Genomic DNA, 144,179 nt, shown 5'->3' with positions numbered 1-144,179 from the left:
GACGTTCCAGCCTACCTTGAAGCGTACGATGTAGGCAGCGATGAGGACCCCTATACTCTGGACCAGGTCTCCCAGTGCATGGATGAAGGCTGCCCTGACCGCCAGGCTGCCCTGGGGACCCTGCTGCCCCTGGGCTGGGGCGCCACCGTGGCTGTGGCCATGGCCGTGTGAGGGTGGAGGGGGACCCCCGTGGGAGTGACCATGACCCCCGTGGGAGTGGAGGTGACCGTTACCGGTCTGGTTCAGGAGGAAACCCATACTATAGAAATAAATAAGAGAGAGGTTTGTCAGTTTGCTTTTAACTTCTTGTGGCCGTTTAATCTTGGACTACTACGTTTAATCATTACTATAGATGATTGAGGCTACACTCACTACACTATCAATCATCTACACTTTACACACGCCACACTCATCAACACACTTTCCACACGCCACTTACCATCATCAACAACACTATACACACACACCACGCTCATCAACACACTTTACACACGCCACGCTCATCAACACACTTTACACACACCACGCTCATCAACACAATTTACACACGGCACTTACCATCAACAACACTCTACACACGCCACGCTCATCAACACACGCCCCGCTCATCAACAACACTCTACACACGCCACGCTCATCAACACACGCCCCGCTCATCAACACAATTTACACACGCCACGCTCATCAACAACACTCTACACACGCCACTTACCATCATCAACAACACTCTACACACGCCACGCTTATCAACACATTTTCCACACGCCACGCTTATCAACAACACTCTACACACGCCACTTATCATCAACAACAACACTACACGCCAGGCTCTAACCAACTGAGTCACACAATTGCAAAGTCATTTTGTAGTGCGAAGTGGAGAGGAGTGGACCTTTGGACTGCAGTAGTTTATGACATATCATCATACATGTCATAAAGCTTTATCATTCATTCACTCTAACTGGAATCAGGAATCCCTCCCTCCTCACCTCCCCACTGTCGGGTGCAAAATGACTGCTCTCTCCGTCTGTGTGTGCATGCAGTTGTGTGTACTCAGCTACTCACACTAGGTTGACAGCGACCCCCACAGCTGCAGTGATGAGCATGGCATCTCCGTTGATATCAAAGTCCTGACTGACAGTTCTCTGCACCGCCTCGTTCAACAACACCCCCGTTAGGATGTAAATGAGTAACACACTGATACCGGCTGAGACCACCTCTATGGGGGGGGGGGGGAGAGAGACAGATTAGACTATAGCAAATAATGTACCCAAACGTTTATACTGGACAGCTGAATGTAATATGGTAACAGTTTACTGTCTGCATCTATTAAACAGGAGGCTCTAAAACAGCAGAAACCTCTCTGAGCTTTTCAATCACAAGGTCACTTTCCTTACACAGTCTGAGGAGAGAAACGTGAGATACAGGATCAGAACACTGCCGACCTCACACTTTCCATCTCCAAAATATGACAGATCTAGAAAGTGGATCTTTCTGGAACAAGAGGAGAGCAGTAACAGTAACGTACCCAGGCGATGCAGTCCGAAGGTGAATCTGTTGGTGGGTGGTTTAGCAGACAGCCACAACGCCAGTAGAGATACCACTATCCCAATCAGGTCAGTTAACATGTGGAGAGCATCAGTCATTATGGCCAGACTGTTAGCTACATAACCACCTAGAGACACACAGATAGACATTAAATACGTGATCGTAATACAATATCACCAACAGAATTTAACTTAGGGCCCCCAAAAGGCTAGGGCCGGCTCTGACTGCATGTGTGGGTATGGATGGATGTTGGTACGCAGACCCGCGAGCCACTGCAGCCTCTCATGATGACTTCAGATTTTGTGGCCCCCACCCCCATCAAAGTTGCCTATCCCTGACCTACATTATAACCTACACAGATAGCTGTTAGCTACATTTCCACCTACAGACACACAGATACAGAGCTAGCTGTTAGTTAAATCAATACTGGTATTTCTCAGAACATGATCAAGCACACATTACGTTTCTCATCACAGGTATATGTGTGTATTGTTACGCCAGCAGGTGATTGTACAGGTACATGTATGCTAATACCACCATGTGTTGAACATTCCTCAACTATTCACCTGGGGCCAGGTATGAGGTGGGACAGGTATGACCGACTAAGATTACAGATCCAATCACAATGTTGATGTGGGAGATTTAGGATCTGAAAAGCAACTACTGAGTACAGTCTACAGCTGTCCCCAGCCCTGGTCCTGGAGAGCTACAGGGAGTGCACTGTGCATACTTTAGTTCCAGCCCATCACCAACACTCTTAATTCACCTAATAAAAGGTGTTGATGATTAGTTGGTTAGTGAGATCAGGTGTGCTCTAGTGCTGGGCTTGCAGTGCACACTCAGTACCTCTCCAGGACCAGCGATAGTGAGTAGGTCTACTCAGGCTACTTCAGATTGGAACTTGGAAGTCAATGCTCCAAACATCATACTAAATTGATTTGATTGGAACTTGAAGGCCACAGCTTTAACATCACAGTACTAGCAGTGTATAATGAGAGTCTGTAGTCAGTACTGTAACAGACTAGTGTAGTGTGTGTCTTGTCTGCTCACCTATCAGTTCTCCAATCATGAAGAGGAAATACAACACAGAGGCGCACACCAACTTCTTCATCACTCTCCTCCGTTTAACCCCCTCTCTCTTCCTCGTGCAGCTCTCACACTGCAACCGGTCCATGTTGACACTGGGGCTCCCCAAGCTCCCTGAGGACGAGTCGAGCAGCGAGTCGTCATCGTCCACCACCACTGTGTTCACCGCGACGCCGTTCGGCGATGCCCCGGCTGCGTAGTCCTCCATCTCACCGGAAACCACCACTTTGAGTTTGTTGAATTTGGGCGCTTCATCCTCCACGAGTTCGTCACCGGAGAGGTCAAAGGGTGCGGTGTCGCTCAGGTCCCAGTTCTCTGGCTCCTTCCTAAAGGCAGACCGCACCTTGCTCATGAAGCTCGCACCACCTGACATCGTTAACACCAGTTGTTGACAGGTCAGGAGCCGTTAACTTTCAATGATGCCGGTCCGAGCTTGGTGTGCTTCTCACCAATGTCACCGTCTTATAAAGTATTGAATCAGTGGTTGTGGCTGTAACGTTACATCTCTGTGTTGACACACCTGAAACACCTGTGGGATGGAACAAATGAATCATTACCAGAAATAAATAAAAAACGTCCTAACGTTACTTAGGACACACCCAGTGTCTGTTAAAACGGTACAGTATAATACAGATACTGGATTTTTTAAACAAATGAATATGGCTAACTGCACAACAGGTTGACATTTGTAAGTATGTATCGATCGTCTACCCGTGTAACAGAACACTCCGAGGTGGACATTGATTTAAGGAAGCCTACATATTCAATAGTTCATGCACTGAAAACGATGACCATTCCATTTCAGGGAATTCTGATGATTCGAGGGGAACTTCAATGGGGATGACAGCACTTCCAATTCACGAACACACACAAACAATGCATCCACAGTCGGCTGAATCAATCAAAACAGATTGCTAGTTGTCTGCATCCAAATTCCCTGTTTGTCATTAAATAAATTGTCGTTGAAAACAACATCTTGTTAACTACACACAATAGTAATGTCTGGCAACAACTCATCAGTCCTACAAATCGATTCACCATTGACAGAAGATGGGAGGCTTGATTGGTTAGCCAAGCTAGCGCGGAGACTCGATTTCTGTTTTTAACTGAGCTGAAAACATCACATTTATCTTACAACATTAGCGTTAAAATTACCGATCGTCAGCCTTTTCTAGAAGAAAATATTTCCTCGCTGTGATTCTGTTCAAAATCATTTCTGTAACATCGCACCGTTAATAGTTTGAGTAGTCAAGCTACTAGCTTGGTTCAAAGAGGAAGTCCAAACAGTCACATGAGTGACGCCGTCACATGATGTTTTCCAGACGTTGCGGTTCTTGATGGAGAGCTCATTTCAAAAGGTAAAGTGTTCGAAATCATCTGTATATTTTACAATATAACATGATTGCCTCCATTTGGAATGACTTGAATATGTGTTTTGCTGCCTTAGCTAACTGTAGAGTGGACAGCATTTCTAGATTTATTCGGAATGGCATAGCTAGCTATGTTTAGTAGAAAGCTAGCAAAGCCAGGCACTATAGCACTCCCCTAGTGCTGCTATCCAACTAGCTAGTTACTATTTTATCTATTTTATTGATACCTGGTTGTGTTGTCTGAGTCAGGCATTCACTTACTAAGGACATTCAGCCAGTGCTTGCCAATCCTCCCCTGAAAAGCTACAGGGTTTTCAGGCATTTGCTCCAGCCCTACTGTAACACACCTGATTCTACTAATCACCTTTGATCAGCTGAATCAGGTGTTTTAGAGCAGGGCTGGAATAAAAGTCTGCACACTTCTCCAAGAGGAAGTGGGTTTGCAACCCCTCAGAAGGTTCAAGGGTCCAAGTGTCTAACATCTCCAGTGTTTCCCCTATATTCATTTAGCATCTGCGAGCCGCTACTCCAAAAAATATGATTTAAAAAAAGAAGTTACCTTTTAACAGTTCATATTCTGTTAACTCATACCCAAATAATGTTGTTGACTCAGCCTATATTTGTATTTGTGGCCAAAGCATAAAATAAAAACACTTCAAAAACCCCACCTCAAACTTTTAAAAAAATGCTTGCTATTTCGTGATAGTGTGATGTAATACTCCTCAGGAGGATGAGCTGGCCAATCAGTGGTCTAGAGGAGGATGAGCTGGCCAATCAGTGGTCTAGTGGAGGATGAGCTGGACCATCAGCAGTTCACTCGCATAAACATTTTTAATAACCAGTATACGCCCACACCATTCCAACACAGAAAAGCTGCTTTTTAACATACATTTACATTTTAGTCATTTAGCAGATGCTCTTATCCAGAGCGACTGTGCTTCTATTTTACCTTTTTGAATTGGAAATGTGTTCTTTGCATACTTAATTAAAACATTTTAGAAGGAAAACTATTTCACTCATATTGTAAGTAATTATAGGTCATATTTCATGGAAATCTGGAAACACTGGGCAGTTACTTTAAAACAGCAACATTTTGTCTCTACGGCCAAGAGGAGGGCCATTGGCCACACCACCGCTGCTGAAAAAAATCTCTGCTTGCTTTCTCTAGGCTGTAGAATCAGACAGTGACGTCCCACATGGAGACAGAGGGGAAGGCAGATGAGGGTTCCTCATCTCAACGTGACCCTCCTCAGAACACTGGTAGCTACGGTAACTAGTCATGAGTTACACATGCTTATCTCAACTCTGAATCAGGCCCTTATGCCTGATTCGGACTACAGGGCCAAACCGAACCAAGCTGAGTTGTACTGGGCTGGCCTGGTTACATATTCACCATAGTTGCTGGAACCATGCTGGACAAGACGTGAAAATAAAATATTGGTGCCAGGACAGTACGGTTTGTGTCTGCCCTGTAGTGTGAATCAGTCACTTCAGGTGCTTTTCCACTGGCAGGCTTTGCACTAGTTTTTGGTCAAAATATGTTTATTATAATGATAAAAAAATGTGGTGTGTGCTTCTATTTGACCTTTTTGAATTGGAAATGTGTTCTTTGCATATCCCCCTCTCCCTGATGCACCCTCAGAGAGTGGGGTCACGGTCAGGGTCTGCCATTATCAACGGCGGCCCTGGAGCAATTATGGTTAAGTGCCTTGCTCAAGGGCACATCGACATATTTTTCACCTACGAGACCTCTCCCAAAAAAGCCCCAAAAAGTCTAGGGCTATGTACCTACCCTGACATGAGGTCAAACTGAAGGGAGTGGGACTGGTCTTTCTACATGTGACCGGCTAGAATTGACAAAGTGTTTGTTATTGCCCCTTAGATCTCAGCCTGACTCTCCAGGACTTTCGCCCTACAGAGGACTCCCAGCCTGCAGAGAAATCAGTCCTTGTTGAAGAGCCCATTGTAGTGGACAGAAAGGCCATAGAGAAACTGACAGAAGGCCTGCTCTCTCACTACCTGCCTGACCTTTACAGCTCCAAACAGGCTCTGTTGGAACTCAAGTTAGTATTCAAGTCACATCAGACATTAAAACAAACACTTGGGGTACGTCCCAAACGGCACCCTATTTTCTATGTAGTGCACTACTTTTTGACCAGGGCCCATAGGGCTCTGGATGAAAGTAGTGCAATATGAAGGGAATAGGCTGCCATTTGGGATGCACTTGTTGTTTTCTCTAGTCCAGTTTCATCTTTCATTTTATTAGGAGGATAATGATAATTCACTGATCACGTCTGAATTAGATTCTACTTGACAAGATAGTTAGTTTCCTCTGTCCATGTTACAGGTGTTGTGGTGTGTGACTGTCATGTGGTTGTAGCTCTTATGTTCCTCTCCTTTCCTCTTCACCAGTCAAAACCAAGTCATCCTGCTGGACACACTGGACCAAGAAGTCACCAAATTCAGAGAGTGCAACTCCCTACTGGATCTAAACTCACTGGTACATTTGACTGTCTGGCTGGCTGTCTGTGTCTGTCGCTCTGCCTGTTTCTGTCTGTCTGTCTGTCTGTTGTTTCAAACATACACAGCATCTGAAGAGAATACTTTCATTGTCCACCCCTCCTGCTCCCTGTAGGAATGATGTATGTTTGAAACCGGTACTGTTTGTTTCAGTTCACAGAGGCCAAGTTGTATCACGGTAAACTGGTGAACATACGTAAAGACATGATCATGCTGCACGAGAAGACAACTAAACTAAAGGTGGGTGAATGTTTATTTTCCCCCCAGAATGGACTATTGTTGCTTAGCTATTGCTCACCACATAGTTTCTTCTCCTCTCCTCCTCCTCCATTCATTCTCTCCTCTCCTCCTCTTTCTCCTCCTCCACCTCCTCCATTCATTCTCTCCTCTCCTCTTCTATGGTAGCAGTTGATAAGAAATAGTTGTTTTAAATGTAAACTTAAATTTGAACTTACTGACATTGACTTGAATGGGAAACCGTGATGGAAAGTTGTTTTAAAACACGTTGAATTTGTCTCTCTGTCTCCAGAAAAGAGCGTTGAAGCTCCAGCAGCAGAGAGAGAAGGAGGCTATGGAGAAAGAACAACAGAGAGAGAAGGAGCTGGAGAGAGAGAGGCAGCTGATTGCCAAACCTGCCAAGAGAACATAGAACCATCCATGAACTCTGTCCTAACTCTGGCACTGCCAACTATACTATAGAGCCAAAGATGAGGGCTGCGTCGCACTTGTCTCGAGGGCTCCGACCCTGACCCCATCTCTGGTTGTTGAACAGTAGACCAACTCAGTTCCTCAAGATGACACAGTTCATCCAATCGTTGGTGTGAGAAAGTCAGACATGATTTGTTCTCTTGTATGCGGAGCTGTTAGGACAAGTACTGCTTGTAGGTTGTTTTATATTCAGTGGTGTCAAGACGATTACTGCTCCTGGTTAGTTTTCGTGGCCAATCATGCTGTTTAGATCAGAAACAGCTCATGCCAGCAGTGACTATTCCTCACTTCATCCTAAATGTCTGTAATAGGGATTTTCAAGGTGAATAAAAGAGAAGAGCAGTCGCAGATGAAGTCAATCAAAATCAATCTGGTTTAATATAGGTTGCAACAGGGAGACACCTCCAGCACAGAAGCAGAGAAAAAATGTCTAACTCGCTTTCTCTAAGTGTGTGTGTGTTGAATAAGTTTGAGGGATGAATGTAGCACATGGGGATGTGTGAGACCTACTCCTCAGCCTGAAGTGTCCCCCCTAAGACGCTTCAGAAGGGCGGTCACGTGTGCTAGCAAAGCAGAGATCCTGGGGTTTCCAGCTGAATTAGGAGGAAGCAGTGATCCTTTACATAAGCAGGCCCTTATATTCTAATGTCACAGCACCAATGTTCTGTAAACACCTGCCGAGAACCTTGTAGGAAGTCACAACATCAGCTGCTACAGAATCACAGTGTCACAGAATACAATAACAATCGGTGTCCTCTGTCATTGTACCTCCAGTCTGGTGTCAACCACTATCAACAGATATGAGAACAATCCATAACATTCAGTATCAAGTCTAGTGACCATCAACCCGTACACAAATGAGTGTCCCAAATAGAACACTGGAAATCATGTGTATTACACAAAGGGGGAAAAAAATATGCTAAGCATTGTGTTAATTGCTAACTAGAGTTAGCTCAATAACTGGAAGCCTATGGGTATCTGCTAGCATGCAGATACCCATAGACTAGCATGCAGATACCCATAGACTTCCAGTCATTGCGCTAACACTAGTTAGCATTGGATAGCAGAAGTACCTCTAACTTTCTTCATACTGGACACAGAGACATACATTTGGTATCCACAAGTTCATCTGACTCTGGGGAAGTAGATAAAGGGCCTCATTGCCAAACTCCCGAAGTATCCCTTTAACTGAATATGCTGAAAATGAGCTTTATGCATCTTAAATTACAGTCTCCCGTTTTAATCATTCGACATACCCACCAAAAGTGGCTTGCAAATGACCAAGTATCTCGATGCATTTTCAAATGTAGCTTTACTACACATTTCAAGGTGTGAACACCCACAATCAACCTGCCATTCCAAATAAACAATTTTGTCAATTCCAAATCAATTACAGGCTGGGTTGACTCCCACCTCCCTCCCGGTATTCAACCAAGCATCTCTTCAATTCTTATTCCGTTAGTTTGCAGTTCAGAACTCACAACAGCACAAATTAAATGTATGGCTGTCAGAGAGGCCCTTGTGATGTCCCGATATCAATGTCCAGGGGAAGTCTGATTTCCCTACCCAGACAACCTGAGCTTCAGCAACCATCCTTTGCTCTCCATTCTGCCTCGTCCGTTTTTGCCCAGGCACCAACAGCATGAGAGAAGTTTAGATAAGATCCCTTCATGCCTGCTCCACGTGCTAAGTCTCAGGACACATGCAGCACTCCTGCAAGAAGGGCAGTCAATAGCTCAGATGCTGTATCCAGGTTGCTTGGTGCAGGCTCAGGCTAGCAGCTGTGAGGGACCGGGATGTAGTGGATGCCATATCTTCAGCCAGTTAGAGGGGGTGTGGTCTCACACTGATCTGGTCAAATTCATCTGATGCATCAAAGGTACCATCTGGGGTTCTTATTACAATGAAAGAAGACCTGAACACAGTTTAGGACATTGCTGATTCCAGAATCCAAGACCAAGTAATCACTGTATGACTAATATTTACCAATATTCTCCATACAAATGTTAAACACAAATGTCAAAGAAAATAACAAAACACTTGTGATGGAGCCACTTTTTAAGTTGACATACAGTACTTAATTACAAGTTGGAAATCCCACAGTGCAGTTACAGCAACAAACCTGAGAGAGAACTGGTAAATACAGCAGAACAAACCCAGTGAGATGTGTATAAAAACTAAACAACAACAACCCACTTCTTTAGAGATATCAACATCACATTATTACATTTAAACATCACCCAATGCCAACAGACCCACCAATGCAGAGGTCAACTTCCAGTTTTCCGTTGTGGTGCTGGTGGGGATCAATCCCCACCAGAGGGAAGCTGTTTCCATACTCATTATTTTGTGTCAAAACAGAGGTTAGAACCTACAGGGAATAAAAACGCTTCCTCCTGTGAATATATTAAAAGTTAGGCGCTTAGTTTCCCAAACCCCCTCTGTACGAGGTCACAAAATCATTTATCATTCTCTCCCCTCCAGCAGGGCGTTGTTATGGCTACCAAGCGTTCAACTATGCTGAGCTCGAAAGCCAGAGAAATTACACGTGTGAAAACACATTTCTGATAGTTAGATACTCAAAATGTTACTTAAGTTTATTTTAAAGTGAAACATACCTCACTGTGTAAAGACCAAAATGAATGTCGGCCTACTGTATGTCCCTAGTACAATATTCTGTTAGGTCTCTATTAGCGTACTGTATGTCCCTAGCACAATATTATGTTAGGTCTCTATTAGCCTACTGTATGTCCCTGGCACAATATTCTGTTAGGTCTCTATTAGCCTACTGTATGTCCCTAGCACAATATTCTGTTAGGTCTCTATTAGCCTACTGTATGTCCCTGGCACAATATTATGTTAGGTCTCTATTAGCCTACTGTATGTCCCTAGTACAATATTATGTTAGGTCTCTATTAGCCTACTGTATGTCCCTGGCACAATGTTATGTTAGGTCTCTATTAGCCTACTGTATGTCCCTGGCACAATGTTATGTTAGGTCTCTATTAGCCTACTGTATGTCCCTAGTACAATATTATGTTAGGTCTCTATTAGCCTACTGTATGTCCCTGGCACAATGTTATGTTAGGTCTCTATTAGCCTACTGTATGTCCCTGGCACAATATTATGTTAGGTCTCTATTAGCCTACTGTATGTCCCTAGTACAATATTATGTTAGGTCTCTATTAGCCTACTGTATGTCCCTGGCACAATGTTATGTTAGGTCTCTATTAGCCTACTGTATGTCCCTGGCACAATGTTATGTTAGGTCTCTATTAGCCTAATGTATGTCCCTAGTACAATATTATGTTAGGTCTCTATTAGCCTACTGTATGTCCCTGGCACAATGTTATGTTAGGTCTCTATTAGCCTACTGTATGTCCCTGGCACAATATTATGTTAGGTCTCTATTAGCCTACTGTATGTCCCTGGCACAATATTCTGTTAGGTCTCTATTAGCCTACTGTATGTCCCTGGCACAATATTATGTTAGGTCTCTATTAGCCTACTCAACAAGCATCACAGACATATATACATATGTACAGTATAGACGGGTGGGTTGTGACCAACAAAACCGATGGGTGCGCAACTTTGGGGCAAGACCGACGGGGTTGGATTTCAATCAAAGGATTATTGACAAGTAAACTACATTTTGTTTCCAAATGTTTAAAGAAAACATTAATTAATTCGAACAATAAGTAGTTGTTGTTCCAATTACAATGGCGTCCTATTCTCTATGTAGTGCACTACAAGTCCCACTGGGCTCTGGTCAAAAGTTGTGCACTATATAGGGAATAGGGTGCCATTTGGGACAGATCCTGTCTCCATCTATGAATTGTTTGTAACTGGACATTTTCAACAGCAATGAATATATGTGCCATTTGAAAGCACTTGAGGGCTTGGCTGTTTTTGTGAATACAGTTTACATACACTGAGTGTACAAAACATTAGGAACACCTTCCTAATATTGAGTTGCACCACCCCCTTTTGCCCTCAGAACAGCCTCAATTCGTCTGGGCTTGGACTCTACAAGGTGTCGAAAGTGTTCCACAGGGATGCTGGCCCATGTTGACTCCAATGCTTCCCACAGTTGTGTCAAGTTGGCTGGATCCTTATTGTGTAGCAGACTCAAAATTGCAACGGCATCTAAAGCATGTGGAACAGACAGAAACTCAACTGTTGAAAGTTGTAAGTAAACAGTTTATATTTACCACCACATACAAACTCTCTTTTTCTTAGTTTAGGAATAATGTTGTTGTTGTTGTTGTTTTACCATGGAAAACTGGATACCCATTTGGATTGAATAGTGCCCAAAGCGTGATCTCAGTCAGTGTAGTTCCTTCCCCAGACAGAGGGGGGCGATGGAGAGGAGGAGCAGGGACGGTTTTGTAGGCGTTTCCTGTCATAAAAAAAGTGAGACGTAAAAATAGCGTTTTATGTGAGCGGCTGCAGGAGGTGCGGTCGACACGAGGGTGTCTTGAGGTGGCCAGGAATTTAACCTTGTTTTTGTCAACAAACTCTACCATAATTTTCGCTAGTCGTCTGTCTCTAATATTAGCTCCTCTGTCTGAAAGGAACAAACTGTATAATACAAACTGTTCCCAGGTAATTTCAGTGTCATAAGTAATGCCTGGAAAAACACAGATCGTGGTAATAGTTAATCACTAGAAACATAGTGGTGAATAATAACTGTTAAGTAGATTTTTCACTTAGTCATGCATTGATGTCAATGGGACACCAAGTGAAAATTCGACTTCACTGGAAGTCAATAGCTCAGATGCTGTATCCAGGTTGCTTGGTGCAGGCTCAGGCTAGCAGCTGTGAGGGACCGGGATGTAGTGGATGCCATATCTTCAGCCAGTTAGAGGGGGTGTGGTCTCACACTGATCTGGTCAAATTCATCTGATGCATCAAATGTACCATCTGGGGTTCTTATTACAATGAAAGAAGACCTGAACACAGTTTAGGACATTGCTGATTCCAGAATTCAAGACCAAGTAATCACTGTATGACTAATATTTACCAATATTCTCCATACAAATGTTAAACACAAATGTCAAAGAAAATAACAAAACACTTGTAATGGAGCCACTTTTTAAGTTGACATACAGTACTTAATTACAAGTTGGAAATCCCACAGTGCAGTTACAGCAACAAACCTGAGAGAGAACTGGAAAATACAGCAGAACAAACCCAGTGAGATGTGGATAAAAACTAAACAACAACAACCCACTTCTTTAGAGATATCAACATCACATTATTACATTTAAACATCACCCAATGCCAACAGACCCACCAATGCAGAGGTCAACTTCCAGTTTTCCGGTGTGGTGCTGGTGGTGAGATGCTCTGCTGGCGGGGGTGATCAATCCCCACCAGAGGGAAGCTGTTTCCATACTCATTATTTTGTGTCAAAACAGAGGTTAGAACCTACAGGGAATAAAAACGCTTCCTCCTGTGAATATATTAAAAGTTAGGCGCTTAGTTTCCCAAACCCCCTCTGTACGAGGTCACAAAATCATTTATCATTCTCTCCCCTCCAGCAGGGCGTTGTTATGGCTACCAAGCGTTCAACTATGCTGAGCTCGAAAGCCAGAGAAATGACACGTGTGAAAACACATTTCTGATAGTTAGATACTCAAAATGTTACTTAAGTTTATTTTAAAGTGAAACATACCTCACTGTGTAAAGACCAAAATGAATGTCGGCCTACTGTATGTCCCTAGTACAATATTATGTTAGGTCTCTATTAGCCTACTGTATGTCCCTAGCACAATATTATGTTAGGTCTCTATTAGCCTACTGTATGTCCCTAGCACAATATTATGTTAGGTCTCTATTAGCCTACTGTATGTCCCTGGCACAATATTCTGTTAGGTCTCTATTAGCCTACTGTATGTCCCTAGTACAATATTATGTTAGGTCTCTATTAGCCTACTGTATGTCCCTAGCACAATATTATGTTAGGTCTCTATTAGCCTACTGTATGTCCCTGGCACAATATTATGTTAGGTCTCTATTAGCCTACTGTATGTCCCTAGCACAATATTATGTTAGGTCTCTATTAGCCTACTGTATGTCCCTGGCACAATATTATGTTAGGTCTCTATTAGCCTACTGTATGTCCCTGGCACAATATTCTGTTAGGTCTCTATTAGCCTACTGTATGTCCCTAGTACAATATTATGTTAGGTCTCTATTAGCCTACTGTATGTCCCTAGCACAATATTATGTTAGGTCTCTATTAGCCTACTGTATGTCCCTGGCACAATATTATGTTAGGTCTCTATTAGCCTACTGTATGTCCCTAGCACAATATTATGTTAGGTCTCTATTAGCCTACTGTATGTCCCTGGCACAATATTCTGTTAGGTCTCTATTAGCCTACTGTATGTCCCTAGTACAATATTATGTTAGGTCTCTATTAGCCTACTGTATGTCCCTGGCACAATATTATGTTAGGTCTCTATTAGCCTACTGTATGTCCCTAGCACAATATTATGTTAGGTCTCTATTAGCCTACTGTATGTCCCTAGCACAATATTATGTTAGGTCTCTATTAGCCTACTCAACAAGCATCACAGACAAATACACATATGTACAGTATAGATGGGTGGGTTGTGACCAACAAAACAGATGGGTGCGCAACTTTTTTTATTTTATTTTTTTATTTCACCTTTATTTAACCAGGTAAGCCAGTTGAGAACAGGTTCTCATTTACAACTGCGACCTGGCCAAGATAAAGCATAGTAGTGCAATAAAACAACAACACAGAGTTACATATGGGGTAAAAAACATAAAGTCAGAAATACAACAGAAAATATATATACAGTGTGTGCAAATGTAGCAAGTTATGGAGGTAAGGCAATAAATAGGCTATAGTGCAGAATAATTACAATAGTATTAACACTGGAATGCTAGATGTGCAAGAGATTATGTGCAAATAGAGATACTGGGGTGCAAATGAGCAAAATAAATAACAATATAGGGATGAGGTAGTTGGGTGGGCTAATTTCAGATGGGCTGTGTACAGGTGCAGTGATCGGTAAGGTGCTCTGACAACTGATGCTTAAAGTTATTGAGGGAGATAAGAGTCTCCAGCTTCAGAGATTTTTGCAATTCGTTCCAGTCATTGGCAGCAGAGAACTGGAAGGAATGGCGGCCAAAGGAGGTGTTGGCTTTGGGAATGACCAGTGAGATATACCTGCTGGAGCGCAGACTACGGGTGGGTGCTGCTATGGTGACCAATGAGCTAAGATAAGGCGGGGATTTGCCTAGCAGTGATTTATAGATGGCCTGGAGCCAGTGGGTTTGACGACGAACATGTAGTGAGGACCAGCCAACAAGAGCGTACAGGTCACAGTGGTGGGTAGTGTATGGGGCTTTGGAGACAAAACGGATGGCACTGTGATAGACTACATCCAATTTGCTGAGTAGAGTGTTGGAGGCTATTTTGTAAATGACATCGCCAAAGTCAAGGATCGGTAGGATAGTCAGTTTTACGAGGGCATGTTTGGCAGCATGAGTGAAGGAGGCTTTGTTGCGAAATAGGAAGCCGATTCTAGATTTAACTTTGGATTGGAGATTCTTTATGTGAGTCTGGAAGTTGAGTTTACAGTCTAACCAGACACCTAGGTATTTGTAGTTGTCCACATACTCTAGGTCAGACCCGTCGAGAGTGGTGATTCTAGTCGGGTGGGCGGGTGCCAGCAGCGTTCGATTGAAAAGCATGCATTTAGTTTTACATAACTTTGGGGCAAGACTGACGGGGTTGGATTTCAATCAAAGGATTATTGACAAGTAAACTACATTTTGTTTCCAAATGTTTAAAGAAAACATTAATTAATTCAAACAATAAGTAGTTGTTGTTCCAATGACAATGGCGTCCTATTCTCTATGTAGTGCACTACAAGTCCCACTGGGTGCACTATATAGGGAATAGGGTGCCATTTGGGACACATCCTGTCTCCATCAATGAATTGTTTGTAACTGGACATTTTCAACAGCTCTGAATATATGTGCCATTTGAAAGCACTTGAGGGTTTTTGTGAATACAGTTTACATACACTGAGTGTACAAAACATTAGGAACACCTTCCTAATATTGAGTTGCACCACCCCCTTTTGCCCTCAGAACAGCCTCAATTCGTCTGGGCTTGGACTCTACAAGGTGTCGAAAGTGTTCCACAGGGATGCTGGCCCATGTTGACTCCAATGCTTCCCACAGTTGTGTCAAGTTGGCTGGATCTCCTTTGAGTGGTAGACCATTTCTTGATACATACGGGAAACTGTTGAGTGTGAAAAACCCAGCAGCGTTGCAGTTCTTGACACAAACCGGTACGCCTGGCACCTACTACCATACCCCGTTCAAAGGCACTTAAATCTTTTGTCTTGCCCATTCACCCTCTGAATGGCACACATACACAATCCATCTCTCAATTGTCTCAAGGCTTAAAAAGTGTTATTTCACCTGTCTCCTCCCCTTCATCTACACTGATTGAAGTGGATTTAACAGGTGACATCAATAAGGGATCATAGCTTTCACCTGGATTCACCTGGTCAGTCTACGTCAGGGAAAGAGCAGTTGTTCTTAATGTTTTGTACACTCAGTGTATCTATGTTTTGTCACATGGAGCTTCAAATAATTTTAACTGAAAAATAACATATTTAAAATAAAGAATGAGAGTGTGTGTGTGTGTGTACGAGTGTGTGCGAGTGTGTGCACGTGTACTGTAAAAGGTGTGATACAGACTAGTATGCTGTTGGTTGTTACAGCTGTTATCTGAACAAAGTCTACTAGATGGCAGCAGACACCTATTAGTATATAGGCATTCAACTCTGACAATGTCTGCCAGTTTTCTCTCATCCTGTCCTTTTCCCATGTCATTTTCTCATTAGGGTTAAAACACAAAACAGACCCTAGGTCAGTGTATGGGAAAATGACATGGGGAAAGGACAGGATGAGAGAACTGGTCCTAGAGCTGTGCCTAAGGGCAACTTGAACACAACCCTTGTGTCTGAGACGGCAGACGTTTTCAGAGTTGAATGCCTATATACTAATAGGTGTCTGCTGCCATCTAGTGGACTATGTTCAGATAACAGCTGTAACAACCAACAGCATACTCGTCTGTATCCCACCATTTACAGTACACGTGCACACACTCGTACACACATACACACACTCTCTCATTCTTTGTTTCAAAGATTTTTCAGTCAAAATTATTTCCTAAGGATTGCAACTTCAAGTTGGAGGCTCTGTAGTTATCTTTGACAGTAAGTTGTAGGTACCCCAGTCCCATTGATTTATATAAGCTCTTTTCAATTTTTTGTATTGCCATTTTATTACCCAACAGCAGTCTGTCCCTCCTGAAGTTACTCTGCTAACAGTATATGATTTCTCAGCTTCGTATGGAGCTGAAAATTCAACACATATATCACTTCTTCATTATGTACAGAGATGTATCTAACTTTGGGGCAAACCCTAACTTCCACTGAAGTCGAATTTTCACTTGGTGTCCCATTGACATCAATGCATGACTAAGTGAAAAATCTACTTAACAGTTATTATTCACCCCTATGTTTCTAGTGATGAACTATTACCATGATCTGTGTTTTTCCAGGTATTACTTATGACACTGAAATGACCTGGGAACAGTTTGTATTATACAGTTTGTTACTTTCAGACAGAGGAGCTAATATTAGAGACAGACGACTAGCGAAAATTATGGTAGAGTTTGTTGACAAAAACAAGGTTAAATTCCTGGCCACCTCAAGACACCCTTGTGTCGACCGCACCTCCTGCAGCCGCTCACATAAAACGCTATTTTTACGTCTCACTTTTTTTATGACAGGAAACGCCTACAAAACCGTCCCTGCTCCTCCTCTCCATCGCCCCCCTCTGTCTGGGGAAGGAACTACACTGACTGAGATCACACTTTGGGCACTATTCAATCCAAATGGGTATCCAGTTTTCCATGGTAAAACAACAACAACATTATTCCTAAACTAAGAAAAAGAGAGTTTGTATGTGGTGGTAAATAGAAACTGTTTACTTACAACTTTCAACAGTTGAGTTTTTGTCTGTTCCACATGTTTTAGATGCCGTTGCAATTTTGAGTCTGCTACACAATAAGGATGATGTTTTTGTCTTATTAACCGGGACACCTGGTCTGTGTGTTTGGTTGAACAGTTGGTTGGGGTGTGTTGAGGGACCAGACAGCCTCAGGTTGGGGTGGGGAGTGTTGAGGGACCAGACAGCCTCAGGTTGGGGTGGGGAGTGTTGAGGGACCAGACAGCCTCAGGTTGGGGTGGGGAGTGTTGAGGGACCAGACAGCCCTTGTTTGGGGTGGGGAGTGTTGAGGGACCAGACAGCCCCAGGGTGGGGAGTGTTGAGGGACCAGACAGACCCAGGTTGGGGTGAGGAGTGTTGAGGGACCAGACAGCCCCAGGGTGGGGAGTGTTGAGGGACCAGACAGCCCCTGGTTGGGTTGGGGAGTGTTGAGGGACCAGACAGCCCCAGGGTGGGGAGTGTTGAGGGACCAGACAGCCCCAGGGTGGGGAGTGTTGAGGGACCAGACAGCCCCTGGTTGGGTTGGGGAGCGTTGAGGGACCAGACAGCCCCAGGGTGAGGAGTGTTGAGGGACCAGACAGCCCCAGGGTGGGGAGTGTTGAGGGACCAGACAGCCCCTGGGGCAGTGGTGGTTTCTAAGGTTGTGGTCTCATCTGTGGTCCTCCTTTCCTCTCCACCTCATGTCCTCCTCTTCTCCTTCCACCCTCCTCCTGTCCTCCCCTCTCCTCTCATTTCTCCTCCTGTCCTCCCCTCTCCTCTCCTCTCCTCCTGTCCTCCCTCTTATTTCATCACCTCTCCTCCTTCCCTCCTTTCCTCCTTCCCTCCTCCCATGGTTCTTGTCTCTGTATTTAGAATTTTGGCCGTCGGGAGGAAAAACAAACCTCTCCTCTGCAGCCGCAGCCGCTACCGACTCCACAGACACACAGCTGTAGATGGTGGCATACTGTGTCCATCTGTGTGTGTGTGTGTGTGTGTGTGTGTCTGAGTAAACCATGATTCAGGATGGTAAGGAGTGGGAGGCTGCGTCTCGGTCCGACAACACAGGGCCTCACGTCACACACACACACACCACCCGACCCCACCCCACACCACATTGCTGGCCGGCCCACCTAAACAGGATATGGCTGTCAGAGGCCACAGTAACAGGACTAATAGATGCTGCATCCTGTTCTTATTCCTCTCATACGTAACGTTACCATTTGGTTGGCATGGTAGTATTCCACACTGCCTGTCTCTAGCCATAATATGATGTTCTGCTTGGTATAGTGGGTAGTGGTGTGGTGGAGCTGGAAAACTTTTCTCCTTGTGTTTTGACCAGAGCAGAGTGAGGAGAGTTTTCCTCTCATCCCAGGCTTGTGTGTTTTCACCAGACCAGAGCAGAGCAGGGCTGAGAGACTGTGGGTAGTTTTCCTCCCAGGCTGGTGTGTTTTGACCAGAGCAAGGCAGAGATGAGACACTGCCTGGGATAGTGGGTATAGTGGTGTGATGGATCTGGAAAACATGTCTGGTTCTGCTGGTGTTTTGACCAGAGACCAGAGACCAGAGACCAGAGACCAGAGACCAGAGACCAGAGACCAGAGACCAGAGACCAGAGACCAGAGACCAGAGCAGGGCATGACAGAGTCAGTCTGCATCCAAAATGGCACCCTATTCCCTCTTTGGTGGGTGCTTATATCTGTCCTATTTCACACATGTACTAGTGTGTATTATATGCATGTGTGAATTGGAAATGTGTTTTATGCATATCCCAACTCCCCCTGAGACACCCTCGGAGAGTTGGGTCACAGCCAGGATCTTTGTGCACTACTCCTATGGGCCCTGGTTAAAAGTAGTGCACTATTTAGAGAATAGGGTACCATTTGAGATGCAACCTCACAGTGAGGCTAGATTTCCTCCCATCCAATGCCTGCCTGGTCTTATATAACCATGACCAGGCCAGACGGGCACAAGGGGAATGTGGGTAATTGAGTTGCCCAGGCTGACCCAACAGATGGAGAGGACTATGTTTTTAAAAAGTTAAAAAGATGTTACAGTCAATGTGCCCTTAGAAAGCTCATACAGTATACTATATATCTCTTCACTGTGAGAGGATAAGTCAGATGTCTCCAGCAAGGTTAAATTCCATTTCATTTCAGTCAATTTAGGAAGTGAACTGACATTTTAATTCTAATTTTCCTCATTGAAAAGCACTGGAATTGACCAGGCCAGACGGGCACAAAGGGAATGTGGGTAATTGAGTTGCCCAGGCTGACCCAACAGATGGAGAGGAATATGTTTTTAAAAAGTTAAAAAGATGTTACAGTCAATGTGCCCTTAGAAAGCTCATACAGTATACTATATATCTCTTCACTGTGAGAGGATAAGTCAGATGTCTCCAGCAAGGTTCAATTCCCTTTCATTTCAGTCAATTTAGGAAGTGAACTGACATTTTAATTCTAATTTTCCTCATTGAAAAGCACTGGAATTGACCAAATCCCAGTCCAAAAGGTGAATTGAGATGTGTTGTTATAGAGGTGAGGGTTGTTTGCATCTCAAATGGAAACATATTCCCTACATAGTTGTTGTCTTCTCTAGGCTAAAGGCCTCTTCTCAGTGATAAACAATCTTGTTGTTGTTGTCCCTGTCTGTGTAATTACTGCCCTGATATGTTACACATCTTAGCAGCAACAGACTATGGTGAACCACAGGAGGTATAGAAGACACTTTTACCACCAACCCAGACTCTGGGTTAAACCTTTACTATATCATCCCTGGGTTGGCTAGCCAAGTGCTGGGTTTACGACTTGGCCTTTGGTTGCAGTTAGTGCTCAGTTAGTTGGATTAGTTAGTACTGTTTTAACTCTCTCTAGCCCTCAGGCTGTACTGGCCTTCAAGGTGGGTTTTTCAAAACAAGTCAACATTTTAAGCTCTTTTTTTAGTTTCCCACAAAAATAACTTCTGTGAGTCCTCAAAACAAGGCTTCAGTAAAAAGCCCATTAGAAACAGCAGGTTTATAAATCAGCCTGGTTTCAGTGGGCTGGGATTTGCTGCTGTTAAACTGGTAAATATAGCAATGTGCCCTACGCAGATGGGTAACTGTGGTGGAGGAAAAGGATGATTTGATTAAACCAATGTGCCTTGCCCTTGTTATTGCCCTACATTGGGTAACAGAGAGAGGATAGAGAGAGGGAGAAGAAGAGAGAAGGAGAGAGAGAGAAGGAGCATGTTGACTATGTACTGTGGGAGAATCACAGAGTTTGTTTATTCAGACAAACAGATATCTTTCTGTTGTGTCTGCAGATACACAGTCACACAGTCACCTCAGAGGCCAAGGAGAGATGTTGCTGGGTTCTGGTCTTGTGTGTGTGTGTGTGTGTGTGTGTGTGTGTGTGTGTGTGTGTGTGTGTGTGTGTGCGTGCGTGCGTGCGTGCGTGCGTGCGTGCGTGCGTGCGTGCGTGCGTGCGTGCGTGCGTGCGTGCGTGCGTGCGTGCGTGCGTGCGTGCGTGCGTGCGTGCGTGCGTGCGTGCGTGCGTGTGCACGAGTGGACATTTAAGTATATGATATGTGTGCACGTGAGTATATGGCTAGATACTCTCCAGTCTAAACCTAACCTTAAACAGTAGAGCAGAGTTAGCCAGTAGTCTCCACTTCAATTTATGCTGTTGTTTATTCTCTTTCTGAGATTACCACAGACTGACTACTGCTTATCCTGCGGCTTCCCTCAGGACAGACAGGGGAGAGGGGGAGAGGGGGAAGGAGTAAAGAAAGAGAGAGAGGGGGAGGTAGAGGAGAGAGAGTGTGGGAGGTAGAGAGGTAGAGAGAGAGAGAGGTAGAGAGAGGTAGAGAGAGGTAGAGAGAGAGAGAGAGAGAGGGGTAGAGAGAGGGAGAGAGGGAGAGAGAGAGAGAGAGAGAGAGAGAGAGAGAGAGAGAGAGAGAGAGAGAGAGAGAGAGAGAGAGAGAGAGAGAGAGAGAGAGAGAGAGAGAGAGAGAGAGAGAGAGAGAGAGAGAGAGAGAGAGAGAGAGAGAGAGAGAGAGAGAGAGAGAGAGAGAGAGAGAGAGAGAGAGAGAGAGAGAGAGAGAGAGAGAGAGAGAGAGAGAGAGAGACCTCTCTCAGACCACAGTAAAATCACAGTGTATCTGAGAAGAGCAGAACCCAACCATGAAGCATCACGGCCCAATAAATTACATGCTTCTAAACAGACCTATAGATGGAGTGCAAACAGTACAGACATCTACCAAAAAGCAATTAGTAGCCAAAAATTACATTCTCTCCTGGACAACTTTTTAGCCTTAACATTCTCATACAGCAATGAAGGTGTAAATTTGGCCGTTTGGAACATAAACTTTATATTTTACAAATTAGCCTCCTTGGCTAATCTAAAGAAACATAAGAGCAAACCAAAAAGTATAGATAATGAAAAATTGTTTGATAATGATTGCAAAAATCTAAGAAAGTCCTTGAGAAATATATCTAATCAAAAACACTGAGACCCAGACAACAAAAATATACACCTTCAATATGGGGAAACACTGAAGCAATACAAACAAAAAAGAACAAAAAAGGAACAGCACATTAGAAATCAGCTGGATGTAATTGAGGAATCCATAGAATCAAACCACTTCTGGGAGAATTTGAATAAATTAAACAAACCTCATAATGAGGAATTGGCTATCCAAAATGGGGATATGTGGAGAAATCACTTTGCAAACCTCTACAACAATATAACAAAAAGCCCAGAACAACAAGATATACAAGAAAAATTACAAATCCTTGAATCAGCAGTCAAAGACTATCAGAATCATGTAGATACCCCAATTACAGAACAATAATTATTGGAAAGACTTTGCACTCTCCAACCCAAAAAGGCCTGTGGTGCTGATGGTATTTTAAATGAAATGATCAAATATACAGACCACAAATTCAAATTGGCTATACTCAAACTCTTCAACATTATCCTAACTGCAGGTATTTTCCCTGATATTTGGAACCAAGGATTGATCACACCAATTTATAAAAATGGAGACAAATTTGACCCAAATAATTACAGAGGAATTTGCGTTAACAGCAACTTGGGAAAAATTCTCTGCAGTATCATAAACAGCAGACTACATCATTTCCTTGATGAACGCAACATCCTAAGCAGAAGCCAGATTGGATTTGTAAAAAAATATCGAACAACAGACCACATTAACACCCTCCACACTCTAATTGACAAACAAGTAAACCAAAACAAAGGCAAAATCTACTTGTGACTTCAAGAAAGCATTTGATTCAATTTGGCACAAAGGTCTTTTTTACAAACTAATAGAAAGTGGTATTGGAGGGAAAACATATGATGTTATTAAATCAATGTACACTAAAAACAAATGTGCAGTTAAAATCGGCAACAAGCAAACAGACTTCTTCTCTCAGGGACGTGGAGTGAAACAGGGCTGCCCAATAAGTCCAACATTATTTAACATCTACATTAATGAATTGGCAAAAACATTAGAAGAATCGGCAGCACCTGGTCTCACCCTACACAACACTGAAATCAAGTGTCTGCTGTACGCAGATGACCTGGTGTTACTGTCTCCCACTAAGGAGGGGTTACAGCAGCATCTAGATCATCTGCACAGGTTCTGCCAGACCTGGGCCCTGACTGTTAATCTAAAAAAAAACGAATATAATGATAATTCCAAAAAAGATCCGGAAATCAGGATGACAAATATACATTCTATTTGGACACAGTTCTATTAGAACACACCAAAAATTACTCGTATCTAGGACTAAATATCAGCAACACAGATAGCTTTCAGATGGCTGTGAATGACCTGAGACATAGCAAGAAGAGCATTCTATGCCATTCAAAGGAATATTAAAATCGAAATTCCAATTAGAATCTGGTTCAACATTTTCCAATTACATTTTACATTTTAGTCATTTAGCAGACGCTCTTATCCAGAGCGACTTACAGTTAGTGAGTGCATACATTTTTCATACATTTTCCAATCAGTTATAGAACCAATTGCTCTATATGGCAGCGAAGTTTGGGGTCCGCTCTCTAATACTGAATTTACCAAATGGGACAAACATCCAATCGAAATACTGCATGCAGAGTTTTGCAAGACTGTATTGCAAGTGCAAAGAAAAACTCAAAATAACGCATGTAGAGCAGAATTGGGCCAATACCCCCTCCTTATTCGAATAGAAAAAAGAGCCATCAAATTTTACAACCATCTAAAAACAAGTCACCCCAAAACATTCCATCACACAGCTCTACTATGTCAAGAGATGAAACAAGAGAAGAGTCCCCTCAGCCAGCTGGTTCTGAGGATCAGTTCACTAACCAAAACCAACCTCATAGAGCCTCAGGACAGCACTCAGAAAATCTGGCCCAACCAAATCATCGCAAAGCAAAAAGAAAAATATATCACCTATTGGAAAGACACCACAAAAAATCAAAGTAAACTTCAATGCTATTTGGCTCTAAACAGACAGTACATGGTGGCAGACTATCTGACCACCGTGACTGATAGAAAACTGAGGAAAACAATGACTAGGTACAGACTCAGTGAGCACAGTCTGGCTATAGAGACCGGTCATCACAGGCAAACCTGGCTGCCCAGAGAGGACAGGCTGTGCTCACTCTGCCCCCGGGGAGAGGTAGAGACAGAGCTGAATTTCTTATTACACTGTGACAAATACTCAGAGCTAAGATAATCTTTCTCTCCCAAAATTATCATTCAGTACAAAGAATTTGAAACTATAAAAGAGGAATAAAAAATCAAATATTTATTGGGTGAAAAGCCTAAATGTGCAATTTTGGCAGCCGAATATGTGTCCTCCTGCCACAACCTGAGGGACAGCCAGTGAAAAGTGTAATGTAATGTCAATAATATTTCCTGTTTTGTTTTGGCTTTCATACCATGTCATGTGTCCTCTCAGTCATGTTGAGACTGGTCGACTACTATTGCTTTACAGTTTTTCTCAATTGCTAAAACACTAAACCCTATTGTCTGAACCAAATGCTCAGTTGCCTGAACCCACTGATTGAATCAATCACTCTTTTGGCAAAACCATAAGCACTTTTCACCTGTTTAGACATAACTTGCCAACACATTTTCATTGTGATGCACCCGTGCTGCATAATGGTGAGCACAGGTGACAAAAGTCAAACACAATTAGAGCACAGGTGTCACCACTTGAACACAACAACTCAAAATTGATCACACTTGTGGCTAATGATGTGAGGGAACATATACAGTAAGCCAGTTCAGAGAGCACTGGTTTGTGAGGCCCTACAATGGATAGAAATCTGAGAGGAAGAGTTCGTGTGAGAGGAGGTCGAGGTGGTCGAGGTGGTCAGCGAAGACAAAGAACAGTAATATCTGATGAAATCAGAGCTACTGTGATTGACCATGTTCTTGTCCATGGTATGAGCATGAGGGAGGCTGGACAAAGGGTACAACCAAACATCAGTAGATTCACTGTGTCCACCATAATCCGAAGATTTAGAGAAGAGAACAGGTAATTACCTTTTTTTGACATTATAGTACAGTATGTAAATGTTGACAGCAATTACTGTATGACATACTATAAACTGTACGACAGTATACTGTAAGTAAATATATGTTTCAGTACATCACTGTACCAATGGACTGTAGTATTGTAATGGAGGGTTGGTCTAACTGTTTGTAGGCCTAGTATTCCATGTATATTTTTTGTAACTCCATGTTCTCTTTTTGTAGAATTGAAAGACTGCCACATGGGGGTGGGAGGACAGGTATGTTCTCCCCACACCAAGAGACCCTAATTGTTGATATGGTCCGTGAGAACAATGCCATTAAACTGAGCGAAATTCAGCAGAAGATCATTGAGGACCATTTAAATGTTGAGGGTATCAACAGTGTCAGCCTCTCTACTGTTGATTGTGTCCTCAAGCGCAACAGACTGCGCATGAAACAGCTATACAGAGTGCCCTTTGATCGCAACTCAGACAGAGTCAAAGAGCAAAGATTCCAGTATGTACAGGTTGGCATATATCCAGACACATTCAATGTTGATTACTCTAAGTAGTGATTTACTGTAGTGGCCTAAATCACTTTTTCCGTATCACTTACAAAACTATATCTATTTCTACAGAGGGTTTTTCAACTGGATGCAATGGAAAGACCCCATCAATACATCTACATGGATGAAGCTGGGTTTAATCTCACCAAAAGGAGAAGGAGAGGCCGTAATGTGATTGGCCATCGGGCCATTGTTGGTGTTCCTGGGCAGCGTGGTGGCAATGTCACATTATGTGCTGCCATCAGCAATCATGGGGTTGTCCACCATCATGCCAACCTGGGGCCCTACAACACTCACCAGCTCCTCATTTTCCTCAATCACATGCGAGATGCTTTGTTAGGGCAGCAGGATGAGCATCCCATCTATGTTGTTGTTTGGGACAATGTGAGTTTTCACAGAGCCCTCCAGGTTAGAGAGTGGTACAATATGAACGAAGGTTTTATCAATCTTTGCCTTCCACCGTACTCCCCTTTCCTAAACCCCATTGAGGAATTCTTCTCCTCATGGCGGTGGAAGGTATATGAACGCCAACCTTACACCAGGGTAAATCTCCTGCAAGCCATGGGACTTGCCTGTGGTGACATAGGTGTGGAGGCATGCCAAGCCTGGATACGGCATGCCAGGGTTTTTTTCCCCCGTTGCCTGGCCAGACAAAATGTGGCCTGTGATGTGGATGAAGTCCTGTGGCCTGACCCAGTACGGAGACATGATGCTGTGGCTGAGTAATGCACTTATTTGTATATTTTTGTACTTTATTTTTACATGGGCTTACTGTACACAAGTGGCAAACGCATAAGATTTCTGTTTGTTTTTACAAGTGCTACATGTAAATGCATAGATTTCTGTTTTGTCTTTTTGTACAAGTGCTAAATGCACAGGTTTTTTTTGTTTTGCAACACGCATTTAGCCTACAGTGAACAATAAACATTTATTTCTCCAGCTTCATGTCCTGAGCATTGTGTTTTCTATTTTTCTACGTAGTGTTTAGTGACTGTTCAGTAGTGTTTTTTATTTTGATTGACTTGGGGCACGATTTGACAACATAGTTCAGTTTTGAGCACAGATTGAACTGTTTTGAGGTGAAAGTTTGGTTTTGCAAGAAGAGTCTGAGGTTTTGTGAATGTAGCTTGAAAATTGGGTTTTGTGTTCACAGTTAAGAGAAAAGGAGAGCAGCTTTCAAGAAATGTCTTAGCAATCGAGAAAAACTGTAATGTATTGTTATTCTCATTAATATTGTTGTTGTAGTTACTGTTAATGGTAATCCCATTTCCACTACTACTATTATTATTGCTGTTGGTCCCCACCATTTTTGTTATATGTATAATTTGACAATGTAAGTAATTTAACTTGCCATGTCAATAAAGTCTATTGAATTGAATTGAATAGAGAGAGAGAGAGAGAGAGAGAGAGAGAGGTCAGAGCGGGAGAGAGAGGTCAGAGGGGGAGAGAGAGAGAGAGAGAGATCAGAGCGGGAGAGAGAGGTCAGAGAGAGAGAGAGAGAGGTCAGAGCGGGAGAGAGAGGTCAGAGAGGGAGAGAGAGAGAGAGAGAGAGAGAGAGAGGTGGTGGGAGAGACAAAAGGGCAAAGAGGTACACTCTTAGAAAAAAGGCTTCCAAAAGGGTTCTTCGGCTGTCCCCATAGGATAACCATTTTTGGTTCCAGGTAGAACTCTTTTTGGTTCCAGGTAGAACTCTTTTGGGTTCCATGTAGAACCCTCTGTGGAAAAGGTTTTACATGGAACCCAAAATGGTTCTACCTGGAACCAAAAAGGGTTCTTAAAAGGGTTCTCCTATGGGGACAGCCGAAGAACCGTTTAAGGTTCTAGATAGCACCTTGTTTTCTATGAGTGTAGAGAGGTAAGGAGACAGAGTGGCAGAGAGAGAGAAAGAGAGAGAGAAAGTGAATGAGAGAGAGGTGCAGAGCAGTTTGTAGTCAGGGGGCATTCTGGGGCAGCCAGCCAAGCAGTGCTGCAATTATAGACATGTTTTAATTTTTTCCTAAGAGGAGCACCACTTCTTACATAACTGCTTATCTGACGCTCTCACACGGCCTTATACTATCAGATATACACAGAGAGAGAGCCTTATTCTAATGTATCTCCGGAACATTGTGCTGTAACAGGAAAGGCCTCTTTATCTGTGATGTCTTCTCTTTGACCTAGAACTTTTCCACCTCATTTTAAAGTTATGTCATGCTGGGGTACGAATGGGGGGTTGTGGGAGTTTACTGTATGAGTGGTGGGTTGTGTGAGCGTATGTGTGGTGGGTTGTCTGTGTTAGGGATTTTAAGTGCAGTGTTATCTGAAGCGTGTTTTACTGAGCCCAGCAGTGTAGAGTGCGGTGGAAAGGCTTGGCGTTGACAGATACATAATTTCAGTGTGCAGGATATGGGTAGATGTACTGCTAAATTACATGTGCCAACAGTTGATATGGCCTATTCAGTTATTATGACATTCTGTAACATTTACATTTTAGCAGACGCTCTTATCCAGAGCGACTTACAGGAGCAATTAGGGTTAAGTGCCTTGCTCAAGGGCACATCGACAGATTTTTCACCTAGTCGGCTCGGGGATTAGAACCAGCGACCTTTCGGTTACTGGCACAACGCTCTTACCCACTAAGCTACCTGCCGCCCCCGTCTTCTTCAAGACCTTTAATGTAACACGATTTAATACACATACTGGATATTGTATCATAAATGATACACATGACTTTTATTCATTTAATCATTTATCTCAATCATTAAATCACACATTCACACGTTCCCCATTTGACCTTGTGAAATCTTGTAATGACACAGGATCCACTTGATCTGATGTACTTGATCCAGCTTGCTGGTAGCCATGTTCATTCTCCCCCCTGCAGGGTCGGTTTGTAAAGCGTCATCATGTGGCTCCGGTGAGCTGCTAAAATAGCCACTAGGAAATTCCCGGCGTGGGTAGGATTGCAACAAGATCGACTGCTTACCGCTACACTGCTCACACGCACACACGTACACACACACACATACAGTACAATACAATACCCATGTAGGCTACTTCCACAGCTTTACATTGCAATGCCCACAGGCAGGCATGAGAGAAAACCAAGACTGACAAAGTAAGCACGTTTCCATGTGCTAGGGAATCCCTCACAGCAGCTGCTGCAGGACAGTATGTTTCTCTCTCTGTCGCAAGTGGGACTGAAAAGGCTCTCTGTCCATCCATTACATTACACACAAACACGCAGACACATTCACACAAGCACACAACACAGTGAAGCTGTTTGTCTGTGTGTCATCAGACAGGGATTGCCTGTTCAGACACGCTCTCTCTGGTCGACCAGGAGACACAGTGACAGTTAGGTTACACTGTCCTTAACTTAGTTCACCGTTTCAGCTGGTAACTCCCTGGTATTTACTGAGAGATTATGTGCTTTCTGGTATTTACATGCTTTCTGGTACTTCAAATAGTACAACACAATTGATAACTGACAATTGATGATGATTGGTTAGAGATTAATTTCAAAGCAACTAAAGCATGTTTAATTATTATGTAATAACCATTTTCTCCTGATATGATTGATTTTTGTTTTCAGAGGTTGCAACTTTAATTTCATTGTGGTTTGAGGTTAATGTAATGGCATAATTTATACAATGGTGTGAATGTGGGTTACCACATGTTGGGAGAATGCACCTGGCACACAGACATAGTTATATTATTGTGTTATTTTGTGATGTGTTACATATGGAGTGTGTGTGTTTGTGCCCACCTGGCACAGAGTCAGAGTTGTGTTATTGTATTGTGGTGTTGTGTGGAGTGTGTGAGGGGAGTTATGTTATTGTGGTGTGTGTTGTTGGATGACCTCAGGGTGACTCTGGTGACACATCCAACACACACGCACACATGCAGACACACGTAGCAAGTTCAAATGTGTCAAAGGGGACCGTGTGTGTGTGTGGAAATTGTTGCTGTGCTCTGTCACCGTGTGTGTGTGTGTGTGTGTGTGTATATACAGTATGTATATGTAGCATATACAGTGCCTTCAGAAAGTATTCAGACCCCTTGACTTTTTCCACATTTTGTTACGTTACAGCCTTATTCTAATTTTACACACAATACCCCATAATGACAAAGCAAAAATAGGTTTTTAGAAATGTTAGGCAAATGTATTAAAAATAAAAATTGGAAATCACATTTACATAAGTATTCAGACCATTTACTCAGTTCTTTGTTGAAGCACCTGTCATGAGCCTCTCACTCCACCGGGTTACCACCTTAATTTCCTTCCACTCTGCTCACCACTCTCTCTACTCAGCCTAACTAGCTCCACCTGTCCCTGCTCTGCTCTGCTCTAATTACTCTGCCAGCTGCGCTGCATTACCCACTACCTCTCCCAGTATTTAAAGCCCTGTCTTTCAGCTCTCCTTTGTCAGATCGTCTGCAAAGCTCACACCCGGAACCTGTTTGCTCGCGCTTCTGGCTCACCCTGGTTTTGTGTTCCCGGACCTGCCTGATGTTTGGATACTCTTCTGCCCCAGGAGATCCAGACCTGCTTTTTGCCATAACGACTCCTGACTACTCTTCGATCCCGGTAACTCTGACCAGCCTTCTGCCTTGCTACTACGTATTTGGATTTCCCTTGAACTGTACTGCTGCCTTGTTTCATCCGCCCTGTTGTGTCTGTGTCTCCCCCCCCCCCAGGACTTCTGGACCACCCACCACCGGCTTCATAGGACGCATCGCTGCCACTGGGGGGGGCACAGACCCAGCACATTGGACGGGATCCCTGTTACCCCTGGAGCCTTCACTCACTCCCTACTTCCCTTTTCCCTTAAGTTTTAATAAACTTTCTGGTGTGACGCAATTGTGGTCCTCTGGTCGTCTGTCTGAATCGTGACAGTACGATCTGACCATTATGGACTCAGCGCACACTTCCCCCGACATGGAAACCGACGAGCATGAGCAGCAGTTCCAGCAGCAGCAACAACAACTCGCCATGATCATTCAACTCCTCACCAACCTTACCCCAGCCAGTCTGCCCACCAGCCCTGCCCCCGAGTTACCTGCCCCGGTCATTGCAGCCGCTGCTCCGGAACCCAAGATTGGAAACCCCGAGCGGTTCAACGGCGATTCAACCCAGGTCCGGCCATTCCTGACTAGCTGCCGACTTCAGTTCTCCTTGCAGCCAAGGACCTTCGCCACGGAGGGGGCTAAAGTTGGGTATGCCATCACTCACCTGACGGGCCGAGCTCGACTCTGGGGAACAGCAGAGTTCGAACGTCAAACCCCCGCATGTGCAACCTTCGACCTGTTTGCTGAGGAGATGCTGAAGGTGTTTGACCTGGATTCACCAACCGCAGAGGCGTCTCGTGAACTGTTCAGTATTCGACAAGGCAGACGTACAGTCGCAGACCATTCCATCGACTTCCGAACCCTGGCTAGACGAAGTTCTTGGAACACACCATCGTTGGTGGACGCGTTCTTCCATAGTTTGGCTGACTATATCAAGGACGAGTTGGTCTCCCATGAACTGCCTTCCACTCTTGATGAAGCCATCGCACTGACTGTCAGGATCGACAGAAGGATACAGACCCGTCGTCGTGAGAGGGGGCGCCAAGGTCCACCTACTACCGGCATTCGGAGAGATCCGACTGGGCTCCTGTCATCTACTGCCACTCACCCAGGTCAGCTTGATCGGTCTGAGCCTATGGAGATTGGGCGAGCCTCTCTCACTCCTGCAGAGCGCCAGCGCCGCTTCACCTCAAACCTCTGCCTCTATTGTGGAGGTGAGGGACATCGTGTGGTAACCTGCCCTTTAAAGGGCCGAAGCTCACCGGGCATAGGGGGAGTCCGGTTGAGTTCAATGACCATCCAGTCCTCCGACCGCAAACCCCTGCTGCAAGTTCACCTCCGCCTCTCTGACTCAACTCACACCCTGGCTGCTCTGGTGGATTCTGGCGCCGAAGCCAACATAATGGACATCAAGCTGGCACGCCAACTGGGACTGGAGAACCTCCGTTTGACACCTCCTATTCCTGCCCGGGCACTGGACGGACACTTACTCGGATCGGTCACTCATGTCACGGCCCCGGTCTCGATGGGTCTGTCCGGAAACCATCAAGAAACTATCCAGTTTCACCTGCTCCCCTCTCCAGGCCAACCCCTCATCCTGGGTTACCCATGGCTCCGCCGGCACAACCCTCAGCTCGACTGGGTGACCGGGGTGATCAGGGAGTGGGGAGAGGACTGCCACCGAACCTGCCTGCTTGCTGCCGCACTACCCCCTCGGCCAGTACCTACTAACTCCGCTCCTGACCTCTCCAATGTCCCAGAATGCTACCATGGTCTCAGAGAAGTGTTTAACAAAGCAAGAGCCACATCTCTGCCCCCTCACCGACCGTACGACTGTGCCATCGACCTCCTCCCTGGAACAGCCCCTCCAAAGGGCCGTCTTTATTCGTTGTCTGCTCCTGAAAGAAAGTCCATGGAGGACTACATCAATGGCTCTCTGTCCGCAGGATTAATCCGTTCATCTTCATCTCCTGCTGGTGCTGGCTTCTTCTTTGTGGGGAAGAAGGACGGATCTCTTCGCCCCTGCATCGACTACAGGGGACTCAACGACATCACAGTGAAGAACCGTTACCCTCTGCCTCTGCTCACCTCTGCTTTTGAGTTGCTCCAGGGAGCCACTGTTTTTACCAAGTTGGATCTCAGAAACGCTTACCACCTAGTGCGGATCCGGGAGGGAGATGAATGGAAAACCGCATTCAATACACCAACAGGCCACTACGAGTATCTGGTTATGCCTTTTGGACTCACCAATGCTCCTGCTGTGTTCCAGGCTCTAGTGAATGATGTACTGCGGGACATGTTAAACAAGTTTGTCTTCGTTTACCTGGATGACATCTTAATCTACTCCAGAAACCTGTCTGAACACACCCGCCATGTCCAGCAAGTCCTTCACCGTCTTCTGGAGAATTCCCTCTACGCCAAGGCAGAGAAATGTGAGTTTCACGTCAAGACAGTGGCCTTCCTGGGGTACATAGTGGCAGAGGGAAGTATCCAAATGGATCCTGCCAAAGTATCAGCAGTCACTTCATGGCCAGTTCCGGAGAACAGAAAGAAGCTGCAACAGTTTCTGGGGTTTGCTAACTTCTATAGAAAGTTTATCCGGAACTACAGTACCGTTGCTGCCCCTCTCACTGCTCTAACCAGCACCAAGCAACCCTTCACCTGGACCCCAGCAGCCGACAAAGCCTTCAGTACCCTCAAGGTGAGGTTCACCTCCGCTCCCATCCTCCAGATGCCTGATGTGGACCGGCAATTCATTGTGGAGGTGGACGCCTCGGATGTGGGAGTTGGTGCTGTGATTTCTCAGTGGGCTGCGGAGGATAGGAAGCTCCATCCCTGTGCCTTTTTCTCACGTCGGTTGTCCCCCTCTGAGTGCAATTACGACATAGGGAACCGTGAGCTGCTGGCTGTGAAGCTTGCCTTGGAGGAGTGGCGTCACTGGCTGGAGGGGTCCACCATTCCATTTCTCGTTTGGACCGATCATAAGAACTTGGAGTACATCCGCACGGCCAAACGGTTGAACTCCAGGCAGTCCCGCTGGGCCCTGTTCTTCACCAGGTTTAATTTCACTCTGTCATACCGGCCTGGATCACGCAACACCAAGCCAGACGCCCTCTCCCGTCAATTCCAGAAGGATGACACCCCCTCCAAGGACCCTGTGTCGATTCTGCCAAGTCCCTGCATCGTAGCAGCTCTGACCTGGGCTGTTGAGGAACAGGTGCTGGAAGCTCTCCGTAACCAGCCAGGTCCCAGCACTTGCCCAGCTGACCGCCTTTTTGTCCCCGAAAACCTGAGGTCCCAGGTCGTTCAGTGGGGACATGACTCCCGCCTAGCTTGTCACCCTGGCTCCACCCGCACTTACAACCTGCTCGCCCAGAGGTTCTGGTGGCCCTCTCTGAGAAAGGATGTACGGGAATTCATCCAAGCCTGCCCCATCTGCAACCAACACAAGTCGTCCTGCCAGCCCCCAGCCGGATTGCTGCAGCCCCTGCCTGTGCCCAGACGTCCCTGGTCTCACATCGCCCTTGACTTTGTCACGGGGCTGCCCCCTTCAAGTGGCATGACCGTCATTCTCACCATAGTTGACCGATTCAGCAAGATGGCACACTTCATTCCCCTCCCCAAGCTCCCAACCGCCAAGGAGACCGCCCAGGTGGTCCTGGAACACGTCTTCCGGATCCACGGACTGCCAAAGGATGTAGTTTCTGACCGTGGTCCACAATTCTCCTCCGCTTTTTGGAAGGAGTTCTGTCACCTGCTGGGAGCCACAGTCAGTCTGACTTCCGGATTCCATCCCCAATCCAATGGGCAGTCAGAGCGGGCAAATCAGGAGCTCGAGAAGGCACTGCGATGCATGACTTCACGCAACCCCCACTCCTGGTCGCAGCAATTGACATGGGTGGAGTACGCACACAATTCTCTGACCTGCTCTGCCATCGGTATGTCCCCTTTCCAATGTGTTTATGGATACCAGCCTCCTCTATTTGCCAGCCAGGAAGAGGAGGTTACTTGCCCATCTGCACTTGCTTTTGCCCGTCGATGTCGCCGCACCTGGTCACAAGCCCGAGCCACACTCCTCAGATCCGTTGCCAGCTACACTACCGGGGCCAACCGTCGGAGAATTCCTGCTCCCACCTACCATGTTGGTCAAAGGGTGTGGTTGTCATCGAAGAACCTGCCACTCAGGGTGGAGTCGCAGAAGCTGGCACCTCGGTTCATTGGCCCATTCCCTATCATAAGAGTGATTAGCCCAACTGCTGTCCGGCTCCAACTGCCTAATTCCCTGAGGGTGCACCCCACTTTCCATGTGTCTAAGATTAAGCCCATTCATGAGAGTCCGCTGGTCCCTGCTGCGCCTTGTCCTCCTCCTCCACGGCTCGTCGATGGTGGTCTGGTTTACACCGTCCGCCGCCTGCTTCGGTCCAGACGGAGGGGTAGGGGTCTCCAGTACCTCATTGACTGGGAGGGCTATGGACCTGAGGAAAGGACCTGGGTGCCAGCTAGTCGGATTGTGGATAGGACTCTCATCACCGCCTTCCACCAACGGCATCCTGATCAACCTGCAATCCGTAGGGGCCGCCCCAGAGGGGTCCCTAACCGTCCTGCCCGCTCGGCTTCCTGTCCTGTGCCTGATCCTGTCTCGGGACCTGTCCCATCTCCCGACCACGGCCCTCCGGCTTCCTCCGAGGATGAGGACGTTCACTCGGACCGTTCGGAGGAGTTCTAGCCCTCCTCCGGCTCCCCTCCTCCCGCCCGGCGTGGTGTTGCTCTTGGGACTTCTGGGGCCGTCCCTTGGGGGGGGGGTTCTGTCATGAGCCTCTCACTCCACCGGGTTACCACCTTAATTTCCTTCCACTCTGCTCACCACTCTCTCTACTCAGCCTAACTAGCTCCACCTGTCCCTGCTCTGCTCTGCTCTAATTACTCTGCCAGCTGCGCTGCATTACCCACTACCTCTCCCAGTATTTAAAGCCCTGTCTTTCAGCTCTCCTTTGTCAGATCGTCTGCAAAGCTCACACCCGGAACCTGTTTGCTCGCGCTTCTGGCTCACCCTGGTTTTGTGTTCCCGGACCTGCCTGATGTTTGGATACTCTTCTGCCCCAGGAGATCCAGACCTGCTTTTTGCCATAACGACTCCTGACTACTCTTCGATCCCGGTAACTCTGACCAGCCTTCTGCCTTGCTACTACGTATTTGGATTTCCCTTGAACTGTACTGCTGCCTTGTTTCATCCGCCCTGTTGTGTCTGTGTCTCCCCCCCCCCCAGGACTTCTGGACCACCCACCACCGGCTTCATAGGACGCATCGCTGCCACTGGGGGGGGCACAGACCCAGCACATTGGACGGGATCCCTGTTACCCCTGGAGCCTTCACTCACTCCCTACTTCCCTTTTCCCTTAAGTTTTAATAAACTTTCTGGTGTGACGCAATTGTGGTCCTCTGGTCGTCTGTCTGAATCGTGACAGCACCTTTGGCAGCGATTACAGCCTCGAGTCTTCTTGGGTATGACGCTACAAGCTTGGCACATCTGTATTTGGGGAGTTTCTCCCATTCTTCTCTGCATATCCTCTCAAGCTCTGTCAGGTTGGATGGGGAGTGTTGCTGCACAGCTATTTTCAGGTCATTCAGATGTTCGATTGGGTTCAAGTCCGGGCTCTGGTTGGGCCACTCAAGGACATTCAGAGACTTGTCCTGACGCCTGTGTGCTTAGCGTCTTTGTCCTGTTGGAAGCTGAACCTTCGCCCCAGTCTGAGGTCCTGAGCACTCTGGAGCAGGTTTTCATCAAGGATCTCTGTATTTTGCTCCGTTTATCTTTGCCTCGATCCTGACTAGTCTCCCAGTCCCTGCCGCTGAAAAACATCCCCACAGCATGACGCTGCCACCACCATGCTTCACCGTAGGGGTGGTGCCAGGTTTCCTCCAGACGTGACGCTTGGCATTCAGGCCAAAGAGTTCAATCTTGATTTTGTCAGACCAGAGAATCTTGTTTCTCATTGTCTGAGAGTCTTTAGGTGCCTTTTGGCAAACTCCAAGCGTGCTGTCATGTGCCTTTTACTGAGAAGAGGCTTCCGTCTGGCCACTCTACCATAAAGGCCTGATTGGTGGAGTGCTGCAGAGATGGTTGTCCTTCTGGAAGGTTCTCCCATCTCCACATAGGATCTCTAGAGCTCTGTCAGAGTGACCATCGGATTCTTCACCTCCCTGACCAAGGCCCTTCTCCACCGATTGCTCAGTTTGGCCGGGCGGCCAGCTGTAGGAAGAGTCTTGGTGGTTCCAAACTTCTTCCATTTAAGAATGATGGAGGCCACTGTGTTCTTGGGGAACTTCAATGCTGCAGACATTTTTTGGTAACCTTCCCCAGATCTGTGCCTCGACACAAAACTGTCTCGGAGCTCTACGGACAATTCCTTCGACCTCATGGCTTCGTTTTTGCTCTGACATGCACTGTCAACTGTGGGCCCTTATATAGGCAGGTGTGTGCCTTTCCAAATCATGTCCAAACAATTGAATTTATCACAGGTGGACTCCAATCAAGTTGTAGAAACAGCTTAAGGATGATAAATGGAAACAGGATGCACCTGAGCTCAATTTCGAGTGTCATAGCAAAGGGTGTGAATACTTATGTAAATAAGGTATTTATGTTTTTTTTTATATACATTTGCAAAAATACATTTTAGAATAAGGCTGTAATGTAATTAAATGTGGAAAAAGTCAAGGGGTCTGAATACTTTCCGAATGAACTGTATATGTGTGTATGTACAGTATGCCTGTGAGTGTGTGTCAAATCAAATCAAATCAAATTTTATTGGTCACATGCGCCGAATACAACAGGTGCAGACATTACAGTGAAATGCTTACTTACAGCCCTTAACCAACAGTGCATTTATTTTAAACAAAAAAAGTAAGAATAAAACAACAACAAAAAAAGTGTTGAGAAAAAAAAGAGCAGAAGTAAAATAAAGTGACAGTAGGGAGGCTATATATACAGGGGGGTACCGTTGCAGAGTCAATGTGCGGGGGCACCGGCTAGTTGAGGTAGTTGAGGTAATATGTACATGTGGGTAGAGTTAAAGTGACTATGCATAAATACTTAACAGAGTAGCAGCAGCGTAAAAAGGATGGGGTGGGGGGGCAGTGCAAATAGTCTGGGTAGCCATGATTAGCTGTTCAGGAGTCTTATGGCTTGGGGGTAGAAGCTGTTGAGAAGTCTTTTGGACCTAGACTTGGCACTCCGGTACCGCTTGCCGTGCGGTAGCAGAGAGAACAGTCTATGACTAGGGTGGCTGGAGTCTGACAATTTTGAGGGCCTTCCTCTGACACCGCCTGGTATAGAGGTCCTGGATGGCAGGAAGCTTTGCCCCAGTGATGTACTGGGCCGTACGCATTACCCTCTGTAGTGCCTTGCGGTCGGAGGCCAAGCAGTTGCCATACCAGGCAGTGATGCAACCAGTCAGGATGCGCTCGATGGTGCAGCTGTAGAATTTTTTGAGGATCTGAGGACCCATGCCAAATCTTTTAGTCTCCTGAGGGGGAATAAGCTTTGTCGTGCCCTCTTCGCGACCGTCTTGGTGTGTTTGGACCATGATAGTTCGTTGGTGATGTGGACACCAAGGAACTTGAAGCTCTCAACCTGTTCCACTACAGCCCCGTCGATGAGAATGGGGGCGTGCTCAGTCCTCTTTTTTTTCCTGTAGTCCACAATCATCTCCTTTGTCTTGGTCACGTTGAGGGAGAGGTTGTTGTCCTGGCACCACACGGCCAGATCTCTGACCTCCTCCCTATAGGCTGTCTCATCGTTGTCGGTGATCAGGCCTACCACTGTTGTGTCGTCGGCAAACTTAATGATGGTGTTGGAGTCGTGCCTGGCCATGCAGTCATGGGTGAACAGAGAGTACAGGAGGGGACTGAGCACGCACCCCTGAGGGGCCCCCGTGTTGAGGATCAGTGTGGCAGATGTGTTGTTACCTACCCTTACCACCTGGGGGCAGCCCGTCAGGAAGTCCAGGATCCAGTTGCAGAGGGAGGTGTTTAGTCCCAGGATCCTTAGCTTAGTGATGAGCTTAGAGGGCACTATGGTGTTGAATGCTGAGCTGTAGTCAATGAATAGCATTCTCACGTAGGTGTTCCTCTTGTCCAGGTGGGAAAGGGCAGTGTGGAGTGCGATAGAGATTGCATCATCTGTGGATCTGTTGGGGCGGTATGCAAATTGGAGTGGGTCTAGGGTTTCTGGGATAATGCTGTTGATGTGAGCCATGACCAGCCTTTCAAAGCACTTCATGGCTACAGACGTCAGTGCTACGGGTCGGTAGTCATTTAGGCAGGTTATCTTAGAGTCCTTGGGCACGGGGACTATGGTGGTCTGCTTGAAACATGTTGGTATTACAGACTCAGTCAGGGACATGTTGAAAATGTCAGTGAAGACACTTGCCAGTTGGTCAGCACATGCTCGGAGTACGCGTCCTGGTAATCCGTCTGGCCCTGCGGCCTTGTGAATGTTGACCTGCTTAAAAGTCTTACTCACATCGGCTACGGAGAGCGTGATCACATAGTCATCCGGAACAGCTGGTGCTCTCATGCATGCTTCAGTGTTGCTTGCCTCGAAGCGAGCATAGAAGTGGTTTAGCTCGTCTGGTAGGCTTGTGTCACTGGGCAGCTCGCGTGTGTGTTGCGTACTGTATGTAATAATATAATTTCCTTACTACCTCAAAGTGTATATAGAGACAAAGCATGCTCATAATGTATGGACACATGCACACACACATATTCAATGGGAGAGACAAACAAACAGTTGAACTCTATTCATTTGAAAAGTGGGCCAGAGGCCAATGCTTGTTCTCATAATCCTGCATGCTGACTCACACCCCCATGGCCCAAGACGTTCTGTCTGGTTTAGGGTTCTGGTGTGGGTTGGTGGTGAGGGCCTTTTCCTTCCCCTGTAGCATTACTTATACTTCTGACATCTTATTCCCATTAGAGGGAAAAAATGCTTCACATTGAGTGTATATGAAGGACACATTTAAGACATATATGTGGACATAGTCCTATTTAGCAGAGAGCTAGGAAAGGGATGTGTATCTGGACGTGATCTGCAAAATGCCCCTTATATAAAGTATGTGTACAGTAAGCAGCCTCTAATGCATCATTTGAATAATTTAAGATAGCACATCTACTCCAGTTGTTTGAACATAAAAAACTATTTTAGACCAGTAGTATACTCCTATCATAGGAGGAGTCCTATGGGGAAATATTTCTGACATTACTAACACTAGTTCTCATCTATTTCAAGTTCAACGTTTTCATTTATCAAATAGCAGACAGCACACCGTCTAAAATATTTGATTTAACAGAAGAAAAGATTCCAACTCCAATTTATAGGCCTATGGTCTTATGCAGTTTCCTTGAAAGGTGTTTTGAAAGGGCCATAGATCTCTGGTCAAAAGTAGCGCACTATATAGGGAATAGTGTGCCATTCGGGATGAAAACATAGTCTCTATGGAGCAAACTACAGTTATTTGGACCTCTCCCAGCTGTAGGTCAGTTTGGTCTCTTTCTATAGCCTTGTGGAATACAAACTGAGCTGCCCTGTTTCTTTAGTGAAACAGAGTAATTCAGTGTGGATTCCAGTTTACCGTTTCTCCCTAAACTGACTAGACTGAAGGTGTGGCATTTATACTGCATGTCGTTGTACATGTAGCCTTGAATCCCAGGCTTCTCCCCCACCAGATTCAATTCAGTAAGCAGAGTGACCGAGAGTACACAACATACCAGTGGCCTAATGGTCTGGGGCTAGATCCAAAAACACACAATAGAGTCTTTATTGAACAGTTGCACATGGAGATCTGTTTTACTATTGCATTATCTGTTGAACAAAACAATGTTCTTCCATAGTTTTGGTTGGTTTTAACAGTAAAGAAGCATTTTTAATAAACTCCCACTGTCATCCAAGAGTTGCTGAATTTCCTTTTCAGTAACAAAACAACCTTGACATATAGGCTATCCAGGGACAGCACATAATGTTTTAGTCTAGAATGTACTAAATGTAATGAGCTACTTGTTGCCAATGATTCAGCAATGTCAACAAACAAACGCAGTTGTGACCAGCCAATAGCAACAGAGCATGAGCTGGTGATGTAGCAGTCTTTTCCTGGAGTTCAGTTTGTTCTATATAAGTTCTGGAGTTCAGTTTGTTCTATATAAGTTCTAGAATCCACTATCTATGAAGTCAAAACTCTGTAGAAATAAGCATACTGTACAGCGTGGCTAAATCCTGAGAAAAAATAAATAAAAAAAAGAGTTGATTTTCCAGTGAAGCAGATCTTAAATGGTTGTCAGCAAAGTCACAGGGTAGTCTCGTGATCACACCCTGCTATCACTCGTGCCAACTGTTGCCGGGGGGATAGATAGCGAGCGTTGCCGCAGAGACCTGTTTAGTGGTGAAAGTGCGAAAACCCCAACGAGCATTTAGCTCTGCACTGGCTGGGGATGTGTCTGAGCCAGACGTACACACACTGTCAATGGAAGGGTGGAAGCGGAACTACAAGTCATACTACAGTAAACAAAGTGAAGAGATGTCTATTTGGAGCGATAGTCATGGGATTAAACTCCACTATGTACAGTAGAACTGGAGAGGAAACCTTCATATCCTGCGCCATTTCAACGGTATATGGGTGCACTTCATGTCAACAGGTTGAATAATACAGTGGAAACCAACAGTTATAGAAGACAACAGAGAGTAGAGTCTGTTTAGCAGGAGGATTGTTTATTGGTGTTGTGCTTTGAGCTGCAACCCTCTCAACTGTTCCATTGTCATCTCTGTGACTGACTGCCTGGTGGCCCGTAACAAAGCAATAAATATGGAGGATATAAAACCATGCCAGCATATAATAATAATTTACACTAGAAAATAGTAATATCACGGTGGCAGCAGCAGCCGGTAGAGTGTTGTTAGCTGCAGGTCAGAAAGACGTAGGAACGGTTAAGGCAATGCGCGCCTCTCCTTCTCCTCATGTAGCAGATCCATCCTGCTCTTAGCCGATAGATTGACCTGGAAGAACACAAACCTATTAGTTGCGATTTATACAACACATACACCTAGTATATTTAGACGCACAACTATTAGTTGTTTTACACAACAAAACTATCTCTCACGTTTATTTTCACAACGATTAGTTTATTTACACACAAACAACTATTTGTTAGGATTTACAGGTAGTGATGTTTTCATGGTTTTGAGGCTGAAATGAAGGGGACAGGAAAGAAACGTACCTTTGTTGCTTACAGACACTTCTGGATGTTGTTCAGGACATCTCCGTAGACAGCGTTGTACAGTTGTTCCTTTGACATAGTTCCATCTAGTTGAACTGTAAACACCACACCCAAATAATGACTAACATGAAATCAGATACTACACATGTATAAGTAGGAGAACCAATATGCCGTGCACACACACAGAAGAAGCATTACACATTTATCACAAACACCACATGATATACTGTGCACACATAAACCAGACAGACACTTACCAACATCAACGCCTGATGTTTCCATGATGTTCTTGTGTTTGGTGTACATGGGCCAGACGTGACCATCAAACAGACCGGGGGGATCTGGTACCTTGTAGTTTCTTGAGCTGCACACAGGACACACACACACACCTGGGATTAGCTGAAAGGTTACTTCACAACAGTAAAGCAGCAAAAAGCTGGATGTTCAGGTAGATATGTCTGTGTTTGAATCTCAGAGTTTTTACTTACCACCTCCTCTTTTTGCATTCTTCGTATGGAATGGAAATAAAATAGCGTTGGTTCAGTACGTCGATCAAAGGTCTGCAGGAACACAAACATCATTGGAAATATTATATTTTTAGTTTTATAAGTCTGACAGGTCTTTGACAGAATGAGATGAACGTACGTCTCACTCATGTGAGGAATGCACCGGCCCCTCACCCAGAGTTGTTAGGAGAGAACATACTCCAGACAGGGTTTTCACTTATGTGTGAAAGAATTTCATTTTCAATGTACATGCTTATTACTTATTTAAACAGGAAGAAATATTCCAAGTATTGACCAAGTGTCCTGTTGTTACTACTACCATATTACTGTGGTATCACATTTGACATGTATAACAAGAAAGCCTCTAAATTAACCGGATCTAGAACTACTGATGCTCTACTAAGAGACAGACACATAGAAACACATGCTGTCCTCCTCACCCATAGTTCAGGAGCAGGAAGAGAGGGAGGAGAGAGAGACAAGAGTTCTCACCCGTAGGTGTAAAGCAGGAATCCTTCCACGATGAGGATGTGAGTTTCCTCATCCTTGTGGTCAGACTCCGGGAGAATCTCGGTATCCAAGGTGTTGTTGACGCCGTGCGACCGTTCAAACTTCACCGGGTCGTCAAACCAGGCGTAGATGGTACTCATCATGGCGTCCATGTCGAGGGCAGTGATGACTGGAGGGACGGAGGAGGGATGATGGCAGGGAAAAGGCATATAAAGGAGAGAGAGGGTGAGAAACGGAGAGATGTACAGCTAAAATCAGCCTCCTTGGTTAAGAAGCATGATGATTGTATTGAGTAGTAGTGTGTTACACACCCACACACTGTCAATCACACACACACACAAACAAACTCACCCCCCCCCCCCCCACCACACAACCCTTCCAGAAATAACCCGTCTTACCATCATACTGCTTAAAGCCATCTTCACCAACTTCAATCTGATCTTGTGGCTGAAACATACATGAATGAGATGTACCCAGGTACATTCTAACATTCTGCCATATGAACACCTCTCAGGGTCTGCCAACCCTCTCTCACGCCTCTCTCCCAACACACACTGAAGGAAATAGGCTAGGCTACTTTCCACACTAGTTCTTCCAAGCAATGATATAGATTCAAAGCTCTGACGAATCTAGCCCATGTGCAATGTGCGTTTAGTCTTTATCACTAGAATAGCGACCAACAACATAGTAATAACAACAGTAATACACTCATAAAAGACTCACCTTGAAAAAGTCATCCTGATGAACCACACAACAGTTGGGAAGGTTCTTGATCAGTTTGTTGGTGAGGGTGGTCTTTCCCCCGTTGGTTACGCTGTAAAGACATACACAATCACATATGGTCAGAAACACCACGAGGGAGGGCGCTGTATTGTACAACGTATCACAAAGGCGCTGGCATTACATATGAATGGTAACTAGCGGGCAGAGGATCAGAGAACTATTTGCACACGTTTGTATTATTTTAGCGACGCTGGCAACATTATTGTAGTGAATTTCGTTACAATGTTACACAAACTTTTAACTAGCCTCTTCGCCACAGACAGAAGGGGTTAGTTATAAATATATTGGTATTCGCTCCCGGAGCGATGAGACTAGGCGGAAACGTCAGAGATATCGAATAGAACATATCAGAACCATATTTTTGGTATTTATTAGACAATGGAAATGTACTGCTGAAAAGGGAAGGGCTGTAAAGTGGCCACGATGACGGAAAGATAATGGACAAGCCGTCTTTCTATGGAACGCGCCCAGCCCCACGTGCTGCGGCCTAGTAGGCTACATTACAAGTTATTTTAAGACACTCACCCGCCGATGCCGATAATGTACTTCATCTTGTCAGACAGTGAAAGTTCAGGTAACTTGCAAAAAAACGTCAACAAAACCAGGACCGGTCAGCTCACTAGGAACTCAGTGATCAGACGGAAGAAAGCTTCAAAAGAGAAGGTTCAGTTAACGTCAACTACTTGATTCTTCCATGTTTCAGAATATGGTGAAAGGTTGGATGATGTCACTCCGCTGTGCACTTCCACCAAGAGAGAAATGTACTGCTAGGCTCACTTCTACACGTACTGCCTGTTCAACGGTGATTGGCTATATAAACACTTCAAGCCCAGCGGAAACAAAACCCACATCCAATCAGGAAGCGTTTCAGCCTTCAGCCCCCGCTTTCCGCGGCCAACTTTTTTTTTTTCTAGTGACTATTAAAATATAATTTATTGCAAAAAATAAAAATAGTTATTTTGTTGTTGTCTGTAAAAGGAAAATAATAAAACACTTGTTCGTTCTTTGTCACCTCCCAATTGCACTATCGTTTGTATCGGTTTGCTATGTATTTGTTATTGGCTTTATCAGATAAATTAATCTGCTGATGAAAATCATAGTTACAGACAATCTGTCCTGAGGAGTGACATGTAGGTACGTGTTCATTGTACACAGAGTACACACAATATCTTCAGCCATGCAATGTAACAAGTACATGTCAAATGTCATTTTCTATGTCCTGGACCTTCTTCTCATTTCCTGAGAGACTGTATGCAATGCACGAGCTGCATATTTTATACATACGGTCTTACCTCACTGAACAAGCACATGCCCTGAGAGTTTAGAGGTTATCTAACCTAGATCAAGATAATAAGATAAAGGTAATTGTTTTTGATTGCATCATGTTGTTGCTCTCTTCATTTTCTCCTGCTGACATCTTTGCTTTGTTTACTAGTATCCACCCTTTCAACAATGTGACACAGTTTTCTGAGGTTGGAAACCAAAATATCTCCTACAGATGGTTTTCTGCCCCCTCAGAACCTCAGCTATGAGGAGTTGGCTGCCAACCGTATGGGGTACTTCCCAAATGGCACCCTATTCCCTACATGGTGCACTACTTTTGATCAGGGCCCAAAGATCTCTGGTAAAAAGTAGTGCACTATATAGGAGATATGGTGCCATTTGGGATACTATTGAATAAAATCCGGTTCTGACTTATGTTGTGAGGCGGCTGTCGACATACTTTGTTTAAAAAATTTTTTCCTTGTTAAGGTTTACATTGACCATCAAAAGCAAGCCATTAACAACTAAAATACCAAGATAGAATGTGTAAACATTTTATAGCCACTTTCTCTCTTCCATTTCTATTCTGTGACAAAACAACTTAATCTATGGATGTACCAATTAAAGCCTTTTTAAGTCAGAATTCTGGTTAGAGTACCTTGGTCTTTAGGATTAGCTCCTCACACACTGAGCCTTTCCTTTCCCAACACTTTCATGTTTTATTTGTGAACCTGAATGCATTCCTCTCAACAAACATGAGGGTCGTTCCACCTCAAAAAGCACAACAAAATTGGATTTTGACACCAACCATCTCAGATTGTTTACTGAAATTGCTTCGGGGGTTAGAAACAGATAAGATTAGCATTCCTGCAACATTATTTTGTTGAAATATAATTTGATCTTTGAGAAATTAAGTTAATTGATTGCACCCAATTTGGCCATTTTAATTTATAGGATTCATATAATATTCAATAATTATAGTAATTAACATCTGATTTGGACCAAGCTTTTTTCTAACTTTGAGTAAGACATGAGGAATCCAAAGAAGTGATCAAAAGCCATCCACGGACCCCCCACACCCCATGCTAATCCCACCCCAAAAATGAGTATATACAGAACTGTAGTATCAGTTATCTATGTTTGACAAGTAATATGGAGCTGCAGCTTGGAGTATTATTTATTCATCCAATGTAATGTATTCTCAGTGAAATTGTTAAAGGGATAGTTCACCCAAATTACAAAATTATATAAATATTGGTTTTCTTATCGTGTAAGCAGTTTATGGACCAGGTATAACAGCAACCCATGCTTTGGTTTAGTTTACCTGGCCACTGTTTCAACTGCTAACTAAGCGTGGAAATGCTAATATAGGTATCATTCACTTGCATTGGATTTATGCCACAAATGCAAAAAAGTTAGCATTTGAAACAGTAATAATATGCCATTTAGCAGACGCTTTTATCCAAAGCGACTTACAGTCATGCGTGCATACATTTTTGTGTATGGGTGGTCCCGGGGATCGAACCCACTACCTTGGCGTTACAAGCGCCGTGCTCTACCAGCTGAGCTACAGAGGACCACAAAAAACAGTGGCCAAGTAAACAAAATCAAAGCATGGGTTGCTGTTATACCTGGTCCATTGACTGCTTACAGGGTAAGAAAATCAATATGTAATTTGGTAATTTGGGTGAACTATCCCTTTAACAATGGGGGTGGGGGAACAGCACCATCTAGTGGTCAGAACCTGGTAATATCAGGATGTAGGATGGGACATAAACCCAACAACTTCAATGACTAATTTCTCTGAACAGGGGAAAAAAACATCACCAAATTGACTTAGAATACATTACATAGGATGAAGAAACAATACTCTGAGCCGCAGCTCCATACTACTTGTCAAACATAGAGAACGGATACTATATACGGTGCCATTTGGGACGTACTGTAGCCTGTCTGTCAGTCCCAGTTTGCAGCGGGACAGATGCCATGGCCATGCTGCTGTACATAGGGCTCCCAAGTGGCGCAGCGGTCTAAGGCCCAGCGTCGTCCAGGTTAGGGGAGGGTTTGGCCGGGGTAGGCTGTCATTGTAAATAAGAATTTGTTCTTAACTAACCTAGTTAAAGAAATAGAGACATGTGGAGCTGATTCAGCTGGCTGCCATTTTGGCAAACTGTGGGGCGCATTAAAAACATTTTTTTTTAAGGAACTCAGTCCGGCTTTCAACTTACTCTTGAAAGTTGTAATAGTAGAATGCACAAGGTGCAATTTCGAAATTGTAGTGCATCATCAGTTTTCCTCCCTCTTGTCATGTCAGTCATTGCATACCTTGGAGAGCTATTTATAACTTGTCAGAAATGTCCAGATCAACTAGCCCATGTCAGCTAACGTTTTTTAGCTAGGTTTTTTAGCCCATAGATTTTGTTGTAATGTTTGTGTCACTCAAATATCACATGAATAAACATTAGCCATAGCAAAATGTATAGAATTGCAAGAAAATAAGCTTTAAACCTACAACATTTTCTCTCTGCCAACAAGAGGGGTGTGAACAGTGGCGCAGTGGTCTAAGGCAGTGCTAGCTGTGCCACTAGAGATCCTGGTTCGAATCCAGGTTCTATCGTAACCGACCGGGAGACCCATGGGGTGGCGCACAATTGGTCCAGGGTAGGGGAGGGAATGGCCGGCAGGGATGTAGCTCAGTTGGTAGAGCATGGCGTTTGCAACGCCAGGGTTGTGGGTTCGATTCCCACGGGGGGGGGGGGCAGTATAAAAAAGAATGTATGCACTAACTGTAAGGTGCTCTGGATAAGAGCGTCTGCTAAATGACTTAAATGTAATGAACAGTGCTTGTGCCCATAGAAATAGATGTGGCGTGTGCAAGGGGGGCACGGGATGTTCCCTAATGCTGGAAGGGGGGCCTGAGTGAAAAGGTTTGGGAACCCCTGATTTACTTTATTACAAAAGTAATACTGAATTGTGGTTGGTTGACAATGCATCCAAATATGCACATTTAAAGGAGATGTATCTACTGCTTGGATCTGTGCCACTGACTTAGTCTGGCATGAATTCCAGTTTGTCTACAAATTAATGATATGTTGGATTCACGTCTACATCTCAACCAAAAATTTAAATTAACTTTAAATAAAGTTTGATTTGATTTAGTCCTATTCTTTAACTTTGTTTTTTGTTTGAGATGGAGACATGAATCCAACATATCAATTATTAATTTGAAAACAAACTGGAATTAAAGACAGACTAAGTCAGTGGCACAGATGGAACTATCCAAACAGAAGATACATCTCCTTCAAATGTTGATATTTGGTTACGTTGACAAGCAAACACAATTCAATATCACTAAATATCATTCAATTTGAAATAAACCAGAGCTTGAAACCCTAGGCTTATTGAATTGTCTATTTTTAGTTTAATTCTGGGTTGAATTGAAATAATAGCTGTTGATGACTTTGCAAATGCTATTTAGGGCAAATAGCATAATTGATGACATAAGAGTGATAAAGTATGGTCACATTTAGTTTGCTCTGTTAACCCTTTTGAATGGGTTCGATAGCAACAGTGAATCTATTTAGTTTTTAATTGGAGATCTCTCAACAATCATTCTCACGATAGCACATTGGTAATAGTCAGTGACAAATATCATAGCTTGGGCTTGGTTGAAACCCTGGATGGGAGTAGCTGTAGATAGATACATTCTCCGGTAATTGTTTTTTTCTCTGCTAGTGGATATAATGTTGAAGATCTGACGTTGTTTTAAAAGTACAAATTCAACATATTTTACAAAAGGTTTATCCATGATGACACAATCCTGTGGATTAAATTTCACCATCAAAACAATGGTTGATAACTTTTTTCAAATCCAATGTATTTTCCACATAGATTCCAAGTCACAATAGGTTGACAAATTACGTTGAAACAACCTTGATTCAACCAGTTTGTGCCCAGTGGGTTCCCTCTGGCTATACACTCATTGCAGGTTTTGAAAATCACTGTTTGTCTTACTTTTAATCCTACCCTGTGATGTCACAGAGAAGCATTTTTAGGAGCTTTCTTCTTACCCTTTTAATCACAAATCATGGAAATGTGTCGTTTTCACATATGTAGACACTGGAATGGTGCTGGAGATAATGAATATGAAGTTATAGTGGTAGAATTGTCCCAAATGGCTATGGGGCCTGGTCATAAGTAGTACACTTTAAAGATAATATGGTGCCATTTGCTACAGCACATTCAAATTACCTAATCACTCCAGGAGCTACACAACTCACTGCAAATCCAAACATATTAGACAAAGGAGGTAGATGTATTCCCTATGCAAAAATGTAATCCTTATGGAAAGAATCCTCAAACTTATCGGATGTTTCAGGGTTTCTTCCCTGTACTATCTCATCTGGTGTGATGAGATAAACCTTGGTCTGTGCATCAGTTTACACATCTAAATGTATCTAGCTACGTTTAATGTATAGCTATCACATGATAGGAGGAGTAAACTAGCTGATGACTATATGTGATGGCATACACTTATACACTCCATGCGTGGTGTAACTAACTGTTCCTGAGTCAAGTTATGCCCAGTTGGAGTCATTGTGTAGAGTGAGTGAGATAGATCGCAATACACCTTCTATTTGGCTACAAACCTTTTTTGATTTTGTGAGTAGGTCTGCCCTCTGCTGGGCATTACTGAGACACCACTAGTGACGTGAATTTGATGAGGCTTGCCTTGCTGTCACCCTCTTTAAAGGTAAAATATGAACCATTTCCTGGTTGCTAAAATTCTAATAGTTCGCCTAATTTCAGTTTATGTGAATCATTGTACCATCTAAACCGCCGTGAAATACATTTTCAATAACCAAAAATATTATATTTTCAGCTGTTTGAAGACTGAAAGTAAAAGATGCAAAAAACGAAACGTAATAATATAATAATAATAAAACAGGAAGCATAGAAATAGCATACATAGAACATACCACTTCTTAGAGGTGCCTTCAATGAGAATGACAAATATATAACTCACATTTCTATGTGAATTTGGTTGGTCACCCAAAAAGTTACATATTGCAGCTTTAATAGAGCTCACCAGCTTGTAGACCAAAAACCTGGAAATTAGTTACTTCTGGTAATTCCTATGGTGAAAATGAATGGGGAAAGAATAGGGTTTTGGGATAAACGTTGAAAATAATGTCTGAGGTTAACACAGGCTTAGGAGATCTTGTATGTTTTGTTCTATGCGATAATATCAGTCAGTTAACATTACCTTTATTAATTATGATCCCTTTATGTGCTTTTTTAGGGCGCGTTCGTAAATTCACTCTGGCTATCTACTCCGATTTCAGAGTACTCTCGTCTGAGTGTGCCAGAGCGCAGAATAACTGATGAATTTAAGAACGCTCAACACCCGTTGAATATGGCCGGTGTCAGTAAACATTGGCAAAAAAAGCTTAATTAAATTGTTGCCAGCAGCACAGTTACAGTCACCAACGCTCTGGATAACATGAAAACAGCATAACCAGCTCTGCTAGGGCAAGTAAAAGGGTCAAAGTGAGGTGTTCTCTCATTTATGTCTGGAAGTAGCTAGCAAGCTAGCTAACTTTAGCCAGTTAGCTTCGGTGCTTGACTGCTGTTGTGAGGTCAGAACGCTCCTCGGCCAGAGCTTCCAGTGTGTGCTCTAAACGCTCTGAATTTACGAACGCACAGAGCGCTCTCTGGCACTCCAGAGTGAATTTACGAACCTACCCTTTAATTGCATAAAGGCTGATGAAGATGATCTCATAGAACCAGACCTTATTACAACGAAGACGCCATTACTATTGCTCTCTATTACTAGGATAGAAAACAAAAAACTGAATCAAGCAATAGCTCAAAATTGGAACAATTGGCCATTTATATTAGTAAAAAAAAAAAATGAAGGAAGCACGAGTTTCCAAAAGATTGTCTGTTTTCTATTGGAGAAGTCTGCTTTTAGGTAATATCGTTTCATTGAACACTATATCCCAGAAAGCATTGTGCCAAGGCAAAGCAGGAAGAGCTTTTTCTCGTATGCAACTTCGGGAAGTTAGCCAGCAGGTATGTCTATTTTACTTTCTTTTTTTTTTTACCCCCCAAAATCTATCTAATTAACCTAAAGCTCATTTGAAATTAGTTCCAACCTTCAAAGTTCACAGCTACGTGTAGATGTATTTCCATAATTGGTCCTCTTTCAAGTTTCTGAGTACAGTTTACTGAGTTAGCTACCGTACCGGTAGTTAGCGGTTAGCTAACTACTTAGCTGTCAGTTTGAAAACCACAAGTCGAAGCTCGCTCTTTCCTGCTTGTGTCTCCTCTGTGCGCTAGAAAGCCTGAAAGAAGTTGCCTCTTCTTGGCCTATTTCAATTAAACGACTTTGGCAATGAAATAGCTATTGAGAGTAAGTACCTTCTACTGTAAGAGATTATCGAGATAGCTACAGTACTACAAATATCGCCCCTCCCTAGTTATTGAATTGTTTGTAAACAATACAACCCATAGTTCAGTCTCATTTGGTTAATCTCTGAGATCAATGATTCTAAACCTCTTTGGGCTTCAATGTCATTAACAGCACCTTAGATCATTGTCAACCAACAAGTATTTTTAGCTACTCAACGACACCTATCCTGGTCTTGAATTAAACATGTTAATGGTTAGTGGATTTGTAGACTTCTCTAGTTTGTAGTAGAGATGGTAAAAACACTAGTTAGTAGAGAAGACGGTATCGAGTAATGACATAGTCTGTCTCAACTGTTTCAGGGTGAAATGAATAGCCTAGTTCCTTGATTAAACTAAAGTATTTTATTCTAACTCCACCATCTGTGTAGGGTGAGGCAGAGGCGTCTGAGCTCACACCGCTCTGGGTATTTTTATAAAGTGGTCATGTGAAACTACAGACAACAAATGAGAGATGTCTACTGTCTTTTCTTCCTGGGCCACAAGATGAAGGCTCGCTCTGTCTGTCTGTCTGTCTGTCTGTCTGTCTGTCTGTCTGTCTGTCTGTCTGTCTGTCTGTCTGTCTGTCTGTCTGTCTGTCTGTGTATGTCTGTATGTATGTATGTATGTGTCGGTCGGATGGATCGGTATTATAGAGCGGTATTTGTTAGACTATGTTTTACAACTGAGAAGACTGGGTGTCAGCATGTTATTAAATATAGAATAATAGATGTTTTGAATGTTGAAAACCGACCAGTTAAACTTGCTATTAAATCCGCTATCTATGCCAGTGTTTTTTTTCTTCAGCAGTGGTGGCAAAGGTAGTGTGGGCCGAGGGGTGCATCGCTACTAGAGGGGGGGGGCGCACCGCTGCTAAATTAATATAGGGGAAACACTGTATGCTATTGTCCATTACTGTACTTTCACTGGGTCCCCCCTAAGTCTCATAGTCAGTCAGTGGACTATTCTGTAGTATGATATTAAAGGGGAGTTTTGCTAGATTACATTTAATGGGAAATCTACAGTTTCTCTAGTAGGCAGGTACAGTAGTGTGTTACTGGTGCTTGGCGGCATGTTGCTCGAGTTCCTTCCTCTTTTAAGACTCGGTTAGTCTCTCTCTTTTCCAGACCCGCCTCTGTGTCCTTTTTATCTTTACCACAACTACAAATGCACCCCTGTCTAGCTAGCATACCATGCTACAACTAGGCCTACATAGCCAGGTCACAGAATCTCCTGGCCATCACCAAATCTCACTTGATATTTAACATAACTAATACTAAGATATGCCAACTGTCCTCTGATTCTGTGTGTCCACAGGAGTGTGTTGCTCAGGCCCTGTGGACAGTGGTGTGTGTCAGTGTGTGTTACAGAAACACCAGCAGTGAGTGTATGTCTGTCTGTAATCAGCTTCCGCCGGCTGTTTGTGGCATCGGCTGTGAAGTGAACAGGAAGACAGAGGGCTGAAGAGAGAAAGAGAAGAGAGAGGAAGCTGCCGTCAGCATGACTGAGTTCTGGGTGTGTTTCAGCTGCTGCGTTGCAGAGCAGCCCCAGCCTGTGAGTATACACACACACACACACACACACACACAAGCAAGCAATCACTGTTTTGTTTACTCCTGACCTTTCAGTCTATGAAGTGTGAACACTAAAGGGGAAGGTGCTAGACACTGAAGTAGAACCAGGTCTTCTCATCTTCTGTACTTCTTATCAGCCTGTGTGAGTGTCTGTTAATAAAACAGTTGACTGTTGTTGCCTGTAGTAACACTACTATGTCTTTATTGCTTTACAGAAGAGGCGGCGGAGGATAGACCGTTCAATGATCGGAGAACCAACCAACTTTGTTCACACAACACACGTAGGCTCAGGAGACATGGGCATTGGGCTGTCATCGGTACGTACTGACCTCCTACCCTCACACAGAGAACAGAGCCTTATGTCATATCTACTAGGTAAAGAATCGAAGCAGTTACAAACCGTTATCCAAGTCTTCTGTTCATTATGACGGTGTGTGTGTGTAGGTGAACTCTGTTCAGGCCCAGATGAAATCTAAAGGAGGTTATCACGGAGGGTCTGAGAGCAATCAGGAATAATGAGGTGAGACACTTGCTGCTCCCTGTGTTACAATGTGTTATCAACGTGTTACTACTATGATATCAGCGTGTTGTCAGTACTGTGTTACTACTGTGACATTGACGTGTTATCATTACTGTTACTACTGTGATATCAACGTGTCATCAGTGCTTTGTTATTACTGTGATATCAACGTGTTTTCAGTACACATTTGCCACGCTGATCCTCAACATGGGGGCCCCTCAGGGGTGCGTGCTTATTCCCTTCCTGTACTGCCTGTTCACCTACGACTGCGTGGCCAAGCACGACTCCAACACCATCATTAAGTTTGCAGACGACACAACGATGGTAGGCCTGATCACTGACAACGATGAGACAGGCTATAGGGAGGAGGTCAGAGACCTGGCTGTGTGGTGCCAGGACAACAACCTCTCTCTCAATGTGATCAAGACAAAGGAGATGATCATGGACTACAGGAAAAGGAGGCCCGAGCACGCCCCCATTCTCATCAACAGGGCTGTAATGGAGCAGGTCGAGAGCTTCAAGTTCCTTCATGTCCACATCACCAACAAACTATCATGGTCCAAACACACCAAGTCATGAAGAGGGCACGACGCCTATTCCCCCTCAGGAGACGATTTGGCATGAGTCCTCAGTTCCTCAAGAAGTTCTACAGCTGCACCATTGAGAGCCTCCTGACTGGTTGCATCAACGCCTGGTATGTCAACTGCTCTGCATCCGACCGCAAGGTGCTACAGAGGATGGTGCGTATGGCCCAGTACATCACTGAGGCCAAGCTTCCTGCCATCCAGGACCTCTATACCAGGCGGTGGCAGAGGAAGATCCTAAAAATTGCCAAACACTCCAGCCATCCTAGTCATAGACTGTTCTCTCTGCTACCGCACGGCAAGCGGTACCGGAGCGCCAAGTCTAGGTCCAAAAGGCTCCTTAACAGCTTCTATCCCCAAGCCATAAGACTGCTGAACAGTTAATCAAATGGCTACCCGGACTATTTGCATTGTACCCCCGCACATTGACTCGGCACTGATACCCCCTGTATATACCCTCGTTACTTTTTTAGTAAATATTTTCTTAACTCTTATTTTTCTTAAATGCATGGTTGGTTAAGGGCTTGTAAGTAAGCATTTCACGGTAAGGTCTACACCTGTTGTAAATGGCACATGTGACAAATAAATTAGATTTTTGTGTTACTACTGTGATATCAACATGTTATCAGTACTGTGTTGCTACTGTGATATCAATGTATTATCAGTACTGTGTTGCTACTGTGATGTCAACGTATTATCAGTACTGTGTTGCTACTGTGATGTCAACGTATTATCAGGACTGTGTTGCTACTGTGATGTCAACTTATTATCAGTACTGTGTTGCTACTGTGATGTCAACTTATTATCAGTACTGTGTTGCTACTGTGATGTCAACTTATTATCAGTACTGTGTTGCTACTGTGATGTCAACTTATTATCAGGACTGTGTTGCTACTGTGATGTCAACGTATTATCAGGACTGTGTTGCTACTGTGATGTCAACGTATTATCAGTACTGTGTTGCTACTGTGATGTCAACGTATTATCAGGACTGTGTTGCTACTGTGATGTCAACTTATTATCAGTACTGTGTTGCTACTGTGATGTCAACGTGTTATCAGTACTGTTAACATGCTCCTTGTGTCTACGAAAGCTTCATTCAACGTTTGTGTAATGTGTGTTTTAAACTTTACATGAATGTGAATTTGCCAGCTGCATTAATGTGATGTATGTATGTATTCTTTCTCCACAGTCTGATAAGAAGCCTGTGCTAACTACTGCTGTAGATCTGAAGAGGAGGCGTTGTAAAAACACTCTTATCTGAACCAGACAAACGACCAAATGATGAAACCACTGCTCTGCTCCCCAGGAACCTGTATATAATTCATTTATATTAAATCACTGCTATCTGTCTGTCTGCCATGCTGTTGCACTGTAAGAGTAGTCTGTGTGTGTGTGTGTGTGTGTGTGTGTGTGTGTGCGGCTGTGCGTGTGCCTGTGTGAACAAATGTTTCCCCAAAAAATTTTCAGGAGTGTGTGGTCGTGTTTTTAGGTCTTGCCTGTATTTATAGTCGGATTTGTGGAAAAATTACCTTTCGTGTGGTGGCTGGGCCACTGTGGAGATACGAAGCACATGATTAGTAGTATCTGGTTCATTATCAAATCATAAACTAGAGACTTTTTAAACAATGTCTGTTTGCATCCCAAATGGAACCCTATTCCTTATATAGTGTGCTACTTTTGACCAGAGACGCATGGGCCCTGGTCAAAAATAATGCACTATATAGGGCATAGGTTGCTGTTGGGGACATAGGCCATGTTAACTGCTTTATTCTGTTAAATATCCCATATTCTTTGAGTTGCCTTCAGGAGTAAATAGAGAATGCTGTTTTCCAATAAACTTGAAATGTGTAGGTAGGGCACACTGGACCATTTTGTTTCTTGTACACACTTGTTCAAAAGCTTTTAAGCTTTTGCATAGATTTCAGCCAATGTGTTTTTATACATGTATTTTTCTCATTCATTAGCTAGAATCGTAATAAAAATTGTTTTCTATGCCATCTTAGAGAAGTCTTTCTTTGTCAGGTTTGACTGTAGCAATATCTGATCGTCCTCTCTAGGAACACTTAAATGGCACCCTATACCCTATATTGTGAACTACTACCCTATGGGCCCTGGTCAAAAGTAGTGCACTATAAAGGAAATGGTGCAATTTGGGAAACTCAGATGAATGACCCATCACTATGATAAGTAGATTTTATTAACACTTACCCCTCCTACATGGACAATATGGGGATAAGGAGAAAATCTCCTCGTGTTGTCTCTCCCCGCCTCCTCAAAACCCATTGGAGGAGAAGGTCAGAGAGGAGGTACCCCGGGCTTTCTCTTCCAATGGGTTTTGAGGAGGCGAGGAGAGGACATTTACATTACATTTTAGTCATTTAGCAGACGCTCTTATCCAGAGCGACTTACAGTTAGTGAATACATATTTTTTTATACTGGCCCCCCGTGGGAATCGAACCCACAACCCTGGCGTTGCAAACGCCATGCTCTATCAACTGAGCTACATCCCTGCCGGCCATTCCCTCCCCTACCCTGGACGACGCTGGGCCAATTGTGCGCCGCCCATGAATCTCCCGGTCGCGGCCGGCTGCGACAGAGCCTGGATTCGAACCAGGATCTAGTGGCACAGTTAGCACTGCGATGCAGTGCCTTAGACCACTGCGCCACTCAGGAGTTCGCACGGACGCACGGAGTATGCAATTGAGATTCTACCATTGTCATCTGGCATGACTTTGACATTTGTCTCACAAACCACAGACAGGCTGTGGGTTGAAATGCCGCATTCAAAAAAACTGGGAACTCTGAAATCTCTCACTTCCGAAATCAGTGCGTTCAAGACAACTGGGAACTCTGGAAAAAATCAAGCTCCGACTGGGAAAAATCTTTGAATGGTCATCCAACCTGGAATTCCAAGTCGGAAACTATGGCATCTTTCTAGAGCTCCTTCTTTCTGACCTGAAGCTCACTGACGTCATGATTTGACCGAGTTCCCAGTTGTTTTGAAAGCGCCATAATCATGCAGTCTTTGGTTGTAATGGATGACTTAGTTTCCCATTACACTCACAGACAGAAGGGGTAACTCGGACACATCACAGGTGAACTATCTTGGGTTAGTTATAATTATATTTGGTACACATGCAGACAGTTACATAATAAACAACTTTTCTCATGATATTTATACTGAGAAGAAATATTGACATATAATGATATGGGAACAGTGAATGCATTGATAAAATGCAGTGCATGTCAGCATTTGCCAAGATGTTGTCAGCTTTCACGAGATCCATCCGCATGAGGAACAGGAAGTGAATGGCTAACTCTGAAAACGATGATGCGAGTACAATAAAAGGGACGATGTTGAAACTAGTGTCGTGCCAAATCACAGATTAGCGTTTTCTTTCTGAACACGATTTTTACTCAATCACGGATGTTACCGACATGGCAAAAACTCCGTGGATTATTATTTTATCAGTCATTCTCCTGTCATCTCAGGTAAAAGAGGCAGTTAGCTGTTATTGTAGGTAAAGCTAGCTAGCTAACGTTATTTATCATAACAATACAGAGATAGCTGTAACATGTAGCTAGCTTGCTAGCAAGCAAGCCATGTCCAACTATGTCGACATGTAGACAACTATGTGACATTTATTTCACAAATACTATCGACAAATGGATAATGTCACCTTTACAATGGTCATTTCGAGTGTCTTTATCCTGTTAGGCAGGTTTGTCATCTTCATCTAGCTAGCTAGCCAATTAGCCCTCAGCTAAATTAGCCAGCTGAGCTCTTTTATGGCTTGGCTATGGGGAAGTACCTAACTTTCCAGGCAAGCTTCGGAATGGAACAGATACTGACAGTGTAATGAAAAAGTGTTACACTGCTAACACTGATCAGTCTCTGAACAAACGAGCTGTTGTTGTTTCTTATACTTTGTATACTCTGAAATACATGTTGCGTTCTATGTATTTCACTTAGTTACTGTTTTTATTCCACACAGGTGAACTGTCAAGAGGCAATCTTGCACATCTCAAATGGAGCCACAGATAAAGAATACTGCCTGGTCTACAACTCCTTATGGACCAACATGTCACTCTCCCTCAGCGCTGCTGTAAGTCCAGTCCAGCAACATGACCATTCTGATATTCAGCTGCCCTATGCCCCCATTTGCTCCAGCCTCGACTTTGTTAGACTTTATTATGTGTTGGTGAACCCACAGAACTAGGTGAACCTCACCTGACATCCAGCCTGCTGTGTAGTGGCTCTGGGATTCAGCCTTTCTACAGTGACAATACATCATAGCTATTAATATATTGATTGATTGTCTAACCCTACCTGTTGTCCTGTGTTAGACGGCGTATCCCCTGGTGAACCTGTCCTCCAGCCTACTTTGTAGCTCTGCAGGGGTGAGCCCGGCCACAGTGAGGGGCAAGGCGGTGGTGGTCATGAGAGGGAAGTGTACCTTTAACCAGAAGGCTCTGGTAGCCCAGGACCTGGGGGCTGCCGCTCTGATTGTTGCCAGCACTACATCTATGGTAAGGCTTTGATAATGGATCTACAATGTATCAATAGTGTTACCTCCAATGTGTCTATGATGCAGCACTTAATTTACATCTATGGTATAACATGATAGGCCTACATCTTTGAGTGTGCTTTTTCAGACCTGTGTTTTGTTTTATATCTCATCTGATTGGTTCTAAAGAGTCCCCCGGCAGTCAATGTGACAGAGGATGAGAAGGTCCAGATTCCGCTGGCTCTGATGAGATACAGGGACTTCCTGGACGCACAGAATGTGAGTTCTCTGGAACTGTAGGTCCTCTGGTATAGTGCTTATTCACGCCTTCTGATTTAATGCAAAAACATGTATCTACAGTATATCTTTCAATCAATAAGAATATACATGAGACATTAGTGTGTGTGTCTCCTCAGGTGTGTTAGTGTATGATCTCTCTGTGTGTTTCTCCAGGTGTTTGGTGAGGAGATGCAGGTTAGGCTGTATGCCCCGGCGGTGCCTGTGTTTGATGCCAGCATTGTGGTCATGCTGCTCATAGGAGTAGTGACTGTTGCTCTGGGAGGCTACTGGAGCGGAGCCTGTGAGAGGTGAGACTGCACACACACGTTTCTTTATTTCCTTCGGAAAAGGACAGCCATGCATGCTGTCCACTCTTCAGCCACTCTACACTCTGTGTAACAGTCTGTGTGTTGTGTGTGTCTGTGTGTCAGAGAGAGGCTGAGTGCATCTCGAGGAGGAGGAGGAGGAGGAGGAGGAGGAGGGGGAGGGGGAGGAGAGGAGAAGAGTGACAGTGGGGACTTGGCTCTGCACTCTCCCCTGAAGGTGGTCATCTTTGTAGCGCTGATGTGTCTGATGCTGGTACTCATGTACTTCTTCTACAAGTACCTGGGTCAGTCTTTCACTCTGGAAATACACTGCTTAATGTATTTGTATTACATTTTCACAATGTGTTGAGTTCATTAACAGTTTATTAACAGTTTTATATGCAAACATACCACACCAAAAGCTGTTAGACACTCAATGATTGTCTCATAAGGAGTTCGTTCAGGTGTGTTTTTATATTTTCTCTGTGTATTTGTGTGTTTTCCAGTGTATGTGATCATCGCCATATTCTGCCTAGCGTCTGCTACCGCCCTCTTCAGCTGTCTGGATGCCCTGTTGGACCTGGCCAAGTGTAGCCCCATGAGGTACACCCCCCCCCCTCCCCCCTTTAAAATCATGGTATTTACAGAGTGTCAAGGTTTTCTATGGTAACAATGTAAAGCTTGAGACTATTTCCCTGTTCCATAGACATCTGTCTGTTCCATGGACATCTGTCCTTCCTGTCTGTTCCATAGACATCTGTCCTTCCTGTCTGTTCCATAGACATCTGTCCTCCCTGTCTGTTTCTCTGTCTGTTCCATGGACATCTGTCCTTCCTGTCTGTTCCATAGACATCTGTCTTTCCTGTCTGTTCCTCTGTCTGTTCCATAGACATCCGTCCTTCCTGTCTGTTCCATAGACATCTGTCCTCCCTGTCTGTTCCTCTGTCTGTTCCATAGACATCTGTCCTCCCTGTCTGTTTCTCTGTCTGTCATAAACAACTCATCGGTCATAGTTTCATATGGAAGTTCTGAGAGAAGTTTTTTTTAAAGTGAATCACACGCACCCGTCTCCTCGAACATCACACACACACACATGTTTTTGTGAGTCATACGGACCTTTCTGTGGTTGCCTGTGCACTCTCTCTCTTCTCTCATGTGTGCTGTGTTCCTCTAGTGTGACGGTCCTGGGTAGGAGTGTATCCGTGAGGTCGGTGCTGCTGTCTGCTGTGTGTGTCACCGTAGCCGTGGTCTGGGGAGTCTACAGGAACGAGGACAGGTACTGTCTATCACACACACACTGACACAGTCACGCACACTGATACAACCCTTTGGAATGCTGTGGCTGGGACATCAGGATGAGGGAGTCTGGAGGACTCGGACGTCATCAGCAGAGTAGAGGCGTGTTGTTGGTGTTAGTTTAGTTTAGTTCAGCATCCCTCACTGCCTTATTGACTGTCTCTGAGTGTGTCTCAAATGGCACCCTATTCCTGATATAGTGCACTACTTTTGCTGGTCAAAAGTAGTGCACTTATAGGGAGTAGGGTACTATTTGGGACGCACTCTCTGACAGACCGAAACCGTTAGTCCCACTAATGCCCAATAACAGAATAACATCATGGTGGGTAGTGTGTGTGTTCATACAGGCTAGTGACTGTCCTTAGTCCTTAGCGCAGTAGAAGTATTAGTAGACATGATAACTAAATGTCCCCAGTCTACAACAGCAACACACTGTCCACAGCTAATGTCGTATGAAACTTTTCCATAAGCAAAGCATGGTGGATAATTATAATGTTCTAGAGAATGTGGTTTCACTTCCCTTTCCACCACCCCACACATTATAACTCACTCAGATTACACATTTACTAGTTCACTGGATCATAACTGGGAAAATGCTCTCATTTTTGCTTTCAGAAAAAATTGAACTAAAACTAAACTAACAATGAATGCTTGGGCCATTTCAGGGTAAAGTACAGGAACCATTGTCAATGGTTGTCCTTATGTTTGTGAGGGTGATAAGCTTGACATGCACTTTATAACCTATTTCTTTATGACCTTTATTAAATCAGTTTGGTTATATTTAATAGTTAGTTGACAGGCTGAAGTGTGTTGTTGAAAAAAACTACTCTACTCTATTGCCAGGTGGATCTGGATCCTGCAGGACCTCCTGGGTGTGGCCTTCTGTCTCAACTTCCTGAAGACCATCTCACTGTCCAACTTCAAGGTGAAATCTTCACTCTGACCTCTCACCTCTGATCTTCAGTCACAAAGAGGGCCACCATAGAGATAGATAGAGATCACTACTTGGAAATAACACGTTTTTGCATGGACATTGCCATTGAGGACTTCCACCGTTTTAAAGTAGTCAACTGGGTGGGACTTCCTATGGGTTAAGGAAGGATCACACAATTCCATCCAGGTCATCAGGAGGGATCAGCCAATGAATTATACTTGTGAGCAAATGTTCCATAACTGCATGTGGCAGTAAATCGCCAACCTTGGCTTTATACCTGTTCAAACAACACACTACAGGTGGCAGTATGCCCCCTTTCAGTTTGTTTACCAACTCATAAAGTAGTAGAAGAAGAAAATGGACTACTCTAAAATGGAGATGGCCTCAATGGCGCCGCCCATGCCCTCACAGACCGATAAAAATATGTTGTCTAACTAAGTCTGTGGACACGTCTCTAAACATCTGTTCTCACTTTCCCTCTCTTTCTTTCTTCTCTTTCTCTCTCCCTCACCTGTCTTCCATTCCCCCCCCTCCCTCTCCCTCCTCAGATCTGTGTGATCCTGTTGAGTCTGCTGCTGCTGTATGATGTATTCTTTGTCTTCATCACTCCTCTGTTCATGCCGGTGAGTCACTTTTCCCTTTAAATACAGTGCAATATTGTCTTATTTTTTTTAATAGAAAGGTTAAATACATTGTCCCTCGTTTTAAATGTTTAATATTTTACAGAATGGGGAGAGCATCATGGTCCAAGTGGCCATGGGTCCAGATGCAGCAGGAGAGAAGGTAACCACTTGTCTGTCTGTCTGCATGTCTGTCTGTCTGCCTGCCTGTATGTCTCGCTCTCTCTCTATCTGTCTGTCTGTCTGTCAAAACTTGAATCTTCAATCTCTGGATGTTAAAATGGCTTGATTAACAATCAGTAAGGTCAGGAGTTTTCCTTGACTGAGTGTTCCCCGACCCAGTAAACACTCCTGGCCCTGACTAGAATCAGGCTGCGTAGTTGTGATCTCATCTGCAGCATTGCGTTGTAGATTAGATTTCCCTCGGGGTCGGAATGGCTTACTATCTGAGGATGTGTTTCAAATGGCACCCTATTCCCTACACAGTGCATTACTTTTGACCAGAGCCCTGATCAACAGTAGTGCACTATGTAGGGAATAGGGTGGCATTTAGGATGCAAACTGACTGCGTCTGGTTGGGGTGTTCTGTCTCGACGCAGGGTAACACGGTGGAGGTGCCAGCCGAACCCTCGACTACATATGAGAAAGTAAGACCCCACCGCTTTACCACTCAGCTTCATATGTACTGTTAATGATCAAATAAATGCATTCATTTATTCACACCCTGCCCGCCCACCTAGCCATTCATCTCTGCGCTATACCATTGTTTGGATTAAGCCCATATGTTTAAAGCCATAGTTTAAAGCTATATGTTGTTAGTTTTACAAATACATTGTTTACAAACAATGAAGTAAAACAACCATATATTTTATGCTGGGGTAAGATGGTTATACTAAGTTCATAAGGCATTTATAAGTCGTATTCTTAAAGAATAAATGGGAATTTATATATTGCTGTAAATATTGTAGATTGTTCCTTTTAAAAGCTGTAGTGAAATGGCCCCATCTCCACTAGTCCCTTACATGACTATCAGCAGAGAGAGAGCGAGAACATACAGCACATACCAACCAACCGTCACATGACTGGCTCTTATGTCATGTGACAACTGTGTTAACATCTGATTCCTCATGTGTGGGGCCAAGAGTTTTTATTCACATGACCTGACCAGGGAAAAATCCTGTCTCTAACAAACTTTACTGTACTATTATACAATATTACACAATCTCAAGTAATTGCGTTGTAGCCTAAGAGTTTAAATAATGAGGGCTTAATCTGCATTTAATAAAACATTGATATATTTGCTGTGTGATTTGGTGGTGAACTGATTGCGTTCCTGTGTGTCTCATGTTCATGTCATTAACAATCACTATGGCTTGACAGTTGGCATATTGACATTACATGTATGTCTGTTTTCTGTTTTTTTAAATGGAAGTACTGTAGTTGGTTTCGATTCAGAATATATTATAGTGAACACTCGTAATCCTCAGGATGTGTCTCTGTGATTGATTTTAGTTTTAGTTGAGTTTTTATTATGCTTTAGTTTAGTTTTGGTTGAGCTTTAGTTAACTTTTAGTCAATTGTTATTTAACAGAGTGTTAGATGGTTTTTATTTAATCGTTAGTTGACCGTTAGTTGACTGTTGCCTGTGTTCTCTCCCTGGTAGCTCCCGGTAGTGATGCGTGTTCCACGGTTCTCTTCATGGGCACAGAACCTGTGTGGCATGCAGTTCTCCATCCTGGGCTATGGGGACATTATCGTACCAGGTGAGATAAACATGGTTGCATCCCAAATGTCAACCCTATGCAATGTCACCCTATGCCCTATATAGTGCACTACTTTTGACCAGAGCTAGGGTTGCAAAGGGAGGGTATATTACTGGAAACTTTTAACATTTACCAGTAAACTACCAGAATTACGGTAACGTATATTTTTATTTTCTATTTTATCAGATGACATCTAGTGGCCTTGGGTACTTCAGATTATCACAGGTGTCTGTAATTATCTCTGGCCCTCTGTGTGGCCTTATCACATGTAAAATATATACAATAATCAAATAAGATGATTTTTAAATAAAAAAATATAATGACAACTGTAAAACATTATATAAACCATCAATTTAGTGAATGCCATTAGTGTTTAACATGAGGGTATCAGCATGAAATATCCTTTATATTCTTTTTACACACTTCTATTTATTTTACTATGTTAATATGTCTTTGTTGTAAATATTTTTGTGCCAAGCTGGTGTCAGTTGTGAAGAAAGTCAATAGTTGGAAGTGTTGCAGAGTTAATAGAAAATAAATGCTATTGTTGATTAAATGCTTTTTTCATGAATTAGGCTATTTTTTCTTGAACCATATAGTCTATCCACTGGATACTCATGGACAATATGGACACAGAAAAATTACCATAGATTACCTGTTAATTACCAAAATTACTTAAGTTTCTGGTAACTTTGTTAATTACCGGTAGCTTTGCAACCCTAACCAGAGCCCTATAGGTCCGTGTCTCTAAACAATGATGTAAGATCAGTATTATGCTTCCCTCTATAATGGTTATAATTAGGAAGTTTGGCGTGTAAGCTGATCCTAGATCTGTTCATAAAGTAATTTTTTTTCCAGGAGCGTTTTTAAAGACTCAGTATCAGCTCCATGTTCACACCCTTCTGTTCTGCCTTCTCATTGGACGATAGCTTCAGACCTTCATATATTCTGTTTGCTGATTGGTCCAACAGGTCTTCTGGTGTCCTATTGCAGCAGGTTTGATGTGTGGGTCAACAGCCCCAAGAAGATCTACCTTTTCTGCTGCTGCATAGGTAATGACATGGACATTATCAATACATTACTGATCATTATCATCATCATCATCATCATCATCATCATCATCATCGTTTTGATCATCTCCTCTCCTCTCCACCCACCCCTCCCCAGCCTACCTGTGTGGTATGATTGTGACGTTTGCGGTGATGTTGGTGACTAAGATGGGGCAGCCAGCTCTGCTCTACCTGGTTCCAGTCACCCTGCTGGTATCTGCTCTGCTGGCCTGGAGGAGAGGGGAGATGAGGCAGTTCTGGAACGGGACCACGTACGAGGTGAGAGGACGACAAGACACTTTTCCTTTGGGGGGGATTCAATTTATTTTATTTTATTGAATATTTGATCACTTCAAAGGGTTTGGGCCTAATTCCATTTGAATTCAAACAACTCAGGAAATGATTATACATTTGATTATAAAAAATGTTGTTCTCATGATATATTTCTAATATGGAGGGTTGTTATACAGTAGTGTGTGATGTAATGATGATAATTGAATCTCCATCAGGTGTTGGACTCCACCAGGGAACCCTTACTGCCAGGTGTGCTTTCACTCCCTGACCTCTAACCACTGACAACAGTAAAGGCTACTCACGCTCCCTTCTCCTGCATCCTCCCCGCCATCTACCTACCCTGTGTCTCTAGACTAGCATTCTTTTTTCTTTTTTCACAGCCTTTCAGCCTTTACTTTAAAAATTTAGCAAATTAAAAACATAACACTGCAATGTCAAATTGAGTTATGTATGTTCATAAAGCTGGTAGAGCACGGCGCTTGTAACGCCAAGGTAGTGGGTTCGATCCCCGGGACCACCCATACACAAAAAAAAAAAATGTATGCACGCATGACTGTAAGTCGCTTTGGATAAAAGCGTCTGCTAAATGGCATATTATTATGTATAATATAATGTTACATACTCAGATCAGCAGTACCCAACATGGCCACTAGATGTCACTAGAGTCCTGGAAATGCCAGTGGTGCCACAGATTTCACTCTAGCTTGGACACACACATACGACACACACACACACACATGTTGCTTAGAAAAGTCTGTTTCTATTGTTTTATTTCTTTAGTCTGTTTGTCAATGTCTGCATCCCTTAATTGTTTTCTCTCCTAACCAGAATACAACCCTCTCATAACGTTTTAATGGGTTTGAATTTTCCCTGTGCAGCTGTGTTGAGATGTGGGAGCTTCAAATCAAATCAAATCAAATTTTATTGGTCACATGCGCCGAATACAACAGGTGCAGACATTACAGTGAAATGCTTACTTACAGCCCTTAACCAACAGTGCATTTATTTTTAACAAAAAAAGTACAAATAAAACAACAACGAAAAAAAAGAGCAGAAGTAAAATAAAGTGACAGTAGGGAGGCTATATATACAGGGGGGTACCGTTGCAGAGTCAATGTGCGGGGGCACCGGCTAGTTGAGGTAGTTGAGGTAATATGTACATGTGGGTAGAATCTCCATCAGGTGTTGGACTCCACCAGGGAACCCTTACTGCCAGGTGTGCTTTCACTCCCTGACCTCTAACCACTGACAACAGTCAAGGCTACTCACGCTCAGCTTTGTTTGTTGTTTATGTTTTGTCATGTGCGTGTCGTCATGCTTTCTGTAAACCTGTGGTTTGCTGCTGTTCAGAAGGGTGAAAATTTCAGAACGTTGCAGTTAGAAATGCAATGCATAGAACGGACACAATGGACTATTCTCTATGACAAAGAAGATGAATGTCTGTTCTACATGAACGTTCTGTACAGTTCCACCCTCCTGAATAAACCTGTGCTGTGCACAGCAGACTGTCTGTTGGCTACTGGACTAAGCTTTATGTTGTATCACTGATGTCTGTCTTATACTGATAAACTCCTCTACTCCCTCTCCTAGATGGAACACCTGACTATGACAGCAGAGGAGGAAAGTGCTGACTACAGCTGATCCAGGAGCCAACCAACAAACCAACTGCTGGGGCTCTTTTCTACTCTTCAAATCAAGCATCTAGTTCATCATCCATGGGATGCAAGGGAAATACTATAGCTAGTCTATCGATCAATACAGATTTATACTGGGGAAATGTAGTGGGGAGGGGTTAGGAGTTAGGGGTCAGGGGTCAGGGGTGGGTTAGGGGTATGGGTTGATTGGACAGTGAGACAGTTAATTTGAGAGGCTTACTAGTGGCTGAGAATGCAGTGTGTTCATATTATGTGGTGTTTGAGGAACTATAATATTAAAATGATGCCTAAACTGTATTGCCTTGGTAACCGATACAAGTGATTTATTGAGAAAGCACTTTAATACTTATGTTAGCAGGTTTGTGGGTTTTTTAAAGTGAAAGTTAAACTGTAGATGAAGTTAGATTTTTTTTTTAAATAACTGCTGTTCTGGGGTTTTCTGTATAACTTGTTTGTATTATTGAGAAACACAATCTTTGATTGCTTTTGTTGCCTTAAATTAGTCCATTCTGATTTCAGCTCTGAGTGTGTCCTTATAATGTGTTCTATGGCCTGTACTTTATCTAACACTTCTTCATGTATTTTTAAAGCTCACAGTTAGAACTATGACATAACTGATTCAAATAATCATAGACTCCAATAAAGACTCACTGTATTAGTTGAATCAGCTGTGTTACTGCTTGGCTGGAGCAAAAGCCTGCACCCACACCGGCCCTTTGCAGATATCTTTGCCCACCCGTGAGCTAGGTCACTGTGGGGATGGGTCTGGTCAGTGTTACACAGTGCTATATATGTACTCGTTACCACCGGTACTTTAGAAAGAGCAAATATTGAGTTAGTGATCTGAGTTTGGTAAGGCACTGACTGACTGACAACTGAGCCCATGGTACCCATATTAATGAATTACTTTATATTGTTTAACTTTGTTTATATTGTTTAACATAAATGTAAAGAGAGAGTGAGGAGGGAGGGTGGGGGAGAGAGGCCTGAGGAGGGAGGGTGAGGGAGAGGGAGAGAGATGGAGGTATCAAACTTGACCAGTAGATAGGGAGTGCGTTAGAGAGGTGGCTTTTTGTACTGTTGCAAAATGTTCTTTGTTTGGGTTCATCTGTGGAGTTGGTCATGTTTCAGCCTGTTGTAGCTAGTTCCTGGTGACTTGCCACCTCTTGCCTACATACCAGTCAGATTGAGAATGAGAAGTATGTAGATCTACCACATTGACCTAGAAACACACAGCCTACTACCGAGCTATATTTACATAATGCACTTTTAATTCCAAGCCAGAGGTCAGCAGGAAAAGGTCTTCAATAAGACAATGCTCACAGTTTCTTCAGTGTGACTTTGTTTACAGTTCACTCTTATGCCTGTTGCATAATACACTTATCCAAACACCCATCCCATGGCAATAAAGTAATATAAATGCGGGTATTAATCAATCAATCAAATAACACATAAATATTCAGGTATTTGACCCCCCCCCCCCCCCCCCCCCCCCCCCCCCCCCCGTCGTCCCCGTCCAGTCATGTGACGTGCTGCGGGCTCGGGGGCTGACTCAGCTGGCTTCGTCACGCAGCGGCGTCAGTTCTGAGTCGCACAATTATGAAAAAGCAACCTTCCGCTGGAGCTGCAGCTAGGGAAGATCTCACCAGCGACTACTGGACTTTCCTTCCAAGGCTAACAGAAAAGAACACCGCCGATAGATGGATAATAGCCTCGGAGAAGCTCTTCCTGAGTCTCAACGGTGAAGAGAATGGTACGAGATCCAACCAAAGTGCTTTTCAGCTGGGGTTTTTTGTCCAGGTAGAACGTTTCGAGGTAGAATGGGGGCTTCTAGAATGTCAGGTCGGAGGACCGATCGAGCCAAAGTGGGAGAAATGAGTTGTTGGCAGTTCTTTACATGCTGCTTGTTTGTCTTTCAAGAAGATCATGATCAGTTGGTATCGCGTACTTGTGTTGGGTTATGTATCTAGAATAACGTTAGATATGGTTCAGTGGCACCGACATCTGGGTAAAACATCTGGGCACCTTTACATTGGTAGTAAAAAGGCATCGGCCGAACGTTCGTTGAAATGCAAACTGCGGCTGGTTGAGTTCTGCAGATCCGCGATGCCGCAGCTAGGTAGTTAGCTATCTAACTAACTTTAGCATTACCATCCATCCACATTGGCGTTAGATGCTAACTAGCGAGCCAGCTCCATCTAGCTCTGTCTGCCAAGGGACTTGAGCACAAAGCGATGTGACTGCAGCGCCATGCCAACTCGTGCGTGCACTCGAGCGATGACTTGACAAAGTTGGATTCCAAGAAAAGGGGTGGAGATGACATTGTCCCCGCGAGACAGTACTGGTATCCAGCATTCAAAGCTTGTCTTTATTACTGTCTTGACTAGCTAGCAAATTAGCCTGCTAGTTTTCATTTTGCAGAAGTTATCAGAGATTGTGTCACTAACTCGTACTATTGTTGTCTTTGTTATGGCAAGCTGTCACTAAACAATAGCTTAGCCAGCTACTTTAGCTGACGAATTTCTGTCTTTGATGATCCCTTCGGGGGTCTCGGGATTGTTCATCATCTAGCTAGCTAACCACCACTGAGTAGCATAGTTAGGCTATATGAAATCGTTAGAAGCTTGTCATCAGACCTCCTATAAGTCAGTTGAAAACACACCAGATTTTTTAAAGGCATCTATCTTGAAGAGTTTCAGGCAACATAGGCTACTGTCAAGTCGCCGCCGACTCGCAGTTTGGCCACACAGACAGTCAGGCACTGCATGTGGCGTCACTAATTGTGCGCGGTGGTCATGGTTGTTATGCTGCTTTGTGTGATGCTTTGTTGTAGTCCCCATGTGTTCACTGTCCAGCGGTTTACCAGGCCAGATGAATGCATGCAGGCTACAGGATATAGAACGGACACCAGCAAATGATCACCAGATTCAATAGAATACCAAAGAAACTGTAGCTCAGTTGGTAGAGCATGGCGCTTGCAACGCCAGGGTTGTGGGTTCGTTTCCCACCGGGGGCCAGTATGAAAATGTATGCACTCACTAACTGTAAGTCGCTCTGGATAAGAGCGTCTGCTAAATGACTAAAATGTAAATGTAAACAGAACATAATTGAATTAAACAATAGAACCACATAAGTACTACTTGCATCTGTTTTAGACTACAGGGGATCATTAGACCATGCATAATTTGAGTGTCAAACGCCTTTATAAAGCTCTGTCCAAAAATATGAACGCAAAATGTAAAGTGTTGGTCCCATGTTTCATGAGCTGAAATAAGAGATCCCAGAAGTGTTCCAGACACACAAAAAGCTAATTTCTCTAAAATGTTGTGCACAAATTTGTTAGTAAGCATTTCTCCTTTGCCAAGATAATCCATCCATCTGACATGTGTGGTATATCAAGATACTGATTAAACAGCATGATCATTACACAGGTGCACCTTGTGCTGGGGACAATAAAAGGCCACACTAAAATGTGCAGTTTAGTCACACAACGCAATGCCACAGATGTCTAAAGTTTTGAGGGAGCGTTCAATTGGCATGCTGACTGCAGGAATGTCCACCAAAACTGTTGCCAGAGAATTTAATGTACATTTCTCTACCATAAGCCGCCTCCAACGTTGTTTTAGAGAATTTGGCAGTATGTCCAACCGGCCTCACAACCGTAGACCATGTGTATGGCGTCGTGTGGGCGAGTGGAGTGCCCCATGGTGGCATTGGGTTTATGCTATGGGTAGGCATAAGCTACGGACAATGACACAATTGCATTTAATCGATGGCAATTTGAATGCACAGATACTGTGACAAGTCCTGAGGCCCATTGTCATGCCATTCTTCTGCTGCCATCACCTCATGTTTCAGCATGATAATGCACAGCCCCATGTCGCAAGGATCTGTACACAATTCTTGGAAGTTGAAAATGTCCCAGTTCTTCCATGGCCTGCATACTTACCAGACATGTCACCCATTGAGCATGTTTGGGATGCTCTGGATTGACGTGTACGACAGCGTGTTCCAGTTCCTGCCAATATCCAGCAACTTCGCACAGCCATTGAAGAGGGGTGGGACAACATTCGACAGGCCACAATCAACAGCCTGATCAACTCTATGCGAAGGAGATGTGTCGTGCTGCATGAGGCAAATGGTGGTCACACCAGATACTGACTGGTTTTCTGATCCACGCCCGTACCTTAAAAAAAAAAAAAGATATCTGTGACCAACTGATGCATATTTGTATTCTCAGTCATGTGAAATCCATAGATTAGGGCCTAATGAATTTATTTCAATTTACTGATTTCCATATATGAACTGTAACTCAGTAAAATCTTTGAAAATGTTGCATTTTATATTTTTGTTCAGTATAGTTTGAATAAGGAGGACTTGATGATGATGGTGGCTGTGGGTTGATTACTGGGTGTAGGAAAACCAGTCCTGTCTAAACCTGTAATTTCCTTGATGGAGTGAGTGAATGTTATCATTTGTGTTATCTCAGTTCTTCCTCCCTCTGCATCAGATGCAGGTTGTTGTAATGCTACTCCTTGTTCGTGGAATGGTCACAGAAGGTTCATGAATAATTCATTAGTATTACCTATGATGCATTGACACGCATTGCGATCACTTTCTACAAGACCTCTAAGTGCCTCTTAAATTTACATTTTTACATTTTAGTCATTTAGCAGACGCTCTTATCCAGAGCGACTTACAGTTAGTGAGTGCATTCATTTTTTCATACTGGCCCCCTGTGGGAAACGAACCCACAACCCTGGCGTTGCAAGTGTCATGCTCTACCAACTGAGCTACACGGGGCCACTAAATGGCACTATTTTCCCTATAAAGTGTACTACTTAGTAGTACACTATATAGGGAATAGGGTGCCATTGGGACATAGCCCTAGATTGTGGACATCAACCATGGGTTTTCTGTCAAACTTTCCCAGAAGAGCCTGGTTCTGCAAGATGTTTTTTTATTTTTTAAGTCATTTAGCAGACACTCTCTTATCCAGATTGACTTACAGTGCATACGTTTTTCATACTGTTTTGGCCAGGCCAGGGCAGGTGTTGTGAAACTGCTCCTTGTTTCCCCCAGTCCCCTTTCAGCTTGTCACATGCCTCAGTTTACAGCCACTTAGCATGTTCTAGCAGTAGGGTGGTTTACCATAGCCCTGCTGCAGCCAGGCCAGCGTTGCAGAGATAGTCACACCTACTCAGCATGTCTAGGAGATCTACAAATCACTTTGCATCCCAAATAAATACATTTAAAATATATGGGATCTGGACTAGAGAATCTGCACAGTAACTTGTGTAGGGCGAGTCCCCTCGAATGCACCCCCTGACTGCCAGTTTGCTAGAGGGCTGATCATGGACCAAAGGAGACTCCTACTGTATAGGACTCTGGCCTGTTCTATATACAGTAGCTACAGACTTATCACAGACACTGTTCCAGTGCATGCAGAGCGTGAGAGCAGTGATGCAGTATAGGATTGAAGGCAGCAGTGTGCTTGTGAAGTAGCAGTAGCATCAATAGCTCCCTCTCCTCCTGTTCTACCTTATTCACTGTGAGAGAAGAGTCTCTTCTATTCCACTACAATGCCTACAGGTGCTCCCTGGGAGTGGGAACTGAAGGCTCGTCACACTGCTGTCCCGTGACTTTTCACATGGCTCCACACTTGGCTTAGTTTATAGTTCACGTTTTATTTGTCACATGCACAGGTACAGTGAAATGCTTAACTTGCAAGCCCTACCCAACAGAGCATTATTCAATGTCAAAATAGTATAACTAATAGAAAATACACTAGAAATAAGAAATAAGGGAAATAGAAGAATGTACGTTTTATATACAGGGTCAGTGCCAGTACCAAATATACAATGTGCTTATATACAGGGTCAGTGCCAGTACCAAATATACAATGTGCTTATATACAGGGTCAGTGCCATTACCAAATATACAATGTGCAGGGATACTGGAGTAGTTAAGGTAGATATGTACATGTAGGCAGGGATTAGGAGAAAGGTAGTAGTAGTAGTAGTAGTGGTAGTGGTAGTGGTAGTAGTGGTAGTGGTAGTGGTAGTGGTGGTGGTAGTAGTGGTAGTGGTAGTAGTAGTGGTAGTAGTAGTAGTGGTAGTGGTGGTAGTAGTGGTAGTAGTGGTGGTGGTGGTGGTGGTGGTGGTAGTAGTAGTAGTAGTAGTGGTGGTGGTGGTGGCGTATGGCAGCAGGATAAGTGGTGGGTGCTAGAGTGTCAGTGTATGTGTGATAGGCGAATATACATGTAAACAGGAGTAATAGTGACCAGTAGCAGGATAAATACTAATGGTAATAGCAAACAATAATCAATAAACAGCAGCGTACTAATAAATCCAATCAATAATAATTTTAGCAGCCGAGTAGATGTGAGGGGGGTGTCTGAGTGGTTAGAGACCTGTGGATGGGCATAGTCAGTGTGGATAGTCTGTGGGAGAGGGAGAGCAGTAGTTGTTAGCCATTTAACAGTCTTATGGCCAGGGACTACAAGCTGTTTGGGAGTCTGTTGGTCTGAGCCTTGATGCACCGGTACTGCCGGACAGGAGCATGGAGAACCATCCATGTCTCGGGTGGCTGGAGTCTTTGGCAATTTTTCGGGCCTTTCTCAGACACCGCCTGGCATGTACGTCCTGGATGGCTGGGAGCTCACCCCCAGTAATGCGCTAGGCTGTCTGCACCACCCTCTGTAGGGCCTTCCGTCTGCAGGTAATACAACCAGTCAGGATGCTCTCCATGGTGCAGCTGTAAACGTTTGTTTCAACCTCCTGAGAGAGAGAAGGCACTGCCGTGCCGCCTTCACCACTGTGCTGGGGTCAGAGGACCATATTAAGTCCTCAGTGATGTGGACACTGAGGAACTTGAAGCTCGTGACCCTCTCCACCGTGGCCCCGTCGATGTGGATGAGGGGTGGGCACCCGCCCCTGTTTCCTGTAGTCCACCATCAGCTCCTTGGTCTTGCTGACGTTGAGGGAGTTTAATCTACTTGAGGCAGCTACCCACAGCCAGCTATAGATACTTTTACAACATCATATCATGTTGTAGCTACAGTTAATATAAAGAACATTATCATGTGTGTAGTAGTAGGACTTATAACAACATTATTATGCCAGGTTGGTGGTCCATGCCGCTCTGTCATTGCTCGTCCATATATGTATATATTCTTAATTCCATTCCTTACTTAGATTTGTGTGTATTGGGTATATGTTGTGAAATTGTTAGATATTACTTGTTAGATATTACTGCACTGTCGGAGCTAGAAGCACAAGCATTTCGCTACACCCGCAATAACATCTGCTAAACACGTGTTTGTGACAAATAAAATTAGATTTTGATATGATTTGATTTGGTACTTTTTGCTTTAGTTATGAGATCAGTCATAGTGACAGCCTGAATCTCATCTTACTTTGCCAATGTCAATGTTTATTGACCTTCATTTCTGCTGCCAAATGCCAAGCAATGTCAAATAAGACGATTGGAGTTGTATTACAACTCTGGGTCATTGAGGGCAGCAGTTTATATTGTTTTACGAAGAGCAGTGCAGACATTTATGGACATGTTTATGGTGGTGCCTACAGTAAATGTTGATTTATTATGAACGCAGGAGAGTGATACTTCCCTTACAGTAGGCTCCACTGTGCAACTGTTACAGACTGTGTCAATACCTACTGGTGTAGGGTGAAGTTGGACTGTGACAATACCTACTGGTGTAGGGTGAAGTTGGACTGTGACAATACCTACTGGTGTAGGGTGAAGTTGGACTGTGACAATACCTACTGGTGTAGGGTGAAGTTGGACTGTGACAATACCTACTGGTGTAGGGTGAAGTTGGACTGTGACAATACCTACTGGTGTAGGGTGAAGTTGGACTGTGACAATACCTACTGGTGTAAGGGGAACTTGGACTGTACCACTACCTACTGGTGTAGGGTGAAGTAGGACTGTACCACTGTACCAGATTGTAAACTGTCATGGTCAAAACATATTAATGCAACAGTAGCTAAGATGGGGAGAGGTCTGTCCATAATAAAGTGCTGCTCTGCCTTCTTAACAACGCTGTCAACAAGGTAGGTCCTACAGGCCCTACCTCACTACTTTTATTTGTGAGAAGTATTGACATGTTGAATGCACAGAGCTGTCTGTTTAAACTACTAGTACACAGCTCAGACACCCATGCATACCACACAAGACATGCCACCAGAGGTCTCTTCACAGTCCCCAAGTCCAGAACAGACTATGGGAGGCGCACAGTACTACATAGAGCCATGACTACATGGAACTATTCCACATCAAGTAACTCAGGCAAGCAGTAAAATCAGATTTTAAAAAACAATAAAAATACACCTTATGGAACAGCGGGGACTGTAAAGAGACACACACCGGCACAGACACACGCATACACACACACACACACACACACACACACACACACACACACGATAACATGGATCTTGTATTGTGGAGTAGTGGCCTGAGGGCACACACTTAATGTGTTGTGAAATGTATTTTAATGTTTAAAAATTGTATTATAATGTATATTACTGCCTTCATTTAGCTAGACCCCAGGAAGGGTAGCTGCTGACTTGGCAGCAGCTAATGGGGATCCTTAATAAATACAAATACTGGTGTATGGTGAAGTTACCCCTAGACGCTAGTCTGGGGTCAGTTTTTTACATTTTCTTTCCCCCACTAATGGTTAAGGTTGGGATTGCATTGTTGGGAAGGTCCTGTAAGTAAGCATTAGTTAGTCTACACCTGTTGTGTACAAAGCATTTGACAAGTAACATTTGATTTAGATTTGATTGTGGGAGGGTAAGCTGATCCTAGATCTTCACTGAGGGGAAACTTCACCCCAGCGTGTACCTACTCTCTAGGTATCCTATTGTCTCTTGTGACATGCTAGTTACATAGGCCTACATGTTAACATGTTTCAAATCGAGTAGCTGGCCACTAGTGCATGTGAGATTCAGTTCTGGGTTCCAAGCACAGGAGTCTGCTGAGGGGAGGACGGCTCATAATATTGGCTGGAATGGAGCAAATGGCATCAAACATGCAAACCATGTGTTCGATGTATTTGATACCATTCCACTTTATCTGCTCCAGCCATTACTACGAGCCCATCCTCCCCAATTAAGGTGCCACCAACCTCCTGTGATTCCAAGATGAGGTATTCTATCTACAGCATTCTAACTGCCTTGTGGGAGACTTGGTGCTGCTCTGACTCAGAGCTCTGAGGCAGATTTGTTGATTATTAGTATCTAGAGTTGTCAGGCACAAAGTTCACAACTGTCTGGTTCTTATAGGGCTTATCTACTGGGGATGTCTGACTGATGCTGGGATCAGGACAACTATACTGAACAAAAATATAAACGCAACATGCAACAATTTCAACGATTTTACTGAGTTACAGTTCATATAAGGAATTCAGTCAATTGAAATAAATTCATTAGTTCCTAATCTATGGATTTCACATGACTGGGCAGGGGCGCAGCCATGGGTGGGCCTGGAAGGGCATTGGCCCACCCACTGGGGAGCCAGGCCCAGCCAATCAGAATGAGTTTTTCCCCACAAAAGGGCTTTATTACAGACAGAAATACTCCTCAGTTTCATCAGCTGTCCGGGTGGCTGGTCTCAGACGATCCCGCAGGTGAAGAAGCCTGATGTGGAGGTCCTGGGCTGACGTGGTTACACATGGTCTGTAGTTGTGAGGCCGGTTGGTCGTACTGCCAAATTCTCTAAAACGTTGTTGGAGGCGGTTTATGGTAGAGAAATTAACATTAAATTCTCTGGCAACAGCTCTGGGGGACATTACTGCAGTCAGCATGCCAATTGCACGCTTCCTCAAAACTTTAGACATCTGTGGCATTGTGTTGTGTGTCAAAACTGCACATTTTAGAGTGGCCTTTTATTGCCCCCAGCACAAGGTGCACCTGTGTAATGATCATGCTGTTTAATCAGCTTCTTGATATGTGTGCACAAAATTAGAGAGAAATAAGCTTTTTGTGCGTATGAAAAATGTCTGGGATCTTTTATTTCAGCTCATGAAACATGGGACCAACACTTTACATCTTGTGTTTATATTTGTGTTCCGTTTAGTTTATTTGTCTTCCTCTCCTCTCTGTTATCTCCTTATCTCTCCCTTATGGTGTGTCCACCTAATCCTTCTGTCTTTGTGTTTAGTAGTAGTCTTCTTAATAATGCCTACTTAGAGGTGAGAAAGAGAGCGGTCTGTCTGTGTCTGCTACAGAGGAAAGGCCAGCACACAAAACACTTTGTGAGAGGTAGGCCTATTCACCTCTTAGAGGACAAAGGAAGTTGATTGAAGTATTTTCAATTTTCTTTATTGTTAAAAAAACACAGAGCATTTTTCAATCAACACTGGCCTTCTGAGGATGACTCAACAACACCTCTTTTACACTTAATTTTTGTTGTCATATAGCAGATGCTGTTATCCAGAGCGACTTACAGGAGTAATTAGGGTTAAGTACCTTGCTCAAGGGCACATCGACAGATCTTTCACATTGTCTGCTCTGGAATTTTAATCAGCGACCTTTCGGTTACTGGCCCAACGCTCTTAACCGCTAGGCTACATGCCTTTTACACCTTATCCTGCTTGACCCTGAGCTTCTCAGCTTGTCATACACCTTGCCTGGACCGCTAGCCTGGCAGGTGACAACAGTATAGACTTTCTCTTGTTATTAACACCCCAGCACCACTACTTCATGCTAATGTCCTCTCTCTCTCCCCCAGTGTATAGACTCATTATGAGTGTGAGAACAGGCTGGCTGGCCAGGTGTTATCAGGAATTATGTGAGTCAGTCAGGCATGTCGGGCCAGAGGAGTGAGAGAGGAGAGGTTAACTAGGGCTGCAGGCCAGGTCTGTGGTGTGCATTTAGCCACCTTTCTCTGTCACTGCCTTAGCCCGCCTACCTGAGAAACGGGTTGGAGAGAGGGTAGGAATTTGGGGGGTGGGGGGGTGCTTGATGAAACTGACTCATGTTGTCAGAAGGTAAAGGGTCAACAGAGGTGTGTATGTATGTGTGTGTGTGTGTGCGTTTTATGATGGAAATGTGGGCTGATTAATTTCCTACAGGAAGACTAAGTGGCCAAAAAGAGCCCTTCCTCTGTTTGGCAGAGAGAGAGGGAAGTAAATCTCAGAAAGACAAAAATAATGGTGTTCCAAAAAAGGTCCAGTTGCCAGGACCACAAATACAAATTCCATCTAGACACCGTTGCCCTAGAGCACACAAAAAACTATACATACCTCGGCCTAAACATCAGCGCCACAGGTAACTTCCACAAAGCTGTGAACAATCTGAGAGACAAGGCAAGAAGGGCCTTCTATGCCATCAAAAGGAACATAAAACTCGACAACCCAATTAGGATCTGGCTAAAAATACTTGAATCAGTTATAGAACCCATTGCCCTTTCACCAACCAAGAATTCACAAAATGGGACAAACACCAAATTGAGACTGCATGCAGAATATATCCTCAGTGTACAACGAAAAACACCAAATAATGCATGCAGAGCAGAATTATGCCGATATCCGCTAATTATCAAAATCCAGAAAAGAGCCATTAAATTCTACAACCACCTAAAAGGAAGCGATTCCCAAACCTTCCATAACAAAGCCATCACTTACAGAGAAATGAACCTGGAGAAGAGCCCCCTAAGCAAGCTGGTCCTGGGGCTCTGTTCACAAACACAAACAGACCCCACAGAGCCCCAGGACAGCAACACAATTAGACCCAACCAAATCATGAGAAAAGAAAAAGATAATTACTTGACACATTGGAAAGAATTTACAAAAAAAAAAAGAGCAAACTAGAATGCTATTTGGCCCTAAACAGAGAGTACACAGTGGCAGAATACCTGACCACTGTGACTGACCCCAAATGTAATGAAATCTTTGACTATGTATAGACTCAGTGAGCATAGCCATGCTATTGAGAAAGGCCGCCGAAGGCAGACCTAGCTCTCAAGAGAAGACAGGCTATGTGCACATTGCCCACAAAATGAGGTGGAAACTGAGCTGCACTTCCTAACTTCCTGCCAAATGTATGACCATATTAGAGACACATATTTCCCTCAGATTACACAGACCCATAAAGAATTAGAAAACAAATTCAATTTTGATAAACTCCCATATCTATTGGTTGAAATGCCACAGTGTGCAATCCCAGCAGCAATATTTGTGACCTGTTGCCACAAGAAAAGGGCAACCAGTGAAGAACAAACACCATTGTAAATATATTTATTTATTTTCCCTTTCGTACTGTAACTATTTGCACATTATTACAACACTGTATATAGACATAATATGACACTTGCAATGTCTTTATTCTTTTGGAACTTTTGTGTGTAATGTGTAATGTTTACTGTTAATAAACAAAAGTGAAATAAACAAACAATTATCTATTTCACCTGCTTTGGCAATGTAAACATGTTTCCCATGCCAATAAAGCCCCTTAAATTGAAATTGAGAGAGAGACCTGCCTGTGTAATTGGCAGAGAATGAAAGGTGGAGAGGGAAATGTAGAGACCTGCTAGTATAGTTGGTAGAGAATGAAAGAGAGGGAAAGTGAGAGAGAGAGATGTGTCTGTGTTCCTGGCTGGGGCTTTAAAGTGCATCTTAAGTGAGTCTTTTGTTGCCTGACATTCTCAGGTGCCATGGTTACAGGTCAGCGGGGACCAAAGCCTCTCTAACAACCCTCTGTTAACACTAACTATCAGACCACCTGAATGAGATGTCCTGTGTTCATTATCTGAAGCATTCAAATCTCCTCCTGTTGTTACCATAATATCACCGTCCTATTGAAGATAGTTTTACCATAATGAATAGGACTGGGAATTGCCAGGGACTCACAATATAATATTATCACGATACTTAGGTGCCAATACGATATGAATTGCGATTGTCACGATTCTCTGTGTGTGTGTATATATATATATATATATATATATATATATATATGTGTGTGTGTGTGTGTGTGTGTGTGTGTGTGTATATATATAACACATATGGAATCATGTAGTAACTTAAAAAGTGTTAAATAAATCAAAATATATTTTATATTTGAGATTCTTCAAAGTAGCCACCTTTTGCCTTGATGACAGCTTTGCACACGCTTGGCATTCTCTCAACCAGCTTCATGAGGTAGTCACCTGGAATGCATTTCAATTAACAGGTGTGCCTTCTTACAAGTTAATTTGTGGAATTTCTTTCCTTCTTAATGCTTTTTAGCCAATCAGTTGTGTTGTGACAAGGTAGTGGGGGTATACAGAAGATAGCCCTATTTGGTAAAAGACCAAGGCCATATTATGGCAAGAACAGCTCAAATAAGCTAAGAGAAACGACAGTCCATCATTACTTTAAGACATGAAGGTCAGTCAATACGGAACATTTCAAGAACTTTGAAAGTTTCTTCAAGTGCAATTGCAACAACCATCAAGCGCTATGATGAAACTGGCTCTCATGAGGACCGCCACAGGAATGGAAGACCCAGAGTTACCTCTGCTGCAGAGTGGGGGAAAAAAAGTATTTAGTCAGCCACCAATTGTGCAAGTTCTCCCACTTAAAAAGATGAGAGAGGCCTGTAATTTTCATCATAGGTACACGTCAACTATGACAGACAAAATAAAATAAAAAATCCCGAAAATTACATTGTAGGATTTTTTATGAATTTATTTGCAAATTATGGTGGAAAATAAGTATTTAAGACTATTTATTTATATTTATATTTATTTATTTAAGACTAAATACTTTTTTCCCCCACTGTGTGTGTGTGTGTGTGTATATATATATATATATATTTTTTTTTTTTTTTTACACCATTACTTGGAGTCAAATATCTATATAATATTGTGACATGTAACTGTATTGATTTTTTTCCCCCATCACTAATAATGAACAGAGATAGCCTTGTGAAACCAGCCTGATCTCGCGATAGCTCACATTCTGTTTCACTTCACGTCGAAACGTGAACGTAGCGGACAGTCTGCTTGACCAGGCTAGAACAGATTTGAATAGCAGTAATGCCAATGAGCAGAGTGTTGGGCCTAGTTTCAGTGGGAAGTGAGTCGCTCCCAGTGACTATTAGTTGTCTGGTGGTAAGCCTGCCATTATAGATGGTCTTACCAAGTCGTCCTGAAGGTACCTAACCTGTGGTCCCTGTGTATATAGCGGAGGTGGTTGGTTGAGTGAACTATTCTCACGTGACGAGTGAGGCTGTGCGTCTCAGCAGGTGGTCTGAAGAAGATATAAATTACTGAGGCCTCTACCATCCTGCCCCTCTTCTCTCTCTCTCTTGTAATAAGCAGTGTGTCTCAGACACATTCATCAGCCCTCTGAGTGTCTCTGTCTTACAGATTAACTCCTATTCACAGTTAGAGTAACACAGGAGGTTTCTCTCTGCTGCTCACTGATCGCTCAGCTTTTAACAGACACGGATTCACAATATGCCATCACCTTTTAGACTTTGAGACCTGAGCTATTATGTGGTGAGGGATATATAGAGAGAGGAAGATCTAGAGTTAGAGATGGTATCTGTGGAGATCTGTTGAGGCTGCGGTGCTGGTCTGCGGTGCTGGTGTGGTCTGGTGTAGTTGTTTGGTCAGGAGATGCGTGAAGTTTCTTTGGTATGTTCCTGTACTCGGCCCTTAAACACTACCGCGATGAAGATGAAGAAGACTTCCAGGTAGACAACCTGTTTTTATCATTGTTTTATAACTTCTGTTGTTCTAGAAGTTCTGTTCGAGCAGTTTTGCTGCTGTTCTAGAACTTCAGTTCTTCTACCTCTGTTTCTAAAACATCTGTTGTCCGAACACTGTTTCTAGCTGGTATGTTCTTTCACTGTGGGACAACAACAGGACTACTAGGCCACTTCAAACCTTGTCCTTTCCAGTGTTGCGTAATCTCAGCTCTTTGCCAGTAAACCACTGTACCCAGTACCTCTCTGAGTTAGGAGGAGGTGAAGAATTTCAGGCTGTTTCTTTGTGAAGGGAAGGATTATTGGTGGTAATCGTCTGTGAGGCCCTGCGAGGTTTAGAACCAGGAACAAAAAGGTATCGGAACGACGGAACCCTGGAAATTAATTGAAAATTCTTCTGACATAAAGCCCTCGCTGGACGCTCGGACGCCTGTCTCAGGAGGGAGAGAGTTTGTGGTTGTGAACAGACCGCTGCTGTTCACACACACACTGCTGTCCCCTTGGCAGCACTAGCAGCTCTGGTTTAAAACACAGCAGGATTTAGTCTGATTACATTTATTAGTTTATCAATCAGAACACTGAGCCTCCTGGATTATGGGGTCGCTAGGAGCTCCTGGCTGGCCATTGTAGTTTGGGGGGAGCTAGGCTCTGTGGTTACTGGTTAGTTACCACAGCAAACATTGATTGGACTGCCTTTAACTGTGAAAATATTATCTTGTATACTTCTGTGTTGACTTGAGTTCAAATTGTAAATATGTTTGTTGAATGTTCAGGGTAAGTCAATTAAGCAATCAAGTAGTCCAACTACAGGCCCGTTTGAACTGTACATTGGCCAATGGGTTCCCTACTATAGCGATCTCAGATACAGGGATCCGATGTGTAACGTTCTGATTCATTATATTTCTGTCTCCTTCTCTCTCCACAGTCCCAGAAATCCTGGATAGAAAGCACTTTCACCAAGAGGGAATGTGTCCACATTCTTCCAGTGTCGAAAGACCCCCACAGGTATGTACTGTGTGCGTGTATGTGTGTGTGTCTGTCTGTGTGTTTCACATGTATCTCCCTCCCTCCCTCCATCCTTGAGTGTTTATTACCTGCATGGTGGGGTTAGTACCCTGTAATTACAGTGAGTGTGTCAGTAAAGGCCAGAAGGTGAAACTTAACCACTACTGTAGTAAGTAAGATTTGGTGTTCGGCCAGGGTGTAGCCCAACAACTAGGTTAACCTCCAACAGTGAGTCAGTCAGTCATCAGGCAGTCAGCCAGCCAAGGGCGTAACTTTGTGTTGGATATTGAAGGGGTCAGGGTCAATGGGTTCCGGTGTCAACACCCCTCTACCGGGGGCTTGGCCCCCCGGGATATATTTTTATTGCTGTGAAATTGTTATTTCTGGTGAATTTCTAAGGGAAAATGCATCTAAAAATGTCCTGATAATGTGGTCAATATACCCCAATAACAACTGAAAAAACAATATTTTTCTATATTACTTTAAACTGTGTTCCTACTCTTAACAGTTCAGAATGCCACCACCACACCCATTCTTTAACTACATTTAAATGTCAAAACCCATTATTCTATTTGTGTACCCTTCACCACACTTGGCTAGTACATGATCTTGAATAACTAATTTCTTATACCCAATTCACTTAAAAGGAGTCGAGGCAATCTGAGTCCAGAAACTTCTTACACAATTTAATTTCAGTATTAATTCATAAAATAATTCAGTGTCAGTTCGAAATATAAATCTTCAATATGGATAAAGCAATAGACTTCAAAGTAAACCAATCAGTATGGCGTTAATCTCAAGCAATATACTTCATAAATACATAACATTGTCGTTCACCGTCAAGTAAAAAACATACTCATTGAATAACCAGTTGCAACCTTCTATACAAAGGTGGGCATATAGTGGTACAGAGAGGGTCAGATCTTCAGTCTCAATTACCTTAAATGCACCAACTACCTGTTCATGCCAGTCACTGCCAGAAATAAAATGTGGGTATATTGTTTTCCTAGCTATGGTATCCAGCTTCTAATGGTGGATATGACAGACGGCAACATGGTTCAATCTGCTTTGTGTCATTGTTGAGCACAGCCACGTCTTCAACCTCCATGACAACCAAATGAAATCAGAATGCCAGCAACAAAATGTGTTATAGCACTTGGGCTACAGTCAGCAAAGATGAGTTGAACCGATAGTTCCAATCTGTGTGCGATGTAAATAGCTGTGCAATGTGTTTTACCAGACTGCCTTATAACTCAAATTCAAAATGTTTACCTGATGACCTGTTCGTCCTCACCCTGTGCCTCAACATGGGTGGTGCTCTCCCTCTCTCTACTGACTGTCTCTGACACCTGCCATGACAACCAAATGAAATCAGAATGCAGGCAGCAGTTGTTTTGTTATAGCACTTGGGCTATAGTCAGCAAAGATGAGGAGTTGAACTGATAGTGCCTTATTACTCAAATTCTCACCTGATGACCTGTTCGTCCTCTCCCTGCATTATTGTTGCTACCATGGCTAGAAGAAGAGATCTGTGACTTTGAAAGAGGGTTTAAAGGGTGTGTGTCTCTGTCACCCAATTGAACTATTCTGGGAGGTTCTGGAGCGGCACCGGAGACGGCGTTTTCCACCACCATCAACACATTTCTCGTGGAAGAATGATGTCGCATGCCTCCATAGAGTTCCAGACACTTGTAGGATCTATGCCAAGGCGCATTGAAGCTGTCCTGGCGGCTCGTGGTGGCCCAATGGCCTATTAAGACGCTTTATGTTGATGTTTCCTTTATTTTGGCAGTTACCTGTACATAAATAATTAGCCTACATCTCAAAGTGTAGCTTAGGTGATATGTCCACACCGATGTTGACATGAGGGAGGCATCAGAAAATGTTGCCAAACTTTAATTAGACGTTTAATTACATAAATATAGGACAAACTCCAGTCATGTTTGACAAATATAATGTAGGATCATTAACATTAACATCTAAATCCCTCTCTCTTTAATCATCCCTGTTTCTCTCTCTATTCATTCCTCTTTCGCTCCATGTCTCCCATCCCACCCATAGCATTATTAACCAAAGCTAGCAGAGCGGAAACCAAAGCCTACTGAAGGCACGGTTCATTCAGATCAAGCACAAGAGTGGAGAGAAAGGCCAGTGCCTGTAGCGCAAATGGTATCACCCACCTTGCACCTCTGAGTGGAGGCAGTCAGCATTTTGAAACTATTTAACTATAAACTTAATTATTTAAACCCTGGAGGTTTTATGCCATTTTATGAGGCATGTCTTACCTTGTTTCAAAGTAGCCTAGCCAAAATCAGACCATAGAAATGGAGGGAATTATTTGATAAATACTTCCTTATCCCATTGAAAGCAGCTTTCTTTCATTGTCCAGCAATCCTAGTCATATTAGCAACCCATGCTAGTTGTTGCATCTTTAGATCTCCCCTCTTTCTAAATGTGTGGTGTGCTTTTTTAGTGTGTTACCGCTACTTGCATTCTGGAACATTCGTGCAGAGCCTACTGCCGTGTGCACAATGCTGCACTTACAATGTACAGTGGTTGTATGAATTTTGGATCTGTCGTCCCAGAACTGTCCCAGAGTCTGTTTTGAACCGTCACAGACATATATTTGTATCGTCCTGGGACGACGGGACACCCTTAATTTCGAGCCCTGTAGCTACGTCTCCTCAGTGAACAGCAAAGAGAGGGAGGAAGTGCACGCTGCTGAACTGTTAATGCAGGGCTGCTGCCTCTGGGGACCGGGCGCAACCAAAATAGTTTTCGGCGGCTGGTGGATCCAATCATAAAATGAGGAACAGGTGTTGTTTTCTATGTTTATAACATTACAATATAAAATGAAGGTCTGACATGTAGGCTAGGTTATGTGTGTGTGTGTCTGTGTGGTATGAAGTTTAAGCCTTGTTTGAACTTGAAGGTCTCGTGCAGCTTAGTAGTATTTCCAACTTGAACTTGTTGGAATGTGACATTGCAGTGCTAGAATTCTACAGAGGTCCCATTTGTGCACTTTTCACACTACTGAACCGTGCTGGCCTGGTTACAATGCTGCAACTGTGTTGGGAAAGACAATCTGAAAAGAAAATATCAAATCCAGCACAGTACGGTTTGGGTTCGAGACAGTGGGAAAAGGGTGCTAGTGTGTGTCTGTGTGTAAGTGTGTGGTAGGCTACAGTCATTCAGTTCACCACATCTACTGGACAGCTAGACACTCAAACAAGTCAGCTCTCTTCAAAACATGTATTTTATTGTGAAGTACTAACAGAGGATTTCACGCTGGCTATTTTTCCCAATATGACATCAATCGTTGCCAGGTTACCCACAGTGACACAGATTCCATCCCCACACTCTCTAAAAGTAGTGGTTCCCAACCTGGTGTTCCTTGAGGAACTCTCAGGTGTGCCACAAAACTTTTCCTAATCTTGATTTATTTCTTTATTGAACACTTAGTTAAAAGTGACCAGTGGAATGCACATGGGAGCACTAGTGCCGGTCAGATAATACACTAAACGGCACATGGTTACATCAGTCCAGTGTGCTCAGGCTGTTACATTTGTATTATTTGAGGGGCGTGCAATCACAAGCAAAGTCATTTGTATCATTTTACTTCGTCTGTGAAAACCATTAGCACAGGCAAGTTTTATTAGGCTTAGTCAGTCATTTCTTTCTTAATATATGGCTCTGGACTTAGCTATACCACAGCCTTTGCCATAGAACCATATGGAGCATGGCTTTGTGTCTGTGGTTCCACCTTTTACAATGCAGAAAACTGCTCATCTGTAGCCAAAACCATTCAAACCTATTTTACCTGAGCTACAGTTTCTTCTTTCTGGCGCAGGTTGCGAGACGCTCTTAAGCGGGTGCACACAAAAATTAACCATCACGAGTAAGGAACTATCAAAACGATGAAAATGTTTCAAATAAACCCTATCTAATCTATAAAAAAAGGTTTTCACAGTAAATAAATGGTTTGCAGTATGGATCAGATGAGATGGAGGTCATTACCACTAAATAAATGAATAGGTCAATTTGAGGTCTGACGTTAATTTTATATCCCATCAAGGTGTGCCACGGTTAGAAAAAGGTTGGGAACCACTGTTCTACAGTCTAATGGAATGTTCTACAGTCTGTGGTGGGTTAGCCATCTCTCTCTCTCTTTCTGTTGTTTTTGTTTCCAACGAAAGAGTAACTAATCTTTACAGTTTCCTCCAACTCACACCGTTACTCAGTAATTTATCTCAGTGTATCTTTACATAAATTATTTGCTGGATAACATTTCTCAATACACATCCATTACACAAAACACGAAAAGCAAAACACAAACATATGAAACAAACACATTCTTCAGTAAAAAGGCCCTCTAACATTTACCTAAATTGCCCAAAGAGGCACCAACTTTAGGCACTTTTGGAGATCATTCCACATGAGGCGCAAAAAAACTAAAAGCAAATTTACCTAACTCGGTGGAGATCATATCCAATATCAGCTTTCTGTATAAACCAGAGGAGTCAGTTATATATCGGTGTGAGTGGTACTCAATCAATGCTAGCTGGTTTACTTATTGATCATACTAACAACACTGCTGCTTCCTGTTGAAGTACAACCCAGAGATGGGCTAACAACGGGTACATGATGAATGTGTCTTCAAACGGGACTAGATACAAACGGTTGTCTGAGTTCATCTCTCTTATTTTATAAGGCCAGGTTACAGCTGCACTATATATACAAAAGTATGTGGACAACCCTTCAAATTAGTGGATTCAGCTATTTCAGCCACACCCGTTGCTGACGGATGTATAAAATCGAGCACACAGCCATGCAATCTCCATAGACAAACACTGTCAGTAGAATGGCCTTATTGAAGAGCTCAGTGACTTTCAACATGGCACCATCATAGGATGCCACCTTTCCAACAAGTCAGTTCATCAAATTTTTGCTCTGCTAGAGCTGCCCCAGTCAACTGTAAGTGCTGTTATTGTGAAGTGGAAACATCTAGGAGCAACAACGGCTCAGCCGCGAAGTGTGTAGGCCACACAAGCTCACAGAACAGGACCACCGAGTGCTGAAGTGCGTACCACGTAAAAATCATCTGTTCTCAGTTGCAACACTCACTACCGAGTTCCAAACTGCCTCTGGAAGCAACGTCAGCACAAGAACTGTTCGTCGGGAACTTAATGAAATTGGTTTCCATGGCCGAGCAGCCGCACACAAGCCTAAGATCACCATGCGCAATGCCAAGCGTCGGCAGGAGTGGTGTAAAGCTCGCCGCCATTGGACTCTGGAGCAGTGGAAACGCGTTCTCTGGAGTGATGAATCACGCTTCACCATCTAGCAGTCCCACAGACAAAGCTGGGTTTGGCGTATGCCAGGAGAACGCTACCTGCCCCAATGCATAGTGCCAACTGTAAAGTTTGGTGGAGGAAGAAAAATGGTCTGGGGCTGTTTTTCATGGTTCGGGTAGGCTCCTTAGTTCCAGTGAAGGGAAATCTTAATGCTACAACATACAATGACATTCTAGACGATTCTGTGCTTCCAACTTTGTGGCACAAAGCGAGGTCCATACAAAAATGGTTTGTCGAGATCGGTGTGGAAGAACTTGACTGGCCTGCACCGAGCCCTGATCTCAACCCCATCAAACACCTTTTGGGATGAATTGAAACGCAGACTGCGAGCCAGGCCTAATCGCTCAACATCAATGCCCGACCTCACTAATGCTCTTGTGGCTGAATGGAAGCAAGTCCGCGCAGCAATGTTCCAACATCTAGTGGAAAGCCTTCCCAGAAGAGTGGAGGCTGTTATATCGGCATATTAATGCTCATGATTTTGGAATGAGATGTTCGACGAGCAGGTGTCCACATACTTTTGTTCATGTAGTGTATCAAGTACTTATGTATATAATGTATGTATAATACTTATATTTTACTTCATACTCTAATGTGAAGATGTGTTTGTTGTTTCAGATGCCTTCCAGGATGTCAGATCTGCCAGCAGTTGGTGAGGTGAGTCTTTGGCCCTATTCGGATCTCCCAGACAGACATGAGCTCAGTCCATAGTGCCCCCAATGTATAGTACTGTATATAATACTTCACTGTATAGTACTGTATATAGTACTCCACTGTATAGTACTGTATATAGTACTCCACTGTATATAGTACTCCACTGTATATAGTACTGTACTACACCCCGGTCCTGTCAAGGAACCATTACCTTCCAGGCTTTGTGTGTCATGAGGAACACATCATCCCTCTGAGGTGACTGAGAGAGGGTGTATGGGAGAGCAGGACCTAGACTGCTCTGTGTATATCTCTCTTTATGGAAGTGTAGAGGGGGAAAGCTGATGATTCCTATGGGGCTATGACGTGTGTGTGTGTAAAATAATATTTAGCTCTCTGTCCCCCCCCACCCCCCTTCCTCTAGATGCTGCTGTGGTCGGCTGGTCCGGCAGCATGCTGGGTTTACAGCCAGCCTGGCCATGAAGTACTCGGACGTGAACTTGGGTGGGGGGGCAGAGGGTGGGGTGCAGCCGGAGTTGGAGGAGTGGGCTGTGGACAAACACACAGAGGAGAGCCCTACAGACGCTTACGGCATCGTTAACTTCCAGGGAGGGTCGCACTCTTACAGAGCCAAGGTAGGGTGGAGAGAAGCTTACACACTCAAGCGCACACACACACACACACACACACACACACTCACAGAGACTGACACTCCCTAAGCGCTTAACCCAACAATCCAAAACAGTGTCTAAGTCACATTGTGTCTATGGCCATCACCCCAAATGTATACAGTATAAGACATCCTTTGACCTGGCCTGGCTTAGCATTCTGGAAACTCTTCAGTGCCCTGAGCTGAGCAGCCTAGCCTGTCTAGCCTTCCTCGATAGCCAGTGGCTTCATCCCAAATGGCATCCTATTCCCTATATAGTGCCCTACTTTTGACCATAGCCTATTGGGCTCTGGTCAAAAGTAGTGCACTATGTAGGTAAAAGGGTGCCATTTGGGACGTAGACAACTATACCACCTAGGAAAACACTTTTACCTCAGACTAACTTACTTACTTAGGCCTTTGTATAAACATAGGTAATGTTTCTGATGAGTCAACTACATTTTACATTTTCTTTTTTACATTTTAGTAATTTAGCAGACGCTCTTATCCAGAGCGACTTACAGTTAGTGAGTGCGTGCATACATTTTCATAATGGCCCCCTGTGGGAAACGAACCCACAACCGTGGCGTTGCAAGCGCCATGCTCTACCAACTGAGCTACAGGGGACCTACATCCTTTTCAGACTAAACTAAGTGTTTATTGTTGTGGTTATTCTACATGAAGGAGGTGAATATAATCACATAACGCCATTTAATCTAATATTTTAGAAACAGCAGTGACTATAATACGAGGAAATCCCCCTCTTAAAACTACAGGTTTATTATGCCTTGGAGCAAGTGAAGGGGTTGGGTGGCTGTGAGACTGAGGATATCCTTTACTGTACTGTACATTCCGCTTTCCATGGCCCAGATTAACACATTTAATGGAGAATCTGTATCAAGCATGTCCATGTAGGTTCGGGAAATCGGCCCTCAAAGACCCAAGAATTGACATTGCAACATCATTAATAATAATGTTGCGCTCAGGGTTCAAACTTAAAATTAAAGCTGGGCGTCTTTTGAAAGGACTACAACATTTTGTTTGTACATGAGAAGTTCTAACCATCCAATTTCTCCTTTCGGCTCCGCTCTCTCCTCTCCTCTCCTCTCCTCTCCTCTCCTCTCCTCTCCTCTCCTCTCCTCTCCTCTCCTCTCCTCTCCTCTCCTCTCCTCTCCTCTCCTCTCCTCTCCTGTCCCCAGTATGTGCGTCTGTCCCATGACAGCAGGCCAGAGAGCATCCTGAGGCTGATGCTGAATGAGTGGCAGATGGAGCTTCCTAAGATCCTCATCTCTGTCCACGGAGGCATCCAGAACTTTGACCTGCACCCCCGTATCAAACAGGTGGTGGGGAAGGGCCTGATCAAAGCTGCTGTCACCACTGGGGCGTGGATACTGACGGGAGGGGTTAACACAGGTGACACACATACACATTTGCATAGAAAAACGCACATACGCTAGCACACACGTGCACACAGATTTGCGCAAACTCTCTCACACACTGACACACACACACACACACTGCTATTACAGTTATTGTTCTTATTAAGCAAAAGGCACACAAGTCGGGTGTTCTGTCTTAGCAGAGTACTACTGGGACCTAAAGACTGTGTTTAACTCATTATGGAGACCTAATGATCATGTTTGACTCATTACTTAATGACAGTGTTTAACTGATTACTTACTGTAGTGGGTTAATTAACCAGGCTGGTGTTTACTCTGACTGGTCCTGATAGTGACACTCCACTGCAGCAAACTGGCTATCCAGACAACTACACTTGTAACTAGTCTGTTTGGATACATTGCTTGTTGTTGATTGGTTGTATTTGAACCCCTGACCTCCAGGTGTTGCCAAACATGTGGGTGATGCACTGAAGGAACACTGTTCTAGATCGTCAAGGAAGATCTGTACAATTGGAGTCGCTCCCTGGGGCGTCATTGAGAACCGCAATGACCTCATCGGGAGAGACGTAAGGAACACACAAGTTTGTTTTACTATCCTTGTGGGGACCAAACAATTGATTTAAAATCCTATTTTCACTAACCTTAACCCCTAAACCTAACTCCTAACCCTAAAATAGCCTTTTTCCTTGTGGGGATCGGCGAAATGTCGTTTTCCTTGTTTGACTATCCTTGTGAGGACTTCTGGTCCCCACAAGGATAGTAAAACCCAAAAACCCCACACACAAACAAGCACATCACAATACTTACATACCCAGTATTTATTTTTCAAGTGGTCAAAAATATCTGCTGTCCAGTCAGAATAGTGTGTGTGTGTGTCCCAGGTTGTAGCCCCCTACCAGACATTGCTGAACCCCCTGTCCAAGCTAAACGTGTTGAACAACCTCCACTCCCACTTCCTGCTGGTGGATGATGGGACCGTGGGGAAGTATGGAGCAGAGGTCGAACTACGCCGCCAGCTGGAAAAACACATCAAACTGCAGAGGATACACGCACGTAAGCGACACACACACACACACACACACACACACACACACACACACACACACACACACACACACACACACACACACACACACACACACACAATAAATACATTGACCTGCAGAGGATACTTTAGCAATAAGGCATGAGAATCGTGGATTATCGTGAATAACACACCATTTTGGTCTGTTCTTACGCACAACGGGAAGCGGAGTGCCGGTAAACAATACTTGAGTGTGTTATTCATGATAATCCACAGGTTGGAGTGTGTTATTCATGATAATCCACAGGTTTGAGTGCCTTATTGCTTTTATAAAACGATTACTAACATATTTTTAAAAAAGATTAACAACATGTTTTCATTTTAACAGTAAATTCATTTGATTTCATCCTTCCACCCAACAATATAGTCTGGTCAAACCCCAGTTGTGAGTTCTATTTCTGAGGTTGCTTGCCAAAAGCACTGGTTGTTTGTTTTATTGGCACATTAGCTAGCCAAGCGGACTGGTCGCCAGTTCTAATTGCTAAGGGTTACTATGCCGGCTAGCTATTTTTCCTTTGCTAGCTAAGCAACTAAAGCTAACACAATCCCATCAAGCAGCTGGAATGACAGCAAACTAGCTCAATTTCTGTTTTTCACCTTTGTTTATTGCCATTTCTTTGGATATTTCCATAATAATAATGCTGATGCATGAACAGGGCCCGCCCCGCCCATTAGGCAGGATTAGGTGGCTGACAACGGCGGCATTTTCTGAGCTAAACGTATCTCGCCCAATGGCATATGGGCTATTTAGGTGAGTGCTGATGCCAACCCATGATAAGCAGTGCCCACTTTGGCAAAGCCAGGGGCGCAAAATATTTATCTTGTCCATGCCCAGCATGCCTCTCCAGAGTGCTGTTGAAGATCAGCAGCGCTGCGTTGCTTCACCAACACTCAAGTCACCTATCATAAATAATGTAGTCTATAGGAGACTAGTAACCTATGTGGTTTTTCTGTAGCCTACAGACTGGAGACCATATTTATGACAATGTTATGAGACAGACACTTTTGGCACGTGTCTCCGACCACATACCCCTATTAAATAAAAATGCACTTCCATATCCTAAAACCAGGACAGGTCAAAATAAAATGGACAATATGGAATTAAATTAGGCTACTCCCGTCTGCTGCGGGAGTTTCACGCCGTGGGCTAAATTGTCATGAATCAATGATTTCAATTGTAGGCCTATTTGTCAATTTTTTACGAGCTGATCATAGCGAAGAAGAAAACACGTCTGCATTTACCGCTGTGTAAACACATTGATTCTCACTGAAAATAGGCTCATAACCGCTGTGTAAACACATTGATTCTCACTGAAAATAGGCTCATAACCGCTGTGTAAACACATTGATTCTCACTGAAAATAGGCTCATAACCGCTGTGTAAACACATTGATTCTCACTGAAAATAGGCTCATAACCGCTGTGTAAACACATTGATTCTCACTGAAAATAGGCTCATAACCGCTGTGTAAACACATTGATTCTCACTGAAAATAGGCTCATAACCGCTGTGTAAACACATTGATTCTCACTGAAAATAGGCTCATAACCGCTGTGTAAACACATTGATTCTCACTGAAAATAGGCTCATAACCGCTGTGTAAACACATTGATTCTCACTGAAAATAGGCTCATAACCGCTGTGTAAACACATTGATTCTCACTGAAAATAGGCTCATAACCGCTGTGTAAACACATTGATTCTCACTGAAAATAGGCTCATAACTCCTGATGAACTTGTGTATCTCTCATGCAGATCTTAAATAGACAAAATGATGAGTCTTAAGCCTTGGTCGGGAATCAGGTCTAGGCTAATAAAGCCAATGCAAACGGTAGGACACGGATGGGCAGTCATAAAATTGCATTGCGGCCCGTCACTGTAGGCTACACTATTCTAGTTTTTCTCGCCTAGGGTGGAAGAACGGCCAGGACTAGGCCTGCATGAATTCGCCTGGCTCAGAGAAGCTGTCTGTTTCGTCCGAACACGTTCATTCTCATTTTGCACGCTGAAGGTTGCATTCCAACATTGTTGCAGAGATCGGAGAGGCAGACTGCAAGGTTTAGACAAACCCCCACTGTTACAAACCAAATGCTAGGCTAGAAACATGGGGGAAATAATGTCTAGATGCTTTGTCCAGTAGAGATAAAGTTTTGGAATTGCCTGGCTGGGCTGTGGGACAGTGAATGCACGGTGATAATTCAAATAGCACTGTTAACAGGCATTACCCGTGGATTATTGTAAATAACTAACGACTATCAACCAATTAGCATCCAGGATCTAAACGTAACGTTTTATTATTATTATTTTCGCCACAGGCATCTTCTGTGGCTGTGTGTTGAGAGTACTTTGACACCTGAAGGCAATGTCTAAGAATTACGATCCGGTCCAAAATGATTGGCACCCTTGATAAAGATGAGCAAAAAATGTATATCAGTAAGTGTCTCCTACCGTAGTTGCTGTATCTCCCCTGGCCTGTTCTGTCTCTGTGTGGTGGTTCTAAGTGCCAGTGTGTGACAGAAGTAGTTTACCAGAGACCGGCTATTATCACAGTAACCTTAGATACCCTATTATTATAATATCCTAGGCAGACACCCATACAGTATGTACACCCAGTGTAGAAAGCCTCTGTTATTATGGTGTGGCAGTCCGATGACCTGCTGAAACACCCTCTTATAATGGTGGTTTAAGACCTGTGACATGTCTCTCTCAATTAACCATTTACTGCTTTCCTGTTGTCATCACAAACAGAGACCGATAGAATACAGGATCTACAGTAGATGAACATACAATGTTGATATTTGAGACGTTTCCAATGTTCTTCTACAGCATATTTAGTGATCTTCTGACTCTCTCTCTCTCTCTGTCTCTGTCTCTCTCTGTCTCGATCTCTCTGTATCTCTCTGTCTCTCTCAATCTCTCCCTCCCTCCCTCCCAGGAATTGGTCAGGGTGTTCCTGTGGTAGCGTTGATATTTGAAGGGGGTCCCAACGTAATTCTGACGGTGTTGGAGTACCTTCAGGAGACTCCCCCTGTCCCTGTGGTGGTCTGTGAGGGGACTGGCCGCGCTGCTGACATACTGGCCTACGTCCACAAACAGACTGAGGAAGGGGGGTGAGACACACACATTCCTCCAACCCATTGACCCACATATAATGGGCTTCCACAAGGTTCTGTGCTAGGACCGTTACTTAGAGGATGGATGGTAACATAACTTCCTTTAACCCTTCAGGGGTCTACCTGATGGTGTGGATACGGAAATCATCGCTACGATCAAAAAGACGTTCAACTTCAGCCACAGCGATGCGATCCACCTCTTCCAGACCCTTGTGGAATGTATGAAGAGCAAAGAACTGGTAAACACACAGTTAACTCACAGTTAATACATGGAACTCTATTCCACATCAGGTAACTGATGCAAGCAGTAGAATCAGATTAAAAAAACTAATAAAAATACACCTTATGGAACAGCGGAGACTGTGAAGAGACACACGCACAGACACATGATAAGACCCACTCTACACACACGTACACATGGATGTTGTATTGTAAATATGTGATAGTGGAGTAGTGGCCTGAGGGAGCACACTAAATGTATTGGGTGAAGTGTTATGAAATGTAATGTAATATTTCAAATGGCATATAACTGTCTTAATGTTGCTGGACCCCAGGAAGAGTAGCTGCTGCCTTGGCAACGGCTAATGGGGATCCTTAATAAATACAAATACTTAATTAATTTTAAGAGAATGCTGAATCCTACAATGCATACTGTGTCCTCTGTTCATAGTCTGATCATGATCAATATAAAGATACGGATTAAAAGAATAACGCTTATCATTTTTCCTAAATACCAGAATGTAATGCATTACTTACGATGAATGACTGCCTGTTTTCTCTCTCTTTCTGTCTTCCCTCTGAATGACAGATCACTGTGTTTCATATTGGCTCTGAGGACCACCAGGATATCGATGTGGCCATACTGAGGGCATTACTGAAAGGTGTGTGTGCGAAGCGTGTGTGTGTTTGAAGCGTGTGTGTGATGGGTAACTCCATCGCAGTGTCCTGCTGTTTGACTGACAGAAGATCTGTGCCCATGACTCCTCTCTGACCTCTGACCTCCTAGAGAAAGGGAGAAGGCAAATGAAAAGACCATAATAATAACAAAAAGAGAAGGGCGAGACAGTGGGTTGTGTAGCAAAAGTTTTCATTTGTATGTTTTCATTTTGAAACTGATACTATAGAGATGTTTTGAGAAGTCATCACTCTCTTCCCTCCCTGTCTAAATCTCTCTCTCGTCATGCTCTCTCTCTCTCTCTCTCTCTCGTCCTCTTTCTCGTCCTTCTCTCTCTCTCTCTCTGGTCCTGCGCTCTCTCTCGCTCTCTCTCTTGATCTCTTTTGGGGTTTCCCTGTGGGTCTCGGAGGGGCTTATTGCTAGGTACTCTGAGGCCCCATTCTCACAACACATAAAGCTTTCCTCTTCTCACTTTTCTCCGTTCTATTCTATCCATTCTGGCTCTAAGACAGAGGGCAAGAGAGAGCTCTGAAAGGATAGGTACTCACCTGTTTTGCTAAAACATGAATGAGTCTGTCCTGGTGTAGTCAGTAGTTGTGTGTGCATGTTTGCCTATCTGTTAGTGGTCTTCCATCTAGATAGAACTGCCAAAGGGGGTGGAGTTGCAATCTACTGTAGAGATAGCCTGCACAGCTCTATCATACTATCCAGGTCTGTGTCCAAACAGTTTGAGCTTCTACTTCTAAAAATCCACCTTTCCAGAAATAAGTCTCTCACTGTTGCCGCTTGCTACAGACCCCCCTCAGCCCCCAGCTGTGCCCTGGACACCATATGTGAATTGATTGCCCCCCATCTATCCTCAGAGTTCGTATTGCTTGGTGACCTAAACTGGGATATGCTTAACACCCCGGCCGTCCTACAAACTAAACTAGATGCCCTCAATCTCATACAAATGATCAAGGAACCTACCAGGTACAATCCTAAATCCGTTAACATGGGCACCCTCATAGATATCATCCTGACTAATTTACCCTCTAAAACCAGGATCTCAGCGATCACTGCCTTATTGCCTGCGTCCGTAACGGGTCCGCGGTCAAACGACCACCCCTCATCACTGTCAAACGCTCCCTAAAACACTTAAACGAGCAGGCCTTTCTAATTGACCTGGCCCGGGTATCCTGGATGGATATTGACCTCATTCCGTCAGTAGAGGATGCCTGGTTGTTCTTTCAAAGTGCTTTCCTCTCCATCTTAAATAAGCATGCCCCATTCAAAAAATTCAGAACTAAGAACAGATATAGCCCCTGGTTCACCCCAGACTTGACTGCCCTTGACCAGCACAAAAACATCCTGTGGTGTACTGCATTAGCATTGAACAGCCCCCGCGATATGCAACTTTTCAGGGAAGTCAGGAACCAATATACACAATCAGTTAGGAAAGCAAAGGCTAGCTTTTTCAAACAGAAATTTGCATCCTGTAGCACTAACTCCAAAACGTTTTGGGACACTGTAAAGTCCATGGAGAATAAGAGCACCTCCTCCCAGCTGCCCACTGCACTGAGGCTAGGAAACACTGTCCTCTGTAGCTCGATTGGTAGAGCATGGCGCTTGTAATGCCAGGGTAGTGGGTTCGATCCCCGGGACCACCCATACGTAAAAATGTATGCACACATGACTGTAAGTCGCTTTGGATAAAAGCGTCTGCTAAATAGCATATTATATTATACTACCAATAAATATACGATAATCGAAAATTTCAACAAGCATTTTGCTACGGCTGGCTGCTTTCCACCTGGCTACTCCTACCCCGATCACCAGCTCTGCACCCTCCACTGCAACTTGCCCATGCCCCCCCTGCTTCTCCTTCACCCAAGTTAACAAACAGATCACCGACCATTTCGAATCCCACCGTACCTTCTCCGCCATGCAATCTGGTTTCTGAGCTGGTCTTGGGTGCACCTCAGCCACGCTCAAGGTCCTAAACGATATTATAACCGCGATCGATAAAAGACAGTACTGTGCAGCCCTCTTCATTGACCTTGCCAAGGCTTTCGACTCCGTCAATCACCGCATTCTTATTGGTAGACTAAATAGCCTTGGTTTCTCAAATGACTGCCTCACCTGGTTCACCAACTACTTCTCAGATAGAGTTCAATGTGTCAAATCGGAGTGCCTGTTGTCTGGACCTCTGGCAGTCTCTATGGGGGTGCCACAGGGTTCAATTCTCGGGCCGACTCTATTCTCTTTGTATATCAATGATGTCGCTCTTGCTGCTGGTGACTCTCAGATCCACCTCTACGCACACGACACCATTTTGTATACATCTGGCCCTTCATTGGACACTGTGTTAACAAACCTCCAAACGAGCTTCAATGCCATACAGCACTCCTTCTGTAGCCTCCAACTTCTCTTAAATGCTAGTAAAACTAAATGCATGCTCTTCAATCGAACGCTGCTTGCACCCGCCCGCCCGACTAGAATCACTACTCTCGGCGGGTCTGACTTAGAATATGTGGACAACTACAAATACCTTGGTGTCTGGTTAGACCGTAAACTCTCCTTCCAGACTCACATTGAGCATCTCCAATCCAAAGTTAAATCTAGAATCGGCATCCTATTTCGCAACAAAGCCTCCTTCACTAATGCTGCCAAACATGCCCTGATTATCCTACCGATCCTTGACTTCGGCGATGTCATTTAAAAAATACCCTCCAACACTCTACTCAGCAAATTGGATGTAGTCTATCACAGTGCCATCCGCTTTGTCACCAAAGCCCCATATACTACCCACCATTGTGACCTGTACGCTCTCGTTGGCTGGCCCTCACTACATATTCGTCGCCAAACCCACTGGCTCCAGGTCATCTATAAATCACTGCTAGGCAAATCCCCGCCTTATCTTAGCTCATTGGTCACCATAGCAACACCCACCTGTAGTCTGCGCACCAGCAGGTATATCTCACTGGTCATCCCCAAAGCCAACACCTCCTTTGGCCGCCATTCCTTCCAGTTCTCTGCTGCCAATGACTGGAACTGCAAAAATCTCTGAAGCTGGAGACTCTTATCTCCCTCACTAACTTTAAGCATCAGTTGTCAGAGCAGCTTACCGATCACTGCACCTGTTCACAGCCCATCTGTAATTAGCCCACCCAACCACCTCATCCCCATATTGTTATTTATTTTGCTCATTTGGACCCCAGTATCTCTATTTGCACACCATCTTCTGCACATCTATCATTCCAGTGTTAATACTAAATTGTAATTATTTTGCACTATAGCCTATTTATTGCCTTACCTCCATAACTTGCTACATTTGCACACACTGTATATAGACTTTCTATTGTGTTATTGACTGTACGTTGTGTTTACCCCATATGTAACTCTGTGGTGTTGTTTTTATCGCACTGCTTTGCTTTATCTTGGACAGGTCGCAGTTGTAAATGAGAACTTGTTCTCAACTGGCTTACCTGGTTAAATAAAGGTGAAATAAATAAATAAAAAATGAAATAAGTAGATCAGACAAAGGTAGGAATGTGTTCCTGGTCCGCCCTGCCCAGCGTTTCTACCAGCTATGTAGATCGTCTTTGATCCCGTAGTATAGGTCCCCAGTAGCTCAGTTGGTAGAGCATGGCGCTTGCAACGCCAGCGTTGTGGGTTCGTTTCCCACGTGGGGCCAGTATGAAAATGTATGCACTAACTAACTGTAAGTCACTCTGGATAAGAGCGTCTGCTAAATGACTAAAATGTAGAGGAACCAGTCCAGTCAGTCTAGAGTTCAGGACATTCTGACTGAACATAATAGATCCCTAGCCAGCAGGAAATACAAGCCTGTCAAACCAGTATTAGTCCTGGTCAACCAGTAACACATCCTCAATAGGAGGCCTCCAATAGCTCATTAGACCCTAAATGATACATACACAAGCATATAGAAATACCTTTAAAATAGCTGTCCAGTGTTTCCAGATTTCTATGAAATATGACCTATAATGAATTACAACATGAGTGAAATAGTTTTACTTCCAAAAATGGTAATTAAGTATGTATGTTAAAAAGCAGCTTGTCTGTGTTTGAATGGTGTGGGCTTACTGCAACAACAGAATGGTGTGGGCTTACTGCAACAACAGAATGGTGTGGGCTTACTGCAACAACAGAATGGTGTGGGCTTACTGCAACAACAGAATGGTGTGGGCTTACTGCAACAACAGAATGGTGTGGGCTTACTGCAACAACAGAATGGTGTGGGCTTACTGCAACAACAGAATGGTGTGGGCTTACTGCAACAACAGAATGGTGTGGGTGTAAATGGCTGATCAGCCAATCAGCCACCTCGTGATAATGAGAAGTCTCCTCTATGAGGAAATATGAGACGTCTCCTCTATGAGGAAATATGAGACGTCTCCTCTGAGGAAATGGCAAGCATTTTTGAAACGGTCTGTTTGAGATACAACTTTGAGGTGGGGTTTTTGAAGTGTTTTTTTCCTGTAATTTATGCTTTGGCCACAAATATGAGTATAGGACAAGTCAACAACATTGTTTGGGTTTGCGTTAACAGATTATGAGCCATTAAAAGTGAGATTTTCACTGGACAGTTACTTTAAGATTTCCTCCATAAACATATCAGATGAACCGTAAGGTTACAGAGACATGTTTGTAAATATGGAAATGTACCTCCTCCCACATCAGGACTTACATCCTGAAAATACAACTTGAACTTTAAATCCTGTAGGAAATTCTCTCTCCATGGTAGTTGTATTTGACTGTGTATTAGTATGCACTATATATATTTTTTTTTAATAAGGTACACTAAACAGGTACACATAGACAGAGAATCAAGTGACAAGGCCAAACAAGTTCCCTTCCCATCCACAGGACTTCCCCAACCCAAAGTTAGATTAGTGGTTCACAATAGCAGTCTTTTTACAGAGTCATACATTTGATGAAAGAGCAAATATGTTTATTTTTCTCGCCCCATGCATGAGTCCTACATATATTTCCATGTTTTTAATGTCCATGAATGATAGCAGCCACTGCTGTCTGCTTAAAGAATGAGGAGCCTGCCAACGTGATACTATCATTCTTTGGTCTGCTGTCAAGCCAGCCAAATAGGTCTAAAGTAGTGTCTTCATTTAACAATAAAATAGATGGGGAACATGGTACATTTCTACCCATTATGTCAGAAAGACAGGATGAAACACAACTTGAGAAATGTAAAGCGCCTGGGCACTCCCAAATCATATGAAAGAATGTATCAGGAGCCCACTGAGGGCACAGAGAGCAACTTGGGGATTGTCTAGCTTTCATGCAGTAGAATCCTAACTTCAAATTGGTGTGTAACTCTGACATCATGCATGGATTTATATGGACGATTAGTGTTGGATGTTAGGATATGGTCCTGTGTAAACCGGAGTGATTAGTATGGTATTGAATCTGTATTATTCTGTATGGTTGTTTCTGTAGTCCGTCCTCCCCCTAGCCCTGTTATCTTAATCCTGCTGCTAAGTCAACAGGAAACACTGCATTAATGGTAATGTTTGTGTTTTGCGTGTGTGTTGTTTGTATGCTGTGCATGTGTGTGTGCTTACGCTGCTGCTACTCTGTTTATTATATATCCTGATTGCCTAGTCACTTTTACCCTTACCCACATGTACATACTGTATTACATCAATTACCTCAACTACCTCGTACCCGGCACAGGTACTCCTTCTATATAGCCTAATTATTGTTTTTATTGTGTTACTATTTCCTTTTTTATTTAGCAAATATTTGTCTTACTTTTTAACTTTGCATTGTTGTGACCAATAACATTTGATTCGTGTTCTACTCCTCCAGGCACCAATGAGTCTGCGTTTGACCAGCTGGTTCTGACTCTGGCCTGGGACCGGGTGGACATCGCCAAGAACCATGTGTTCGTCTATGGACAACAGCTACTGGTACGTCTGTCTGTGTGGCTGGCTGGCTGGCTCTCTCTGTCTGTGTGGCTGGCTAGCTGGCTGGCTGGCTGGCTGGCTGTCTCTCTCGTGTCTCTGTCTCTGGCTGGCTGGCTGGCTAGTTGTCTGTCTGTCAAGACTGCATCTATTATGAATGTGCTGTTCACCAGTATCAGCCTAAATGAAAACCTTTAATTTAAACCCCAAATATCTCCTAAGCTAGCCACTCCAGAGTCAGTGGTCCTATATGACCCAAGGGACAGGCTACAGGAAGGCTGCCAGTAGACTGTTTATTTTGACTAATCTGAACTGGTCTGGTATATTTATTCAGGATATAGAAACGTCCAGTCACTTGTTAGTGCAGTCAATGTTGGATCCTTGTTGAGGTGTGTGTGTGTGTGTGTGTGTGTGTGTGTGTGTGTGTGTGTGTGTGTGCGGGCGCAGGTGGGTTCGTTGGAGCAGGCCATGCTGGATGCCTTAGTGATGGACCGTGTGGAGTTTGTAAAGCTCCTGATTGAGAATGGAGTCAGCATGCACAGGTTCCTTACCATCACACGACTGGAGGAGCTATACAACACGGTAACACACATACACACACACACACACAGCTCACCAATTTCACACACATACACATAATGATGCTCCACAGGGCTCTATGCTGGTACCATTACTGTTCTCATCACACGTGCAACCTCTCGAATCTAACGTTTGATTTGTATTCTGTCAAAATCATTTCTAAATGGTCTGTTTGTCCATGGTCCTGCTGGGCATCGTGTTTTTATCTGTGTCTTTTCTGTTCCAGAAACAGTCCCCTACCAATCCAACGCTCTTCAACCTTGTAAGGGATGTCAAACAGGTACACCTTTGACTTCCTGTCAACCATTGATTGTCAATAAAGTTTTTATTAAATTGAACAATAGTAATTGATGATGATGGTGTTGTTGATTAGATTAGTATGGCTCACTATGACTCTTATTATGATTCTTTCCAGGGTAATCTCCCCCCTAACTACAAGATGACGTTAATTGACATTGGCCTGGTGATAGAGTTCCTGATGGGCGGGACTTACAGGTGCAACTACACCAGGAAACGCTTCAGGATCATCTACAACAATCTCCACGGCAACAGCAGGGTAAGGGTTAACGGTTAGTGTTAAGGGTTGAAGATTACAGGTTAAAAGGTGAGGTCGCTTCAGGGTCAAGGGATAAACTAATTTTGATTTTGATCTTCCGGTTTCACTGATTGATTCACTTAGAGTAATGGTGAAGGTAAACTTTTCTCTATCTCTTTCTCTCGGTCTCGCTCCCTCCCTCACTCCCTCCTCTCTCTCCAGAGGTCAGGTCGCCACTCTGCGGGGCCTGGGTCCCACCTGAGGAAGAGCCAAGAGTCGTTCAGTATCCAGGCCGACAAGAAGGAAAAGACCAGGCACAACCACTTCATCAAGACTGCACAGCCATACAAACCCAAGGTACACACACAACACGGAGAGTCGTTTGAGAACACACTGGCTACGCCGATGACTGAGCTGTACCGTGCTATAAGGCTAGCAAGCATTAAAAATTACACCTCAATGGAAGAGAAGGTGAAGTAACTGAAGGAATGGGTGGCAGGTATCAACATGCTTCTTAATGTAAAAAAAATAGTATTTTTAACTAAGAATTTGCTATTCCAAAAATCCTCCCCAACCAGCTCCACTAATCCTGGGTTGACAGGCTGTTCCAGTTGTAACAAGCACAAAATACCATGGCTTCCACTTGGACAACTAACTCAGTGGGGAGTAGGGACCAACACATTGACCAGGCAGTGAAAAACGCTTCAAAGCGTCTCTATTTCATGACTGTGACTTGTGTGATGGCAAGGAACGGCCTGTCCACTGATGACCTTGTGGAGATCTACACCACTGTAATCCGACCATGCCTGGAGTATGCCAGTGTGTTGCTGGTGGGCTGCACAAAGAAGCAGCAAGATGCACTGGACAGGTTAGAGAAAAGGGCAAGCAAGATAATAACAAAAAAACCGAGACATCCCACTGACCCTTCCACCACTACAGTCATGGAGAGAGCAAGCAGCAGTAAGATTGGTCGTTGACATGCACCAACCTGACCACCGTCTACAGGATCTCCTACCACAGAGAATGGGAGATTACTGGCAGAGTACTCCGCAACCAGAACCAACTGTCCAGCATCAACGCAAGGACAAATAGGCTGAACATTTCTAATCAGACTTTTTAATAACAAAATGTGACTTTTTAAACTGTAATTTCTTGTAAGATAGGACCTTTTTAATTTAATGTAGTATTTTGTGTTTTTGAAGTATTGTCTAAATGTAACTGTGCATTCTGCATTACTCTTGTTGACTGCGAGCATGAATTAAATCAATCAATCAAATCAATACAAATCCAAGGTACACACATACACACGATCAGTCATACAAACCCACGCCACAGAACTGAGCCATCAGATTACATTAAACTCCCCCTCTCGACACCCACCCCTCTCCCTCTTAGTTGGAGTCGGCGACAGACCAGTCCAAGAAAAAAGCCAAGGAGGAGATAGTTGACATCGACGACCCGGAGACGCGCAGGTTCCCGTACCCGTTCAACGAACTGCTGATGTGGGCCGTCCTGATGAATAGGCAGAAGATGTCTCTGTTCTTCTGGAAGCATGGGGAGGAAAGCATGGCCAAGGCCCTGGTGGCCTGTAAACTCTGTCGCTCCATGGGCTATGAGGCCAAGAAGAGTGACGTGGTCGACGACACCTCTGAGGAACTCAAGGACTACTCAAAGTATGTATGACACATTACACACCAAATAACTATGACACTTCAATCCTCACTAATTCTCAGAGTATAATATGTGACAGATGACATACTAATACTTTGAGTACTCCAAGTATGACGCATTACTACTAGTAGTCACTAAAACGTAGTCACTAATACTCAAGGCTACTTGAAGTATGAGTATTACTGAGTATTAGTATGTAATGTGTCAGACTATTATTGTGAGTGAGGTGCTGACAATGAGGTGCTGTGTTGCAGTGACTGATGATGATGTTTATGATGGTGTTTTTAATGAGTTTGATACCCTGTTATGCGTGTCATGTTTGCAGTGATGATGATGTCTGGAGTAATGTAGATATTATTATTTTATAGTGAATTTGGCACTCTAGCAGTGGACCTCCTGGAACAGTCGTTCAGACAGGATGAAACCATGGCGATGAAGCTGCTGACCTACGAACTGAAGAACTGGAGTAACAGCACCTGTCTGAAGCTGGCAGTGTCGTCACGGTTACGACCCTTCGTGGCTCACACCTGTACCCAGCTGCTGCTGTCAGACATGTGGATGGGACAACTCAACATGAGGAAGAACTCCTGGTACAAGGTGACACTGCCCAGCAATGCAGTGTATACACACACACACACACACACACATAATGGTGTTCTACAGGGCTCTGTGCTTAGACGGTTATTATAGATGTATTATGTTTTTTTCTCATTTTTTTCTCATTCTCATTTTCCTGGTCCCTCCTGAGTAAACATAAATAAAAATATATAATAAATACATATAAAAACGAAATATAATCTGAATATAATAATCTATATATTTCTAGGTGATCCTCAGTATCCTGGTGCCTCCTGCCATCCTCCTGTTGGAGTTCAAGACAAAGGCAGAGATGTCCCACATCCCTCAGAGTCAGGACGCCCATCAAATGACCATGGAGGATAGCGAACACAACTTCCATAACACCACCGACAACATACAGATGGTCAGAATCAATATGACAGAGTTCATCACATCTGTTATCTTAGTTTATGTTGTATTTTCTTATCTTACTGTGTCTGTTCTGGCATGTACACTGGTGCTACTGGTATTCTGATGGTCCTGGTATTTAACTATGAGGGGTAGCTATGATGGTCCTGGGGCTTAGCTATGAGGGGTAGCTATGATGGTCCTGGGGATTTAGCTGTGAGGGGTAGCTATGATGGTCCTGGGGATTTAGCTGTGAGGGGTAGCTATGATGGTCCTGGGGATTTAGCTCTGAGGGGTAGCTATGATGGTCCTGGGGATTTAGCTGTGAGGGGTAGCTATGATGGTCCTGGGGATTTAGCTGTGAGGGGTAGCTATGATGGTCCTGGGGTTTAGCTATGAGGGGTAGCTATGATGGTCCTGGGGATTTAGCTGTGAGGGGTAGCTATGATGGTCCTGGGGATTTAGCTGTGAGGGGTAGCTATGATGGTCCTGGGATTTAGCTCTGAGGGGTAGCTATGATGGTCCTGGGGATTTAGCTCGGAGGGGTAGCTATGATGGTCCTGGGGATTTAGCTGTGAGGGGTAGCTATGATGGTCCTGGAATTTAGCTATGAGGGGTAGTTATATGAGAGAGAGGGTTGGACTGCAGTTCTCGCTTAATTGATGGTTTCTTAATTTCTGGTGCTGTAGTCTTTTCAGTCTACATGTATATACATGGACATATACACATACATATACATATGCGTACATGTCTATACAGTCTATTAAACATGCGTTATTAAACATGATTCTTCTCCAGGACGTGTTCAAGGAGGCGAAGGCGGATGACAACGTGGAGGTGAAGGATGAGGCGGAGACACAGGTCCGCTCCCGAAGACTTCCTCTAACCAGGAAGTTCTACGCCTTCTACCACGCCCCCATCGTCAAGTTCTGGTTCAACACGGTATGAAACCCTAGCCGCTAGACCAGGGTTCTTCAATTCCGGTCCTGGAGGGCCGAAACACTTCTGTTTTTCATTTCTACCTGGTAGTTAATTGCACTCACCTGGTGTCCCAGGTCTGAATTAGCCCCTGATTAGAAGGAGAGGATGAAAAACAGAGGTGTTTCGGCCCTCCAGGACCGGAATTGAAGAACCCTGCGCTAGACCCTACTTCTACCCCCTCCATGTGAACTGACCAGCAGAAACTCTGGGCCCTACTATGTTTAATGGTACAGCATAGTTCTGACCATCATGGTTCTCCCTGTGGAGCAGCTAAACAGCTTGAATGGAAGGGATGTTTCCTTTCTCCTCATGGGATATTTCCTGTATCCTGTCCTGTGTGTGTGTGTGTGGATGAGTTCGTTTTGCATCGCTCGGTGTCCCGGGTGGGTGGAGATTTCCCTTTAGAACCAATGTAATGTAATGGTCTGAAAATAAGCTAAACTCGTCCAGTGTGTGTACTCTGAGACCAGAGAGGGCTGACATGAAACGTGTTCGTGTTGAGAGGACAGAGGGAGGCTGGGGCGTGTGTGTACTTTTCCAGAGCTCTACCTCCCACCCCCTGCATACTTCTCACACACACACACACACACGTACCCTCAGGTGGTTTTCCAGATGCCCTGGCCTCATTTACATGTCCTGATAGCATCAGTAGAACAGGCCTTAACATAACTATTGCTGCTGTACCCAGATCAATGCGCTTATCTACCCCACAATCAACATCAACATAATGATGCTGCCTGCCACACAATGATCCTGCTCTGACTGCATATCTGTCACATCATGATTTCTGCTTCCACATAATCACCCCTGCCTGCCTCAGTCAGCACTGATCCCAACACTGATCAGTCTCAGTTTAGTCATGGCCCGCCAACTGCCCCACACACCCTACCTAACCCCCGGGGCCATAGTTAGAATGACTGATGTCTAGGGGGGTGGGGGGGTTCTGTATAATGGCTGAGAGGTGTTGTTGAATGCTGTAGTTTCCTTCACTTCAAGCTTCACTAGTCAGGCTCACAGTGTTCACCTCTAAAAAGACCTGGGGGTATGTCACAAACCAGGAACAAAGTAGGACTGCTGATATAATGACTCATACAGATCAGCCTTTTTAAACCCCTCCTCTGGTAGCCCTAAACTAGCACACCTATTTTACCTCGGCGAGGGCTTGATGATTAGTTGACAAGTTGATTCAGGTGTGCTAATTCTGGAATATCTGGGGAAAGGTTTGAAAAGGGCTAATATAGATTATGAATTAAATAAGAATATATGGACGGGGGGGACCTGATCCTAGATCAGCACTTTTAATGTTAATATGGGCCCTGGGCGTTGTCTTGGACAAAGGTTTAGTAACCACATAGCAGCTTTACTCTATGTGGGTCATTCTGTATTAGAGCCTTGGTGTACAGGGGTGTGTGTGTTAAGGTGAGTGTTGTCACGATACCAGTATCACAATACTACAATACCAGATTTTCATTGACAAAAAAACAAAACACAAAGCAGACTTCTGTGGCGCTGTTGTAAAACAGTGTGCTATAGCTTGCAAAATAAACAAATGTGACTGTGACAACATAAGGCAGTTTTTTTCCAACATGAGGACGGTTTTCCTCAAGAGATGAAGTCAGCTTGTTTCCTTTCCTTCCTTCCTTACTGGTTTCACAGTACTGGTATCGTGATAACACTAATTAAGGTGTATGTGTGTTGTGTGTCTTCTGGCTAGCTGGCGTACATTTGTGGATCTGTATAATAACCTGTGTTAGGTATGTAAAGGTGTGTGTCGAGGGTCTGTATCATAGCCTGTGTTAGGTATGTAAAGGTGTGGGTCTGTATAATAGCCTGTGTTAGGTATGTAAAGGTGTGTGTCGAGGGTCTGTATCATAGCCTGTGTTAGGTATGTAAAGGTGTGGGTCTGTATAATAGCCTGTGTTAGGTATGTAAAGGTGTGGGTCTGTATAATAGCCTGTGTTAGGTATGTAAAGGTGTGGGTCTGTATAATAGCCTGTGTTAGGTATGTAAAGGTGTGGGTCTGTATAATAGCCTGTGTTAGGTATGTAAAGGTGTGTGTCGTGGGTCTGTATAATAGCCTGTGTTAGGTATGTAAAGCTGTGGGTCTGTATAATAGCCTGTGTTAGGTATGTAAAGCTGTGTGTCGTGGGTCTGTATAATAGCCTGTGTTAGGTATGTAAAGCTGTGTGTCGTGGGTCTGTATAATAGCCTGTGTTAGGTATGTAAAGCTGTGTGTCGTGGGTCTGTATAATAGCCTGTGTTAGGTATGTAAAGCTGTGGGTCTGTATAATAGCCTGTGTTAGGTATGTAAAGCTGTGTGTCGTGGGTCTGTATAATAGCCTGTGTTAGGTATGTAAAGCTGTGTGTCGTGGGTCTGTATAATAGCCTGTGTTAGGTATGTAAAGCTGTGTGTCGTGGGCCTGTATAATAGCCTGTGTTAGGTATGTAAAGCTGTGTGTCGTGGGTCTGTATAATAGCCTGTGTTAGGTATGTAAAGCTGTGTGTCGTGGGTCTGTATAATAGCCTGTGTTAGGTATGTAAAGCTGTGTGTAAAGGTGTGGGTCTGTATAATAGCCTGTGTTAAGTATGTAAAGGTGTGTATCGTGGGCCTGTATAATAGCCTGTGTTAGGTATGTAAAGCTGTGTGTAAAGGTGTGGGTCTGTATAATAGCCTGTGTTAGGTATGTAAAGGTGTGTATCGTGGGCCTGTATAATAGCCTGTGTTAGGTATGTAAAGCTGTGTGTCGTGGGTCTGTATAATAGCCTGTGTTAGGTATGTAAAGGTGTGGGTCTGTATAATAGCCTGTGTTAGGTATGTAAAGCTGTGTGTCGTGGGTCTGTATAATAGCCTGTGTTAGGTATGTAAAGCTGTGTATCGTGGGTCTGTATAATAGCCTGTGTTAGGTATGTAAAGCTGTGTGTCGTGGGTCTGTATAATAGCCTGTGTTAGGTATGTAAAGCTGTGTGTCGTGGGTCTGTATAATAGCCTGTGTTAGGTATGTAAAGGTGTGGGTCTGTATAATAGCCTGTGTTAGGTATGTAAAGCTGTGTGTCGTGGGTCTGTATAATAGCCTGTGTTAGGTATGTAAAGGTGTGTATCGTGGGTCTGTATAATAACCTGTGTTAGGTATGTAAAGCTGTGTGTCGTGGGTCTGTATAATAGCCTGTGTTAGGTATGTAAAGCTGTGTGTCGTGGGTCTGTATAATAGCCTGTGTTAGGTATGTAAAGGTGTGTATCGTGGGTCTGTATAATAGCCTGTGTTAGGTATGTAAAGGTGTGGGTCTGTATAATAGCCTGTGTTAGGTATGTAAAGGTGTGTATCGTGGGTCTGTATAATAGCCTGTGTTAGGTATGTAAAGGTGTGGGTCTGTATAATAGCCTGTGTTAGGTATGTAAAGGTGTGTATCGTGGGTCTGTATAATAGCCTGTGTTAGGTATGTAAAGCTGTGTGTCGTGGGTCTGTATAATAGCCTGTGTTAGGTATGTAAAGCTGTGTATCGTGGGTCTGTATAATAGCCTGTGTTAGGTATGTAAAGCTGTGTATCGTGGGCCTGTATAATAGCCTGTGTTAGGTATGTAAAGCTGTGTATCGTGGGTCTGTATAATAGCCTGTGTTAGGTATGTAAAGCTGTGTGTCGTGGGTCTGTATAATAGCCTGTGTTAGGTATGTAAAGGTGTGTATCGTGGGTCTGTATAATAGCCTGTGTTAAGTATGTAAAGGTGTGTATCGTGGGCCTGTATAATAGCCTGTGTTAGGTATGTAAAGGTGTGTATCGTGGGTCTGTATAATAGCCTGTGTTAGGTATGTAAAGGTGTGTATCGTGGGCCTGTATAATAGCCTGTGTTAAGTATGTAAAGGTGTGTATCGTGGGTCTGTATAATAGCCTGTGTTAGGTATGTAAAGCTGTGTGTCGTGGGTCTGTATAATAGCCTGTGTTAGGTATGTAAAGGTGTGTATCGTGGGCCTGTATAATAGCCTGTGTTAGGTATGTAAAGGTGTGTATCGTGGGCCTGTATAATAGCCTGTGTTAAGTATGTAAAGGTGTGTATCGTGGGTCTGTATAATAGCCTGTGTTAGGTATGTAAAGCTGTGTGTCGTGGGTCTGTATAATAGCCTGTGTTAGGTATGTAAAGGTGTGTATCGTGGGCCTGTATAATAGCCTGTGTTAGGTATGTAAAGGTGTGTATCGTGGGTCTGTATAATAGCCTGTGTTAGGTATGTAAAGGTGTGTATCGTGGGCCTGTATAATAGCCTGTGTTAGGTATGTAAAGGTGTGTATCGTGGGCCTGTATAATAGCCTGTGTAAAGGTAAGTGTTGTCTCCTGGCTAGCTGGCGTACCTGGGCTTTCTGATGCTGTACTCGTTTGTGGTTCTGGTCCGGATGCCCGAGTTTCCGTCTCCTCAAGAGTGGGTGGTCATCCTCTACATATTCACCTCCGCCATCGAGAAGATACGAGAGGTACGCTAATGCTGCTCCCTACTCTCTAGGTCAATATGGTTATGTTCCAATTGGCACCGTTTTTACTATATAGTGCACTGCTTTTGACAGTGCACTCTGTAGGGAATGTTCCCTTCATTAGTATGAGAAGGACAAGACACTTACCCAGCTATCTTTGGCTCTCAGAGGATTCAATACAATTTAGTATAGTTCAGTTTGCTTTAAAAAAGGTCCTTATTCCTTATTCTTCTAGTCGACAGCTTAAACAGAGAAGTACTGAGCCCCCATTCACATTGGTAGAATATCTCTCAATTTCTATCACTATTTGTTTACATTTTTTCTGTCTGCATGTTATTGTTGATTTGATTTGAGCTCTCAGTTTACGCGATGCACTCATCTCCTATTTCTGTGTCCTGTTTTCTGTTCTGTTTCTTTCTTTGTAGATGTTTATGTCTGAAGCTGGGAAGATTAGCCAGAAGGTTAAAGTATGGTTCAGTGACTATTTTAACCTCTCAGACTTCCTGGCTATTGTCACCTTCTTTGTGGGCTTTGGATTGAGGATAGGAGGAGAGGATGTGCTTGTCCCGGGCCGGACTGTGTATTGCTTGAATATCATCTTCTGGTACGTGAGACTCCTAGATATTCTGGCAGTCAACCAGCAAGCAGGACCGTATGTGATGATGATCGGTAAAATGGTGAGTATTTTTTTCGAATGCTTTCCTAATCCAAATTAATTTTTCAACTGTGTAATATACATTTCAATGTATATCTCCCGAGTGGCGCAGTGGTCTAAGGCACTGCATCGCAGTGCTAGCTGTGCCACTAGAGATCCTGGTTCGAATCCAGGCTCTGTCGTAGCCGGCTGCGACCTGGAGACCCATGGGGCGGCACACAATTGGCCCAGCGTCGTCCAGGGTAGGGGAGGGAATGGCCGGCAGGGATGTAGCTCAGTTGGTAGAGCATGGCCTTTGTGTATGAAAAAATAAAATAAAAAAATAATAATAATGTTTGTACTCACTTAACTGTAAGTCGCTCTGGATAAGAGCGTCTGCTAAATGACTAAAATGTAAATATCTAAATGTTTTATATATCAGTGATAATGTATATCAACATATTTTATATAGTGATGATAATGTCTATCTATTACAATTGAGTTGTCAATTCAATTGTCTATTACAATTACATTATATTAAATATAGAGCTGACATTGTACAGGTAACTGCCAAAATAAAGGAAACACCAACATATAGAGACATTGAACACTAGTCACTTTAACAATGTTTACATACTGTTTTACCCACTTTTAGAGCCCTGCACAGGCATGAATTTTAAGTCCAAGCTCTACCCATGCTCGCGACGTTCAGGCCTTACCCTACCCAGGCCCGATTGCTTCTGCCAAATTAAGAGCCGGCCCTGCCCGAAACCAGAAATAACTTCCTCTGTTAGTAAATCCCTTAGCTGCTCCTCTCTGTCTGTCACTCGCTCCCTGCGCGAAGCTTGCTCTGTGCATGTACACTGCGAGTAGCCATAGCAACGGCTCCACTTGGGCTGCTCTGCTCAATGAAGAGACATAAGAGAGCATTCTATAAACTCTGACAAAACTCAAGGAACATTATTATTTTCTCTGAAATAATCTCTCCTGTCGTATATATTTGACGAGGTTGAAGCACTTCTGACACCATGGTATGATCTTAGTCAGATATGACTGTACTGCGCAGTAGAACACGCGCAAATGGCTCCGCTTCCAAATATTAGTGATCAATTTAGTGATACCTGAGCCCTGCCCGTAGTTATTGATGAAGAAACAGGCCCCACCTGGCCCTAATGTTGGGGCCCGTCGGGGTCAAGTAGCAGAGCTCTACCCAATTTAAATGTAAATACTGTATTCTAGTCATGGTTAATCCTATATACAGTAACTACTGCTGTACACATCTTTTCTATTCATATACTGTCCATACACACTGAAAAATAGCGCAAAGAAACTAAGGGAACAATGTGTGTCTGTAAAAGGCTCTACACAGTCTACGCAACGGATCCGCAACCAATCCGACGGAGGTTTGTTTGCTTAGACTGTGAAATCACTGTGGAGTGCCCTTAAGAACACAAGGTGAGAGGAGGGTAGCCTTTGACCAACTTATTTAGGTAATGTATGAAGGTAGATTGGATGGTTTTCACTCAATAGCACATCTCTAGGGTTCCATGCTGGTTTGGTTTGAAAGAGGATAATGATTGCAGGTGGGGGTATTTAAAGGGGTAGCCCTTGCTCTTTCATGTGGACATGATCTGGTTGATTACATTGAATGAGGTGTGTGGGGACCAATAGGTGGCAGGCTCCGCTCCAGGGTAGGAGGGAAGTGGGAGGAGTTTTCTACGCACACTATTTATATTCCGGACTCTGATATTGCTCCTTCTGATATTTCTTTATTTCTTTTTTTTTTTTTACGTTTTCGGATTATGTATGTATTGTTATTGTATTGCTAGATTTTACTGCCCTGTTGGAGCTAGAATGGTGTTTTGTTGATGGTGGTGGAAAATGTTGTCTCAGGCACCGCTCCAGAATCTCCCATTAGTGTTCAATTGGGTTGAGATCTGGTGACTGACACACACAGACACACACACACACTTTAAACTCCTTATACTCTTTTCAGACCCCTCTTTCAAAGTCAAGAAAGATATCTTCTAGCCATGGTAGCCAAAATAATGGCAACTGGGCATTTTTATTTGTATGTTAATTGCTTAATTAACTCAGGAACCACACCTGCTTTCAATATACTTTGTATCCCACATTTACGCAAGTGTTTCCTTTAATTTGGCAGTTACCTCTATATATCAACATGTTTTGCATAGTGGCAATAATGTCTACTATCAACAACATGTTTTGATAGACTAGCACCAGTTCTTTTCATTCTGAGTCTGGAAATTATCTCAGTATTTCCTGGGAACTTGGACGTTTATAGACCTGGTTAACTGCATATACATGCCCTTAATATAGTGGTGGTAATGTATCTATTCATACAGATGGCCAGCATGTTTTATGTTGTTGTGATAATGTATAGGATAATGTGTATATTCCTCTAGGTGGCGCTGGTGTTGTTGCGTTATGGCATGAAAGCCATCCTGTAATAATGTGTGTATATATTAGGATAATGATAATGTATAGGATAATGATCGTGTGTGTGTGTGTATATATATATATTCCTCTAGGTGGCCAATATGTTTTATATTGTGGTGATCATGGCCGTGGTGTTGTTGAGTTATGGTGTGCCCCGAAAAGCCATCTTGTACCCAAATGAGGAGCCCAGTTGGACGCTGCTCAAAGACGTGGTCTTCCAGCCATACTGGATGATGTACGGGGAAGTGTATGCATATGAAATCGACGGTAAGGAAGACGAGCCTGGTATAAACGACTACGATGGTAAGAGAGTTTTCTTAAGGATTCTCACCACGGCATGAGAAGCTGATTAGCACTGGAAATCAATCAAAAACCCATGTTTGGTCTAATCAACGCCTCGCACCACACAGTCACCTCACACAGTCGCTGTGTTACAAAATCTATTTAGAGTATAGATTGAGATGCTAGTCCCTTGGTTGGAGAGGCATACGTTTCACTATGCCTATCCAGTTCTTTCATAAGTAATCAAGTCCCTAGGAGGTAGGGGCTAGGAGTTGATTGTGGACACAGCCAGTTGGCCCCTGTTAGGGGAGGTATAGCCAGCAATTGTAGGGAACAACAGCTATTAACCAATCAGGGCTTTAGTTTAGGTTATTGTACACATGTGTCCAGATTTCTCTCGAGGCATGTCAAATGTAAGTGATTTGCTTAAAGTACAGGCTCAGTGCTTCAAAATGGTGTATCGTACACTGTAGTTGGAGGAAACATGGGAGTCAGCATGGCATTGTCCTCCAGAAAGTAGTCTCTCTACTTAAACCCAGCTAAATTCAGGGCAGCAATGTTTTTGAGAGCTGTAGCAACACTTTTGCAGTTGTCCATAGCTTTATCTTTCCAAAAATCTGTGGTAAAGATGATCTATATACTTACCAGAGAAGAGCCCATTCTGTTATAGACAGAAGCCTGTGACATGACAGACCAATCAGGAATCGTATCTCAGCATACCCAACCACTCTAAAATCTCAGCCAATTATGACTAGCCAGGAAGGATCCTGTCTTTCTCCCTGTATCAGTGCTTTCTCCTTGGCTAAACTAGGCACATTTTAGATTTGTATTCATATTTACGAATCCCATACAAGTTTGTAATTAAGGCAGATAAAAGTTCACATGTTCAAGAAGGCATTTCTGCAAAAAAACGTGTTTTGAAACGGCCCTACTGTGAAGTAGGAACCAGTGTCAAATGCCTCAGATCCTGTAACATTTAGTAAACATTGTTGAACACATGGGGGTAAATCCTTACTTCCAGTTAAGGCGACTTTTCACTTAGTCTCCTATTGACATAACTGCGTGACTAAGTGACATTTTAGATTTGTTGCATAGAGCACATGTGAGATAGTGTATTATGATATTGAGTAGTGATATTTACAGAAGATACATTCTGTAATATATAATAATCGCAGCTACCTGTCTCGCTCATCAGACTCAGGGAGCTCCACCCCAGTTGTGTGGGAGATACAGCGGCTGTGGGAAGAGACTACCTGTTGATATACAGAGCATAATGCATACAGTAGCAGTAGATACGGTGCAGTAGTATGAAATGTTATTCCACTATTTAGATGGTAGTCGCTGGTTTTACTGACCCAAATGATGTTTACTCCTAGACAAAAAATATATATAATTTCTGTAGAGACATATGGAAAAAAAAGTAGAAAGCTTAATCTGGCTGTGCAAAACCAGTCCATGGAGCTTAGAGCTGTAGTTTGTGTGTGTATGTGTGTGTGAGAATGATCTACACTTGTCACTGTGTGTTTGGGATGTGTGTGAATGTAAGTGCGTGTGTTTTTTGTGTTTTGATGTGTGAAGCACCGCGTGTGTGTGTCTGACCCAGTCCCCTCTCTCCACAGTGTGTGCCAATAATAGTGAACCGAATGTGAAAAACCTGTGCTCAGCTTCAGTGTGGATCACTCCGTTCCTACAAGCAGTCTACCTCTTTGTCCAATACATACTGATAGTTAACCTTCTCATCGCCTTCTTCAAGTAAGACTACACACACACACACACACACACACACACCGGTGTTCTGTAGAGCACTCTGCTGTGACCAATACTATTCTCATTATTATTCATTAATAACATTATTATTATCATGTTTTTCCCCGATTTCTACATCACTGTGTATATCCATTTTGCAATCTCTCTCTCTTCTCCTCAGTAATGTGTACCTCCAAGTGATGTCAATCAGTAATCTGGTATGGAAGTATCAGAGGTATCATTTCGTCATGGCCTACCATGAGAAGCCAGTCCTCCCTCCTCCCCTCATCCTCCTCTCTCACCTAGTCTCTTTCTTCTCCTGCATCTGTCACAAGAGGAAGAAGGACAGTCACTCTTACGGACCAAGTACGGGAACTACCCATTTATCTCTCTAAAATGCAGATATGACAGAACCACTTGGTGATCTGCTCCTGTAAGTCGCTCTGGATAAGAGCGTCTGCTAAATGACTAAAATGTAAATGTAAAAAAATTTGATCAGCTAGAACAAGAGAGGACCTAGTACCGAGCTCTGGGGGACACCAGTAGTCTATGAACAGACTATAAAACGTATATAGGTGTCCCAGGGCTCTCTAGTTTATCAGCAAAAAGATATGCAGCTACAATAAGTTATTTGAAAATGTTTACCAGAAGTTACATTGAGATCTGTAAAATGCCTTGTTGAAACTAAACTCTTCATCCTCTCCCTTTTTCCCCCTCTTTCCTTCCTTCCCTACCTCCTCCCTCCAGAGTTGTTTCTAACGGAGGAGGATCAGAAGAAGCTCCATGACTTTGAGGAGCAGTGTGTGGAGACGTACTTCCATGAGAAAAACGACCAGTTCCACTCAGGGAGCGAAGAGCGCATCCGCCTCACCTCTGACAGGTAACTGTTACCATAGTTACCGCTCACCACAGTTGTTATTTTACTCTTACATTGACAGTAACAGTCATAGTGTCTATATAACATAAGAGGATTAGGAGGTTAATTGAATAGTGAATGTTGAACTCTATGGCAACATATCAACAAAGTTCAATATTCAATAGATCTAGATTTTTTCCCCCTTTATCTCCTCAGGGTTGAGACGATGTGTATCCAGCTGAAGGAGGTCGGAAATAGAGTGAACTTCATCAAGCGTTCCCTCCACACGCTGGACTCCCAGATCGGCCACCTCCAGGACCTGTCAGCTCTGACAGTGGACACCCTGAAGACCCTGACCGCCCAGAGGGCCTCTGAGGCCAGCAAGGTCCACAACCAGATCACCAGGGAGCTCAGTCTGTCCAAGAACTTTGCCCCCAGCCTGGCCCCCACCCCCCAGGACCCTAACCCCCAATCCAAGGGGGTCAAACGCAGCGTGGGGGCCTACTTCGGTTCGTCTTTCCCCCAGGTGTCCGGGGTGGTGGTGGGGGGCAACTTGGCTGATTCTCTGTTTGGGAGTGGGGTGGAAGGGAGGTTGGAGATGCTGGGGCTGGGGAGGAGGCCTCCTGAGATGGGAATGGGGTTGGACTCAAACCCGCCCCTGACGCTCAGTCCCCCAGAGCAAAGAGGAGACTGGGCTGGGCTGGGGCACCAAGCTACTGCTGCTATAGAGGCTGGATCCTCCACAGGTGGCAGCGCCAGTGCCAGTCACAGTGCCTTCTCCCTCGTCCCAGCTCCAGCACCCCCTACTGTCAGTCCTCCAGAGCTGCGGCTACGCGGCCACTCCTTCACCCAGTGGCAGCTGACCCGTCCAGAGCAGCCGGGCCTCTCCGACTGCCCCTCCAGCCTGCCCAGCGTGCCCTCTGCTGGGGCTGCTTTCTACGTCAGCTCTACCCCCTCCCAGCCCTTCGGCTCCAGCCACCCAGAACTCAGCCTGCCTCTGCCAGACAAAGACACAACCTCTGCTTCCACCTCTGCCTTTGCTGTAGAGTTTGGTGCGTTTGTTGGTAAGTATAAGTGTGAGGAGAAAGACGAAGACACTAGCTGTGTGTACCCCACTATTGTTGTGTCCAAGACTTCTGACATTGCTCGCCCCATTTGCCTGCCTGCTTCCATTGAGAAACGGGAGGGAATTGGTGAGAAGGAGGGGAGGGGTGAGTTGGAGAGGAGGAGGAGTGAGAGAGGGGGGAGGGCGAAAGGGATGTGTGAGAGGGAGGGGAGGGCAGAGGGGGAGGGGTATGTGAATGAGGCATTTTGCAATGATGAGGGAAGACCCGAAGGAGTTCTGATTGGTGGTCAGGGCAGAAACGCTGAGCTTCCATTGGCTCCTGAGACCACCCGTCAGGCCGCCCCCTCGCCGCATGCTGACGCTCACAGGAACAGCCCCCTCCCAGGCTGCGCCCTGGCCCCTGCAGTGGTGCCCAGGAGACCCGGCTGCCAGAGGACCAGAGAGGTGGGGTCCTCAGGCCCCGTGGCCCAGCCGGGGGCCCCTCAGCAGGGGGAAAGAAGGACTGAAGCCCATCTGAGAAGTGACAGGAGGGACACTACCAGAGATAGAGGTTTGAGTCTCAGTCTGAGTTTAAGTTGGCAATGGGCAAATCTCAGATCACTCTCTACCTTTCACCTGTAACACACCTTTTCCTAACCAGGGTGAAGTATGGTTGTTGGTATAAAGGGGTGTTCTGGGGTCTAACTAAAATGAAATAACCACAGGTGTGTTCTCAAACCCTATTCAAATACACTGAGCATAACCTGATATGGGGCCATGCTTAATCAATAGACTTCAAAATAAACCAATCAGTATGGCATCATGCTCAATCAATAAACTTCATAAACTCATAGCAACAACTCATTGTCATTCACCAGTAAAACATACACATTCAATAAACAGTTGCAACCTTATACAGTGGGGAGAACAAGTATTTGATACACTGCCGATTTTGCAGGTTTTCCTACTTACAAAGCATGTAGAGGTCTGTCATTTTTATCATAGGTACACTTCAACTGTGAGAGACGGAATCTAAAAGAAAAATCCAGAAAATCACATTGTATGATTTTTAAGTAATTAATTTGCATTTTATTGCATGACATAAGTATTTGATACATCAGAAAAGCAGAACTTAATATTTGGTACAGAAACCTTTGTTTGCAATTACAGAGATCATACTATTCCTGTAGGTCTTGACCAGGTTTGCACACACTGCAGCAGGGATTTTGGCCCACTCCTCCATACAGACCTTCTCCAGATTTCGGGGCTGTCGCTGGTCAATACGGACTATCAGCTCCCTCCAAAGATTTTCTATTGGGTTCAGGTCTGGAGACTGGCTAGGCCACTCCAGGACCTTGAGATGCTTTTTACAGAGCCACTCCTTAGTTGCCCTGGCTGCGTTTCAGGTCGTTATCATGCTGGAAGACCCAGCCACAACCCATCTTCAATGCTCTTACTGAGGGAAGGAGGTTGTTGGCCAAGATCTCGCGATACATGGCCCCATCCATCCTCCCCTCAATACGGTGCAGTCGTCCTGTCCCCTTTGCAGAAAAGCATCCCCAAAGAATGATGTTTCCACCTCCATGCTTCACGGTTGAGATGGTGTTCTTGGGGTTGTACTCATCCTTCTTCCTCCAAACACGGCGAGTGGAGTTTAGACCAAAAAGCTCTATTTTTGTCTTATCAGACCACATGACCTTCTCCCATTCCTCCTCTGGATCATCCAGATGGTCATTGGCAAACTTCTGACGGGCCTGGACATGCGCTGGCTTGAGCAGGGGGACCTTGCGTATGCTGCAGGATTTTAATTCATGACGGCATAGTGTGTTACTAATGGTTTTCTTTGAGACTGTGGTCCCAGCTCTCTTCAGGTTATTGACCAGGTCCTGCCGTGTAGTTCTGGGCTGATCCCTCACCTTCCTCATGATCATTGATGCCCCACGAGGTGAGATCTTGCATGGAGCCCCAGACCGAGGGTGATTGACCATCATCTTGAACTTCTTCTATTTTCTAATAATTGCGCCAACAGTTGTTGCCTTCTCACCAAGCTGCTTGCCTATTGTCCTGTAGCCTATCCCAGCCTTGTGCAGGTCTACAATTTTATCCCTGATGTCCTTACACAGCCCTCTGGTCTTGGCCATTGTGGAGAGGTTGGAGTCTGTTTGATTGAGTGTGTGGACAGGTGTCTTTTATACAGGTAACGAGTTCAAACAGGTGCAGTTAATACAGGTAATGAGTGGAGAACAGGAGGGCTTCTTAAAGAAAAACTAACAGGTCTGTGAGAGCCGGAATTCTTACTGGTTGGTAGGTGATGAAATACTTATGTCATGCAATAAAATGCAAATGAATTACTTAAAAATCATACAATGTGATTTTCTGGAATTTTGTTTTAGATTCCGTCTCTCACAGTTGAAGTGTACCTATGATAAATATTACAGACCTCTACATGCTTTGTAAGTAGGAAAACCTGCAAAATCAGCAGTGTATCAAATACATGTTCTCCCCACTTTATATATTCACAGCTCCGAAACTTTATATAGTCTTACTACATTGCAGGCCTGTGCTTCGTACCTTAACAGGGACTAGATGAGGAAGAGCAGTCCTCGCGCTTCTGTGTGCAAATGTGCATGTGTTTTCTGGAAGCGGGAGTTCCAATGTAGGCGAGGGCGGTCTGTAGCCAGTGCGGTAGTGGGAAACAGAGAGCTAGCGATATCAGGTTGATATCTGAGCTCGATATAAACTACTTTGACACACGGTAGTGTACTTACAATATACATGTCTCTGCCTCTTGTGGAGATGGCTTGCTACGCTAGTTATCTAGCTGGTGTTGGCTAGCTAGCGGCAAATATTAGCTAGCTTCGCATTGTACTTTCAGACAGGACCCAGAGGAAACTGTAGAATTGCCGGTATCTAGAGTCGCTATCTTAGAGGTATACTACAATTTGAAGCTAGAACTACTCAGGCTTCTATAAAGTTTCAGTTAGCTTCACATTCCAGCTCAGGCTTCATCCATACTAAGGTGGATATTGATCATGCAGCTAACGCAAGCAGGCTCAGAGGGGATTTCCACATAACACGATAATTCGGGATAGCCACTCTAGCTTCACCCTAATGTGGGTGCTATCAAGCAAGGTTGTTTCATCGCCCCCATCTTGTTATATGGAAATGCACTGTCAGTATGTTTTAACTACACTTGTATTCTACCTCGCCACACTAGCTTCGCCCTCGTGTGGGTGCTAGCATGCTAGGTAGTGCTAGATAAACAGCCAATCCATTAGGGACTGGAAGCTATACTGAGCTTCAATTGGTCAAGGGCGCTGTGATGTTGCAGAGTATTTGCATAAAGTTCCTGTTTCCCCAACTTTGGTCCCGCCCTGTTCACGTCCCTCGCCCATGCTCTCATCAGCCAACATTCCCCCGCCCACTTAGCTTCTTTTCCATTGGAAAATAATGGCTTTTTGTAGTTTCATCGCCCACATCACTTCAGTTAACTGTACGTGCATGTCGCACATGGCTAGTCGAACGCCAAACTCTTAATTGAGACAATGCTCACATTTTAATTTTTGCCAAAATCAACATGAAAGAAAAGTTATCTTGCAAATTCAGCAGGCTATGATGTGAAATAGGTGCCGTGATTATTTTATTAAGTATAGTTAATGCCGTCTTTGTGCTTTGGTATGCCTATCAATGCACGAGCACCTTTTCCCCCACCTATCGATACAATAATTTTAGAAAATCATACAAAGGTTTTAGTCTGCGTGCACTTTCAAATGCATGCTGTCATTACTAAATGTGTAATGTGATCTGTATTTTGAATATTACTATAGAAAAAGTTTAAATTAAAATTAAATTAAATATTTAATCAGTCATCTTCCTCAAATGAAGGGGATGACGACAGTCTTTGCGAGAGGGATGGAATCTAATTTCATTAGTCCTCAACTCGAGGCTCAGACACTTCATTCAGGATAAATGGAGTTAGCCATGAGTTAGCCTTCCCCTGAGCACGTTAGTTCTGAAGGATTCGTTGTCATATAAACCTACCTGGCTAAAAGGTGAGCCACTTTTGTATGACCGGTTATCCAAAATTGAGCTCCGAGTTGACCACACTTACCTCGCTAACTCTTCTTTGTAGTATAGGGCTCGGGTCTCGTCACTGTCATCAACTCTTCTTAGCCACTTATACAGGTCACATGCTGGTATGTTACATATACAACAGATATTTACTTTACAGCTAAACGGTTACAGCAGTCTGCTGTAAAGTGGGAATCAAAATCACCTCAGAACTAACTATTGTAATTTGTTCCCTTCACTTCCCCTACGTACGTCTGATTTGGCAAAGGGGGACCTTTTAAAGACGCTTCATGGTCAATCTGACGTCTGCATTGGCCATGCAGCATTTATGGTGGTACGGCCTCTACAGACGTCAGGGCATTCATACTTCTTACATTTCGCGGAGCAGCGCAGAGCTGTTAAGGAAGTGAGTTTGTGTTTATACAGGCCCTCCCACCCTCACCTACCGTCAACCAATCATGTCAATGCTGAGCTATACGGAAAATTACAACATTTGAGAGGCGCACGGGATGCAGAGCTCAATTTGGCCTCTGCATGCCTCCGGAGGCTCCGCAATTGCGTCACACTATCCATACGGCGCCTCCGACCACAATTGTGGATCAAGCATAAATTGGCACTTCGTCAGCAACAGGGAATAATGCTGCGTTCATAACCAAGTGGGAAGTTGGTAGGCCAATTTAGCACATACGACTTACATTGAAGCCATGATGTTTAAGGCTGATCGGGATACTGCAGGCTGTTTTATCCAGAAAGCAGGATACCTCATAATAGTCAATGGGAAAATGGCAATCTTTGTGGTCAATATTCGTGAGAATTTATTTTTATCCAAAACAATCATAGTATGAATAATTGCTTCTATTACACAGATATATGTCCTTGCACCAATTTTTTGTAAAATACGTTTGTAAAATAATTGGTTCAAGGACATGCATCTGGTATAATAGAAACAATTATTGGAATTGCACACAGAATACTGTAAGTTAATGATAATTGATTTGCTACCGGCAGCCTGCAGTATCATCCAGTTGAACGCCCCTCCAACTCAATAATTACTGGTGGGAAACTTGTCTCATCCCTGAGCTCCGACTTCTCGCACATGCTGATCTCTGACTTTGATAACAGCATTTTCAGTAGTTAAATGTAACAATTATTCATAAAAAGCTATTTACTAATATGATTTTTGAAAACTATATAATATGTTTACAAGCATGATAGCTGTACATTTTGTTTATGGTTGACACCACTTGTTGGCCATTAGCCAATCTGTGTTTCTCAACGAGTTGAAAGCACGTGAACACCTCCAACTGTTATTAACTTCACAACTGGTAATTACCACCTTTCCACTTGGGTATGAACGCGGTAGTGCACTACATAGAGAGCAGGGTGTGATTTGGGACGTTGCCTAGGAAGAAGTGCCAGGGATGTAGGGTGCTAGGATCAGCTTTGTAATTGACTTGTCGTCATTGTCTCTCTTTCAGATCTCTCTTTCTTTCTTTCTCTCTCTCTCTCGCTCTCTCTCTCTCGCTCTCTCTCTCTCGCTCTCTCCCTGTCAATTAGTGTGTCCACCTTTTGTCTTGTCTAACGTCGTTGGGGTGTTGGCCTCTGGTTGCAGGGGACAGGGTTGTGACTGTATCACCATGGATTGATTGATTGGTTGGTTGAGATTTGCACCCTTTCCTGAATTTGTCTGTATTGGTTAAAGGGTTTGTCACATGGAAAGGTGAAAGGTTGAGGTACCTACCCTCCGTCCATCTGTCTTCCAGTGACTGTCCAAGAGGTCTAAGATGTTCTCTCTAAGGCACAGAACCAGGTGTGGCCAACCCCTGACCTGGGTCAGGGTTGGGGTCAATTCCATTTTAATTCAGGAAGTTATCAAATTTGAATTGAAATTAACCCCAACAAAAAAGCCTGCGACTCTGCAGCCTTCCAGGACCAGTGTTGGCCACCCCTGGTGTGATGCTGTCTCTGTATCTGTCTGACTAACAGTGTTCTGGTCCTCCAGGTCATAAAGACGACCTGCACCTGGACCTGCAGCGCTCCTTCCCCAGAGACATCTCCTCCAGACAGCTCAGCCCAGCCACACGGCACAGGGAACAGGTGAGAGAGTATGTGGGATTATGTGTGTGTGTTCCTCCTCCTAGGTATTGAGGCAGTTATTTACTTTCTCTTGGTTCCCGTTTGGGAAGTGGTTGTTGGTTGGTAGAATGTTAGTCATTGTTATGACCATTTAAAAAAAACAGAACCTGTTAGTTCTAGTTCGATATTTCTACCAGGGCAGGGGGCAGAGCAGTTTAGTTCCATGTGATCAATTTATTTACATGAAACATCACAGAGACACTTCCACAGAACAAACCAGAATTCCTCAATGGCTTCCTGTCCAAACACATTGTCCCCACAAATCCTAACCTTAGCCTCACTATGTGAAAAACAAGAAAACTGATCTCATCAGCAGAGCCCAGTAGGAGGAAGTTGCTCCTAGAGACTGATGCCGGTGTGTCTTTCTCTCTGTCTACAGGGTCATCCTGAAGGCCAAGGTAATATGAGGACGGTCAACTCGTACGCTGGCTTCACTGAGTTTGACCGGAGTCCCTCCTTCCTCCACCCAGACTCCTGTAAGTCCAGGAAGTTAGAGCTGTGTTGCTAGACACATGAATACACTGCAGAACCCTGACAAGACCTGCCAGAGGTCAACGACATGTATACCATGTCTGTTAACTGTAAGTGTCTTTGGTTGTTGTGTGTCTCTGCAGCTCTGAGTAAGAGAGAAAGGAGCAGAGTGTCAGCGGAAGACATCCTCATCCAAGAAGACCCCCGAGCTGCACTACTACTGGTGAGAACTGTTCCATAACTATATGATGTCTCACACCCCTTCAGATCCTGAAATCACTTCTGACTGTATAACTGACTGACTGACTGGTATGTTTTCCTGTCTCCTCAGGAGAGGGCTCAGGTCAAGACAGCTCAGGCCAGCAGTCTGTAAGTACCTGACATGCATTCCTACCTTCATCCTGGTTTTTCAGCTGGGGTCCACTTATACTTAGAGCCCTGGATCTTACAGCCCTGGATCTTACAGCCCTGGATCTTACAGCCCTGGATCTTACAGCCCTGGATCTTACAGCCCTGGATCTTACAGCCCTGGAAGAGTAGAGTAGATTCATTCACCTACAGCCGTGGGTCTAGTAGAGTATAATAGATCTCTTGATTGTTGATCAGTTCAGTGTTTCCACAGCGTGGTTCGTAACCCTGGGCCAAGCCTGGCTTACCATTACCATGGTGACAGGAAACAATGTTCCAATCACATTTCCAACACAGCCATTAGGGTTAGGGTGAGTGGGTGGTTCGTAGGCTCCCTGCATTATAGCTTCAGAATCTATGAAAGTGTTAGTTCGTTAATGAATAGGTGAACAGTGTTGTACTACTACTGTTCTACTGTATAGGTTAATGTGTTGTGTAGTATCAGCTGTAGAGGTGGATCATAGACTTGGACAACACATCTTTGTATCAGTCCCATTATGGCGTCTGTGAGGGCATGGGCAGCGCCATTGAGGCCTTCTCCATTTTAGAGTAGTCCATTTTCTTCTTCTACTACTTTATGAGTTGGTAAACAAACTGAAAGGGGGCATACTGCCACCTGTAGTGTGTTGTTTGAACAGGTATAAAGCCAAGGTTGGCGATTTACTGCCACATGCAGTTATGGAACATTTGCTCACAAGTATAATTCATTGGCTGATCCCTCCTGATGACCTGGATGGAATTGTGTGATCCTTCCTTAACCCATAGGAAGTCCCACCAAGTTGACTACTTTAAAATGGTGGAAGTCCTCAATGGCAATGTCCATGCAAAAACGGTTTATTTCCAAGTAGTGATCTCTATCTCTATGAGGTGGATGTTAATGTCCGTTGTGTGTTCTCTCTCTCAGCAGGGCACCAGGGGAGGACTCAGGAATAAATGGTATGTGTCCATTGGAACTTGCTGTCTCTACGATTACTGTAAATTGATAGTTCCTGATTTCTTTCTCTGAGATGAACAAGGATGACAGGCTATTCACCCCTGTGGTCATGTCTCTGGCTGATGATCTCTTCTCTCCTTCCTCTCAGCTGCATCATGTCTCTACAGACACGCCCACCTGGGGAGCAGGAAGGACTGTGAGTGGATATGAACTATCCCTTTAACTACATCTAACTAATTGTGATGTGAACTATCCCTTTAACTACGTCTAACTCATTGTGATGTGAACTATCCCTTTAACTGTCTAACTCATTGTGATGTGAACTATCCCTTTAACTATGTCTAACTCATTGTGATGTGAACTATCCCTTTAACTATGTCTAACTCATTGTGATGTGAACTATCCCTTTAACTATGTCTAACTCATTGTGATGTGAACTATCCCTTTAACTACGTCTAACTCATTGTGATGTGAACTATCCCTTTAACTATGTCTAACTCATTGTGATGTGAACTATCCCTTTAACTATGTCTAACTCATTGTGATGTGAACTATCCCTTTAACTATGTCTAACTCATTGTGATGTGAACTATCCCTTTAACTATGTCTAACTCATTGTGATGTGAACTATCCCTTTAACTATGTCTAACTCATTGTGATGTGAACTATCCCTTTAACTATGTCTAACTCATTGTGATGTGAACTATCCCTTTAACTACGTCTAACTCATTGTGATGTGAACTATCCCTTTAACTACGTCTAACTCATTGGGATGTGAACTATCCCTTTAACTACGTCTAACTCATTGGGATGTGAACTATCCCTTTAACTATGTGTAACTCATTGTTCATCCACCTCTTCACCTCAATGTACTTTTTCATTATTATTCTCTTCTCTACATGCTTATTTCTTTCTTATTTTTTACTTGTACTTTTATTAGCAAATGTCATGAGAGGAGAGCTTGCAAGTAAGCATTTTGTTGTATTGTGTACATTTGCTGTAAGCCATGCATATCACAAATACACTTTAGATTTGATTGGACAGGATTTGAATAACTGATCTTTATTATTATTTTTGTAGCAATTGGTTCCCCGTTCAAGCCAATGGAAAGCTACCAATACTCAGGTGAGGTTTGGTCCTCTGTAGCTCAGCTGGTAGAGCACGGCGCTTGTAACGCCAAGGTAGTGGGTTCGATCCCCGGGACCACCCATACACAAAAAAAAAATAATGTATGCACGCATGACTGTAAGTCGCTTTGGATAAAAGCGTCTGCTAAATGGCATATTATTATTATTATTATTATTAAATCATACTTTAGTCAGTTGCAAGTCACACCCTATTTCCCACTACATGGAGTAGGATGTCAGTTTACTATGTTGTGTGTATTTGACCTATGTGCGTGTATGCATGTGTGTGTTCCCTCCCTGTAGCTGTGGAGCGTAACAACCTGATGAGGCTGTCTCAGAGCATCCCCTTCACCCCAGTGCCCCCTAGAGGTAAGATATAACATTGCACATCCCCTTCACCCCAGTGCCCCCTAGAGGTAAGATACAACATTGCACATCCCCTTCACCCCAGTGCCCCCTAGAGGTAAGATACAGCATTGCACATCCCATTCATCCCAGTAGCTCCTAGAGGTAGGATACATTTTACATTTACATTTTAGTCATTTAGCAGACGCTCTTATCCAGAGCGACTTACAGTTAGTGAATACATATTTTTTTTTATACTGCCCCCCCCGTGGGAATCGAACCCACAACCCTGGCGTTGCAAACGCCATGCTCTATCAACTGAGCTACATCCCTACCGGCCATTCCCTCCCCCTACCCTGGACGACGCTGGGCCAATTGTGCGCCGCCCATGAGTCTCCCGGTCGCGGCCGGCTGCGACAGAGCCTGGATTCGAACCAGGATCTCTAGTAGCACAGTTAGCACTGCGATGCAGTGCCTTATACCACTGCGCCACTCAGGAGAGGTATGACACCACACCTCTCCCCCTTGACCTGGGTCCTTTTCATCAGGCACCACATGGGAAAAAATGGGCTGATAAGAAACGCTCATTGTCCCCTACGATTGAATCAGAGTGTGACTATGGATTTGTCTCCGTCCGTTTGTGCGTACATTAATCACACGCGATATCGCTCGTCCATATATGTATATATTCTTAATTCATTCCTTACTTAGGTTTGTGTGTATTGGGTATATGTTGTGAAATTGTTAGATATTACTTGTTAGATATTACAGCATTGTCGGAACTAGAAGCACAAGCATTTCGCTACACCCGCAATAACATCTGCTAAACACATGTATGTGACCAATAACATTTTATTTTATTTGATATCTCAGACACCACTGACCCGATTTTGAGGAAACTTGGTTGAATGATGCTTCTTGCCATAGTGCCATAGAGATCCGGCATTTACAAATGTACACTGATTGGCCAAGGGGCGCGCAATAGTAATCAACTGAAATGTCTAACTTTGAACAAGCATATCTCCTCTCCCATTTAAGCGACAGTCATTACATTTTGTACGTACAGTGAGGGAAAAAAGTATTTGATCCCCTGCTGATTTTGTACGTTTGCCCACTGACAAAGACATGATCAGTCTATAATTTAAAAAAATTTAAAAAATTCCAGAAAAACGCATGTCAAAAATGTTATAAATTGATTTGCATTTTAATGAGGGAAATAAGTATTTGACCCCTCTGCAAAACATGACTTAGTACTTGGTGGCAAAACCCTTGTTGGCAATCACAGAGGTCAGACGTATCTTGTAGTTGGCCACCAGGTTTGCACACATCTCAGGAGGGATTTTGTTCCACTCCTCTTTGCAGATCTTCTCCAAGTCATTAAGGTTTCGAGGCTGACGTTTGGCAACTCAAACCTTCATTTCCCTCCACAGATTTTCTATGGGATTAAGGTCTGGAGACTGGCTAGGCCACTCCAGGACCTTAATGTGCTTCTTCTTGAGACACTCCTTTGTTGCCTTGGCTGTGTGTTTTGGGTCATTGTCATGCTGGAATACCCATCCACGACCCATTTTCAATGCCCTGGCTGAGGGAAGGAGGTTCTCCCCCAAGATTTGACGGTACATGGCCCCGTCCATCGTCCCTTTGATGCGGTGAAGTTGTCCTGTCCTCTTAGCAGAAAAACACCCCCAAAGCATAATGTTTCCACCTCCATGTTTGACGGTGGGGATGGTGTTCTTGGGGTCATAGGCAGCATTCCTCCTCCTCCAAACACGGCGAGTTGAGTTGATGCCAAAGAGCTCGATTTTGGTCTCATCTGACCACAACACTTTCACCCAGTTCTCCTCTGAATCATTCAGATGTTCATTGGCAAACTTCAGACGGCCCTGTATATGTGCTTTCTTTAGCAGGGGGACCTTGCGGGCGCTGTAGGATTTCAGTCCTTCATGGCGTAGTGTGTTTACCAATTGTTTTCTTGGTGACTATGGTCCCAGCTGCCTTGAGATCATTGACAAGATCCTCCCGTGTAGTTCTAGGCTGATTCCTCACCGTTCTCATGATCATTGCAACTCCACAAGGTGAGATCTTGCATGGAGCCCCAGGCCGAGGGAGATTGACAGTTCTTTTGTGTTTCTTCCATTTGCGAATAATCGCACCAACTGTTGTCACCTTCTCACCAAGCTGCTTGGCGATGGTCTTGTAGCCCATTCCAGCCTTGTGTAGGTCTACAATCTTGTCCCGGACATCCTTGGAGAGCTCTTTGGTCTTGGCCATGGTGGAGAGTTTGGAATCTGATTGATTGATTGCTTCTGTGGACAGGTGTCTTTTATACAGGTAACAAGCTGAGATTAGGAGCACTCCCTTTAAGAGTGTGCTCCTAATCTCAGCTCGTTACCTGTATAAAAGACACCTGGGAGCCAGAAATCTTTCTGATTGAGAGGGGGTCAAATACTTATTTCCCTCATTAAAATGCAAATCAATTTATAACATTTTTGACATGCGTTTTTCTGGATTTTGTTGTTGTTATTCTGTCTCTCACTGTTCAAATTAACCTACCATTAAAATTATAGACTGATCATTTCTTTGTCAGTGGGCAAACGTACAAAATCAGCAGGGGATCAAATACTTTTTTCCCTCACTGTATATGCAGACCCTCATGAGCAACAAGTTTCCCATAAGGACATGTAAGATCCGCCCATTTGATTTTCTGCAAATGAGACTTTTTCTCCCCCACCAAACTTTGAACAAGCATATCTCCTGTCCCGTTTGAGCTACAATCATGTAATTTCGTACATATGCATCTCCTCATGAGAAATACGTTTCCAATAAGGACCTTTTTTCTCTCTCATTAATCCACGCAACGTACGTTTGAATAATTTTCACTAATTGGCCCAAGAGGGTGTGGGTGGGGGGCGCTGCATAATTTGTGAGTACAACATGTTTACTGGTGCCTTGTTTTAATTTTCCACAGTGAAACGTTTTTAACCGTTTTCCATTGCGTGAACACAACCCTAATTACGCTTTGCCCTTTTCAACTGATTCGGGATCCATTTTCTTCCACTGTGGTGGTTTCACGGACCGTGTCCTACTGTCTGACTCAGCTATAGTCTAGCTAGTTGAAAGGACTGCAGTGTTGGGGTCAATTCCGTTTCAATTCAGGAAGTAAACTGAAATTCCATTCCCAGTGTTTCTAATTTATAAACAATGAGATTGAACTGTCCCACCCCAACCCTGGAGAACTGGACAGGTGCAGGCAAGGTGACCCCACCCAGCCCCAGCCCCGGGACAGGAGACTGGGCAGGTGACCTTGTCCTTGTCCTATCACCGGTCTGTTAGAATGAGGACGTAAAGTGGGACATATCATGGCCAGTTAAGGGAAATAAGGAAGCCAGTTTAACCAATAAATAATAGGTTAACTCCCCCTGACACACCCTCGGAGAGGGGGTTCACGGCCAGGGTCAAAACCAGTTTAACCTATAAACGCCCTATCCTGTGTGGCCGCAATTATGTATTTAACACACACCCATACAACACTGTCTGTGTGTGTGTGTGTGTGTGTGTGTGTGTGTGTGCTGCCCCCTGTAGGTGAGCCAGTAACAGTATATCGTCTGGAGGAGAGTTCTCCCAACACCATCAACAACAGCATGTCCTCCTGGGCTCACAAAGGTCTCTGTGCCAAGATAGAGTTCCTCAGTAAGGAGGAGATGGGAGGGGGGCTGCGGCGTGCACTCAAGGTACAGTTGGTGTGTGTGGGGTCACTACTGTGCACTGTCTTCTACATGGAACTGAACATGAAAAAGTATTGCTATTGGTTTGTTGCTTTTGTTGTTGTTGGTTTGTTGCATTGTTGTACAATAATGTATTTCTCAGAAGGAAAATAAACTATAACTATTGTATTCTACTCTAGGTGCTGTGTACGTGGTCGGAGTATGACATTCTGAAGCCAGGTCACCTGTATATCGTTAAGTCCTTCCTACCAGAGGTGGTCCAGACCTGGCAGAGCATCTACAAGGAGGACACTGTGCTGCTGCTCTGTCTCAGGGTAGAGGAGAACGTGCTTCACCCAACGATATATACACTGAGTGTACAAAACATTAGGAATACCTTCCTAATCAAGGCTTTAAAATCCTTCTTTAACCTGTCTCCTCCCCATCATCTACACTGATTGAAGTGGATTTTAAAGGTGACATCAATAAGGGATTATAGCTTTCACCTGGTCCGTTTGTCATGGAAAGAGCCATGTTTTGTACACTCAGTGTTTCCCTGATTCATTCCCATTACTCAAAGCCCCGAAAGGAGGACTAGGAATATGGCGACCTGGTGGCTTCAAAGGCTCTTATTGGCCAAGACATAGCGTCAGCTATCCAGGGCTTACAGTGCATTCGGAAAGTATTCAGACAATTGACCTACACACAATACCCCATAATGACAAAGTGAAAACAGTTTCTTTTTTACATTTTTGCAAATGACAAAAAAATTAAAAACAGAAATACCTTATTTACATAATTATTCAGACCCTTTGCTATGAGACTCAATATTGAGCTCAGGTGCATCCTGTTTCCATTGATCATCCTTGATGTTTCTACAACATGATTGGAGTCCACCTGTGGTAAATTCAATTGATTGGACATGATTTGGAAAGGCACACACCTGTCTATATAATGTCTCACAGTTGACAGTGCGTGTCAGAGCAAAAACTAAGCCATGACGTAGAAGGAATTGTCCGTAGAGCTCTGAGACAGGATTGTGTCGAGGCACAGATCTGAGGAAGGGTACCAAAACATTTCTGCTGCATTGAAGGTCAACCAAGAACACAGTGGCCTCCATTCTTAAATGGAAGAAGTTTGGAACCACCAAGACTCTTCCTAGAGCTGGCCGGCCAGCCAAACTGAGCAATCGGGGGAGAAGGGCCTTGGTCAGGGAGGTGACCAAGATCCGATGGTCACTCTGACAGAGGTCCAGAGTTCCTCTGTGGAGATGGAAGAACCTTCCAGAAGGACAACCATCTCTGCAGCACTCCACCAATCAGGCCTTTATGGTAGAGTGGCCAGAAGGAAGCCACTCCTCAGTAAAAGGCACATGACAGCCCGCTTGGAGTTTGCCAAAAGGCACCTAAAGGACTCTCAGACCATGAAAAACAAGATTCTCTGGTCTGATGAAACCAAGATTGAACTCTCTGGCCTGAATGCCAAGCGTCACGTCTGGAGGAAACCTGGCAACATCCCTACGGTGAAGCATGGTGGTGGCAGCATTATGCTGTGGGGATGTTTTTCAGCGGCAGGGACTGGGAGACTAGTCAGGATTGAGTAAAAGATGAACGGCGTAAAGTACAGAGAGATCCATGATGAAAACCTGCTACAGAGCGCTCAGGACCTTAGACTGGGGGTGAAGGTTCACCTTCCAACATGACAACGACCCTAAGCACACAGCCAAGTTAACGCAGGAGTGGCTTCGGGACAAGTCTCTGAATGTCCTTGAGTGGCCCAGCCAGAGCCCGGACTTGAACCCAATCGAACATCTCTGGAGATGTGCAATGACGCTCCCCATCCAACCTGACAGAGCTTGAGAGGATCTGCAGAGAAGAATGGGAGAAACTCCCCAAATACAGGTGTGCCAAGCTTGTAGTGTCATACTCAAGAAGACTCAAGGCTGTAATCGCTGCCAAAGGTGTTTGAACAAAGTACTGAGTAAAGGGTCTGAATACTTATCTAAATGTGATATTTCTGGTTTTTAATTTTAATAAATTTGCCAACATTTCTAAAATCCTGTTTTTGCTTTGCCATTATGGGGTATTGTGTGTAGATTGATGAGCGGGGGGGGGGACGACGACAATATAAGATTTAACATAACAAAATGTGGAAAGGGTCTGAATACTTTCCGAATGCACTGTATATACGTAATTGGCTTCACCTCTGTACGTATACACACACACACACACACACACACACACACACAATAGCAGGACACAACTCTATGGTTAGTTTTCCACCCTCTCTTCCTCCATTCTATTCATCCATCCTTCCTCCTCTGTTGTCTATTCAAGGCTATTTCATGTGGAAATATGGAAATACCTCATACACTGGGATCATCTCTCTCTCTCTCATTCATTGATTTCTCTTTTGACAGGAAATTCAACAGCAGAGAGCTGCTCAGAAACTGACATTTGCCTTCAACCAAATAAGGCCCAAGACAATCCCTTACTCTCCCAGGTACACATACACACACACACACCAGAGCTATATGGCACAGTTCTCATTTAGCTGCTTGGTTTCAGGTGTTTTCAGCTGCTAACATTAAAAATGATTTTATTTTGGCATTTTAAACATGAATTTCAGAAGACAGAGTGCCCACCTCTCTGTCTCTCTGTCTCTGTGTGTAGGTTTCTGGAGGTGTTTCTGTTGTACTGTCACTCTGCAGGCCAGTGGTTTGCTATAGAGGAGTGTATTACTGGAGAGTTCAGGAAGTTTAACAATAACAACGGGGACGAGATTGTCCCGACCAACCTTCTGGAGGAGACCATGCTGGCCTTCAGCCACTGGACATACGAGTACACCCGGGGAGAGCTGTTAGTGCTGGACCTACAAGGTAATACTGACCTTCAACCCCTAACCTTTAACCCCTGACCCTTCAGTGACTGGACATACAGTACCAGTCAAAGGTTTGGACACACCTACTAATTCAAGGATTTTTCTTTATTTTTTACTATTTTCTACATTGTAGAATAATAGTGAAGACCAAAAGTGTTAAACAAATCAAAATATATTTTAGATTTTAGATTCTTCAAAGTAGCCACCCTTTGCCTTGATGACAGCTTTGCACACTCTTGGCATTCCTAACCCCTGACCTCCAACCCCTAACCTTTAACCCCTGACACTTCAGTGACTGGACATACGAGAACACCAGGAGAGAGTTGTGCTGGGCTGGTCAAAATCCTGTAAATACAAATCCCTCCCATTAGTAACTGCTATCTCTGTGTTTGTGTTTTTTAGGAGTGGGGGAGATTCTGACTGATCCGTCTGTCATAAAGAGTGGAGAGAAGGGGTGTGTAAACCTGTTTCTGTTCTCTCAAATTCAAAAATCATGTTTCACTTTGTTGTAAAACCTTTAACATTCCCATTTTAATCCATAGATCATACAACACAATATTTGGACCTTTAGAATGCTCACATAATTAATAATAATAATGTTGTCTTGATTAATCTGTAGGTCATATGACATGATATTTGGTCCTGCCAACCTGGGAGACGACGCCATCAGAAACTTCCGTGCCAAACACCACTGTAACTCCTGCTGCAGGAAACTCAAACTTCCCGGTAGGGAATTCTCTCTCTGTTTGTTTTCCGTTTGCATCCGAGTGTGTCCGTTACTATGGAGACGGGGTGAGCTTATCTGTTGCTATGGGGACAGAGGACTGTGGGCGAAAGGGGACAATGCAGATTCGAATATAAGGCTCTAGGACAATGGAGTAGTGACATTGTTACAGTGCCTTGCAAAGGTATTCATCCCCCTTGGCGTTTTTCCTATTTTGTTGCATTACAACAAATTTAAATTGTACTGCAAATTTAAATTGATTTATATTTGGATTTCATGTAATGGACATACACAAAATAGTCCAAATTGGTGAAGTGAAATGAAAAAAGTAACTTGTTTCAAACAAATCTAATAAATAACGGAAAAGTGGTGCGTGCATATGTATTCACCCCCTTTGCTATGAAGCCCCTAAATAAGATCTGGTGCAACCAATTACCTTCAGAAGTCACATAATTAGTTAATAAAGTCCAATCTAAGTGTCACATGATCTGTCACATGATCTCAGTGTATATATACACACACCTGTTCTGAAATTCCCCAGAGTCTGCAACACCACTAAGCAAGGGGTACACCAAGCAAGCGGCACCATGAAGACCAAGGAGCTCTCCAAACAGGTCAGGGACAAAGTTGTGGAGAAGTACAGATCAGGGTTGGGTTATAAAAAAAATATCAGACACTTTGAACATCCCACGGAGCATCATTAAATCCATTATTAAAAATGTTTAAGAATATGGCACCACAACAAACCTGCCAAGAGAGGGCCACCCACCAAAACTCACGGACCAGGCAAGGAGGGCATTAATCAGAGAGGCAACAAAGAGACCAAAGATAACCCTGAAGGAACTGCAAAGCTCCACAGCGGAGATTGGAGTATCTGTCCATAGGACCACTTTAAGCCGTACATTTACATTTACATTTACGTCATTTAGCAGACGCTCTTATCCAGAGCGACTTACAAATAGGTGCATTCACCCTATAGCCAGTGGGATAACCACTTTACAATATCTTTTTCTTTTTTTCTTTTTTTTTTTTAGGGGGGGGGGGGGGGGGTAGAAGGATTACTTTATCCTATCCCAGTTATTCCTTAAAGAGGTGGGGTTTCAAATGTCTCCGGAAGGTGGTGAGTGACTCCGCTGTCCTGGCGTCGTGAGGGAGCTTGTTCCACCATTGGGGTGCCAGAGCAGCGAACAGTTTTGACTGGGCTGAGCGGGAACTATGCTTCCGCAGAGGAAGGGGAGCCAGCAGGCCAGAGGTGGATGAACGCAATGCCCTCGTTTGGATGTAGGGACTGATCAGAGCCTGAAGGTACAGAGGTGCCGATCCCCTCACAGCTCCATAGGCAAGCACCACGGAAGAGTGGCCAGAAAAGGCCATTGCTTAAAGAAAAAAATAAGCAAACACATTTGGTGTTTGCCAAAAGGCATGTGGGAGACTCCCCAAACATATGGAAGAAGGTACTCTGGTCAGATGAGACTAAAATTGAGCTTTTTGGCCATCAAGGAAAACGCTATGTCTGGTGCAAACCCAACACCTCTCATCACCCCGAGAACACCATCCCTACAGTGAAGCATGGTGGTGGCAGCATCATGCTGTGGGGATGTTTTTCATCGGCAGGGACTGGGAAACTGGTCAGAATTGAAGAAATGATGGATGGCGCTAAATACAGGGGAATTCTTGAGGGAAACCTGTTTCAGTCTTCCAGAGATTTGAGACTGGGACGGAGGTTCACCTTCTAGCAGGACAATTACCCTAAGCATACTGCTAAAGCAACACTCGAGTGGTTTAAGGGGAAACATTTAAATGTCTTGGAATGGCCTAGTCAAAGCCCAGACCTCAATCCAATTGAGAATCTGTGGTATGACTTAAAGATTGCTGTACACCAGCAGAACCCATCCAACTTGAAGGAGCTGGAGCAGTTTTGCCTTGAAGAATAGGCAAAAATCCCAGTGGCTAGATGTGCCAAGCTTATAGAGACATACCCCAAGAGACTTGCAGCTGTAATTGCTGCAAAAGGTGGCTCTACAAAGTATTGACTTTGGGGGGGTGAATAGTTATGCACGCTCAAGCTTTCTGTTTTTTTGTCTTATTTCTTGTTTGTTTCACAATAAAAAAATCCATTTAAATTCCAGGTTGTAAGGCAACAAAATAGGAAAAATGCCAAGGGGGGTGAATACTTTCGCAAGCCACTGTATTTCAGCTGTATGTAATAGATGGATGCCTGTCTGTCTGCCTCATCTCTCTCCTCTTCCTGTGTCTGTTCAGATCTGAAGCGGAACGAGTACACGCCGGACAAACTGATGCTGCCTCAGGACGAATCACACGACCCCGGAAGCGGGACCCGCCCCTCAATGAGGCTCATGCTCTGATCATATTGGACAGAGCCAGAGAGAAGAGGCCAGTGCTGTTATTCTATTGGCCAATGCCATAGAGGAGGAAGGAAGAAGTAGTGCGCAGACCTCATCGGTCATGGCTAGAAGGGATCCAGCTTTTGTCAAATTAGCTTCAGATTTGACTTTTCATAGCAGGTTAGGAGAATTAGGTTAATGTTAGGAAAAGAGTTAGGGTTAGCTAAAATAAAACGTTTTACATTAATTTGACAAAAGCTGGATGAGGTGGGTCTAGCCATGACCCACCTCATCCAATCAACTGGAAGAGCCACGCCTGTGTTTCCATGGAGACCAATGCATGCATGCAGAACTGTGTTACTTTTGTATCTGTCCTACCAGAAACTGTGTCCAACCAACACCAATCAGCAACCAAGAAGATTCTTTTTTTTTTTATGTGTAAATGGGGAACAAAACTTTTAAATCTGTTTTTTTTTACTACAAGTTTATATGTTATGAGTGTGTGTGTATATATATATCTATATCTATATATATATATATATATATATATATATATCTATATATATATATATATATATATATATATATAAACATAAATGGTTATTAACAGGTACAATATCATTGCATAAAGAGACGGTATAGTACTTATTCTGAACTATGAAAAGCCTTGTATATACTAAAGCAAAACTAAAGTGCATTGCCTGTGTCTGTAGGGCTGGACTGTAAGGGTTAACCCACTGAGATACAATTTGAAACACTTTATACAGAATGTCACCAGATACTTTTTTATAAATGTAAAATACCTGTTATGGCATTAGTGGTTCATATTTAATGAGAAGACACATTAATTAGAAAGTCTTGTAAAATATGGGCAGATTGCAATGCAACTTTTACAGTACATATGTAATAATTGTATTCTGTTGAACTCTTCTAAAATGTGTCCATCAAATATTGCTGATAGTTTTTAAATGTTACAAAGCTGGTACTATTATTGTTATTTCTTTGTCATCACGTATTGTATGAGCAAATACCAATCTAGTGTATCTTATAGATACTTATATCTGGTACTGAGCAGAAGCAGATGATATTTTATGCAGGGGAGTGTAAGGTTCTATTACTCTACATTTTCTACTGTATATTATTTAAACTAATAAAATGAAAAAATGACAGTTATGTCCCATTCCTTGTACAGAATGAGGCTGATACTGTCTTGTGGGGATGAGGCCCCCACATTCTTCAGTATGACTGCAGCTGCTGGCAGAGACACACACCTGTTGATGAGCCAGCTGATAAAGAACCCAGTAGGCAACAGTTATTCATCAGTTACTCAACAGACTATTTGTCTGTAACCCAACACCATTACCCTACAGTTAGAAGGTCTGGATGGGAACTCTGCATATTTCCTCATTTTCACAAACTTCATCTCCACCTATATCTTTAGCAGTTTAGGAACATCGATCAACGGTGATAACGCTTCTCGGTGTTGTCACATAAAGTCCAGTGGAAAGCAACATTATGTAAAATCAGTATGTATAGTGATATGTCCATTTTACTGCCACATATCTTTGTCAGAGGTGGAACTGCCTTAGAGCTGTCAAATCCACAAGCGGCTCCTGGCATTATACCTAAAGTGGACATTGCCATTGGCTGCACGGAGTTAAGTTCCAACACTGGAATGCGAGATGTAATCTACACCTTGATTAGGATGATAAAAAAACGTATTTAGTTGAATGATTTTTCAATTTGACTAATTATTTCTATATAGCCTACACTTTCTCGTTCTGAACTTCCAAAGCGAATGGGGGCGGGTATGGCTTCATGAAGAGGCAAGAGCAGCTGCTCACTGATTTGATGGCTCCAACACAGTTCCACCACCAAGTCATCCGCTATGCGGGTGTCTGCTATCGCTGGTTAAGGCTTGATTGAACCTAGGCCTTAGTAGTAGTAAGTTAGCAGTAGTAGTTATTAGTAATAGTAGGACTCCATATGTTTGTGTTTGTTGTTTTTATGTCCTATGAATTTGTATGACAATTATTTCACACATTTCTGTGAAAATAGACAAAATCCTTTTTGATCTTCGGCAAATAGAGAGCAGAGTACAGTATATTGACAGTCTGTTGGTCAAATAGCAGAAGGATTTTTTTAACCACTTCCTGTCTAGGCTAGATAAACCAGTCTACTTGTTACCTGGAAAGGCGTGGTTAGATGGGGGCCAGTGACTCTGCAGTTTACTCAGCTTATCTGTAACAGTGCTCACCTGCTTTCACTTCTGTCTCTTTCGCATTGCTCACACACACTGGTTCTAGAGAGGAGAAACTACCAAGAGATAAGAATCATGTCTGTGGAAATCCACATAGAATATTGGTAAGTTATTGTCAAACGTTTTACTACATCTGTTAATGTCTACTCTAAAATGTTATTAGGAGATCTGGTGTTATACCCAAGAAAACATCAACAGTGAGTCCATGTACAAACTGTCTGAATGTGTTGGTGTGGAACCAATAGACTTCCTATTGCCTCAGGTTATTGATTTAAAGGGATAGTTTACACACACAAAACATTTTTTTAACATGATTTTCCACTTAGATTGATGATGTAAATAATGAGTTTCTCTAACTTTTACCAAAGTTTCAGCCACCCTCTCCATTTCTATTGTCCAGTGTAAAGTTAGAGATATGACATGCCATGTGCAGCCTGTGTGACAGTGTGTGTGTGACCGTATGTGTGTGATGGTGTGTGTGTGACAGTGTTTGTTGTAACGGTGTGTTTGTGTTGTGGTCTGCAGTAGTGGATGAGGGTACGAGTCTCGCTATCAGGACCTGGCATCCGCCATCAAGCGGAATGTTCCTGATGCGACGGTGACGGGAACCACAGGGCGGCGTTGTAAGTTACTCACACACACACAGCTTGAAGTTACCCTGTCAGATACAGTGACGTCATAGCTGTGTTTTACACACAGAACAATGTCACAGATCCCATCGGACTTCAACTGACTACACTATGATGGTCCATCCATCAGATTTGATCAATACCTCAGATTATTATTTTATATTCTAACCTAACTGCTCATGGTTTGTCCTACAGCCAGTTTCGAGGTAACAGTGAATGGTAAACTGGCTTACTCTAAACTGGAGGCAGGAGGATTCCCAGACACCAAGGAGGTGGGTGTTGTTCCTGTTCTAACCACCAGGTGGCACCATACTCAATGTATCTTCATGTTATGTCTGAGGTCAAGCCACACTATCTGAACCTGAACAGTAGCTCAGAAGTGTAAAGTCAGGGAGCATGGATAAGACGATAAGGCATGGGATCCAATCCCAGCCAAGTCATACTATTTATTTAAGCATTTCATTGTACTGTATAGTATACACCATGTGTATCCTGTGCATATGATATGACAAATATACCTTCATTTGATTTATCGCCTACATGCTCTCTGTAACATGCGCTACCATCTGACCAGCTGGTGGCGATGGTGAGGGAGGTGAGCCACGGAGGAAAGGTGGAGAAAGTGAAGAAGAAGGATAAGTGCGTTCTCCAATAGATGAGTGGAGAGAGAGAGATGAGGAGGAAAGGAGAGAGCCGGACAGGAGGAGGAAGAGTGTTTTCTAAGATCCTGGGTCCTGATCTGATTCTATTAATGATTGTTCACAATTAAACTAGGGATGTGCAACATGATGAAGACTAGTCATTTCAACTGTCTGGGATCTGAGGGAAATACTCTGTTTTATACAATCATGGCATTTTATGTTATTCCTTATCTGTCTTTCTTTCGTTATACAGACACAAATATTATATTCAACTGACCAACATTTAGATTTACATTCTATAAATTATATTGTACTCAATGTAGATCTCTGCAGTTGTATAGGCTTTACGTGTATTTTTAAATGATCTAATAAATTCAATTAATCAATTGGTATTGAGTTTGTGTGTTGGGAGGGTGCTGTCTGACATTTATTGGTGTTTTGTTTTTATATGGCTGTATAAAGATTAAAGTTTTTATTGAACTTGTGACACTTCATCCAAGAGGGGGATTTATTCCAGTTGCGGAGTGCGAGGGAATTACCACTCTGCCATCTGGAGTTTTGCTACATTTTACCACCCAATGTATTCCATGGAATTTAGAGCTGATTTATTATTCATTCTATCCACTCTATAAGCCTCTGTCAAATGCACTTTAAATTGTAATACATCTGTTCTGTGATAGCCTCCAGCATATTGGAGAATATTGTAGAATCTGATCCTTTCTACCCCTCTATCCCGCTTTCTCCCTCTCTATCCACCTGTTACCTGAAAGGGTGTAGTTAGATGGGGGCCAGTGACTCTGCAGTTTACTCAGCTTATCTGTAACAGTGCTCACCTGCTTTCATGTTTCTTTAACATTGCTCACACACACACAGGTTCTAGAGAGGAGAAACTACCAAGAGATAAGAATCATGTCTGTGGAAATCCACATAGAATATTGGTAAGTTATTGTCAAACGTTTTACTACATCTGTTAATGTCTACTCTAAAATGATATTAGGAGATCTGGTGTTATACCCAAGAAAACATTACAGTGAGTCCATGTACAAACTGTCTGTATGTGTTGGTGTGGAACCAATAGACTTCCTATTGCCTCAGGTTATTGATTTAAAGGGATAGTTTACACACACAAAACATTTTTTTAACATGATTTTCCACTTAGACTGATGATGTAAATAATGAGTTTCTCTAACTTTTACCAAAGTTTCAGCCACCCTCTCCATTTCTATTGTCCAGTGTAAAGTTAGAGATATGACATGCCATGTGCAGCCTGTGTGACAGTGTGTGTGTGATGGTGTTTGTTGCAACGTGTAACAGTGTGTTTGTGTTGTGGGCTGCAGTAGTGGATGAGGGTACGAGTCTCGCTATCAGGACCTGGCATCCGCCATCAAGCGGAATGTTCCTGATGCGACGGTGACGGGAACCACAGGGCGGCGTTCTAAGTTACTCACACACACACAGCTTGAAGTTACCCTGTCAGATACAGTGACGTCATAGCTGTGTTTTACACACAGAACAATGTCACAGATCCCATCGGACTTCAACTGACTACACTATGATGGTCCATCCATCAGATTTGATCAATACCTCAGATTATTATTTTATATTCTAACCTAACTGCTCATGGTTTGTCCTACAGCCAGTTTCGAGGTAACAGTGAATGGTAAACTGGCTTACTCTAAACTGGAGGCAGGAGGATTCCCAGACACCAAGGAGGTGGGTGTTGTTCCTGTTCTAACCACCAGGTGGCACCATACTCAATGTATCTTCATGTTATGTCTGAGGTCAAGCCACACTATCTGAACCTGAACAGTAGCTCAGAAGTGTAAAGTCAGGGAGCATGGATAAGACGATAAGGCATGGGATCCAATCCCAGCCAAGTCATACTATTTATTTAAGCATTTCATTGTACTGTATAGTATACATCATGTGTATCCTGTGCATATGATATGACAAATATACCTTCATTTGATTTATCGCCTACATGCTCTCTGTAACATGCGCTACCATCTGACCAGCTGGTGGCGATGGTGAGGGAGGTGAGCCACGGAGGAAAGGTGGAGAAAGTGAAGAAGGATAAGTGCGTTCTCCAATAGATGAGTGGAGAGAGAGAGATGAGGAGGAAAGGAGAGAGCCGGACAGGAGGAGGAAGAGTGTTTTCTAAGATTCTGGGTCCTGATCTGATTCTATTAATGATTGTTCACAATTAAACTAGGGATGTGCAACATGATGAAGACTAGTCATTTCAACTGTCTGGGATCTGAGGGAAAAACTCATCCTGTGACTCTGTTTTATACAATCATGTCATTTTATGTTATTCTTTGTCTGTTTTTCTTTCGTTATACAGACAAAAATATTATATTCAACTGACCAACATTTAGATTTACATTCTATAAATTATATTGTACTCAATGTAGATCTCTGCAGTTGTATAGGCTTTACGTGTATTTTTAAATGATCAAATAAATTCAATTAATCAATTGGTATTGAGTTTGTGTGTTGGGAGGGTGCTGTCTGACATTTATTGGTGTTTTGTTTTTATATGGCTGTATAAAGATTAAAGTTTTTATTGAACTTGTGACACTTCATCCAAGAGGGGAATTTATTCCAGTTGCGGAGTGCGAGGGAATTACCACTCTGCCATCTGGAGTTTTGCTACATTTTACCACCCAATGTATTCCATGGAATTTAGAGCTGATTTATTATTCATTCTATCCACTCTATAAGCCTCTGTCAAATGCACTTTAAATTGTAATACATCTGTGCTGTGATATCCTCCAGCATATTGGAGAATATTGTAGAATCTGATCCTTTCTACCCCTCTATCCCGCTTTCTCCCTCTCTATCCACCTGTTACCTGAAAGGGTGTAGTTAGATGGGGGCCAGTGACTCGGCACACCAAAAATTAGGGATTCAACAAGGGTTCTTCTAAGATCCTCAAAGTTCTTTGAAGAACCTTAGGGTTCTTGGCACAGAAAATTGGACCCAAAAGGTTCTTCCAAGAACCCCATAGGAGGTGGGGTTCATCGAGGAACCTCATTAGTTGGTGGGGGTTCTTGCAGGAACCTAACTGCCCAACTGAAACATTTGGATTTGAAAGGACAGCAGGTGCAGGCCCTTAACTAAAACATGTAAAGATCTCCTCAATTTAAGGTAAGGTTTGTTCCTTGTATGATCTAAATTGATATTGTTGAACAGTAGCTCAGCAGTGTTAAGCATGGATAAGACGATAAGGCATGGGATCCAATCCCAGCCAAGTCATACTATTTCTTTAAGTATTTCATTGTACTGTATAGTATACACCACGTGAATCCTGTTCATATAATATGACAAATATACCTTCATTTGATTTATCTCCTACATGCTCTCTCTGTAACATGTGCTCTACTGTCTGACCAGCTGGTGAGGGAGGTGAGCCGCAGAGGAAAGGTGGAGAAAGTGAAAAAGAAGGAAGATAAGCTTGTTCCCCAGTACAGGGTTTCCCAAACTCGGTCCTGGGGCCCCCCTGGGTGCACGTTTTGGTTTTTGCCCTAGCACTACACAGCTGATTCAAATAATCAAAGCTTGATGATGAGTTGGTTATTTTAATCAGCTGTGTAGTGCTAGGGCAAACACCAAAACGCACCCAGGGGGGTCCCCAGGACCGGGTTTGGGAAACCCTGCACCAGTAGATGAGTGGAGAGCAAGAGGTAGGAAGAGGAGGATAAAAGGAGAGAGGGGGAGAGGAGGAGGACGGTGTTTTCTAAGATCCTGGGTCCTGGCCTGTTTCTATTAATGATTGTTCACATTGAAACTAGGGATGTGCAACATGGAGACTAGAGTCATTTAAACGGTCTGTGATTTAAGGAAAATACTCTTATACTGTTATGTTATGTTGTTATGTAATGTTATGTAATGCTGTTGTTATTCCTCTGTTTTTCTTTCATGATACAGACAGGGATATTATATTAGACTAGCGTTTAGATTGATATTCTATAAGTTATATTCTACTCAATATAGATCTCTGCAGTTGTACATGTATTTTTAAATGATCAAATAAATTAATTCAATCAGTTGGTATTGAGTGTATGTGTTGGGAAGGTAGAGGTTGGGGGATCAGGGGCACACACAACCACTGCACTTTACCTTCCCAGGTAACATCCACACACTCCAGCAGCATCACAGACTGGCCTACCAGGTGACAGTAGTGCGTGCACCATGGACAGATAAAATCTCACACCACCTGAGATCAGAGCACCCATCTACCGCAGGCTTCCTGTCCAGATCCTCATCTACCCTGCTCTCTGTTTCTCCTTCTCTAGCTCTCCATCCCTCTATCCCACCAGGTTTTGAATGATCAGAGATGGAAATAGCTGTTCTATACACAAATCAACATCCTACTGCTATCACACAGTGACACGCTGGCAGTGCCAGCAGGGGTGTAAAGTATTTTTACTTAAGTCGTTTTTTGG

General features: G+C 43.7%; 6 protein-coding genes across 10 annotated transcripts in view; 4 read left to right on the top strand and 2 right to left on the bottom strand.

Annotated features, from left to right (window-relative positions):
• LOC311120278 (putative proton-coupled zinc antiporter SLC30A4) overlaps positions 1–3,877 on the bottom strand; it is a 6,983-nt gene extending 3,106 nt beyond the window's left edge. Inside the window, exons 1-5 of the mRNA XM_084194906.1 lie at positions 3,790–3,877; positions 2,599–3,163; positions 1,529–1,675; positions 1,066–1,219; positions 16–259 (exon numbers count right to left, since the gene is read on the bottom strand). Of these exons, the coding sequence (XP_084051032.1) occupies positions 16–259; positions 1,066–1,219; positions 1,529–1,675; positions 2,599–3,007 (954 nt within the window). The 5' untranslated portion in view covers positions 3,008–3,163; positions 3,790–3,877. The remainder of the gene's footprint in view (positions 1–15; positions 260–1,065; positions 1,220–1,528; positions 1,676–2,598; positions 3,164–3,789) is intronic.
• Positions 3,878–3,905: 28 nt separating this feature from the next.
• LOC311120279 (biogenesis of lysosome-related organelles complex 1 subunit 6-like) lies at positions 3,906–7,577 on the top strand. Of its 2 annotated transcripts, none has more exons than XM_084194908.1 (6): positions 3,906–3,992; positions 5,173–5,264; positions 5,887–6,067; positions 6,417–6,504; positions 6,678–6,764; positions 7,054–7,577. In XM_084194908.1, exons 2-6 carry the CDS (start codon positions 5,201–5,203, stop codon positions 7,171–7,173), a joined length of 540 nt encoding a protein of 179 aa, XP_084051034.1. In that variant the 5' UTR covers positions 3,906–3,992; positions 5,173–5,200; the 3' UTR covers positions 7,174–7,577. The 2 variants fall into 2 exon arrangements, with proteins under 2 accessions (XP_084051034.1, XP_084051033.1); XM_084194907.1 differs by having other exon boundaries at positions 5,173–5,273.
• Positions 7,578–40,621: 33,044 nt separating this feature from the next.
• Positions 40,622–43,737, bottom strand: LOC311120260 (nicotinamide riboside kinase 2-like). Its single transcript, XM_084194886.1, has 8 exons — positions 43,473–43,737; positions 42,888–42,978; positions 42,563–42,611; positions 42,147–42,333; positions 41,637–41,708; positions 41,406–41,512; positions 41,149–41,243; positions 40,622–40,927 (listed from the first exon to the last, which is right to left on the bottom strand). The coding sequence occupies exons 1-7, from the start codon at positions 43,496–43,498 to the stop codon at positions 41,158–41,160; spliced, it is 618 nt and encodes a 205-aa protein (XP_084051012.1). The 5' UTR covers positions 43,499–43,737; the 3' UTR covers positions 40,622–40,927; positions 41,149–41,157.
• Positions 43,738–56,631: 12,894 nt separating this feature from the next.
• LOC311120262 (signal peptide peptidase-like 2A) lies at positions 56,632–66,708 on the top strand. 4 transcript variants are annotated; one of them, XM_084194888.1, is made up of 17 exons: positions 56,632–56,833; positions 57,337–57,447; positions 57,689–57,871; positions 58,039–58,128; positions 58,303–58,436; positions 58,560–58,738; positions 58,940–59,036; positions 59,608–59,709; positions 60,573–60,654; positions 61,212–61,286; positions 61,390–61,446; positions 61,883–61,930; positions 62,947–63,046; positions 64,018–64,098; positions 64,214–64,374; positions 64,605–64,638; positions 65,980–66,708. In XM_084194888.1, exons 1-17 carry the CDS (start codon positions 56,780–56,782, stop codon positions 66,018–66,020), a joined length of 1,629 nt encoding a protein of 542 aa, XP_084051014.1. In that variant the 5' UTR covers positions 56,632–56,779; the 3' UTR covers positions 66,021–66,708. The 4 variants fall into 4 exon arrangements, with proteins under 4 accessions (XP_084051014.1, XP_084051015.1, XP_084051017.1 ...); XM_084194889.1 differs by lacking the exon at positions 64,605–64,638 and having other exon boundaries at positions 56,640–56,833; XM_084194890.1 differs by lacking the exon at positions 61,883–61,930 and having other exon boundaries at positions 56,641–56,833.
• A 950-nt stretch (positions 66,709–67,658) lies between these two features.
• On the top strand, positions 67,659–136,704 carry LOC311120261 (transient receptor potential cation channel subfamily M member 7-like). Its single transcript, XM_084194887.1, has 41 exons — positions 67,659–67,797; positions 81,693–81,772; positions 87,745–87,783; positions 88,202–88,412; positions 89,626–89,839; positions 90,268–90,392; positions 90,708–90,879; positions 93,847–94,021; positions 94,140–94,263; positions 94,833–94,905; positions 100,749–100,849; positions 101,291–101,425; positions 101,649–101,702; positions 101,838–101,978; positions 102,180–102,314; positions 103,353–103,630; positions 103,997–104,225; positions 104,455–104,610; positions 105,393–105,536; positions 109,908–110,036; positions 110,459–110,710; positions 113,220–113,394; positions 115,029–115,161; positions 115,337–115,521; positions 115,903–116,035; positions 116,228–117,075; positions 123,130–123,224; positions 123,643–123,739; positions 123,878–123,957; positions 124,066–124,103; positions 125,047–125,078; positions 125,225–125,272; positions 126,157–126,201; positions 126,507–126,572; positions 130,131–130,279; positions 130,453–130,587; positions 132,672–132,754; positions 132,925–133,130; positions 133,535–133,586; positions 133,752–133,858; positions 136,119–136,704. Exons 1-41 carry the CDS (start codon positions 67,795–67,797, stop codon positions 136,220–136,222), a joined length of 5,781 nt encoding a protein of 1,926 aa, XP_084051013.1. The 5' UTR covers positions 67,659–67,794; the 3' UTR covers positions 136,223–136,704.
• A 1,385-nt stretch (positions 136,705–138,089) lies between these two features.
• Positions 138,090–139,830, top strand: LOC311120244 (migration and invasion enhancer 1-like; the record flags this gene model as incomplete). Its single annotated transcript, XM_084194861.1, has 4 exons — positions 138,090–138,111; positions 138,998–139,084; positions 139,286–139,362; positions 139,665–139,830. 4 exons carry the CDS (start codon positions 138,090–138,092, stop codon positions 139,743–139,745), a joined length of 267 nt encoding a protein of 88 aa, XP_084050987.1. The 3' UTR covers positions 139,746–139,830.
• Positions 139,831–144,179: the final 4,349 nt, after the last annotated feature.

Source organism: Coregonus lavaretus (assembly GCF_964263955.1).
Source record: "Coregonus lavaretus genome assembly, contig: HAP1_SCAFFOLD_161, whole genome shotgun sequence".
Lineage (NCBI taxonomy): Eukaryota > Metazoa > Chordata > Actinopteri > Salmoniformes > Salmonidae > Coregonus > Coregonus lavaretus.
The sequence above is the reverse complement of the archived record's forward strand: the minus strand, read 5'-3'. Positions and strand labels throughout refer to the sequence as shown.

Bases quoted from the DNA above. Each gene is read 5' to 3' on its own strand.
- LOC311120260 (XM_084194886.1), bottom strand. From the start codon at position 43,498: ATGAAGTACATTATCGGCATCGGCGG. The intron at 42,612-42,887 runs GTGAGTCTTTTA...TGTATGTTTCAG, and splicing joins ATCAGGATGACTTTTTCAAG to CCACAAGATCAGATTGAAGT. The intron at 41,709-42,146 runs GTGAGAACTCTT...GTGTTCCTGCAG, and splicing joins TTCCTGCTTTACACCTACGG to ACCTTTGATCGACGTACTGA.
- LOC311120262 (XM_084194888.1), top strand. From the start codon at position 56,780: ATGGCAAAAACTCCGTGGATTATTATTTTATCAGTCATTCTCCTGTCA. The intron at 60,655-61,211 runs GTGAAATCTTCA...CTCCCTCCTCAG, and splicing joins TCTCACTGTCCAACTTCAAG to ATCTGTGTGATCCTGTTGAG. The intron at 64,375-64,604 runs GTGAGAGGACGA...AATCTCCATCAG, and splicing joins GGAACGGGACCACGTACGAG to GTGTTGGACTCCACCAGGGA.
- LOC311120279 (XM_084194907.1), top strand. From the start codon at position 5,201: ATGGAGACAGAGGGGAAGGCAGATGAGGGTTCCTCATCTCAACGTGAC. The intron at 5,274-5,886 runs GTAACTAGTCAT...ATTGCCCCTTAG, and splicing joins TCAGAACACTGGTAGCTACG to ATCTCAGCCTGACTCTCCAG. The intron at 6,505-6,677 runs GTACATTTGACT...TGTTTGTTTCAG, and splicing joins TACTGGATCTAAACTCACTG to TTCACAGAGGCCAAGTTGTA.
- LOC311120261 (XM_084194887.1), top strand. The intron at 81,773-87,744 runs GTATGTACTGTG...TTGTTGTTTCAG, and splicing joins GTGTCGAAAGACCCCCACAG to ATGCCTTCCAGGATGTCAGA. The intron at 123,740-123,877 runs GTAAGTCCAGGA...GTGTCTCTGCAG, and splicing joins CTTCCTCCACCCAGACTCCT to CTCTGAGTAAGAGAGAAAGG.